The sequence below is a fragment of the Mobula hypostoma genome, chromosome 13 (assembly GCF_963921235.1).
Source record: "Mobula hypostoma chromosome 13, sMobHyp1.1, whole genome shotgun sequence".
Classification (NCBI taxonomy): Eukaryota; Metazoa; Chordata; class Chondrichthyes; order Myliobatiformes; family Myliobatidae; genus Mobula; species Mobula hypostoma.
Genome location: NC_086109.1, coordinates 42,297,785 through 42,441,963, shown reverse-complemented (window position 1 = coordinate 42,441,963; position 144,179 = coordinate 42,297,785). Strand labels below are relative to the sequence as shown.

Genomic DNA, 144,179 nt, shown 5'->3' with positions numbered 1-144,179 from the left:
CACCGAACCATGAGGAAAGGGCTGATATAGCTTGGAGCCCTCTTGTAGCATGATCAGCCAGATTGACATCAGTCGGAATATAGTTCTCTTTGCTCTTCAGGATTGATCACTTGATACATCGGACCCTATTATGTACATAAACATAGAATCTTCTTGCTTCATTAAATATATTACTTAGCACTGACTTCTGTGTCCAACTCTTTAGTTATCATCTCTGCCATCTCAAATGCTAGGACAGCAGCACCAAGTAAAAGCCTTGGTATGGTGAGATCTGGTTTGGGAACAAGCTTTGCCTCGCCCAAGATTAATCCAACTTCACAATATCCAATAGCATGTGTGACCTTCCAGTATGCAACAGCAGCAATAGTTTTAGCTGATGCATCACAGAAGATGCAGAAGGTTGGTTGATCTTCAAGCTTGGCAAAATATTTGCAGACGTCTCAACTCCAATTGAGAAGCCATCATCAGTATGCACATGAGAGTGTTGAGAGTGTTGTCTCCTTAGAATGCTGGTTTATATACTCCTCTGGGGTCTAAATGGATATTGATTAGACATGGAGAACTGGTTGGCTGGTTCAAAACATTGTGAACAGTTTAGTAGTAGAAGATTCCACAATGTCTAATCAATATCCATTCAGACTCCGAAGTAGTATATAAGCCAGCAATATGAGGAAACAACATCCTCAACTGTGCACTGATGATGGCTCGTCAATTGGAGCCAAAACATCTGCTACCATTTTGCCAAGCTCGGCAGCCAAACTTCCTAAGTAGCCAAACCGAGCTACCAATATTCCGCAATATTTCAGTGGAATTGTTGTGTAGGTTCTTGAAATCCTCAAACATTTATGATCCTGAAGGGAAGAATCCCCCCCATTGCCACTGCTCCTGTTTCCCTTCAGGGAGTGGGACATCCCATCCACAAGTATCTGAGGTCAACTCTCTGAACATGAAGTGTCTCTGGATACTGACCAGAGCAGCAAATCCAAAAGGATCAGATAGGCTGTTAATAGTCGATAGCAGGCCACAACGTGTCAAGCTTCTTTTGGTATCAACAACCTGGAAGGTAAGGATGTCAGAAACAAGTCTCATCCAAGGCCCAGAGAGTGCTGCACAAGAGGGAGGTCCTGCCCAAGATTAAATTCTGTAGACCTTTGGCCAGATCTTCAGATGGGAAGCGTTGCATGACCTCAGAACTGTTCATTGTGATCTTATGCAATCTGAGATTAGACTGTGCCAACATGTCTTCCGCTGCTTTCAGCACACTGACTGCTTCTTCTGCACTACAGAACGATTTAAGACCGAAATGCCTTTCTACATACCTCTGTGCTTCAGTCCTGAATTCCTTTTCTTCTCACAAGCTGTCCTCTTAAAGCCATAGATTAACACAGCTGGTGAGGTACAGTTACCAAGTACATGAACTGTCATGTGGTACATTAGAAACTCATTGTCCATTTGGTGGTCACAAAACCACAAGAATCTGAGGTAGTCTCAATGATCCTCTCTCACTCAGAATCTGTGGAACATTTGTTTGATGTCTGCCATCACTGTGATGGGCTCAGATCTGAAGCACATAAAGACCCCGAGTAGACTATTACTGAGGTCTGGCCCAGCAAGAGCACGTTGTTCAGTGATATGGCGGGAGGAGAGAGAGAAGCGCGCCGCACGTGCGCAGCCCTCCGGTGAAAAATGATATCGTATCCATTAAATAGGGGCCATGGAAAATTCTGATTTGATGGAGACGGATGTGAAAGCACAGAGGAACATCTGGAAAAATTCTTGAAACGCTCATTCGCTGCTGTCGTTACTGCACTGTCGGGAATCTTTCAGAAGGAAGGCCTCAAAATCCCCGGCTTTGCCTGCTGTTGTCGACCAAGATGGAGGTTGAATCGTTCGGATAGAGATGGAGCTCAGTGCTTGGTGTCGGACAGCTGATCAGAGCTCGAAGTTTTCGGATGACTCAGAGTCGGACCGTGGTCGGGTATGGCAGGGAGAGTTTTTCTTCCTTCTCTTATCTACATGAGATGTGGGACATTTGAGAGACTTTGAACTTTTACTGTGCTCATGGACTTCTTCATCAAGTTATGGTATTGTCGCACTGTTGTAACTATATGTTATAATTATGTGGTTTTGATAGTTTTTTTCAGTCTTGGTCTGTCCTGTGTTTTGTGATATCACACCAGAGGAAATATTGTATTGTTTCTTAATGCATGCATTACTAAATGACAATAAAAGAGGACTGCGTGTCCTCATAATCTAATCTAAATATGCCTTTGAACTGTGCACTTGAGTCAAAGACAATTCATACTTATGCAACACACATCAAAGTTGCTGGTGAACGCAGCAGGCCAGGCAGCATCTCTAGGAAGAGGTACAGTCGACATTTCAGGCCGAGCTTGAATTTCCAGCATCTGCAGAATTCCTGTTGTTTGCGTCATACTTATGCAGGTTTCTTGGGGTAGTAAACACTGAAGTTGAGCAAATACCGGTTTTCTTTGTTGGGATCCAGTGGAGGCACTAACTCTGCACAATTGTCTCTGTAGAGTCTCTCCACGAACTCAGTGCAATGACCTTTTGGGTTTCCTTTTCCATGTGCAACTGAGGGACATAAGTCAAAGGAGGGTCTGCTCTCTGTCATTTAGTAGGAGCTGTCATGGACAACAAAACGGAATGGGAGCTGCTCAGCTGTTTGACTCATCCTTGCTGAACCCTTTGTTCATGATTTGAAGGAAGGCCTTAGCTTCGATGGAAGGTGCCAGTTTATAATCATCTTCTGAGTGACAGAAGACCAGCCTGCCTAAGTCTGGTTGAGCAAAGATAAGAATGTCAGGGTGCTTGGTTTGTTTCCCTATAATCTTCTCTTTTATACAAGTTCTACTCTCACAGGGTCTGAAGTGACTGGGGCACCTGTTCTCCAGGGCATTAGTCTTACGTGTGCTGACAACTGGCCGATGAGCACCACTGAGGCAGACTTCACTAACTATGACCCAATCCAGTTCCAGTCATTGGGCACAAGGTGCATTGTGTTGACCACTTCACAGTTCACATAACTTATGTGCACAGATGGTGTCTCTGCCAAGCAACAGGAGAATCTCAGCAGAAGAGTTAAGTGGGGGAATCTTGTTAGCTATGCCTTTAAGGTATGAATGACTGCATGCAGCTTCAGGAGTTGGGATTATGGTTGCACTGAAAGAGGATTGGCAGGAATAAGCAGATTTCCCCTCCTATTGGCTTCATGACAAACCCACTGGTTTTTCTTTCATCCAAATGTCTTCTGATGTTCCAGAACATGCCTTTAGTGTCTATGGGGAACCAAAACCTTTAAGACCGAACGTGGTAAAGAATGTTGATTTCGCCAATGACACACTGCTCTGATCATCCATTATCACATTTTTTTTTGCTCCATGTCCTTGCAGGTAGACACTGACTAGATATATTTTAGAGCAGGATTTGCCTTGGAAGCCTTTGCTACATACCTCTGTGCATGATAAAATAATCTGATGGATGCTGAGCTGCCCCCCTGCCGTGCTCTACTGCGGGTGTGCTGGAACCAGTAGCAGCCCAAGGTGCGGACCCTGAATGAAGTACTGATATGTGCTGGTCACTGTTGTGCAGAGTATGTTAGCATAACAGTCTGTTACTTGGCATGCTGTTGAAGCACAACACTTGAAACATATTGAGCATATTTTTAAAATATCTCTGATTGTGCAAGTAGTTTTTCTCCGAATTTTCTGCATTTCCCATAAGGGGTGAGGTTTCTTATAAATAGGACTGGGTTAGGTATCAATAGCAACTCTTGATTGATGTTCTTGCTGTGATGAAACTGCAGGCAGGGATGTTGTGGATCTTTGCTGCTGTAGAACTTGACTGTCAACACTTGGACGATGTGAAAGACATGTTAACTGTGTGGTGTGGACAGAATCTCCTTGTACAGCTGGGCACTGTTTTTTAATAGCCAAAATGAGTTTGGATATATTCTGCAGTAAGCTGCATGGGCTGTTGTGACAGCAAATCCTGGCTGATTCTGAATATAGACTCACCACCGTCCAGGTCAATTGCTGCTTCATATACTTTGCCTCTCTCTGCTGAGGTAGCTACAGCTTCATCTTCTTGCCTCTTCAGCTCTAGTGCGAGCTCGTGCTGCAGCTATGCTAATTGTGGATTCATTCAAGCATCACAATCGCATGTTTAATACACCACATTCTGGCCTGACTCCCAGGTCTTGTTAATTGACATTGCTTGGGTGGAAGCTGACATTGTTGCATACAGCATTCAGCTGTGTCTCCGGTCCGCAGACAATGCCTTTGAAGACGAACTATCTTTCCACTTTACAGCCTTTGCAGTGCCTATATTCAAAGCTATGCAGTAAGTTAAACACCTTCTCAAAAATCACCCGAAATACAAGCTTCCTTCAAGGTTTTTAATGACATCTTACTTGTGAAAGATATTGCTGTATCAATGGCAAATGAAAAAAGGGTGGGGATGGATGTCTTTCCAGTGTGTGCTTCAAATTGAATCCAAGTTAACCCACGCATGAAATGATATGAAACACAGTTTACTTACAAAAACAGCTACATACAAAATGACATGCACCTCTAGAGGCCAGAACAGTAGGTATCTCTTTCAGAATATTGAGCTTCAATTAGTTCTTTATGCAATAGTGAATGGCAAATCATGAATCTGCCCGGAAGAAGCCTGATTGTTAAATGTAAATGGTCGCATAACTCTGCCAGCCACTGGCAGTGCAGTCCCTGCCCTGCAGTGAGACCACATTTGTGCTCCAGCTGGGTGGAAGATCTCAGTGAGGATAATCATACTGAAACACAAATACCTCTGTCATATTTTATTTTGTGTAGACCAGGGAGTCTCACATCAGTGGTTTGTTGGAAAGTTACTGGACAGAATTCGTGGGGATGGGATGATGAGCATTTAGAAAACCATGGCTCAATTGTATGGGGCAAGTTGGGTGTCACCCAGCTCGATTGAGATTTTTGACAAGGTGATGAGGGTGATTTGGGAAGGTGGAGCTGTGGTTGTTGTCTACATGGATTTTAGTAAGGCATTTGACAAAGTCCCTCATGGGAGACTCATCAACAAGATTAAAATACATGGGATCCATGGTGAGTTAGCCATTTGGATTCAGAACTGGCTTGCCCATAGAAAATAGAGGGTAGTTGTTGAAAGGACTTGCTCCTGCTGGAGGTCTGAGATTAGCGGTATTCCACAGGGATCTGTACAGGGACCTCTACCAGTTGAGATGTAAATAAATGACCTGGATGAACAAGTGGATGAGTGAATTAGTAAGTTAGCAGAAGATGCAAAGATTGGTGGTGTTGTGGATAGCGCAAAAGACTGACAAAAAAAATACAGCAGGATGTAGAACAGTTGCCAATATGGGAAGAGGAATGGCAGCTGGAGTTTAACCCAGCCAAATGTGAAGTGTTGCACCTTGGAAGGTCAAATGTAAAGAGAAAGTATGCTGTTAAAGGCGAGACCTTGTCAGTGTTGCTGAACACAGTAGTCATGAGAACCAAGTTCACAGCTCCCAGAAAGTGGATATATAGGTTGATAGGGTGGCTAGAAAGGTACATGGCATGCTTACCTTTATTAGTCAAGGCAATGGGTTCAAAAGTCAGGAAGCTACGTTACAGGTTTGTAAAACTCTAGTTAGGTTGCATCTGGAGTATTGCAAACAGTTCTGGTTGACCCTATTATAGGAAGGATGTCAAAGCTTTGGAGAGGGTGCAAAAGAGGTTTACAAGGATGTTGCCTACATTAGAGGGCATGTGCTATAATGAGAGGTTGGAAAAACTTGGGTTGTTTTCTCTGGAGTGCCAGATGCTGAAAGGAGATCTGAGAGAGGTTTATAAGATTATGAGAGGCACAGACAGAGTAGACAGAGTAGAGTAGTATTGTTTTCCAAGGGTTGAAATGTCTATGACCAGAAAGTGTTCATATAAGGTGAGGGGAGATAATTGCAAAGGAGGTGTGAAGGGTAGGTGGGTACCTGGAATACACTACTTGGGGTGCTGGTAGAGGCAGATAATTAGAAACTTCTAAGAGATGTTCAGATAGGCAGAGGGAGGGGGGAGGGGGGGAGGGAACATCGACTCAGACCATGAGAGGCCTGCGTTGGGCATTTTCATGCCTTACAAGACGCAGATTGGAAGTCTGTGTGGGGCGCCACTCCTCACACAGACACTAGAGCAATGTGTGGTTAAGTGTCTTGCTCAAGGACACAAACACGCTGCCACAGCTGAGGCTCGAACTAGCGACCTTCAGATCACTAGACGAACGCCTTAACCACTTGGCCACGTGCCCAACATAGGCAGATGAATGTGAGGAAAATGCAACGGTATGGTCATCGCAGACAGAAGAGATAAGTTTCATTGTCCATTTGATTATATTCAATTGATTCGGTATAACATTGTAGGCTGAAGTTCTGTTCCTGTGCTGTGCTTTTCTATGTTCTATGTTTTAAGTAAACTCACTTCACTGTGACTGCACCTCACAATGATTAAAATTTCTTTGCAGCACACATTTTACCACTGTTATCATGTTATTCTGGGCCCTACATGCTGATGCAATTACAAAGGAGTTTGAGCAGATTTGGTATGTCACTGAATCACACTATCTTCATGTCTCCTTCCCTCCACCATTAAGTTTCTGAATGGACAACAAAACACTACTTCACTTTTTGCTCTCTTTCTGCAGTACTTGTTTATTTTTGTAACATTCTTATTGTAACCTATAGAAATTTGTTTTCTATCTTGTCCTGCACTGCTGCTGCAAAACGGCAAATTTCACAAGATAGAGTATGACAGTGATAACAGTCCCGATTGTGATTCTGATTATTCAGTGAAACTGATTCTTTAATAACCAATGTATTTTCTCCCAATTATGTCAATAAGTTAGATTTCTCCTGGCGGCTTTATGCAGCAAACCAGTGGCTTTCATTATTAATCATTTGAACAGACTCAGACAGAGACTGAAACCACTTCTTCTGATTAATTTGACACATTATAATAAAGCCATTATGCAACGTGCTGTAAGGTTTCACTGTTAATGTAATGGTTTCTCTGTAGCAGCAACGCTTGGGTTATGACTAGAGATAATGTATGTTAGCCAATGAGAGGGATGTTGTTCTTTCTTGTGGATCTGGAACAGGGATTTTGTGGTCTTTTGCTGGGGAGAGATGAAGAGAAAAGATGCAAACGGCAAGAATTGGTGGACCGCCAGACGGAGGGTCCGAGGGTCGGCTACGCTTGGAGGAGGATGACGGGGAACCAGTGGACTGAACTGTGAGCTCCAATGTTGCACATTAGACTGTTTCATGAGAATGAGTCCTTTTCTTTTTTTGTTTCTTTACTAACCCTATAGTCAAATTAAGAATTAAAAACCTCAATCATTTAATCTCATATTGCGTACTGTTAGTTATTTCGTGTACTGATTTGTAACACCACACAGCATCCACCCAAACAAGATTTCTTAAGTTTGACCGGGCCAAGGGCTGCCTTCCCTTAGATGAAGCTGCTATCCAAACCCAGGAGTTACAATTACGTTTACATTGCCTGAAGTAACTTGTTTTGCTTTGCGGTACTTATCAGGCCTCACCAATGTTTTCACTTTTAGGGTGAAAGAAGGTCACAATCCTTTCATTGTAATATTTTGGCATTTTTCCCTGAGTGGTCAACAGGAATGGCACTAGATCTATCTCAAGTCCATAGTCAATCAATCCTTTAGTATAGTTGTAGCATGGAAGTATCTACAGAAACTACTTCCTTCCCTTACACCATTGAAAATTCTGCCTTTTTATACCTGCATGGCTATTCCACCTAACACTCTCATTTATTAACCATGAGGATGCACTTTCTTTCCAATTGCTGCTTAGTCACCCCATTCCAACTCTCCAAAGCCCGGCGGCAAGGTTCCACAGAAGAGAAAATTCTCCCTTCTCATTAGTATGAAGAGTACACTGTGTTCCAAGGAAGTCAATTTTAGAAGTGCACTATATTGCTAATAACCACCCATCTGTGCAGAACTTTCTCAGTGATTGGAATGTGGAGATTGTAATCTGGTATGTGCGTAAAACCTTGTTTGTTAGCTGCTAATCAAAAGCATTATCTGTTGAACCTCTGTGGTTCTGAAGCATCATCAGGTTGGCATGGACTAGATTAGCTGAAGGGCCTGTTTTTGTGCTCTGGCATTCAATGATTGTATGACTCTGTACAGAATGATTTGGAAGTGAAGCCTCATTATTTTGTGATTTACACAGAGATATTTCCACTTCTTACTGCACTACTGTGAAAAATACTGACCAATTGAAGGATTAAGGCCCACACAAATGATAATGTGACATCTACTGCAGTTGAAGTGTCCAATCTGACTTAAGCAATCTTCCTGCATGGAAATGAGTGAGAGAATTCCCTTCAGCAGAAATACGCAAGGAGCTGCAGGCAAAACAAGCAGGACCGAAGGGCACCAACAGCACCATCTGCATCTTGAAAATCCCAATGACATTCAACACCAGGCTCCATGTTGTCCTGTGGATATAGTACAGAAAGGATTCAAAGCCCTAGGAAGGAGAAGATATTCCTTATTCTCCATGATCCCATCCCAAGGGAAGTAAGGCTGTTGAAATTTGCTACCTGTCACAGATGGCTTAAAGTGCCTGCAATAAGGACTTACGAAATGTTATGACATAAACCACAGAAATGTCTTTACTTGGTAAACAGCAAATTAAGAAGTGGTAGCCATTCCAATTCATGCAGAATCTGCACTCTTAAGGAATACAGCAAATGCTGCTGAAGTGCAGTGTGTTACTCCCTGAAAATTGGGGAGCCACCAAAGTTCAATGTGTTCCCGCTTCACCTGGGAAGTATTCCCAGGGAGCAATAAACAAGTCCTTTGCTATCTTGTAGAGAGGGCATCTGCGACCTCTCCTCAGAGGAGCCTGACAGTCATTGTGAGATGTCTCCGCATCCAGTGTCCCGACAGCAGTGTTACAATGGCTTTCACCTCTTTGAGTAGTGCAGGCATAACTACATGACTGTAGCACTTGCTTGCAAAAGTCACATGTGTCTTCCTGAAAAAACTTCAGTCCTAAGACATATTCATGCAGGGAACGCTGGAGGCTTGGGCATGGCTCCACGGACACACTTGTCAGACGAGGACTGTGGACATGAGCTATTCTTCCCACCTCCCCCAGCAAAATCCACCCTCCCTGGCTGAATTTCCCTGGCCAATGGAAATCTACATTGTCTCATAAATGATGTCTTTTTTTGTACCTTATACATAAAACACTATTTCTTAATAATAGACTCCAACATCCGAAGTCAGGCTAGCTGACCTATAAATGCCTTTTTTCTACTTTCCTCCCTTTTTAAAGAGTGAAATGACATGTGTAATTTTCCAAACCTTAGAAAAATATTTTGGGCCGATCGGGTGTCTCCATAAGACTTCCACAAAGCTGCAAGCAAAGGATGTGGCCTGGAGGCCAGGATGTCAGGAGGTGGGGCATGAGCCTATGATAGACCACATCTCTCGGCAATTTTGTTGATTAAAGAGGGTGACACCATAGTTCCTTTCAGGGTGGCTCGTGAAGCTGAAGTACTCTACAACACATTCTCCCTGATCTCCCACTCCTGTTCTGGCATTGCGCAAGCCCTTTCATTGCTGGCATCTGTGCTAACAGTGAAGGGACATGCTGGGTCAAAGGCCTGGGCGAGAGCAGCTTGGAGCTGATCAAAGGCATCAGTCCAGGTGAAGGGCTTCCCCTTCTTGGTGAGCTGGTGCAGGGAATTGGCGATTGTGCCAAGATCCTTAATCAACCGGCGGTAGTATGATGCCAGCCCCAGGAAGCGTGCACCAGGAGATCATCCAAAGAGAAGGCACAGCGGCTCTGCGGAATGTGAGCCAGCACTCTCTCCATCGGTCCCTCAAATGTGGCCAAAGAACAGTACCCAGAAGTGCCGCAGCCCTTGAATGTGAAGGCAGTCTTGAGCCGGGCCTCTGGGGCGGGTTCAAACTGCCAGAAGCCACTGTGGAGCTGGAGAGAGCTGAACCAGGTCCAAACCATGATACAGTCCAGGGCATCATTAATTTGGGGCACAGGGTAGGAGTCCTTCTGGGTCACAGATTTGAGACAGCGGTAGTCTATACAGAACCGGCACGACCCATCTTTTTTCCTGATCAACAGCACTGGGGTTAATGTGGTGCTGGATTAGTCCCATGCAGCTGCAGCCCTTGTCCCTGGCTGTGAAGGTGTCGAGCTGCTGGTGCAGAAGGTCTTTCAGCCCCTGCTCCCGGTCCTGATCCAAGCCTTTCGCTGCTCCTGCACTGCCTGGACGGTCTCGTTGGTGGGCGCCGCAGCAGTGCTGCTGATGTAGTGGTGCCATGCTGGTGACAGGGCCACAGTGAGCTGCACGGGGGGTGGCCAGTGACAGTGTGCGTCTCCCTGTTGCAGGTGTCAGCATGCTGCACTGCGTTGTGTTGGGCTGCGGCGGGGCAGCTGCCAGACCAGTGGTGGCTGTTGCTGCGCCCGCCTGGCCTGCTTCCCGGAGCTGCCCCGCCGGAGAGCCACGGCTTCAGCAGTGAGGCAGAGCGCAGCCTCCCACACATCCACACTGGCCCCCCAGCAGGACAACACGTCCAGACCAACAATGCAGGACTCCCGGATGTTGGCGCGCCACATCTCGTGCTCCACTGTGTTTTTCCCCACTGCAAAGCACAGCCACCTCTTCCCTCTCATCGCCACACAGTTACCGGTGACCGTAGCCAGCTGGACCGCCATTGTCGTCCACCCAGGTGGGGATGGCTGGCCCATGTTGGGGAGGACGCCCGGGCAGATGATGGGGATAGATGACCCAGTGTTCACCAACGCACGGCATCTGATACCCTCCACCATGCAGTCCACGTATAAGCTTTGTTCTTCACCCGAATGGCCCACTCGGAGAGGAAATAATGGAGGGATTGTGCTGGAGGTGTCGGGCAGCACTTCCCTCCTGCTTGGCGTTTCCTGACGGTTGCATTGGCCTGTGGCGTGCTGCTGATGTGGGGCAGTTGCAGGCCATGTGGGCTGCCTCGCCACACCGGCAGCATTGAGTGCTCGGTGGGTCACAGCGGGGCCAGTGTGGCACTTGTCTGACCTGTCTCACAGGCTTCTCCTCCGCCTCGGTGACACAAGCCAGGGCTCGCGGCATACAGGGCGACGCCGGAACACCTTGGACGGCCAAAATTGCTTCTGCCCTCTAAACCTCTGCCAGCACCTTGGCCAGCAACGACGGTGATGTCAGGCGAACGCGTAGCCGAACGCCAGGGCAAGGTGCACCACCATCTGAGTGGGGCTCTGCCATTGTGCCAAGCAGCCAGTTTGACTTGCGCCAGGTAAGACTCCAGGCGGCTGGTACCATTGTGTCTGGGGAGCTTCAGGTTGGACCTTGTGGCGATAATAGCTGGGGCCCATTGGTCGTCCTCTTTCTCCAGCACGTTGGTGGTGCCTGCCTCATTGCCCATCCTCCCATGGTTGTGATGTCTAGGGTTCACTGGTGAGGGCCGCGAGGGAGGTGGGTGACGCACTCTGCCGTGCACCCTGGGTCAGGGAGCCTGGACATGCTCACCACCATCAGGGCTCCCTGAGAAGGCACAATGCTCAGTTCCTACGTTCTCCCTCTGGGCCAAGCTAAACTGTAACAATAAATAAACTTGACCATCTCACTATAATTCCATTGAACATGTGCAGCACCATGAATGCATTTTAAAACAAGAACAATAAGTTGTGCTGACCACTAGGAATGCTGGGCAAGGTGTCGATCACTGCTCTGGAATGCCACAATATTGTGATATCACCGTATAATCTGTCCGGGTAGCCTCCAACTTGATGGCATGAATATCGATTTTTCCTTCTGGTAAAAATATTTTTCCCTCCCCCTCCCCTCTTCTTCTATTCCCCAGTCTGGCCTCTTACTTCTTCCTACCTGCCTATCACCTCCCACTGCGTCCCCTTTTCCTTCCTTTTCCCCTTCCCCTCCTATAAGATTTCTTCTTTTCCAGCCCCTTATCTTTTCTACCCACACAACTTCATCTATCACCTTCTAGCTATCTTCCTTCCCCTTCACCCAACATTTTATTCTGGCGTCTTCCTCCTGTGATTTCTCAGGCTGACATGTGAGGAGCCTTCAGAAGGGTAAACTCACAAAAATCATCTGCCCTGGTAAGGGAGCCTGGTCGAGTAGCAAAGACCTGTGCTGATCTACTGGCTGGAGTTTTCACTGAGACCTGTAAACTCTTGCTTCAGCACCCACTTCAGGCAGGCTTCATTTATACCGGTGTCCAAGACGAGAGTTCTAATCTCACTCATAACTTTCATCCCGTAGCGCTTCTTTAAATTTAGATGCACAGTAGCAGAATTAGGCTATTCGGCCCATCGAGACTATTCTGCCATTTCATCATGGTTGATTTAATTTTCCTCTCAGCCCCAATCTCCTACCTTCTCTCCCATATCCCTTCATGCCCTGAACAATCAAAAATCTATCAACTTCTGCCTTAAATACACATAAAGACCTGGCCTCCACAGCTGGCTGTGGAAAAGAATACCACAGATTCACCACTCCCTGGCTTCAGAAATTCTTCCTTATCTCCATTCTAAAAGGACATCCCTCTATTCTGTGTCCTCTGGTCTTAGACTCTCCCACCACTGAAAAGATTCTCTTCACATCCACTCTATCCACTGACAATGCTCAAACAAGCTCTTTGTTTTGTCCATGTACACTGGAATGGACTCCTCTTCCTTTAGATTATTCTTATGAAACCTAAAGCATTCTGCAATTAACAATAAATTCAGCTCTAAATGTTCCTGAATTACTTTCACAATATCAGCATAGTTAATTTCAGCTGGTTTGGTTGGAGCAGTCTAACTCCTAAGCAAACTATATGCTTTTCCACGAAATGCACTCGGTAAAACTGGTACTTGTTTCTCATTGGCTACTCCATTTGCTTTAAAATACTGCTCAATTTGCTCAGTGTACAATATCAAGTTATCTGTTGTGCAATCGAATGCTTCTATCTTTCTGATGTAGACAACCACTCTGCTTTTTAAAAATTTATTGTTATTATCACTCCGTACTCATTGTTTATGAACCCATGAATTTGTCTATTTTCTGCCTTTTTAAAAAATTGAATGTCGCCTTTTCCAAAGAAGCACGTGCTGTGCTTTTTTTTTACTCGGCCATTTCTCGCTGTGGTTTTTTTAACTTGAATGTCTCACTGCATTTTAACAGGTAGGTAGTTATCTTGGGTTCGTTTAAAACTTCCGCATCGCCGCTGTTATGTTTTTTAAATCCAAAACTTTAAACTAATAGAAAATATGGAGCTTTAAGTGAGGTGCGTACATATGACATGGTGACGTGCAACATTTACATATTTTATGTCAACTCACAATGCATTATGTCAACAAAGAATGCTTAGTCAAACAATATGATTACAATATTATTCAAGCATTACTGAAATATTAAACAAACAATAGCCTCTTCCCCTCCACCATCAGATTTCATGAAGCAATGAACACTACCTCCTTATTCCTTTCTTTTGTACTATCTACTTCTGTAATTTATTATAATTTTTATGTTTTTCTCTGTACTGCTGCCACAAAACCACAGATTTCCTGTCATATATGTTAATGATAATGAAATTGATCGTGAACCAGATTCTGCTTCGGATTCTACTGAACAGACTTCTAGATTAACCCAACACCTGACATCATCTGCCTATATAAACATGTTCTTCAGCATGTGATGATAATGTTACTGCTGGGATTGCTTTATCAGACAATCTGGCCAATTTCATCCATCTGGACTTCAGCATGTGTCACTGTGACAGTAGGCATGTGGCCATGTGTACTCAGAAAATTACTGCTTAATGCCATTTAAAGAATCCTGGCCCACCCCACAGATAACTAACTTAATAATGGAAGCAAGTAGTCCTGCAATTCCAGTATTGTAGGAGCCAATATTTGTAACAAAGTTCAATATCATAATGTCAGTAAAAGCGATTGATTACTTCTCCGAACACCTAGAGCATTGACTCTTCGAGTAGCAATGGTGAAAGGCAGAATGACTTCAAGTCAAAAGTACAGTTCAGTGCTGACTGTGACCACTTTAGAATCAATACTGCAGCAAATAAAAATCTCAGATTAAAAACCTTAGAACTATTGGTCAAGAATGGTCAATGAAGAGCTTAGTGAACTTGTAAACATGTACAGACAAAGTATTGGAGACTTGCAGCCTGATGAAAATTTCAATGTGTGATAGCAATTTGCAAATAGAACTCCCAATGGTTGTCACTGATTCTGTTAATTGACCAACACTATGTAAAAAGTACTGGCTTAGAAAATTGAAACTAGAGTGGAACGGGTACTTCAATGATGTACTATTGAGAAATGTTCTCTCTCCTGTTATCCTCTCTGATCCCAGTCTTCTAGTAACCTTTGGACAAAATATGAATTTCTGTGCATGTTTCAAGCACTGGCTTGAATGAAACAGCTGTTAGTGTGCATTTCTTTTCCTCAGAACTAGCTATTATTTGTTTAATAAATACTTTTATTCAAGATTTTCTTTCTCTTTTGGGGCCTATTGAATCAGCTTATTAGCTCTCTGTATTTTTGTTAATGTGTTACAAAACCAGTCAGTGGAATGTTCTCATAAATGACTTCAACAGGAGTGGTTAAATAAAACAGGCATGAAGCAATGCAGTTAATTGTGCAGGCACCACCCTGCAACCATGGTGTATTAAGCTATTGTCTCCAACTTCTGAAAATACTACGGGCACAAGAAACCGCAAACGCTGGAATCTGGAGCAAAACAAAAACAAACTGCTGGAGGAACTTAGCAAGTCAGGCAGCATCCGTGGAGAAAACTGGGCAGTTGACATTTCAGGTTGAGACCTTTCATATGGAAGGAAAATTCTAGTACAATATAGTATCTTTTATTTGAGTTCTGAGATCATCATTAGAAAAGAAAATGAAACATGAAGTCATTTAACATCACATGGACACTTCTTCAGGGAGAATTAATTTTCTCTCTCAAATTTACTTAATCTCAGGGTTGTATACGGTGACATATATGCTTCTACTTTGAACTTTGAAAACAATTTTACTGAAAAAAATCTTCCACCACAGTATGAAGTCCAGATGAGGGCCTGGACCCGAAACGCTACAGATGCTGCCTCGCCCTCAATTCCTTCAATGGCTTCTTTTTTGTTCCCATCACCATTCAGAGGAAAAATTCCCATTTTCTTGCTTTCAGGAGAACTTTTGTTACCATGTTTCACAGAGGCAGTGCATTCTACATTTTTCAGTGCCCAGTTCAAGTTTTCAATTCCAACACAGTGGAATATCGCAATAGAGCTAAAAATCAAGTATATTTGCATTGAATACTATGGTCGGTACATTTAATAGAAAAATATAAAGATGCATTTTCAAGAATAGTTGATACTAGGATGTTTTAACCAGGAACTCCAGACATCATGAAAACCACAACAGCATATAATATGTTTATACGGTGCCAACATGCAGCTATGTTTTGTAACTCCAAAACATAAAACTAATTGAAAGGTAAATACGGAGAGGACAGAATATAAATCTAAATTTGTTTTTACTTTAAGCAAGGCGCGCGAGTATCATGCGGTGGTGTGATGAGGTAAGCTGTTTGTGTACTTTTACTGATAACCCACGATGCATTATAAAAACATTAAAAATACTTAATGAAACAATATATTTGGAATATTACTCAATTATTACTGAAATATTAAATACACTACACCACTCCTTGTTTAGCTATAAACTACAATGGAAGATCAGATTATTACTTAAATGGTGAAAGATTGCAGCGTGCTACTGTGCAGAAGGACTTGGATGTGCTTGTGTTTGAACTGCAAAAGGTTAGTTTGCAGGTGCATCAGGCTAACAAGAAGCCTTCATTGCTAGAGGGATTGAATTTAAGAGCAGGGAGGTTATGCTGCAACTGTACAGGGTACTGGTGAGGCTGCACGTGGAGTGCAGTTCTGGTCTCCTTACTTGAGGAAGTATATATTGGCTTTGGAGGTGGTGCAGAGGAGGTTCACCAGGTTGATTCTTGAGTTGAGGGGGTTAGTCTATGAGAAGAGATTGAGTCACCTGGGACTGTACTCACTGGAATTCAGAAGGATAAGAGGAGATCTTATGGAAACATATAAAATTATGAAAAGGATGGATAAGATAGAGGCAGCAAAGTTGTTTCCACGGGTAGGTGAGACACAGCCTCAAGAGTTGGGGGAGTAAATTTAGGACAGAATTGAGGAGGAACTGCTTTTCCCAGAGAGTGGTGAATCAGTGGGATTCTCTGCCCAATCAAGCAGTGGACCTACCTCAGTAAATATATTTAAGACAAGGTTGGATAGATTTTTGCATAGTAGGGGAATTAAGGGTTATGGGGAAAAGGCAGGTAGGTGGAGATGACTCCATGGTCTGATCAGCCACAATCTTACTGAATGGTGGAGCAGGCTCAATGGGCTAGATGGCCTACTCCTGCTCCTATTTCTTGTACTCTTATGTACAACTCACTCAGGAATGCATCTCAACGATACACGCAGTATACAATATATTAAAACTACCATGCAGACATCCACAGCTAGTACGTTTTAAATTGTCCCATTTAATTGATGTGGAGGAATTCGTACTCCTTTGGGATAACATCTTTGCTGAAAAGGAGCTCACTCTGCTTGTCAGGAGAGACTTGTGATTGTGAACCAATCTCAGGTTTTGGAGAAATCCTCCATGGAGGTTGTAGGAATGGGACTGCAGGAAGTGATTCTGACAGGTCTGAATACCTTCCTTCTGGATGCATGGATCATAATGTGTGAGTGCAGAGTCTGATGCCACCATTTTCTCTTCCTTTCGGAAAGCCACCTCACACTGCTTTGTCCATTGCCATTTCTTCCCAATCTGTAGTGACGAGTTCAACAGGTGCAGCACACTAGGGCATGCTTGGCAAGAACCTGTTATAATAGTTGACAAATCCTAAAAAGGACCACAACTGAGGCATATGCTTTGGCCTTACACCATACACCACTGCTTGAATTTCTCAGCACATGCATGCAATGGTTGTGCATCAGTGGTGTGACCACAGTAAGTGATGCTCGGTTTAAAGAATTCACACCTGTTGCGTTGTGCTCTGAGCCCATAATCATCTAATCTTTCTAACACTGTCTTGAGATCTTGGAGATGTTCCATGTCATCTTCACCAGTAACAACGATGTCATCGAGGACACTGAACGCCAGTGTAGCCTTGCAACATCTGGCCCATAGCTCTCTGCCAGAGTGCAGGTGCAGATATTTTTCCAAAAATAAACTTATTAAAGAGGTACAACCCTTTGAGTATTTACGATGAGAAACACTTTGGACTCTTCTTCCATGTCCATCTCTAGGTAGGCCTTAGTTGTCTACTTTGCTAAAATGTTTCCCTCCAGAAAGGTTTACAAAGACATCTTCTATCCTGGGCAGAGGGTATTGATCTACCTTGAAAGTAAACACTCACCAGAAACACCCACAAGGGGCTTTACCCCTTTAATAAGCTTATTTTTGGAGTGACATCTGCACCTACACTCTGACAAAGAGCTATGGGCCAGATGTTACAAGATTTAAAATCACTGCAGATTCTGGGAGACCCATTCTTCTTGGCTACTAGGACCACTGGCATTGTCCATAGGCTCCAGTCCACACTGGAAATTATTCCTTCGACCTTTCCGAATCCTTCTTATTAACTTAAAATATATGAATAGAGGAGTGGAGTTGACGACATTACTGTACGTGTTCGATTTAAGATAATGGTCTAGCCTTGTTTTGTTCCGTTTGCTTTCTTTTTTGGGTTTTGTATTTAGTTTCTTTTTTTGTTTTTTTTTTGAGGTTTTTCTTTGTATTTTTTTTTCTTTTTATTTCTTTTTTCTCTATGATTAATTATAGTAAGAGTTTGGAAGTCTATTATACCTGTATTATTTGAAATCTTCTTTGTACATGCTTATCAACAGTAAGATTATTCCAATTTCTTTGTATCAATATTATTATTCTGTTTATAATTTTGGAAAATTAATAAAAAGATTTAAAAAGAAAAAAAGGAAATTATTCCTTCAACCGCCATGAGATCTAGCTCACTGGCTACTTCATCATAGATGGTATAAGGAACTAGATGGGCTTTATCAGACTTGGGTGTGGCATTATTATTTAACGTAATTGATATCTTGATATCTTTATCTCATTCATGAACACTGCGCTGGCATCATCTAGTATCTTTCTTAATTCACTTTCAGTTGACTCGTTTGCAGGGGATGTGGTATCAAAATTGTGGATGAATCTCTGATCAAGTTATATTTGCCTCAGCCATTAACAAACCCTCAATGCTGGCCCTTCTGTTTTTACCACATGCCAGCCCAATGTGGCTTGTTGATTATTGTGTTTCTCCATTTCAAATGTCATTCCCAAAGGAGTTATCTTTTCTCCATCTTCTTAGTTGCATATGTACAGGCTTCAGTTTAAAATCTTTGAAATGCAGTTCAAATTGATTTTGTAGAATGACTGAAATAGCCATGGTGTATGTGAGCCTCTGTCACGGTAGTAACCTGGTTTCTGTTTAGACATTGCAATTTTGCTCACGCTCACTTTCATTCCTGTCTGCTGTTTCCATTGATACAACTATTTCAACTGCTCTTTTAAATGTAAATTGTGCTTCAATTAGGAAACATTTTTGAATGCTTTGTGAACTTCCAAAAGCTAAATAATCTCTCAGTAGATCCATTACTGAACTGACAATGCTCAGACAATCTCTCGAATTCAGCCATGTACGCTGAAAAGAATTCCCCTTACTTAAGGGTTCATAAGATGAATCAAAAGGATTTTCCATTCAACAATGGTTTCAGTTCTAAATTATTTCTTTCATGATATCGGCAAAGCTCATTCCGGCTAGTCTGATTGGAGCAGTTAAATTTCTAAACAAACTGTCTGCCTTTAAACCCAATGCACTCAGCAAAACTGGCACTCACTTCTCATTAATTACTTCATTCACTTTAAAATACTGCTTAATTAACTCAATACTTTATACTTTATTGTCGCCAAACAATTGGTACTAGAATGTACAATCATCACAGCGATATTTGATTCTGCGCTTCACCTTCCCTGGATTACAAATATTAAATATTAAAAATATTAAAAATAGTTAAAATTAGTAGATATTAAAAATTTAAATTATAAATCATAATTAGAAAATAGAAAAAAGAAAAATGGGAAGTAAGGTAGTGCAAAAAAAACCGAGAGGCAGGTCCGGATATTTGGAGAGTACGGCCCAGATCCAGGTCAGGATCCGTTCAGCAGTCTTATCACAGTTGGAAAGAAGCTGTTCCCACATCTGGCTGTATGAGTCTTCAAGCTCCTGAACCTTCTCCCAGAGGGAAGAGGGACGAAAAGTGTGTTGGCTGGGTGGGCCATGTCCTTGATTATCCTGGCAGCACTGCTCCGACAGCGTGCAGTGCAAGGTGAGTCCACGGACGGAAGATTGGTTTGTGTGATGTGCTGCGCCATGTTCACGATCTTCTGCAGCTTCTTTCGGTCTTGGACAGGACAACTTCCATACCAGGTTGTGATGCACCCTAGAAGAATGCTTTCTACAGTGCATCTATAAAAAATTAGTGAGGGTTTTGGGGACAGGCCAAATTTCTTCAGTTTTCTCAGGAAGTAAGGGCACTGGTGGGCCTTCTTGGCAGTGAACTTTGCTTGGTTGGACCAAGTCAGGTCATTTGTGATATTCACCCTGAGGAACTTAAAGCTTTTGACCTGTTCCACTTGCGCACCACCGATGTAAATAGGGTCATGCGGTCCGCTACTCCTTCTGAAGTCAACAACCAATTCCTTCGTCTTGCTGACGTTGAGGGATAGGTTATTGTCTTCGCACCATGCCACTAGGTTCTTAATTTCCTCTCTGTACTCAAACTCATCATTACCCGAGATACGGCCTACAACTGTTGTGTCATCAGCAAACTTATATATTGAGTTTGATGGAAACTTGGCTACACAATCATGGGTGTACAGTGAGTACAGCAGGGGGCTGAGTACACAGCCTTGTGGGGCACCGGTGCTCAGAGTGATTGTAGAGGACAGCTTGTCCCCTATTTTTACAGCCTGGGTCCTGTCTGTAAGGAAGTTGAAGATCCAGCTGCAGATCTGAATGCTAAGGCCCAGGTTCCGGAGCTTAGGAATCAGTTTATTTGGAATGATGGTTTTTAAGGCAGAGCTGTAGTCAATGAAAAGGAGCCTTACGTATGTGTCTTTATTCTCCAGGTGTTCTAAGGAGGAATGTAGGGCCAGAGAGATGGCATCTGCCGTTGACCTGTTGCTCCGGTAGGTGAATTGCAAAACGTCGAGGTTGACCGTGATATGTCTGTTTTCTGCCTTTTATAAACTCAAATGTCTTCTCTTTTTCTGAAGAATCATGTGCTCTGCTGTTTTTTTTACTCAAACATTTCCTGCTGTGCTTATTTGAAACTGGAAAATCTCATTGCCCTGCAACAGGTAGGCAGTCATCTCAGGTTTGTTTAAAACTTCCTCAGCACAACTGTTATGTTTTGTAACTCCAAAACATCAAAATGATTTGAAAGGAATACAGAGTCCAGAATGCGAGTCTATCTTCATTTTTACTTTAAGCAAGGTGCACACACATCACGTGTTGGTGTGCTGACATATGCCATTTACATACTTCTATAAAAAACCTGCAATACAGTATATAAACAACAAGGAATACTTAATCTACACTATATTTACAATATGACCCACATATTACTGAAATTCAATACACAACACGTCTCAAGGACAATTTCAGAGAGCTACATTTTATGCGAAAAGATTCAAGTTCAGGAGGTATTATTTCCTAAGCAAGAGAAAATCTGCAGTTGCTGGTATTATTTCCTGTTCTGTTTCATGTTGAGTTTATTCCTCAATCATTCAAACCTGATTCAAACATAGGCTCTACCCTATTCTCTAGCATTTTAAATTGTATTTGATCCTGGCATATGCAATTTAGTCCATGTTAATGTATTTCTAAACATAGTTCAGAATTTTCCTGCACTAATCCTTTGGATCAACAGCATAAGACCATAAAATGTAGCAGCAGAATTGGCCATTTGGCCATCAAGTCTGCTTCGCCATTCTATCGTGGCTGAACACAATTGGAAATTAACTTGATGATCCTGTTGCACTCATCTCCTCACATTTAGAATCATTGAAACAACTGCCTTTCTCCACCAGTTTCCAACACATATAGTACTGTGCAAAAATTTTCGTCACATATTTATAGCTTGGGTGGTGAAACCTTTGCACAGTTCTGTATTTGTCCATGTGGGGCGGAGAGCGAGTTTGTAAATCTGGCAGGAGCAAAGAATGTTGGGAATGGCAAGGGTAGAGCACCATGGGAGGGGTGTGAGATGGGTGGCAGAGAAGGAGTGTCAGGGGTGGGGTGGGAGGTGGTGTGGATGCAGGAACAACCAAGCTTGAGACACCGAGAAAGGTCACTTGATTCCAAATGATTGGTGTATTGATCATAACAGAATGTCTCTCTGGTGCTTCCCACTCCTTCCCCTCTCCCTTCCTCTTTTCCCAACCATGATTCCCTTCTCCCTGCCTCCTTCTGGCTCTCAGTTCACAACAGCGACCCATATCAGAATCAGTTTTATCATCTCTCATATAGGTCCTGAAATTTGATTTTTTTCTGCAGCAGTGTAGTGCAATACAGAACATTACTGCAGTACTGTGGAAAAAGCCTTTGGCACTCTAGCTATATAATGTGCCTAAGATTTTTGCACACTACTGTAGCAAGGAGTGAAACTGAATTCAAAGTTTCAGGTATAAAGGAAATTCTGTTAATCAGTAGTACTAAATCAATGTCAAAGTCAAACCTTGCCCAATGCAGACTTAGGAATACCATCCGGTTGATTAGGATCAACATCGTCATGGAGTAGTTCATATATCCAAGCTATAAAGTTGCCTGTCAGTTTGTAACATGCTAGAGCCAGTGCACAAACTGCCAACAGGATAATTCAGTTTATCAGACTGGTGAATTGGGAGCAAGTAGTTTCTGAGGTTGGAATATCATTTTTATTATTGTATGACTTGTCTCTCACTAGCAAAACATTGCAAAGTGATCTAATTCCGCAACTGAAGGAATGAAAAAAAGGAAAGGTGTAATATTAACAGAGTGGTCATGATGGGAAATTTTAATTTTCCAAATATCGATTGGCATCTCCCTAGAGCAAGGGGTTTAGATGAGGTGGAGTTTGTTAGGTGTGTTCAGGAAGTTAGAAAAACATTTAATTGGAGTAAGGGGAATTATGAGGCTATCAGACAGGAAATTGGAAGCTTAAATTAGGAAACAGGTGTCCTCAGGGAAAAGTACAGGAGAAATGTGGCAAATGTTCAGGAGATATTTGTGTGGAGTTCTGCATAGGTACGTTCCAATGAGACAGGGAGGCTATGGTAGGATACAGGAACCGTGGTGTGCAAAAGTTGTAATAAATCTAGTCAAGAAGAAAAGAAAAGCTTACAAAAGGTTCAGGGAGCTAGATAATGTTAGAGATCTAGAAGATTATAAGGCTAACAGGAAGGATCTTAAAAAGGAAATTAGGAGAGCCAGAAGGGGGCATGAGAAGGCCTTGGTGGGCAGGATTAAGGAAAACCCCAAGGCGCTATACAAGTATGTGAAAAGCAAGAGGATAAGACGTAAAAGAATAGGACCTATCAAGTATGACAGTTGGTAAGTGTGTATGGAACCGGAGGAAATAACAGAGGTACTTAATGAATACTTTACTTTAGTATTCACTATGGAAAAGGATCTTGGTGACTGTAGGGATGGCTTACAGCAGACTGAAAAGCTTGAGCATGTAGATATTAAGAAAGAGGATGTGTTGGAGCTTTTGGAAAGCATCAAGTTGGATAAGTCGCTGAGACCGGATGAGATTTACCCCAGGCTACTGTGGGAAGCGAGGGAGGAGATTGCTGAGCCTCTGGTGATGATCTTTGAATCATCAGTGGGGACAGGAGAGGTTCCAGAGGATTAGAAGGTTGCGGATGTTGTTCCTTTATTCAAGAAAGGGAGTAGAGATAGCCCAGGAAATTATAGACCAGTGAGACTTACTTCAGTCGTTGGTAAGTTGTTGGAGAAGATCCTGAGAGGCAGGATTTATGAACATTTGGAGAGGTATAATATGATTAGGAATAGTCAGCATGGCTTTGTCAAAGGCAGGTCGTGCCTTACGAGCCTGATTGAATTTTTTGAGGATGTGACTAAACACATTGATGAAGGAAGAGCAGTAGAGGTAGTGTATATGGATTTCATCAAGGCATTTGATAAGGTACCTCATGCAAGGCTTATTGAGAAAGTAAGGAGGCTTGGGATTCAAGGGGACATTTCTTTGTGGATCCAGAACTGGCTTGCCCACAGAAGGCAAAGATTGGTTGTAGACGGGTCATTTTCTGCTTGGAGGTCGGTGACCAGTGGTGTGCCTCAGGGATCTGTACCAGGACTTTTACTCTTTGTGATTTTTATAAATGACCTGGATGAGGAAGTGGAGAGATGGGTTAGTAAGTTTGCTGATGACACAAAGGTTGGAGGTGTTGTGGACAGTGTGGAGGGCTGTCAGAGGTTACAGCGGGACATTAATAGGATGCAAAACTGATCTGAGAAGAGGCAGATAGAGTTCAACCCAGATAAATGTGAAGTGTTAATTTTGGTAGGTCAAATATGATGGCAGAATATAGTATTAATGGTAAGACTCTTGGCAGTGTGGAGGATCAGAGGGATCTTGGGGTCCGAGTCCATAGGACGCTCAAAGCAGCTGCGCAGGTTGACTCTGTGGTTAAGAAGGCATACGGTGTATTGGCCTTCATCAATCTTGGAATTGAATTTAGGAGCCGAGAGGTAATGTTGCAGCTATATAGGACCCTGGTCAGACCGCACTTGGAGTACTGTGCTCAGTTCTGGTTGCCTCACTACAGAAAAGATGTGGAAACCATAGAAATGGTGCAGAGGAGATTTACAAGGATGTTGCCTGGATTGGGGAGCTTGACTTATGAAAACAGTTTGAGTGAACTCAGCCTTTTCTCCTTGGAGCAACTGAGAATGAGAGGTGACCTGATAAAGGTGTATACGATGATGAGAGGCTTTGATTGTGTGGATAGACAGAGGCTTCTTCCCGGGGCTGAAATGGCTAGCATGAGAGGGCACAGTTTTAAGGTGCTGGGGAATAGGTACAGAGGAGATGTCAGGGTAAGTATTTTACTCAGAGAATGGTGAGTGGGCTGCCGGCAACGGTGGTGGAGGCGCATACGATAGGGTCTTTTAAGAGACTTTTGGATAAGTACATGGAGCTTAGAAAAATAGAGGGCTATGGGTAAGCCTAGTAATTTCTAAGGTAGGAATATGTTCGGCACAACTCTGTGGGCCGTAGGGCCTGTAGGTTTTCTATGTTTCTATGTTCCTAAAAACACAGTGCTGAATTGGCAGGTGGCAGCCCTGCCTCTTTTTCAGCCCTTATTCCGCACAGTCCTCTGAGCACATCGTCTTCCTTATCGGGGAAGGCATCACTTCAGTAATGCCAGCAAACATGCAAAATCGGTTTTCCACAACACATTGAATGCTTAGCGTATGATGATCTCAGCAATACTCATCAGGGCCTGCACTATCACCACAGGAATACTCTATTAACTGGGGGTAAGATGTGCTCTCTTACTTTAAACTGTATTTTAATGTTAAAACCAAGTTTATGTTGGCTACCAATCTGCAGCTCTTTGATTATCTGGAAACCTACCACTACTGTGTACATTATTACGGACAGTCACACACTTCAGTACAAACAGTGATTAACTGCGTAGTGTGTGAGGAGCTGGCTGTTGCTAGAAGATCTGAACCAGTGATGTTGATCAGTCAGCTTCTTGTAGTGTGAGATAATCCGATGACTGAGTCACCGAGCTAAGATATTAGAAGCAGCATGAGGCCATTCAGCTTCTCATGATTGCTTCACCACTCAATAAGATCATGGCTAATATTTTTCCTCAATACTAATGTATGTCCTTTACAACAGTACATTCCTTGATTCTCATAATATCCAAAACTCTACCCATTGCTATCTTCAATAGACAGCAACTGGGGCTTCACAGGTTTCTGAGTGAAAGTATTTCTTATTTTCTCAACTCTTTACTTTGAGACTGTAGCTTTTAGTTCTAGAGCCCACAAAGGAAAACATCCCCTCTGAATCTACCCTGTAAGAACTTTATATGATTTATTGAATTCCAGGTAGTGTAGACCCAAGCTGCTTCATCGCTCTTCAGGGAACAATTTCTGAATCTGAGGAATCAACAGGTGAACCTCGATATTGTAAGAATATCTTGTGTATCAGACATATATAATATTCAAATTGTGGCCTTGTAGGGTCCCATGTAAATGTCGTAAGTCATTTTCACTCTTATGGTCAATATCTTCTCCGTGGATTGTCACCTTGTCGTGGTGGAGAAGCTTGTGTGGTCCTTGTGATCCCGAGAGCAATGCCATCTGGAGCTATGCTCCTGGTAGGGTCACCCATGGCGGTAAGGTCGAGGGTGAGGTCCCTGACGAAGAACAATCCAACCAAGACTTCAACGGTGGAACAGGCGGATGAAGTTACTTCGAACTCAACGGCTGTGAAGGCGGATGAAGGCTGCAACATATCCATCAGCTCCAATCGTCGTGGTTTCCATGCCACTGAAATCAGTTGTTTGATTTGTGAAGTATCGTGTGCTTCTTGGAGTGCAACATCGAGTACACATTAAACAAATACAAGCACAGGCGTCTTCACTCTGTGAGCCACTTCTTCAGAACGAAGACCATCATCCTCGACCTCGAGGGATAGCCACGATGATGGCCATAAGAGCCAATGAGTCATTTAACTTCCTAATTTCTCAATGTATCTTGATTTTAAATATTAGTGGTTTATGTATGAGGAACACAATTACTCACCATTTACTGACCTCTGCACTGCTGTCAATAACGCCACAACACAGGAGCAGAATTAAGTCATTGGGCCATTGAGTCCTCTCTTTCATCATGGCTGATCCAGTTTCCTCTCAACCCCATTCTCCTGCCTTCTCCCCATAACCTTCCATGCCCTAGCTAATCGAGAACCTATCAGCCTCCACCTTAAATACACCCAATGAATTCCACAGATTCACCGCCCTCTGGCTAAAGAAATTCCTCCTCATCTTTGTTCTGACTGGACATCCCTTTGTTTTGAGGCAGTGTCCTCTGGGTCCAGACTCCCCACCACTGGAAACATTCTCTTCAGAACCAGTCTATCTAGGCCTTTCAACATTCAATAGGTTTCAATGAGATCCGCCACCCCCTGCCCACTCATTCTTCTAAATTCCAGTGAATAAAGACAAGAACCATCAATTGCTCCTCATACGATAAGCCTTTCATTCCTAGAATCATTCTTGTGAACCTGCTCTGTACCCTCAACAATGTCAGCACATCCCTTCTTCAGTAAGGGGCCAAAATCTGCTCTCAATACTCCAGGTGAGGTCTCACCAGTGCCTTATAAAGTCTCAGCATCTTTGTTTTTATATTCTAGTCCTCTTGAAATGAGTGTGAACATTGCATTTGCCTTCCTCACCACTGACTCAACCTGCAAATTAGCCATTAGGGAATCCTGTACAAGGACTCCCAAGTCCCTTTGCACCTTGGATTTTGAATTTTATCCGCATTTAGAAAATACTCTATGCTTTTATTCCCTCTATCAAAGTTCATGACTAAACATTTCCCGACACTGTATTCCATCTGTACTTCTTGTCCATTCTCCTAATCTATCTAAATCCTTCTGCTTCCTCCCTACTTCCTCAACACTATCTGCCCCTCCATCTATCTTTCTATCATCCACAAACCCCAAAAAGCCATCAATTCAGTCATCCAAATCATTGGCATACAATATAAAAGAAATGGTTCTAATTCCGACTTCTATGGAACACCACTAGTTAATGGCAGCCAATCAGAAAAGGCCCCCTTTATTTCCACTCTTCGGCTCCTGCCAACAAGCCAATGCTCTGTCCATGCTAGTATCTTTTGAGTAATACCATGAGCTCTTATCTTGTTAAGCAGCCTCATGTGCAGCACCATATCCTTACAGGCCAAGAGTCGAAGTGAAATTATTTGTCATATGCACAGGTGCAATGAAAAACTTATTGCATTGTCATTTCAGGCACATAACATCAGCTAAGCAACATTCACAAGAAAATCATAAATCAAATATAAATTATACATAATTTTTACAAAAAAGAACACAATTAGAACAAAAAAGAACTTAGTCCTTTATAGTGCAAAGTGATCGAAGTGATTGTTGTATTGCTGTATATTATATGGTTTTGTTCAGGAACCAACAGGTTGACGGTGAGTATCTCTCTTTGAATCTGAGGTTTTGGGACCTATGGCTCTTTGGTGGTAGTGAGTAAATGGCTGGTGAAGATCTATTATGGTTCATGTTGCCTTCTTGAGGCAACATCTCATGCAGGTACTAGCAGTGGTGGGGAGAGACAAATCCGTGGTGGATTAGGCTGAGTTGCTACTTTCAGCAGCTTTTTACATTCCTGTGAATTTGAATTGCTATACCAGACAATGAAGAGTCTTTCAATCGTGCATCTGTAGAAATTTGAGAGTTGTTTTCAGTGACATGCTGAACCTCCTTAACCTTCCAAGAAAGTAAAGGCATCGGTGCACTCTCTCTGGGATTGTTACTGTATACTGGGCCCAGGTCTGGTCATCAGAAAAGTTAAATCCCAGGAATTTAAAGCTGTTGTCTGCTCCACTACCATTTCACTAGTGTAGACTGGCACATGTTCGCATACCTTCACCTTCCTAAAGTCACTGATCAGCTCTCATTTTACTGGCTTTGAGCAAGAGGTTGTTGCAGCATAACTCTACCAGGTGTCCTACCATGCTCCCGTATGCTGGCTCGTCACCACCTGTGATTTGTCCAACAACAATGGTGTGGTCGGCCAACTTGTATGAGCTATATGTTAAATTTATTCTATTTTGTTAAGTGACACTGGACTTTGGAGTCTTGGTATGAGACAGTGTCATTGTTCTATCCTGTGTGTAGCATTACGAGCAAGAGAGGAAATGTTTGTAAGATTAGTCATGTATCTCTTAAGGTGCTGCTTACAGTATATTTTTAATAATTATAAACAGATTAAGTTAAATAATTAAATATACAACTCCTATACTTCAGTACTTCTATAGTTGAATTGAATATCATTGTATACAGTATACAATTTGAAATTCTTACTCTTTGCAGGCATTCACGAAACAGAGAAAAAAAACCCAAAGAATGAATGGCAAATAAAGTTAGAACCCAAAAGACCCCATCCCCCACACACAGAAGAAGCAGCCAAAGATGTCAACCCTCCTTCTCCCCAACTTGCTGCAGCAAAGCAGCAACCCCACCCCCACCACCCACCGCGCAAGTAATAGCAAGTCTGCAGCGACCATGATGTAGAGTCCATCAAAAACTGTCGTCCATCCCAACACTTGGACATCTCAACAGGCCCTCTATCTCACCATTGAGGGAGAGAGAGATATCGCTCCTACCACAGTGAGGGTGTGGGGCGGGGCAACAGGTCACTTTTTTGATGTTACATTCTGCAGTATCGCTTATTCAAGTTCTCCTGACAGCTGCGTCTGCTGTCTTTTTGTTTCAATCTCCAGCAATGTTTCAGTCAGCAACATCAGCGAAGAATCAGGTCGTGCACAGGGCCACACCCTGAAGGCCCACATCGTCCAGGCCACTCAGAGAGTTCCAAAAATGAAAACCCAACTGCCCATGAGAAATGTAGTTTGAGAGCAGCTGTAGATCACAGACTCTGATGGGATCCCAGCCACCTTGAAAAGGGAAAATAATAGACAGGAGACCAGGAGATTTAAACAGTTTCATGGATGGACTGGAAGAAGTTACCCAAGTCTGCAAAGACCTCGGGTGCCATCTTTAGCTCCTCCCACTCCAACTGTAGGGCAACTGTAGGAAATTTGTCTTCATGAGTCTAATCTGTCAGTGATCCTACGAGAATGGCAGCTGATACATTGCTACCTCCCATTTTCTGACTGAAGACATTCTTCAAAGGCTTTTTCATCCTTGAGACAGGAAGGGTCATCCCATAAAATATCACTCTATGCTGATGACTTACTTTTATATATTTCTAATCCTCAAAAATCTATCCCTGCTGCTTTAGATTTATTAGCAAAATTTAGTCTTTTTTCAGGTTATAAGTTAAACCTTAGTAAGAGTGAACTTTTTCCGATTAATAAACAACTTCCCTTGTATCATAACTTTCTGTTTAAATTGATTAATAATTATTTCTCATATTTTGGGATTAAAATTACTTGTAAATACAAAGATTTATTTAAGACTAATTTTTTACCCTTAATTGATCATATTACTCAACTTTCATCTAAATGGTTTCCATTATATTTAACTTTGATTGGTCGTATTAATGCAGTTAAGATGTTTATTCTGCCAAAATTTTTATATATATTTCAGGCATTACCGATTTTTGTTCCAAAATCTTTTTTTGATAAAGTTGACTCTAAAATTTCTTCATTTATTTGGCAAAATAAAAACCCGAGATTGGGTAAAATACATTTACAGAAAGCCAAGAGAGATGAAGGTCTAGCATTACCTAACTTTAGATTCTATTATTGGGCAATTAATATTCGACATATGAAATTTTGGTTACTTGACCAAGATACACTATCCATTCCTAAATGGGTAGTATTGGAATTACAATCTGCTCAGGGCTATGCACTTGGCTCTATTTTAGGTTCCTCTCTTCCTTTTGATTTGAAACGCCTCAAACTGGTCTCTAACCCGATAGTTAAGTATACCTTGCGTATTTGGTTTCAATTCAGAAAATTTTTTGATCTCAACCAATTTGGGCTAGCGATCCCTATTTTAGGTAACATATTTTTTCCTCCCTCTTTCACGGATCGTGCGTTTCAAATTTGGAAGACTAAGGGTATTTCATGGTTTTTGGATTTTTTTTTAGATGGTTCCCTTATGTCTTTTGAACAATTATCTAATAAATATAATTTACCAAGAATACATTTTTTTAGATATCTCCAAGTTAGAAATTTCCTAAGTACTATACTCTCTTCCTTTCCGACGCTACCTCCTACATATATTTTAGATACTATAATTAACCTTAATCCATGTCAGAAAGGTGTAACGGCTATTATTTATAATATTATTATGAAACTTAGGAAAGCTCCATTTGATAAGATTAGGTCAGATTGGGAACGAGAATTGGGTTCTATTATTTCCGTTGATGACTGGGGGCAGATTTTACAATTAGTCAATACTTCTTCTATCTGTGCTAAACATTCCCTAATTCAATTTAAAGCTGTTCATAGAGCACATATGTCCAAAGATAAATTAGCTCGTTTCTATTCTCATATTAATCCTTTTTGTGATAGATGTCCGGGGTAGATAGCCTCTTTAACTCATATGTTTTGGTCTTGTCCTACTCTGGAAACTTTTTGGAGAGACATTTTTAATATTATCTCAAAGGTATTGAATATAGATATTTCTCCTCATCCTATTACTGCTATCTTTGAATTACCTAAAATTTCCAGTAATCTTTCCCCTTCAGCCCATAGAATGATTGCATTTCTTACTTTAATGGTGAAAAGATGTATCTTACAACATTGGAAAGAGCTTAATGCTCCAACTACCTTTTTTTGGTTTTCCCAGATGATATTATGCTTAAATTTGGAGAAAATTAGAAGCAATCTTTATGATTCCTCACTTAAATTTGAACAGACCTGGAGATCTTTTATTCAATATTTTCATTTAATGTAATTTTTTTTCTCTTTTGTTCCATATTTATATTCCCTTCTTGCCTTTTTTTTTTAACTGTTTTTAATGGAGGTCGGGTTTGAGGACGTGATTTTAAGTTCTTTAACTCTACCTGTTTCCAAGTTAGCCCATTGCTTTGCTTTGCTTTTAGTTTAGTTGCACGGTGGGTTTTTTTGGGGGGTCCATTTTTGTTTTTTTTTTCCTTTTCTCTATTGATATATATATATATATATATATAAATTAGTATACTATTATTTTACCATATTATTTTATGTTTAAATTGCACTGTTTGTATCAATTTTTTCTTCTGTATTAATATCTCCTGTAATTTCTAACAGTGTATTAGTGCCTTTATGGTTTACCCTTTGTATACTTATTCAATATAAAGATTTAAAAAGAAAGAGACAGGAAGGGTCTAAAGCAGGGGTTCCTAACCTGGGGTTCATGTACCCCTTGGTTAATAGTCTCTGTGTGGGTCCATGGCATCAGGAAGCTTGAAAACCCCTGGTCTAAAGGAAGACAAGAGGGTGTCTGAGATCCACAAATAGCTGCTGGGATGGGTGAGATTTGTTGAAGGGGGTTAAGACTGGGGAGATTAAGGAAAAGATCTGGAGAGTGGACAGGGGAAATAATTCGGGTAAAGAGTGAGAGAGATGATTACAGTGGATTCTGAGGAATTGGAGTGAGGAGCTTCAAGATTAAAGATTCAATTTTTATTTATCATAGGTACATTGAAACATATGGTGAAATGTGTTGTTTGCATCCAACACACCCGCCACACATTCTGGCACCAACATAGCATGCCTATAATGCTCAGCAGAACAATACAGAACACAACAAGCAACAAAACAACAACAGCAAAACAAGGCCTATTCCTCCCTCCCATACACAGTCCTCTAACCCTAAGAAAGTCCATCTTCTCAAACCTCCCCCTTCCAGCAGACTTGGATGTTGACTCTGATTCGGATTCGGACAGGCAGACGTCGGGCCTTTACTACGACAGCAGACTCACGGGGATTCGCAGACGTGGGGCTCTGGCCAAAGGACTTTGACTTCTGATCCAACACTTGGGCCTCAATCTCTGGCATCAACCTTGGTTCATTGAAATTGGGATGAAAGGGAGCAGTTAGTGACATAAAGCAACAACAGAAACTTAAGCAAATGATTTACATAGAGATATGAGTCCAGGCAATTACTCACTGAAGGTTGGTCCCTTCTTCAGTGCTCAAGAGCCTCTCTATTCATGGGTTTTGAATGCATAGTAGAATTTTACATATTGACCACTTATGGGCCATTATTCATTGGTGTTACTGTTGTGGCTCAGCAAACTCCATCCACAGAACACAAAGGCAGAGGAGACCCTAACTGAAATATGGAGATTAGTCTGCTTGCATGAAGGATTTTGATAATCCTTTAGTGCTTAAAATTGTTGTGCTATGGCGTAGAATTTCCAGGCCCCTAAACCTTAGCTTTGTCAGGTCAACATTCTCTCAGTATTGTCACTGATTATAACATCTTAATCCACCCCCTTGATGCCTTTTCTCAGTGCTGCCATGTTTGATGATCTTTCCTGACTCTCTTGTTCCCATTGCCTTTCTCTTGATCATAACCTTCTCTGACTTCCAACTGTCTCTTTCCAGTGGATCCTAGCTGTGGGCTCCTGCCGCTAGTTCACCCTCCCAGTCACCAGTCAGGTCCTTAATTTAGCTTGATGATGAGAGCAGCAAGAGGAAAACTGATCAATGGAGGCCCATGGATCTGACAGGATTTCTGCTTTCCCAACCCTGCAGGTTTTTGCTTCTTTACAGAATTCCATGAACCCTTCTTCTTCCCATAGATGCCGGGGCCTATATGTGCTTGCTGCTAGAGTGGGCGTAGAAGGTTTAAAGTTCTGGTTCAGCCAAACAAAAATGCACCTAGTGTAATCAGATAATGGGCCATGTTAACAACACACAGATAACTTAAGAGCCTGCTGCAAAAAGCCATAGTTAAGTACTTAATTATCTTTTCAATTTGATCACTAATGTCAAAGGATTTAACAACCTATTCTTCATTAATAAAATATACTGCACAGAATCAGATTACAGACAGTTCCGAGAAACCTTTTACTATGAATTTGAATGATGTTTAAGGATCAGTGAAACTGGTAAGATAAGGGAACACAAACCAATCCTCATAGATGGATCAGAAGCGGAGAGCGTGAGTAATTTCAAGATCCGGGGAGTCAATATCTCTAAGGGCCTAACCTGGACCCAACATAATGATGCAACTATAAAGAATGCAAGACAGCAGCTATATTTCATTAGATATTTGAGATTTGGTTTGTCAACTGAAGCACTTGAAAACTTCTACAAATGTACCATTGAAAGCATCTGACTGGCTGTATCACCATCTGAGATGAGGGGACGAATACACAAGATCAAAATAAGTTGCAAAACCTTGTAAGATTAGTCAGCTCCATCATGGGTACTAGCCTCTGTAGTACCCAAGGCATCTTCAAGGAGTTGTGCCTTAGGAAGGTGATGTCCATCATTACAGACGCCCCTCCACCCTTTTCTCAATGTGATATGTGGGAAGGAGGAACAGAAACCTACAGGCACACCCTCAGCAATTCAAGAACAGCTTCTTCCCCTCTGTCATCCACTTTCTAATTGGACATTGAACCCATGAACACTATATCACTATTTTTTTAGTTCTATTTTTTGCACTGGTTATTTTAACTTAAATATTTAAAATATACTTACTGTAACTCAGTTTTTTAGAACATAGAAACATAGAAAACCTACAGCACAATACAGGCCCTTCAGCCCACAAAGCTGTGTCAAACATGTCCTTACCTTACAAATTACCTAGGATTACCCATAGCCCTTTATTTTACTAAGCTCCATGTACCTGTCCAGAAGTCTCTTAAAAGACCCTATCATATCTGCCTCCACCACCATCACCAGCAGCCCATTCCACGCACTCACCACTCTCTGTGTAAATAAAAATTACCCTTGACATCTCCTCTGTACCTACTTCCAAGCACCTTAAAACTGTGCCCTCTCGTGCTAGCCATTTCAGCCCTGGGGAAAAGCATCTGATTATCCACACGATCAATGCCTCTTATCATCCTGTACACCTCTATTAGGTCACCTCTCATCCTCCGTCCTCCAAGGAGAAAAGGCCGAGTTCACTGAACCTGTTTTTATAAGGCATGCTCCCCAATCCAGGCAACATCCTTGTAAATCTCCCTTGCACCTTTTCTATGGTTTCCACATCCTTCCTATAGTGAGGTGACCAGGACTGAGCACAGTATTCCAAGTGGGCTACTCTCCAAATGGTTTCTCCCTATATTTATTTATCATGTATTTCATTGTACTCCTGCTGTAAAGTTAACAAATTTCACAACATATGCTGGTGATATTAAGCCTGATTCTGATTCTGATTCTGATTCTGACATTGGACCCTCTCCAGTTTGCTTACCAGTCAAATCAGCCCACTGATGGTGCCATATCCTCTGGAAACCACTTCATCCTGTCCCACCTGGAAAACGGTGCCTCATATGCCAGGATGCTGTTTACTGACTTCAGCTCAGCAATTAACACGATCACTCCTCAGAAGCTGATGGCAATCTGTCCCTGCTGGGTCTTAACACCTCTCTCTGTAACTGGATCCTGGACTTCTTGACAGAACCACTACCATGAGTCCATGTTGGCAGGAAGATGTCTTGCTCCATCACGCTGAGCACTGGCGCTCCCCAGGGCTGCTGTTCACGCTGCTGACGCATGACTGCACTGCTAGATCAAGATCAACAATGACAAGATGATGGCGTCAGAGAGGAGGTAGAGCAGCCGGTAGAACTGTGTGAGCACAACAACTTGCATCTCAATGGAGACATGACCAAAAAGATGACTGTGTACTTCAAGAATGTGCAGGTTGATATCATCAGAGATATTTAACAGGAGCACTGTGCATGCAGTGCCTTTGGCATTGTTAGTGAACCCTCCCATCCATCCAACAATCTCTTTTATCCCTACCCTCAGGCAGGAGGTACGGCCGCATTAGGACAAGAACTGTTAGGATAGGAAACAGCTTCTTCCCCCAGGCTTGAAGACTACTGAGCTCTCTGCTACCACCCAGGTCTCATCACAAATGAAGCATCTGGGCATTATACTGTTTACTTTTTAACTGGTGTCGTAATATTACCTTACGCGTTCTGTGTGTGAGTTGTAGGTATTGCGTCGGTGCACCTTGGCTCAGAGGAACGTTGCGTTGTTTCATTTGACGGTATACATGTGTACAGCTGAATGATGATAAACTGAACTTGAACTTGAAGGAATCTGCCATTTACTTCCCACAGTCTGGAGTTAAAATTAAACTCATACTTAATCTTCTGCCAGTGGTTTCCAGCTGACACCTCACTGCTGGCAATACCTCCTGCACTCGCCAACCATATGCTCTGTAGAAAAATGAGCTTGTATTTTCAAAGGATGAGTCCTTGTTTCAGAATTTCCAAGTGACTGAAGCTGAATAAAAAGATTTGCATTTAATTCCAACACAAGGGCGATCCATAAGTAGGTAAGCTCATAAACATATTGTTGCCAAATCACCAGCAATTCTTTGTTATATTGCAGTCAAGAAGTGTGCATTAATTTTCATAAGCTAGAGAGGGAAAGAATGGCCAGACAGCCTTATCTGCTAGGGAGTCTAACATTCAGTAAGGCAAAATGTTCAAGCTCATGATAAGGTTTTAGTTGAAATATAGCAGAAAAAAAATAAATGATTTGTTATCTAAAGGATGAGAAGTATAATTAGAAAATGCTTAATATATTCAGCATGCCAAGTAGCATCTCTAGAAGCAGTTAATGTTTCAGGTTAATGATCTTTCATCAGAATGCATGAAGGTAATCGGAAACAATAACTCCAGGAAGAAATATAAACACATCTTTTTTTATTTCAAGTCAAAGATTACATTGTAGAATGTTCGTCAATGATAAAAGGAATGCATTGGAGATGAGTGTCCCTCCTTCTTCAGAAAATTGATGACATTATGGAGAGAGATTGCTAACTAAAACTATGCAGTATATTTATCACTCGAGTTAAGGACGATGTTCTCCTGAGGGGTTGTCTATTGGTGGGTCCTCAGGTAGCTGCAGAGGCCGATCCAGGATCCACATATTCTGGTGCAGTGTGGGCAACAGTAAGTGGTGGCTGTGGTGAGTGGTTGGGTCGTTTGGTTGTTCAGTCTCTCCATTTGCAGCAGCCACTTGTACTCTGCAGCACAGCAGAGGTCGTTCTGACGTAGCACGTCTCCCTCTTGAGCGGATTACCTCCAGGTGTATCTACCAGGGGTGATTGATAAGTTTGTGGCCTGAGGTAGAAGGCATCAATTTTAGAAAACCTAGCACATTTATTTTTCCTATATTTACACACTTAATCTAGCGGTCGTGGAGCATACGGATCCCTTCTTTGAAGAGGTCGGCGTCTTGGACCTCCAGATGGTCCACAGCAGGGGTGATTGATAAGTTTGTGGCCTAAGGTAAAAAGGGCCAGTTTCAGAAAACCTAGTACATTTATTTTTCAACATAGTCCCCTCCTACATTTACTCATTTCGTCCAGCGGTCGTGGAGCATACGGATCTTGGACCTCCAGGAAGTGTCTACGGCAGGGGTGATTGATAAGTTCATGGCCTAAGGTAGAAGGAGATGAGTTGTACAGCTCTTGTTACATGCACATGCAGTTCAACTCTTTCAGTGATTATGCAGAAAGTTTGAAGTTAATAACTCATCGGGGTGATTGGTAAGTTGATAAGTTCGTGGCCTAAGGTAGAAGGAGATGAGTTATTAACTTCAAACTTTCTGCATTTTTACTCAAAGAGTTGAACTGCATGTGCATGTGACGGGAGTGTCTTGGACCTCCAGATGGTCCACAGCAGGGGTGATTGATAAGTTTGTGGCCTAAGGTAGAAGGAGATGAGTTATACAGCTCTCTTTAGGTGCACATGCAGTTCAACTCTATGAGTGATAATGTAGAAAGTTTGAAGTTAATAACTCATCTCCTTCTACCTTAGGCCATGAACTTATCAATCACCCTTGCTGTTGACCACTTCTACAAAGAAGGGATCTATATGCTCCATGACCGCTGGGCCAACTGTGTAAATGTAGGAGGGGATTATGTTGAAAAACAAATGTGCTAGGTTTTCTAAAATTGACTCCTTCTACCTTAGGCCACAAACTTATCAATCACCCCTAGTATTGAGTGCAATGTGTTCCCAGTTATTAGATGTAAAGTTGAATTTCTTCAGGATGATTTTGTTGTTACTCTTTGTTCACTCCGGAGCCACCGACCTTCCTTCAACTGGGAGTAAAAGATCTGTTTGCGGAGATGTTAGCTTGACATCCAGATGATAAGGCCTATCCAGGAATTGGTATTGCTTTATTGTTTTATAGCTTTATTCATGTTGGCCTACTCCAGTACGCTGGTGCTAGTGTTACTGTTAGCAGTCATGGACTATCCTGAGAACAATTAAAGTCAGGGACATTACAGAGCTATTTTTCTTTGACAAGCACTAATTCATTGTCCCTGCACCCCACAGCACATTTTAAGGCATAGTAGTAATAATTAAGCAATAAACAGATGGGGAGGCATCTGCACCTCTGTTCTATGGTGTTGCTTTTTTAATCAGCATATCTACATGGTCTTGGAGAATCTTCCTATTCTGTAAATATAAATCATCTAGTGGCTTTCTCTCCTTCAAATTTTGTGAATCTAATGGAATGTTGTATAATGGAGGTACAGTATAATAGTTTCTTTCTTAATAATGACTATTGCTGTGGAATATCATGACTCTATAAATAATGAGCATGGCCAAGATGTCAAGGCACAACACAACTGAACTTCTTGACTTTCCACAAACTTTTCTTCCCAGTCTCAATTCCACAACTTGAAAATTCTGTCCTCTTTCCCGATTCACAACATCCAAGTATTAAAGTACTACAAAAGGCAATGGCCTATAAACAAAACAACAACAAAAAAATGTAATTTATGGTACAAAATGCAAAATTTGGAGAATTGCACAGATTTTTCTGGGAATTGGATTTCACCCTTATCCATTGTGCTGTACCACTTTGAGTTAAAAACAGAGGTTACAGGCTGCACATTATTGGTTCAGTTTCTGCTAGCTAGGTAGAGGTGACTGTCACATATATTTATGACTTTGCACAAATCATCACCCTCTGGAAAACAGGCATCGACAGTTCGGTGTCAGATAATATCAGAAAAAACTTGTTTTAATTTCTCCGAGAGTAGGTCTTCCACAAACATGGACGAAATTGCATTAAAACTGTGTTCTGTTTCCTACTTCTTCTCAAAATAATTTACCTTCCATGTTAACTGACTTCATTTCTATCAGCAAGTCAATTAATATGTATAAAACGCTGCACAAGGTCTGAATGTTGATGTTCCAATTAAATGCAAATATCCATTAATTCCAGCTGTGCTGTCCTTTAAGGTGTGCCAAAATTAGCCAACACTATTCAGTGCAATAAGCAATCTGCTAGAGAAATTCAGCACATCAAGCAGCATCTGATGGGGGAAAGGAATTGCTGATGTTTTGGCTTAAAATCCTGCAACAGTTCCAGAAATGTTCAGATTTAAAAGTAAATTTATTAACAAAGTATGTCACCATACACTGCCTTTAGATTCATTTTCTTGTGGGCATTCACAGAAAATACAAAAAGTTCACAATAGAATCAATGAAACACGTACACAACAAAGATGGACAAATAAACAGTGTGCAAACAACAATGCAGTATGCAAATAAAAAAAAGAAAAGTAATGATAATGATTAATGAATAAACAATAAATATCAAGAACATGAGTGGCAGAGTCCTTAAAAGTGAGTCCGTAGGTTACCCAAAGGTTGTGGAATCAGTTCAATGTTGGGATGAATGAAGTTATCCCCTCTGGTTCAAGTACCTAATGTTTGAGGGGTAATAACTGTTACTGAACCTGGTGGTGGAGGACTTGAGACTCCTGCACGTCCTTCCTGATGGCTGCAGTGAGAAGAGAGCACGGTCTTGGGTGGTGGAGATCCTTGATGATGGATGCTGCTTTCCTGTGACAGTGATCATGTAGATGTGCTCAATGGTGGAAAGGGCTTTACCTGTGATGGTCTATGCTATATCTATAACTTTTCGTAGGCATTTCCATTCAAGGGCATTGGTGTTCCCATACCAGGCTGTGATGCAACAAGCCACCGCGGATACTCTCCACCGCGGATCTATAGAAGATTGTCCAAGTTCTAAATGATGTGCCATATCTACACAAACTTTTAAGAAAGTAGAGGCGCTGTTGTGCCTTCTTTGTAATGATTTAATGTTGACAATTCCTTTCTCCCCACAAACGTTATTTGACCCATTGAATTCCTGTAGAAGATATACTCTTGCTCCAGTTTTTATCATTTATAGCTCTGTGTCTGCAAAAGGAATAGAAATTGATCCTCTGTAGTCAGGATAGGGAGCCAAGCCTTGCCATTTCTATATTCATTCCCCCTAATTCCGCTGAAAGGTTTAACATAAAATATCACATAATGCGGCTGATGCTTCAGAATTTGCAGGATGAATTTCAACAATTAACCATAACTCAGGACTTTATGTGAGCCAGGATTCTCTAGAGAACAGGCAGATACATGGTGTTGATCCTGTGGTCAGATCAGCAGGGATCTTGTTGAATATTAAAGCGGGTACTGGGGCTTTATGATCCTGTCCTGCACCTGTTACATTTGTTCTTACATTCCTGTTATAAACAGCAGTGCTATGAAGTAGTTTGTCTGTTTCGGGGTGAGTAGCATAATTTTAAATAATTAATATGCGAAAAATCAAAAGGTATTTCTACAAAAACAAGACCTAGTTATTCCTCCTCTCCTCCTTTGTCTGGACAGCGTAACAGGAAATATGTACCATCATGAAGTAAGCAGCTTGCAGCCACGTGATTGGAGACTTCTTCCTGCTACTCTTGAACAGCAGAATCGTGAAAACTGCAGGGCTTTTCAGATTATGATTCTCTCTCCACTTATTTCTTTCCTCTGCCAGGGAAATAAACTTTATCCAAGCCTTACAAAGAGAAATATAAGGAAATTAATCACTAATCTTAACACTGTGTTTGCTGAAAAATATGAAGGTGACTTTGCAAGTTAATTTCTTGATCAGAGAAGATGTTGTTCATACACCTACTGATGGTTTATGCTAATACAACACCATTTTCACCACAGAAAACCCTTTTATTTTTTCAGCATTCGCATTCAGTTAGCTATTTCATAATTTTGTAAATGAAGAAAATATCTGCAATTGCTGAAAATATGTAATGAACAGAGAAAAGCCTAAGTTGGACAGGTAGCATCTGTGGAAAGAAAATACAGTTGACATTTTAAATACAGGATGCCTCATCAGAACCAAGAAAGAGAAAAAAACAAGTTAGTTTGAAGTCACAGGGTGGATACAGAGGAACGGATATGCTAAAGAGAAAATCTTCACAGCAGTTCACAGCATTGTATGTTATTTTCAAAGATGATAACATTGTTCATCCTTCTCAGAAATTACAGAAAATATAAATAGCCTATTTCTGAAGCTCATAGTTCATTCCCTTAAGCATTTCAATCAATACATATCATTTTGTAAATTGGTTTGTTTATGAACTAATTTATTGATCTAATTATGCACATAATGTAGGACAGGGCAGTCAGGTGGATGACAATGCCATTATCTAAATGTTTCCCTCCAACCTGCACACTGTCTTGATTAGGAAATACATTATTATTCCATTATTAACACCAAGTCTCAGTCCTGGAACTGCCTACTTAATAATTGTGGGACAATGGCAATGCAGGAAGGCCGAGCTACTGAAGTCTTCTCAGGAGCAGACAGAGATAAAAATGATGGTCTTGCTAGACAGACTTTGATCCAGGAAATTATGCTCCCAAGAGGAATACCATAATGTTCAAATGTACATTCTCTATTATGCATTTCACTTAGGCTATTTAAAATTATTTTAAAAATTCACCTGATCTGCTTGATAGCTGGTACACTTCCAACATGTAAACATTCTTCATTGAGCAAGTGCACTCATTCTGCATTACTTCTGTACATCAGGCCCTTGTCTGACCTCCTCAGGAATCACGTGTGTCCTATTTTTGATGCTAATAACACTTTTTACCCTTTCCTGAGCATTTTAATCAAGTTGTATTGTGTGACGTGCATGTTGCTTCTCAATCCTGTTCTTGGGAGGTCTTAACAAGAGCTCTTCATTAAGTAAAATTAGTTCACTGGTAGCCTTTGTATGGAGCAAACTGCTCTTCTAATCAGTGCAAGTCATTCCAGCAAAATCCAAAGAACATTTTATCTTCAGAGCTGTTGTGTGAATTTAGACTGAATTCTCTCTTTAGTGTTAAAGTGTGAGACACTGAAACATTTTGGTCCTATCTCTGATCGAACATAATGCATGTTATTCACTATTAGACTTAAAAAGTTTATGGCTGTTGCCTGAACTGTTGATAAAGGACTCCTTAAATGTGCCTGACATCTGTTCCAAAGATGAGTGCCAGTAAATATTTCCCTTCTATCTAGGTGAGTAATCATCTATCTAGCAAACCAGTAGTCACGAAAGAGAGGACAGATTTTCAACTTTGCTTTCCTTCAAGATATCACCAAGCATAAGGCACATAGATTGCAGTAAAACATTTTTTCTGTGATGGGGGATATACTCTCACATAAGAGTGAAGCCTGCAATACCAGCTGCAAAAGTAAAGACTAAAATAGAGCACACTTAAGTGGGGGAGAGAGCACAGAACTACTGACCGACCAGTTAACCTGACATCAGTTGTAAGGCAGGTACTAGAATCTACCTGTCACAACCAGGGGTCATTTTTTAAAAATTGTTGGTTAGTACTGTATATGGACTGTATTTTCTCAGTGCCACCTCATAGGTATGCAGTGTTCCTTAGATTGTTTATCTTTGCTATCTAATTGTTTGTCTTTGGACCAGCTCTGGGTTCTCATTTTGTGTTGCAGGTGTCTCATTTGGGATCATTGGGATTGTTGATCTCTCTTTGTATTTATCAGTTTTATTCAACTTGGGATAATTTAATTAGTACGAGATTTTTAGGATGGGACACAATAATTGACGTTGGGGCCTCAGCTATTCACCACATACTTCAATGATTTGATCAATGCAGGATGCCACAACCACAGCTGTCAAGGGAAGACAAAGCCCACATAAACATAAAAGAGAGGGCATATAAAAAAGGGGAAAGTAGTGAGAAGTAGAGGATTGGGCAGCTCTTAAAAGCCAACAGAAGGCAACTAAAAAGCCATAAGGAGGGAAATGATGAAATATGAAGATAAGTTAGCCAGTAATATCAAAGAGGATTCAAAAAGTCTTTTCAGATATATAAAGAATAAAAGAAAGGCAAGAATAGATACCGGACCACAGGAAAATGACACTGGAGAGGTAGTAATAGAGAACAAGGAAATGGCAGACGAATTGAATAAGTATTTTGTGTCAGTCTTCACTGTGGAAGACACTAGCAGTATGCAAGAAACTCAAGAGTATTTGGGGCAGAAGTGAGTGCAGTTGCTATCATTAGGGAGAAGGTGATTGGGAAGCTGAATGGTCCAAAGGTAGATAAGTCACCTGGACCATATGAACTGCACCCCAGGATTCTGAAAGAGGTAGCTGAGGAGATTGTGGAGGCATTAGTAATGATTTTTCAAGAATCACTAGATTCTGGCATGGTTCCAGAGGAATAGAAAATTGAAAATGTCACTTCACTCTTCAAGTAGGGAGGGAGGCAGAAGCAAGGGAATTATAGGCAGTTAGCCTGATCACAGTGGGTGGGGTACTTGTTTCTTAGAGGCACATGATAAAATAGATCAGAGTCAACATAGGTTTCTTAAGGTAACATTTTGCCTGTCAAATCTAAACACATGTAATGCCCTGGTTAAGATATTTACTGCTATGCTGTGGATATGTCATTTGAGCAGTTCTGGAAGAGCAGTCTGTCCTGCTTTCAGCTTGTTTGGGTTTGAGCTGAGGTAAGGGGCTTTTTGTTCATCTTAGGAATGTGGTGTCAGCCAATCAGGGTAGTAGAATTGGGAGAAGGTTCTAGAGAATGCTGGGCAGAAGCTGGGAGAAACTGGAACTTTAGTGGGAGTGGGGAGAGACAGGAGGGAAGATGGCTGAGGATGCCATCCCTGTTGTACTAGGTGCTTTGTGCAGATGAATGGGGACCAATACTCCCATGGGCTAGCCCGTTTGTTCAAAATGGATTTCGAGTAACCTTCAGAAGGTGATGTGTGCTCTCATGCAGACTGAGAGTCCAGCGCATGAGTTAGACAAGTTCAAGGTGAGGTCCAAATTATGTGCACAGATGACATTTTTTTATTACAATGGGCCCTATTTGTTTTTTTTCCTTTTTTTTAATAACTCTGCGGTTAAGTTAACATTCATAAATATACTTTCTTTATAATTGTATGCAGTGTACGACCTGTTATTTCTTACCCACGGGCGATTGCCGGGGCAGTAAATCACACAGCTTTCACACAAACCGGGGTTTTGGTGGGTGACACATTCCAACCTCACAGGTTTGGCAGGACCAGCTTTGTATACACCCTACATGTAAAGAGCCTGTGAAAGGAGGGTTTATTGCCGCAGAGTCTAGTAGCTGTTAGCGAGGGGCTAACAAGCTGCATTTCCAGAGATGCCCAGTAAAAAGGGGTTTCACACATAAAATGTTGGAGGAACTCAGCAGGCCAGGCACCATCTGTGGAAAAGAGTAAACAGTCAAGATTTCAGGCTGAGGCCCTTCATCAAGACTCCTTACTCTTTTCCACAGATGCTGTCTGACCTACTGAGCTTCTCCAGTATTTTGTGTGTGTTGCTTTGGATTTCCAGCATCTGCAGATTTTCTCATGTTTGTGATCTTCCCTGACAAATCTGTTGGAATTCTTTGAGGAAATAACTAGCAAGATAGACGAAGGAAAATTGGTGGATGTTGTATACTTGGATTTTCAGAAAACCTTTGACAAGGTTCCGCACAAGAGGTTGATTAACAAGATACGAGCCCAGAGTATTACAGAAAAGATAGAGCATTGGCTGATTGACAGGAGGCAAAGGCTGGCAATAAAGGGAGCCTTTTCTGATTGTCTGCTGGTGACTAGTGATCCACTGGGGTCTGTGTTGGGACTGCTTCCTTTTCTGTTGCTGTCAATGATTGGGACGATGGAATTGATGGCTTTGTGGCCAAGTTTGCAGACGATGCAAAGATTTGTGAAGGGGCAGATATTGTTGAGGAAGAAGGACTTAGACAGGTCAGGAGAATGGGCAAAGAAGTGGTAGATGGAATACAATGTCAGGAACTGTATGGTTATGCACATTGGTAGAAGGAACAACATAGACTATTTTCTAAATGGAGAGAAAACAGATGTGCAAAGGGACTTCAGAGTATTCATGCAGGATTCACTAAAAGTTAACTTGCCCTCACATGCATCTCCTCCATTTCCTGCACTTCAGCCCTCACCCCATCCTCCCACCACCACAACAGGGACAGAGTTCCCCCTTGTCCTCACCTACCACCCCACCAGCCTCCGGATCCAGCACATCATCCTCCACAACTTCCGCCACCTTCAACAGGACCACTAAGCACATCTTGCCCTCTCCACCCCTCTCCACTTTCCGCAAGGATTGGTCCCTCCGCGGCTCCCTGGTCCACACGTCTCTCCCCACGAATCTCCCATCCGGCACTTATCCCTGTAAGCGTAAATGCTACACCTGTCCCTACTCCTCCTCTCTTGCCACCGTTCAGGGTCCCAAAAAGTCCTTCCAGGTGAGGCAACACTTCACTTGTGAGTCTGTTGGGGTCATCTATTGCATTCGGTGCTCCTGGTGTGGCCTCCTCTACATCGGTGAAACCCGACGCAGATTGGGGGACTGCTTCGTCGAGCACCTCCGCTCCGTCCACCACAACAGACAGGATCTCCCAGTAGCCACCCACTTCAACTCTGCTTCACATTCCCATTCAGATATGTCCATACATGGCCTCCTCTATTGCCATGAAGAGGCTAAACTCAGGTTGGAGGAGCAACACCTCATATACCGTCTAGGTAGTCTCCAGCCCCGTGGAATTCTCCAACTTCCGGTAATTCCCTCCCCCTCCCTTCTCCTATCCCAGTTTCACTCTGCCCCTCCCCCAACTGCCTACTACCTCCCTCTTGGTCTCGCCTCCTTCTACTACCCATTGTGTTTTCCCCTATTCCTTCTTCATCTTTCCTGCCTATCACCTCCCTGCTTCCCCTTCCCCCACCCCTTTATCTTTCCTCTTACTAGTTTTTCACCTGGACCCTACCAGCCTTCTCCTTCCCACCCTCCCCCCACCTTCTTTATAGGGCCTCTGCCCCTTCCCTCTTCAGTCCTGATGAAGCGTTCCGGCCCGAAACTTTGACTGATCGTTTCCACAGATGCTGCCCAACCTGCTGAGTTCCTCCAGCGTGTTGTGTGTGTGTGTGCGTGCGCGCGTGTGTGAGTTGGTGATGAGGAAGGCAAATACAATGTTAACATTCACTTCAAAAAGACTAGAATATAAAAACAAGGATATAATACTGAGGCTATATAAGGCACTGGTGAGGCTTCACTTGGAGTGTTGTGAGCAGTTTTGGGCCCCTTATCTAAGAAAGGACATGCTGATAATGGCTAGGGTTCAAAAGAGGTTCATGAAAATGATTCCAGGAATAAAAGGCTTATCATATGAGTAGCCTTTGATGGTTCCAGGCCTGTATTTGCTGGAATTTGGAAGAATGAGGAGGGATCTCATTTAAACCTATTGAATGTTGAAAAGCCGAGAGAGAGTGGATATGGAGAGGATGTTTCCTTTTGTGGGGGATTTGAGGACTAGAGGGCATGACCTCAGAATACATGGATGACCATTCCGAACGGAAATGAGGAGGAATTTCTTTAGCCAGGGGGTTGGTGAATCTATGAAATTCATTGCCACAGGCAGCTGTGGAAGCTAGGTCACTGGGTGTACTTAAGGTGGAAGTTGATAGATTCTATTGATAAGTCAGAGCATGAAAGTTTACTGGGAAAAGGCAGAGAATGGGGTTGAGATAGAAATGGAACAGCCATGTTCAAATGGCAAAGCAGACTTGATGGGCCAAATGGCCTAATTCTGCTCCTATGTTTTAAGGTCTTATGGTCGTATGGACTTGGACAGATGACAACAGTAGGATATTCAAGTTTGCTGATGAAACTGTCCAGATTAGGAAACTCAAAAAGAGGTTTCAACTGGCTATACAGTAGAGAGCAAATGGGTGAGGACATAACAACCTAAGGTCATCCATCCTTGGTATTCATAACACTTGACACTTGATAGTAAGAATCATAAGACCAAGTGCACCTTTACTTTCTAAGAAGTTGAAGGAAGTTCGGTGAGTTACCAAATACGGTAGCGAGCCCTACAGGTGTACTATTGAAAGGATCCTAACTAGTATGGCAGTTCAAATGTGCAGGAATGTAAAAAGCTGCATCCCAGTACATTAATAGCATATCCCTCCCCACCACTGGTAGTACTTACATTACGCTCTGCCTCAACAAGGCAACATCTTTCATCAAAAATCCCCATCATCTGGGCCATGCCATCTTCTCACACCTACCATTGGGCTGGAGGTAGGGAGGCTTAAAGTCCTACCACACCAGGTTTGAGAACAGTTATTTCCCTTTTGCCAATTGATCCTTGAATCAATCTGCACAACCCTAATCACTAGCTTGGTATAGCAACACTATGACCACTTTGCACTAAAATGGTCTTTCCTTTTTGTTCTAATTGTGTTCCCCTTGTAAAAATTGTGTTCAATTTATATTTTCTAGCTAATGGTGTGCATCCGATGCTGCAATGTTCCAGTAATTCTGCTGTAAATAAGTTTTTCATTGTACCTCTGCATGCATGTATGGTACTGTGTATGTGACAGTGAACTTGACGTTGACTTTGACTCTTGGAAGATAAAGCATTAGAACATAGGACTTTTAAATCGTAAGTAATTGAAATGTGTTGTGTTCAGAGGTACCTGGATGTTCTCATACATAAAACACCAAAAAATATTAAGGTCAAGATATAGCAAAAAAGATTAGGAAAATAAATGATGTATTGGCTTTTATTGCAAGAGTTATTGAGCACAAGATTAAAAATGACTTACAACATTTACATGGGGCCCTACCAAGAGTACGTTTGGAATATTATCTATGAGTTTGGTATGCCAGATACTCTTTCAACATGGAGAGTACAACAGAGCTTCACCAGTTGATTCCTGAGATTCAGGACTTGTTCTCTAAAGAGAGGTGAAGCAGACTGGGCCTTACTATCTGGAGTTAAATAAAGTAAATTATTTTATTAAAACATATAAAATTCTCAACAAACAACAGGAATTCTGCAGATGCTGGAAATTCAAGCAACATACATCAAAGTTGCTGGTGAATGCAGCAGGCCAAGCAGCATCTGTAGGAAGAGGCGCAGTCGACGTTTCAGGCCGAGACCCTTTGTCAGGACTAACTGAAGGAAGAGTGAGTAAGGGATTTGAAAGCTGGAGGGGGAGGGGGAGATGCAAAATGATAGGAGAAGACAGGAGGGGGAGGGATAGAGCCGAGAGCTGGACAGGTGATAGGCAAAAGGGGATACGAGAGGATCATGGGACAGGAGGTCCGGGAAGAAAGACAAGGGGGGGGGGTGACCCAGAGGATGGGCAAGAGGTATATTCAGAGGGACAGAGGGAGAAAAAGGAGAGTGAGAGAAAGAATGTGTGCATAAAAATGAGTAACAGATGGGGTACGAGGGGGAGGTGGGGCCTTAGCGGAAGTTAGAGAAGTCAATGTTCATGCCATCAGGTTGGAGGCTACCCAGACGGAATATAAGGTGTTGTTCCTCCAACCTGAGTGTGGCTTCATCTTTACAGTAGAGGAGGCCGTGGATAGACATGTCAGAATGGGAATGGGATGTGGAATTAAAATGTGTGGCCACTGGGAGATCCTGCTTTCTCTGGCGGACAGAGCGTAGATGTTCAGCAAAGCGGTCTCCCAGTCTGCGTCGGGTCTCACCAATATATAAAAGGCCACATCGGGAGCACCGGACGCAGTATATCACCCCAGTCGACTCACAGGTGAAGTGATGCTTCACCTGGAAGGACTGTTTGGGGCCCTGAATGGTGGTAAGGGAGGAAGTGTAAGGGCATGTGTAGCACTTGTTCCGCTGACACGGATAAATGCCAGGAGGGAGATCAGTGGGGAGGGATGGGGGGGACAAATGGACAAGGGAGTTGTGTAGGGAGCGATCCCTGCGGAATGCAGAGAGAGGGGGGGAGGGAAAGATGTGCTTAGTGGTGGGATCCCGTTGGAGGTGGCAGAAGTTACTTATTATTAAACCCGCTGATAAGGGGGGTGCTGTTGTAGTCTGGCGTACTGACCTCTACCTTGCCGACGCGCAGCAACAACTCGCGGATACCTCCTCTTATTTACCCCTCGATCGTGACCCCACTAAGGAGCACCAGGCCATTGTCTCCCACACCATCACCGACTTTATCCGCTCAGGGGATCTCCCATCCACTGCTACCAACCTTATAGTTCCCACACCCCGCACTTCCCGTTTCTACCTCTTACCCAAGATCCACAAACCTGCCTGTACTGGCCGACCTATTGTCTCAGCTTGCTCCTGCCCCACCGAACTCGTTTCTGCATACCTCGACACTGTTTTATCACCCCTTGTTCAATCCCTTCCGACCTATGTTCGTGACACTTCTCACGCTCTTAAACTTTTCGATGATTTTAAGTTCCCTGGCCCCCACCGCTTTATTTTCACCATGGATGTCCAGCCCCTATATACTTCCATCCCCCATCAGGAAGGTCTCAAAGCTCTACGCTTCTTTTTGGATTCCAGACCTAATCAGTTCCCCTCTACCACCACTCTGCTCCGTCTAGCGGAATTAGTCCTTACTCTTAATAATTTCTCCTTTTGCTCCTCCCATTTCCTCCAAACTAAAGGTGTAGCTATGGGCACCTGTATGGGTCCTAGCTATGCCTGCCTTTTTGTTGGCTTTGTGGAACAATCTATGTTCTGTGCCTATTCTGGTATCTGTCCCCCACTTTTCCTTCGCTACATCGACGACTGCATTGGCGCTGCTTCCTGCACGCATGCAGAACTCGTTGACTTTATTAACTTTGCCTCCAACTTTCACCCTGCCCTCAAATTTACCTGGTCCATTTCCGACACCTCCCTCCCCTTTCTAGATCTTTCTGTCTCTGTCTCTGGAGACAGCTTATCCACTGATGTCTACTATAAGCCTACTGACTCTCACAGCTATCTGGACTATTCCTCTTCTCACCCTGTCTCTTGCAAAAACGCCATCCCCTTCTCGCAATTCCTCCGTCTCCGCCGCATCTGCTCTCAGGATGAGGCTTTTCATTCTAGGAAGAGGGAGATGTCTTCATTTTTTAAAGAAAGGGGCTTCCCTTCCTCCACTATCAACTCTGCTCTTAAACGCATCTCCCCCATTTCACGTACATCTGCTCTCAATCCATCCTCCCACCACCCCTCTAGGGATAGGGTTCCCCTGGTCCTCACCTACCACCCCACCAGCCTCCGGGTCCAACATATTATTCTCCGTAACTTCCGCCACCTCCAACGGGATCCCACCACTAAGCACATCTTTCCCTCCCCCCCCTCTCTGCATTCCGCAGGGATCGCTCCCTACACAATTCCCTTGTCCATTCGTCCCCCCCATCCCTCCCCACTGATCTCCCTCCTGGCACTTATCCGTGTAAGCGGAACAAGTGCTACACATGCCCTTACACTTCCTCCCTTACCACCATTCAGGGCCCCAAACAGTCCTTCCAGGTGAGGCATCACTTCACCTGTGAGTCGACTGGGGTGATATACTGCGTCCGGTGCTCCCGATGTGGCCTTTTATATATTGGTGAGACCCGACGCAGACTAGGAGACCGCTTTGCTGAACATCTACGCTCTGTCCGCCAGAGAAAGCAGGATCTCCCAGTGGCCACACATTTTAATTCCACATCCCATTCCCATTCTGACATGTCTATCCACGGCCTCCTCTACTGTAAAGATGAAGCCACACTCAGGTTGGAGGAACAACACCTTATATTCCGTCTGGGTAGCCTCCAACCTGATGGCATGAACATCGACTTCTCTAACTTCCGCTAAGGCCCCACCTCCCCCTCGTACCCTATCTGTTACTCATTTTTATGCACACATTCTTTCTCTCACTCTCCTTTTTCTCTCTCCGTCCCTCTGAATATACCTCTTGCCCATCCTCTGGGTCACCACCCCCCCCCTTGTCTTTCTTCCCGGACCTCCTGTCCCATGATCCTCTCGTATCCCCTTTTGCCTATCACCTGTCCAGCTCTCGGCTCTATCCCTCCCCCTCCTGTCTTCTCCTATCATTTTGCATCTCCCCCTCCCCCTCCAGCTTTCAAATCCCTTACTCACTCTTCCTTCAGTTAGTCCTGACGAAGGGTCTTGGCCTGAAACGTCGACTGCGCCTCTTCCTATAGATGCTGCTTGGCCTGCTGCATTCACCAGCAACTTTGATGTAAAATTCTCAACAAGATAGTTTCAGAGATGTTTCTCCTTGTGAGCTCTAAAATTAAAGGTTTACTGTCTCAAAATAAAGGGTTGAGAAAAGAAGAAATATTTTCAGTCAAGAGAGCTATGGAGTCCCAGTTGCTGTGTATTGAAGACAGCAATGGGTAGATATTTGGGTATTAAGAGAATCAAGGGATATCATGAAATACATTAGCATTGGGGTTAAGTATTAGCTCAATAATAGTGGTATTAATGGTATTATCTTATTGAATAATGGAGCATGTATGAGCAGCTGAAAGGCCACATGCTGCTTCTAATGTTCTCAGGTCAGCAATTCCACCATGGGATTGGTTACTGAAGATGCTGACTGATCACATCACTGCTTTGCACTGGTTCAGAGCTTTTTAAAACACTCGCCTCCTCACACGTACTTGCAGGTAATCACAAGAATCATTGATGTGAACTGTTTGTGCTGAAATGTGTGACGTTAACAATACAATGTACACAGTAGGGCAATAGGTTCTCTGTTAAACTGTGGCAGGCTGCCAGACTATCAAAGAGCTGCAAACTGGCAGCCAGCTTAACTTCCTTTATATAACCATATAACCACATAACAATTACAGCATGGAAACAGGCCATCTCGGCTCTTCTAGTCCGTGCCAAACTCTTACTCTCACCTAGTCCCACCGACCTGCACTCAGCCCATAACCCTCCATTTGTTTCCTGTCCATATATCTATCCAATTTAACTTTAAATGACAACATTGAACCTGCCTCAACCACTTCTGCTGGAAGCTCGTTCCACACAGCTACCACTCTCTGAGTAAAGAAGTTCCCCCTCAAGTTACCCCTAACCTTTTGCCCTTTAACTCTCAACTCATGTCCTCTTGTTTGAATCTCCCCCACTCTCAATGGAAAAAGCCTATCCACGTCAACTCTATCAATCCCCCTCATAATTTTAAATACCTCTATCAAGTACCCCCTCAACCTTCTATGCCCCAAAGAATAAAGACCCAACTTGTTCAACCTTCCTCTGTAACTTAGGAGATGAAACCCAGGTAACATTCCAGTAAACCTTCTCTGTACTCTCTCAATTTTGTTGATATCTTTCCTATAATTCGGTGACCAGAACTGTACACAATACTCCAAATATGGCCTTACCAATGCCTTGTACAATTTCAACATTACATCCCAACTCCTATACTTATTGCTCTGATTTATAAAGGCCAGCATACCTAAAGCTTTCTTCACCACCCTATCCACATGAGATTCCACATTCAGGGAATTATGCACCATTATTCCTAGATCCCTCTGTTCTACTGCATTCTTCAATGCCCTACCATTTACCATGTATGTCCTATTTTCATTAGTCCTACCAAAATGTAGCACCTCACATTTATCAGCATTAAACTCCATCCGCCATCTTTCAGCCCACTGTTCTAACTGGCTTAAATCTCTCTGCAAACTTTGAAAACCTACTTCATTATCCACAACTCCACCTATCTTAGTATCATCTGCATTCTTACTAATCCAATTTACCATCCTATCATCCAGATCATTAATATATATGACAAACAACATTGGACCCAGTACAGATTCGTGAGACACACCACTAGACAGCAGCCTCCAATCTGACACACAGTTATCCACCACTACTCTCTGGCGTCTCCCATCCAGCCACTGCTGAATCCATTTTACTACTTCAATATTAATACCTAACAATTGAACCTTCCTAACCAACCTTCCGTGTGGAACCTCGTCAAAGGCCTTACTGAAGTCCATATAGACAACATCCACTGCTTTACCCTGGTCAACTTTCCTAGTAACCTCATCAAAAAATTCAATAAGATTTGTCAAACTTGAACTTCCACACACAAATCCATGTTGACTGTTCCTAATCAGACCCTGTCTATCCAGATAATTATATATACCATCTCTAAGAGTACTTTCCATCAATTTATCCACCACTAATGTCAAACTCACAGGCTGATAATTGCTAGGTTTACTCCTAGAACCCTTTTTAAACAATGGAACAACATGAGCACTATGCCAATCCTCCGGCACCATCCCTATTTCTAATGACATTTAAATATTTCTGTCAGAGCCCCTGCTATTTCCACACTAACCTCCCTCAAAGTCCTAGGGAATATCCTGTCAGGACCCAGAGACTTATCCACTTCTATATTCCTTAAACGTGCCTGTACTTCCTCCTCTTTAATCATCATAGTTTCCATAACTACCCTACTTGTTTCCCTTACCTTACACAATTCAATATCCTTCTCCTTAGTGAATACCGAAGAAAAGAAATTGTTCAAAATCTCCCCCATCTCTTTTGGCTCTGCACATAGCCGTCCACTCTGATTCTCTAAGGGACCAATTTTATCCCTCACTATCCTTTTGCTATTAATATAACTGTAGAAACCCTTTGGATTTATTTTCACCTTACTTGCCAAAGCAACCTCATATCTTCTTTTAGCTTTTCTAATTTCTTTCTTAAGATTCTTTTTACATTCTTTATGTTCCTCAAGCACCTCATTTACTCCAAGCTGCCTATATTTATTATAGATTCTCTTTTTCTGAACCAAGTTTCCAATATCCCTTGAAAACCATGGCTCTCTCAAACTTTTAACCTTTGCTTTCAACCTAACAGGAACATAAAGATTCTGTACCCTCAAAATTTCGCCTTTAAATGACCTCCATTTCTCTATTACGTCCTTCCCATAAAACAAATTGTCCCAATCCACTCCTTCTAAATCCTTTCACATCTCCTCAAAGTTAGCCTTTCTCCAATCAAAAATCTCAACCCTAGGTCCAGTCCTATCCTTCTCCATAATGATATTGAAACTAATGGCATTTTGATCACTGGACCCGAAGTGCTCGCCAACATGAATCTGAGTTAGAGAATAGTTTACAGTAAGAGAAAACGTTTCACCCCTGACTAATAGAGAGCTACTGGTGGTGATAGAGCAGGTTTGTTACAAATGTTGCCAGGATCTCTTAGTGTGTTGTCGAAATTTAATTTTGTGTGTTAGTGAGCATTACTTGTGATGCCTCTGGATAGGGAAGGTGATGCATTCAGAGCAATGTGTGAAACAAGGGATGAAATAGAGGGGGAGTGCAACCTGCATTTTGTTTTTCATTTCTACTATTGGGGATTTAGCTCTCCTTGCAGTGTCTGGTTGAAGGGTGGCAGGTCATGGATAAGGAAGGTGATGCATTTGGAACATTATGTGAAATAAAGCATGAAATCGAGGGGGTGTGCAATTTGCCAATTCTGCATTTTGTTTTTTTTTCATTTCTACTATGGGGATTTAGCTCTCTTTGCAGTGTCTGGTTGGGGGTGGCAGGTCATGAAATAACAAAAATCATGCCTCAGCCTCATAAATCAGCTGCTGCCAACCTACCAGTTTGATTAAATTAATTGTCCTGTCTGTGGTTTGTGAACAGGTTCGAAAATGTTATATACTGAGAGGCAACAGCAAAGGTTCATCATACAGGCCTTCTGCCCTCTTACACCCGAAAATGTGGACTGCTTTTCCTGAGGATGTTGATCCTAATCGCAGTCCAAAGTTGGATGCTGCATCATTATCTGCTTTTTGTCACTCCCTTCTTTGAGCCCAAAAATACTGAGGCCAATTAGTGTGGCAGTCAGCACCATGTTATTACAGCTTGGGGCATTCTGGAGTGCAGAGTTCAGTTCTGGCCTCATCTATAAGGAGCCCATACGTTCTCTCCATGGCCCACATGGGGTTTCTCTAGATGTCCCAGATTCCTCCCACAGTCCAAGGATGTTCTGGTTAGTATGTTAATTGGTCATTGTACCTTGTCCTGTGATTAGGCTGGGGTTAAATAGGTGGATTGCTGGGTGGTGTGGCTCACTGGGCTGGAAGTTCCTTCCAAAGCCACGTGACGATCAAAAGTAGCATCTTCTTGGCTCACGTTGCTCTTAGTCTAAACACCATCAATTTCGCAGGGAGCCCTTTTGCAATTTACATTAGCCCTCAATAGTTAAAATTTACTATTGATGTTGGATATGGTCCACTTGCACAAGGAGTAACTCTGTAAGGAAGTAGTCTTAACTCTGGTTTTTAGGGAGCTTCTAACCCCAGTGCTCGGAACATATACTGTGCTTGAATAAGTTCAGCACAAACTTTTTCCATCTGAATATGGTCCACTTTCACACAGATTAACTCTGTAAGGAAGTAATCTTAATTATGGTCTCTAGGAGATTCTAAACCCAGTGTTGGAATACATAACGGTGCTTGAACAAGTTCAGCACTAACTTTTTCCATCTGGTTGGACACAAAAGACTGAGACAACTGATAACACCATAGCTTAAAATATTATTTCCATTGTGCTGATATTGCCTGTATAAACAAAACAGAAACTGGATCTAAACTTGACCTAAATAATATTTTTTGTTAAGTGACATTGCTATATTAACAGCAAGCATAATTTGGCTTATTATATTTTGATTTCACCTTCTTAACTATTATATCCATACCAAATAATAGCTAAACATTGGTGTAGTGTTACAGTAGTATGCAAAAATTTGGGCACCCCAGTCAAAATTTCTGTTATTGTGAATAGTTAAGTGCGTAGAAGATGAGCTGATCTCCAAAAGTCAGAAAGTTAAAAATGAAACATTTTTTCAACATTTTAAGCAAGATTAGTGTGTTATTTTTGTTTTGTACAATTTTAGAGTGAAAAAAAAGGAGCACCATGCAAAAGTTTGGGCACCCCAAGAGATTTGAGCTCTCAGATAATTTTTACCGAGGTCTCAGACCTTAATTAGCTTGTTAGGGCTATGGCTTGTTCACAGTCATCGTTAGGAAAGGCCAGGTGATGCAAATTTCAAAGCTTTATAAATACCCTGACTCCTCAAACCTTGTTCCAACAATCAGCAGCCATGGGCTCCTCTAAACAGCTGTCTAGCACTCTGAAAATTAAAATAAATGATGCCCACAAAGCAGGAGAAGGCTATAAGAAGATAGCAAAACATTTTTGGGTAGCCGTTTCCTCAGTTCGTAATGTAATTAAGAAATGGCAGTTACAGGAACAGTTGAGATCTGGAAGGCCAAGAAAACTTTCCAAGAGAACTGTTCGTAGGATTGCTAGTAAGGCAAATCAAATCCCCCGTTTGACTGCAGAAGACCTTCAGGAAGATTTAGCAGACTCTGGAGTGGTGGTGCACTGTTCTACTGTGCAGCGACACCTGCACAAATATGACCTTCATGGAAGAGTCATCAGAAGAAAACTTTTCCTGCATCCTGATCACAAAATTCAGCATCAGAAGTTTGCAAAGGAACATCTAAACAAGCCTGATGCATTTTGGAAACGTCCTGTGGACTGATGAAGTTAAAACAGAACTTTTTGGCCACAATGAGCCAAGGTATGTTTGGAGAAAAAAGGGTGCAGAATTTCATGAAAAGAACACCTCTCCAACTGTTAAGCACGGGGGTGGATCGATCATGCTTTGGGCTTGTGTTGCAGCCAGTGGCACAGGGAACATTTCACTGGTAGAGGGGAGAATGAATTTAATTAAATACAGTACCAGCAAATTCTAGAAGCAAATATCACACCATCTGTAAAAAAGCTGAAGATGAAAAGAGGATAGCTTCGACAACAGGATAATGGTCCTAACTACACCTCAAAATCCACAATGGACTACCTCAAGAGGCGCAAGCTGAAGGTTTTGCCATGGCCCTCACAGTCCCCCGACTAAACATCATTGAAAATCTGTGGATAGACCTCAAAATAGCAGTGCATGCAAGAATGGGCGAAAATCCCCCAAACAAGAATTGAAAGACTCTTAGCTAGCTACAGAAAGCCTTTACAAGCTGTGATACTTGCCAAAGGGGGTGTTACTAAGTACTGACCATGCAGGGTGCCCAAATTTTTGCTTCAGGCCTTTTTCCTGTTTTGTTATTTTGAAACTGTAAAAGATGGAAAGTAATCTTGCTTAAAATATTAAAGAAATGTGTCATCTTTAACTTTATGCCTTTTGGAAATCAGGTCATCTTTTACTCGCTTAGCTATTCACAGTAACAGAAATTTTGACTGGGGTGCCCAAACTTTTGGATGCCACTGTATATTATTGATAAATGCTCAAATGCAGTTGTTTATAGTGAAAGCTATGATTTAATAGTAGTGCTTACATCTTCAAGAAAGAAATCATGGGTGCAAGTTCATCTTTAGAATCTTAAGTACAAAATCTAAGCTCATTCTTTATACTGTTGTACTGAAGAAATGTTAACTATCTGGCATGTCATCATTTGGTAAATTGTTAAACAGTGACTCTATAAAGGAATATAAGATTTTAATGAACAATAAAATAGTCATTGAAAGTGGGCATGCAGGTACAGCAGGCGGTGAAAAAGGCGAATGGTATGCTGGCATTCATAGCAAGAGGATTCGAGTACAGGAGCAAGGAGGTACTACTGCAGTTGTACAAGGCCTTGGTGAGACCACACCTGGAGTATTGTGTGCAGTTTTGGTCTCCTAATCTGAGGAAAGACATCCTTGCCATAGAGGGAGTACAAAGAAGGTTCACCAGATTGATTCCTGGGATGGCAGGACTTTCATATGAAGAAAGACTGGATGAACTGGGCTTGTACTCGTTGGAATTTAGAAGATTGAGGGGGGATCTGATTGAAACGTATAAAATCCTAAAGGGATTGGACAGGCTAGATGCAGGAAGATTGTTCCCAATGTTGGGGAAGTCCAGAACAAGGGGTCACAGTTTGAGGATAAAGGGGAAGCCTTTTAGGACCGAGATTAGGAAAAACTTCTTCACACAGAGAGTGGTGAATCTGTGGAATTCTCTGCCACAGGAAACAGTTGAGGCCAGTTCATTGGCTATATTTAAGAGGGAGTTAGATATGGCCCTTGTGGCTACGGGGATCAGGAGGTATGGAGGGAAGGCTGGGGCAGGGTTCTGAGTTGGATGATCAGCCATGATTATAATAAATGGCAGTGCAGGCTCGAAGGGCCGAATGGCCTACTCCTGTACCTATTTTCTATGTTTCTATGTTTCTATCATACCCTTGTAAAAATGGATGTCTTTAGTTAATATGTAATTGATTTATTATTGTCATGTGTACAGAGTTACAATTTGTTTTTCATGCAATCTATACAGATCATTTCATCACACCAGTGCATTTAAGTAGCACAAGGGAATAAAAAACAAATAATATAAGGCAGAATAAAGTGTTGCAGTTACAGAGAAAGTGCAGTACAGGTAGACAACAAGGTGCAAAGCCATAATGAGATAGACTGTGAGTCCACCTTTTTGTACTACGCAGCCGTTCAGTAGTTTTATAACTGCAGGATATAAGCTGGCCATCAGCTAGTTTTAAACAGTAGAATAGAAGCTCTTCTTAAATCCTATTTTAAACAAACCTGAATATTTTTTGTAGGCATAGAATTGTATTTAGGCTCACTTAACCATGATTCACACAATCAAACATGGTAAGTTTATTAACAGACACAGGGCAAATTTTTGGAATTCCAATAATGGAATTTAACAACAAGGAATAAAAATAGAAAAAAATACAGAACTTTTAAGATATTTTCTTTTTAGAGGTTCAAATGAAAGCTATTAAAAGACCAGCATGATAACCGTTACTTGAACTAATAGTCTCAGCTCCTAATTTCCCAAAGCCTGCCTGCCATTCACAAGACTTAAGTCAAGAATGTGATGGAAAAGTTTCTATTTACCTGGATGAGTGCAGCTCCAGTAACATTCAGGAAGTTTGATACCATACAGGATATAGTTCCTTGCTTGATATCACCCCATCCCCGCCCATTGACTCACTCCATCACTGATTCAGCAGTTTGTACCATCTACTCAATGCACTGCAACAGCTCACCAAGGGTTCTCAAACGCCATCATCCTCTACAAGCTAGAAGGACAAGATTGACGGAAGCATCTGAAAGTTGCCCTCCAAGCCACACACCAACCTGACTTCGAAATACACAACCATTCCTTCACTGCCACAGCATAAAAGTCCTGAAACTCTCTCTCCCTAAAAGGCCTGCAGTGATCGAAGAAGGCACCGCTACATTCTCAAGGGAAACTGTGCATGGCATTTAAATGCTAGCTCATCCTGCAAAGCCTACATTCCTTGAATGAATAAAACAATACGAAGGAAGCATTAGACTCTAGTGATTCCGCATATGCTGGAAATCTTGAGTAACACACACAAAATGCTGGAGGCACTCAGCAGGTTATAAAGTGAAATGAACAGGCTGAGACACTAGACCAAGCATGGAATCCTGTCAACAATTCCTTTCCTCCCTCAAATGTTGCTCCAAGTTCCACATCTACACTCTCTTATTTGCCCTACTCATGATAGGCTGGCATGTTGCTGTGTTCGTAATGTGAATGCTGACAGCAATATCATGGACTCATACTAAAGCAGAAATTCAGATTTGTGCTATTGTCTTAGACATTGGGGAAATTTCAAAAATGGGTCCTCCATGGATGATGTCAGATGATATGAATGTGTATCAGGAATTCCAGCATGGTATTCCGGGACGTTGTACCAGGTGTACAGAACTTCATGTTTGCATTCCTGGTGTGTAATCCTGTTGTGTGAAGCTCTGCATCAGAACCAATCTAACTTATGAGCAATAACAACTTGCAGCCCCATGGCATGCATTCAATGTGTTTGACAGATAAATAGTTGGATAAAAATTGGGAAGCAACAGGGACAGGTTTTAAGAGATGGAGGCAAGGAGCCAGGAAGAATTAAAATGGCCTAATTCTGCTCCTCTGTCTTATGGTCTTATGGTCTAATTACTACAACAATGGCACACAATTCATCTGGTTTAGACTCTCACTGGATGGAGAACTACCTGCCAATATATGCAGTGCTCTCTTGCACCCACCTTCAATATTACAACAGAGAATGGGCTGCCCAGAGATTTGACAATGACTCAGAACTCAGCTATTAAAATGTCAGATTTCATACATTAAATGCAGCACATCATAAACTTGCTTTCATCATGGACTTAAATAGCCTACATTGAATGTAAAGACCAAGAGACGTTATAGTCTTTGGTAAAACCCAGCAGGGAGATGTATTTCCTCAAAGACAGATCGGAAGAAATTTAGAACACTTTCACCTAAAGGATTTGGAAACTGATCAGTTGAAGCTTTTAGGACTGAGCTTGATGTATTTTTGTTAGATCAAGCAAAGAAAAAAAGAAAATATAGTAAAGACTGGTGCATGGAATTAATGTACAGATCATACATGCTTTTACAAAATGGCAGGACAGATGTGTGGAGCTGAGAAAGCTGTGCCAGGTTATATCTTCCTATAAACTCTGGAGTCAGATATGGACATTCACCTTGAGTTATACAAAGTGAAGCTTGAATCAAAACAAGTGTTGTAATAAGCCCTGATGTGTGTGCATTGCTTATCAGTTCAGTGGATTTTGCATATGTGTGATCTTGGCTTTATAAACAGAGGCAAATAATGTAAAAATAAGGAAGTTATGTCAGTCATTTATACAGCTTTGCATAGGCTGAAGTGTAGCTTCTGAATCCTTCCACCATAGCTCAGGATGCATGCAAATGCTATATGGAGCAGGCAAATGATTAACAAGATAAAATGATGATAAAATGTTTTGGATATATAGATTAGTCAGAGTAATTGGAATTAAAACAGTAAAGGTAAATGGGAGATAAGTACAGTCCCAAAGCCATATTTAAATTTGTTGACAACACCACTGTCGTGGGCTGAATCAAACATGCTGATGAATCAGCATATACGAGGGAGATTGAGAATCTGGCTGGGTGGTGCCAAAACAACTACCTCTCACTTCACGTCAGCAAAACCAAAGTGCTGATTATTGACCTCTGGAGAAGGAAACCGGAGGTCCATGAGCCAGTCCTCATCATGGGATCTGGGGTGCAGAGGGTCAGCAACTTCAAATTCCCTGGGCATTATCATTTCAGAGGATCTGTCCTGGGTCCAGCCATTACCAAGAAGGCATGGCAACACCTCTACTTTCTTAGAAGTTTGCGCAGATTCGGCATGTCATCTAAAACTTTGACAAACTTCTACAGATAAGCAGTGGAGAGTATGCTGACTAGTTGCATGACAGCTTGTACCGGAATATCAAACCCCTTGAAGGGAAATATGTATAAAATGCAGTGGATACAGCCAGTCCATCACAGGTAAAGCCCTCCTCAGCTTTGAGCACATTTATCAGGAGCACTGTCGTAAGAAAGCAGCATCCATCATCAAGCACCCCCACCATCCAGGCCATGCTCTCTTCTCATTGTTGCCATCAGGAAGTGGGTTAAGGAGCCTCACATCATGCACTATCATATTCAGGAATAGTTAATAGCCCTCAACCATCAGGCTATTGAACTAGAGAGGATAATTTCACTCAGCACAACAGTGAACTGATTTCAAAGTCTATGGACTCACTTTTTAAGGACTCTGTAGCTTGTGTTCTCAATATGTATTGCTTATTTATTTATCATTATTATTAATAATATTTTTTTCATTTCTTTTTGCATTTTTACAGTTTGTTGTCTTTTACATACTGATTGTTAGTCCATCTGTCATGAGAGGTTTTTCATTCATTCTACTGTGTTTCTTTCTATTTACTAGGAATGCCCTCAAGAAAATGAATCTCAGGATGGCATGTATATATCTTGACAATAAATTTACTTTGAACTTTTAAACTATTTTACTTTAAACTTTGAAATAAGCAAAATGAATAACAATCAGTTAGCAAAGTTGTTGACAACTGGTGGTAAGAAGAGGAAATGTGTGGGACAATGTGCAACAGAAATTGATCTAGTTGGATAGATCAATGAAAGGCTGATACGAAGATAACGTTCTCCATTTAGGCTGCATGATTCTATAATGAAACTGCGTACACCAGAGTTTATACTCATATAAGCTGTCACTGCACTACTGAAGTTTTGCCATGGGAAATGACTCTATCGTGCCCTGTACAGTATTAACATTTTTGCTGCTTGTTAACAAAAATGCACATTATTAACGGAATTCAGCTTCAACAGAATGCAGAATTAGGTTAGCGAAGGAATTCCTAGGGCTAATCTCATTTTAACATTTAGGAAAGTCTGGTATTTAGAGGCTTTTAACTATAATAATAGCATCAGGTTTCTTCTATAGTTGATCAATAGTAAGCAAACTATTTGCCGGTACCAGTTTCATTGTTAATTACATGGTTAGTTTGAGCAGTTCATCACTTAACTATTACCGTCTAAGGCTACCACATCCCCATTACTGAGGACCTAGATGTATTCAGTCAGTTATGCTGGAAAGGTCAAATCAAGTGCATGCCTGACTCTAGGCTCTCAAAACTGACACTCACTCTGAATCCTGTCATGCAAGATAACAGGCAGATGAAGAAAAAGACTGAAGGATGTCACTCAAGAACCTCACTGAGTATCGGAAAACTCTGGTCCATGGGGAGCATTCTGGTTGATATGCATGTATCAGGACCACACAAAGATCTTGCACGTGGAAGAAGGAATTGCCGCCACACAAACCACCCACCTGTCTAGTCAGCCACCTGCCCCATCTTTCAATGAACCAGTGGTTCCCACATCGGCTGAAAAACCTGGGGTGGAAGTGAGTCACCCTCATACCCAAGGAACTGCCTCACAAAAAGATGAAATTCTACAATACTTGAGCTTTTTTTTTACCAACGCTGAGAAAGAGTGGAGATTTACCTAAGCGCAAAAGTAAATTGTTAGTAAGTATGGAGATTTAGTGAACCGGGAGAAAGAAATACTGCTTAAAAAATAAATGGTTAGAAGAACAGATTTCAACCAGAGTGCAGAACTGAATAGTTTCCCCCTCAGCCCTATGCTCAGAGTGGGGAGAAAGTGTTACTCTCTATCAAAATTCCAAGATGTGAAATTTCATGAAATTCCTGCACGCTTCAGGAACTGAAAGAAATAGGTCTCAGCTACCCTTCCAGAATTTAAGAAATCTCTATTCACTTCCAAAAAGTCCCATTAAGAAATATAAGAAATCGGCCATGTGGCCCTCCATTCAATAAAATTATGCCTGATCTGGCCATGGACTCAGCAACACATAATGGCAATTTCGCCATAACCCTTAATTCCTCTGTAATGTGAACAATCTATCTAGTTGAGTGTTACATATATTTAATGAGTGAGGTGGCCTCTACTGCTACCCTGGGCAGAGTATTCCACAAACTCATTACTCTTATAAAAGATGCTTTCACATATCTTTGTCCTAAATCTATTTCCCCGAATCTTGAGGCAATCTTCAATTTTCCTTCCAAACTGGATTACCTTGTAGGGTAATGTAATGGATAGAAACATATGCATAATTCACAATCACCAACATTGAGTTGGGGTTCACTTTAAGAGGCTGGTCTGACTTGATGACATAATTACGTGAAGGTTTTTGGCACGCTTTATGTTTTGTGTTTGGAGGACAATGAAGGAGTTGTTACAGTTTCCCTTAAACTTAAAACGCCTCGGCTGTTTCATTTGCAAAAGCCTACATTGGTGACTCCGATCCTCCAGGACGATTCCAGTGTTATTCAACACGTCGGCCAATGGAGCCGCTTTGAAACTACCAGAGTTTTGGGAGCAAAATGCCATCGCTTGGTTTGTACAAGCCAAGGCCCAATCTGCACTGCAAGAAATCTCCGTAGAGGACACCAGATATTACGACATTGTGGTGTCACTGAGTATCTCCACAGCAGCAAGACTGGTGAGTCTGCTTGAACACCGGCCCAAACACAGTAAATATCGATCACTGAAAACTCACCTTTCACAGACTTTTAGACTATTGGAGAATGAACATGCCAAATCATGCCTTCAGCACTAATGGACCACATGCTGTCTCCTGGGAAATTATCATCCTTGTTTCATTTTTAAAGAACTTTTCATGCAGCTAATGACCGAGCAAGTTTGCATAGCCCTCGCACATACACCATTGAATGACTATAGGGAGCTTGCTAAAGTGGCTGATTGTCTATACTCAGCCAAGCAGAGGTGCATAATTCCTCCTCCTTTCCCTGCTTCAAAAAACCCAGTCAGAAAATGCACCAAGATAAGGATGCCCACAACTACGAAACAGACAGTGCTGGGTTTGTGCTCTTACCAAGCTCGCTTTGGTACAAACTCTAGGAAGTGCCAACCGCCATGCAGTTTGGACAGCACTGGTGCATCAGACATCAGAGGTCTGTGAACACTGTGGGTTCCAGCTGTCAGGATCATCCCCATGAACACCCTTTCAGGGCGACGTTTTCTGTAACACGGGTGCTCAAGCGAGTGCTGCCAGCATCACCTATCGATCAGAAGGCAAAAAGAAATGAAACCTCGCCGGAGACTGCCAGTGGAAGCAGGATCCGGACTTATGGGACACGACAGTGACGCTCTGATTCCATGGGCAAAGTTATACATGGGACATTTTCCTGGCTAAAGTGGCTAGCTCCCTGCTCGGCATCAATTTTCTGTGTACTGTTAATTGATCTTAAGAAATATTGGCTTGTGGACGTCAAGGAGTTTCAGTCCTTTCCCTGCTCCCCCAGTAAGTTCCCCACAACGACTCTGTCAAGCGCCTGCATCACTGCAAATGAGTTTACTCAACTGCTGGGCAAATTCCCAAACCTCAACAAGACTACATTCTCAACTACAGTCACAAAACATGGTCTAGGCACAACATTTCCCCAAGTGGCCCGCCAGTCCATGCCCGCATGTAGACTGGACCCAGAAAAGTCAGTTTAGTCAGGGACTATTCTCAGGTACCTGTGTGCTTGGAGGATATTTCCAAAATGGCTGTGATAACCTCAGATGGCTTCTTTGAGTTTCTGCACATGCCATTTGGACTGAAGAATGCACCAAAGACTTTCCAATGGCTGATAGACTCTATAAAAAAGGTTTTCTCTTTATTTACCTGAACTACATACTTGTCACCAATGCATCCAAATCCAAGCACATATCACATCTCCACACACTTTTCAAGCACTGAAGCCAACACGGGTTGATTATTAATCCTGCTAAATGACAGTTTGGGTTGTCAACCATTGAATTTCTGCCCCTACAGCCAATGCCCCTAATCACACCAGAGTATTTGATGATACAAACGAGCTCTTTCCAACACAACCCTGCTGGCACACCCACTCCCAACACAACTATAGCCATGACTACTGACACCTCAGACTCTGTTGTGGGTGCTGTGCATTAACAATTTTTCAGAGATGTGATACAGCTTCTTGCCTTTTTCAGCTAGCAGCTCCATCCCTCTGAAAGGAAATATGATGTACAGCATATCAAGGGTAAAAATAATGCCATGACTGATTGCTTCTCACGGCCAGCCGTTGAGACTATATACATAAGGGTTGACTCTGCTGGCATGGCAGCCAACCAAATTTCTGACCAAGAGGTGCAGACAGTGGGGAGTGCCAGTGGTGAAAATTAACCATTGCAACCTTTTGAGGTCCCTGAGCGATGGTTTGACCATGTCAATGAGGACCTTGTTGGCTCTCTTACCCCCTCCCACAGTTTCATGTACTTCCTTACCATGGAGGACTATACCACCAAGTGGCCAGAAGTTGTCCCTCTATCATTGGTGATGGCCACAGACATGGCTCGGGCCTTCATCAGCACCTGGGTTGCTCAGTTTGGCACTCTATCTGATATTTCCTCTGACCACGGTCCCCAGTACATTTCAGACCTCTGGGCTGTGATGGCCCAAACCTCGGTGCTCGGGTACATCACATCATGGTGTATCACCCGCAGTCCAATGGCCAATGTGAGCAGTTTCACCGCTTCTTAAAGGCTGCTCTGAGGGCTTCCCTGATGGATGAGTGTTGGTATGATCGGCTGTCATGGGTCCTGCTGGGGCTCAGAATGCTCTGAAAGAGAACCTGCAGTCGTCCATGGCTGAGTTGGTATATGGACAGCCATTATGAATGCCAGGTGATTTCATTCCTGATGCCATGACAGCTATGTCAGCCTCTCAACAGTGTTCCACCCCCCTCAGTAAATTCAGTTCCTTTGCACCTATTCCTCCCTCCTTTCAGGGTGTACAGCACTCTCGGGTTCCTTTTGACCTACATTCTGCCTCATTTGTTTTCATCATGATGCACACCAATATCCCCTTAGGCCCCCTTACACCCCATTACGCATTTTGGAATGGAGAGAAAAGACTGTTATCATAGATAAGAGGGGTAAACCTGAATGCATTTCGGTAGATCACCTTAAACAGGCCCACCAGGATCTGAAGGATTCTGTTACCATGCCCCGCTGTCACAGCACGACCATGAACATGTCAACACAACTCTGGACGAGCCAAAGGAGCCTGCTCTTCCTCCATCCGAGCCAGCCGGCTTGTCCGAGCTCCGGGCAGGCTCACAATGCCAGTTTTAGTGAATTCTGGGGGTCCTGTCTGGGGTAATGTAAGGGATGGAAACATATGCACAATTCACAACCACTAGCATTGGGTTGAGATTCCCTTTAAGAGGCTGGTCTGACCTGATGATGTAACGACATGGTTTTTTACCACACTTTTGTTTCTGTGTTTGGTTGACAATAAAGGAGCTGTTACGGTTTCCTTTAAACTTAAAACGCCTCGGTCATTTTATTTGTGAAAATCTACAACATAACGTTTACCAACGTTGTACTCCATCTGCCAGACTCTTGCCCACTCACTTTATCTATATCTCTCTGTAGACTCTCTGCATCCTCCGCACAAGCTGCTTTTCCACTGAATTTAGTGTCATCAGCAAACTTAGATCCACTACACTCAGTCCCCTCTTCCGAATCGTTAATGTATATAGTGAACAGTCGTGGGCCCAGCACCAGCCCCTACTCACAACCAGAGAAACACTCATTTTTCCAAAGCCTCTGCCTTCTATTGGTTTTATGAATTCTCTATTCAAGCTAATAGATTACTCCAACTCTCTGCATCCTTATCTTATGGATAAGTCTTTTATTCAGCACCTTATCAAACACCGCTGGAAATCCAAACATTCAACATTTACCTGCTCCCCTCTTTCCATTTTGTTCTCAAAGAACTCCAATAAGTTTGTCAACTAGGATCTTCCCTTCATGAATCCATTCTGTGGCTGCTTGATTGAACTACTTCCATCCAGATGTCTCACTAATTCTTCATTAATGAGAGCCCCAAGCAGTTTCCTGACTACAAACATTAAGTTAACTGGCCTATGGTTACCAGCCTTTTGCTTACATCCTGTTTTAAAACAGTTGTTTAACTTGTTACTCGGATAAAACTTCTGTATTTTTATGTCCAACAAATAAGCACATATCCCAGTGCCTGCCGGAATGCATTGTAAATGCGGTGATTGTACCGCCCCAACCAGCCGCTCTATCAGCTTGTTCCATATACCCTTCACTCCGTGTGTGAACAAACAGACCCTTAGATCTCCTTTAAATATTTCCCCCTCACTTGAAATGTTTCATTCAGTTTTACATTCATCTATCTTTAGAAATAGACTTTGACCATCTCCCATATCTATGCCTCTCATTATGTAGGTCACCTCACCACACCCTGTGCTCCAATGAGAACAATCTCAGCCTACCAAATCCATCCATGTAACTAAAGCTATCATTCCAGGCAACATCCTAGCAAGTCCCTTCTGTGCTCTTTCTAGCGCCACCACATTTTTCTATAATGCTTCTATAGTATTCAGACATGAATCTGAATCAGAATCAGGTTTAGAATCACTTTCTAATATGATGTGAAATGTGTTGTTTTTTAGCAGCTGTACAGTGCAAAGATATAAAATTACTATTGTTACGTACCCCGTAACTGGGTTGCTAAACCAGCAGAAATGGATCACTCAGTTGGAGTCTGGATTACTAGAACTAAGAAAGTTTTATTAAAGAAACAAGCAACACAGTTATCGAAAGGATAATAAATGCAACAGTTCAGCAATGATAAACACACGTGTGCACAGAATTAAGATAACAGCATCAATCAAGCTCTATCGTTGTCTAGGGGTAAATGACCAAATTTCAAAGTGACACAAAAGTTCAGTCCAATTTTGTTCAGTTCGCAGTAATCGTTGCCATGGCGATGGACAACGTGGGGGGAGAGAGAGAGAGAACGGGAACGACTGATCATTCAGACACGGCTTCACTCACAGACCGGCGATATGGCTCACAAGCAGCTTTTGGGCAGGTCCTTGGTGATGTCACCTGAGGTCACCGACTGTGACCCCTCCTCCAGATGCGGTCGATCCTCTGCAGTGAACCCGGCGCACAAGCAAGGGCGGACACACACCGGGTTCCCGCTGATCGTACCTTTCCACCCTGTGCGTTTAAGGTCTGGTACTTTCCACCGACTCGTGAGAGGCGCACCGCTTCCAGGGTCTCGTTACCTCGGGTGTCGTGTGTGTCTGCCTTAGCGAACCGTCCCTTTTTATTCCCCTGCTGGGGTATCGCCTGTCCATCACTTCAAACAGTTCAGGGTTCAAAGGGGGGAGCCGCTCCAGACAGCTCTCTCTCTCCCACGTCCCTTCATTACACATCTCCAGACGCTGCTCCATTGTTCCTCATCTCTCCTTCCCCTGAGGACAGGTGGCAGACCACTTGCTGATGCCACTGATGCTAACCCAGGCCAGCAAACATCTTAATTTTATGTGTATTCTCGTCACACTATAAATTGGAAATTAATTATGTTACTATAAAGGAAAGGAATAATGAGGTAGTGTTTGTGGTTTTATGATCTGCCCAGAAATGATGGAGGGGAAGAATTTGTTCCTGAATCTGTGGGTGTGGATCTTTACATTCCTGTACCTCGGAACTGATGGTAGCAATGAGAAGGGGTACGTCCATCATCCTTGATAATGGGTGCCACCTTTTTGAATAACTGCTTCTTGAACACGTCCTGGAAGGTGTGGAGCACTGTGCCCATGATGGAACTGGTTGAGTCCACTGCCCTGTGCAGCCTCTTGCACTCCTGTACATTGGAGCATCCATACCAGGGTGTGATACAACCAGTTAGGATGCTTTCCACTCTACATCTGTAGAATTTTGTAAGTCTTTGATGACAAACTTCTAAGTAGAGCTGCTGATGTGCCTTCTTGGACCCAGAACAGATCCTCGAAGGTGCTGATGTCCTAGAACTTGAAGCTGTTCACCACTTCCACTGCTGATCCTTCAATAAGCACTTGTGGTGTTCTCCTGACTTCCCCTTCCTGAATTCCACAACCAATTCTTTGGTATTTCTGACAATGAGTGTGAAGTTGTTTTTCTGACACCAATCTATTGCTCTGTTATAGCTTCCTTCTTGTTGTCTGAGGTTTTACCAAACAGCAGTGGTGTCATCTGCAATTTTATAAATGGTATTTGAGCTGTACTTAGTCACACAGTCATGAACTGTGGGCTATGCATGCATCCTTGTGGTTAGCTTGAGTTGATTGTGAGTGAGCAGAAGATATTATCATTGATCAATTCTGACAGCGGTCTCCGGATCAGGAAGTCGAGGACCTTACTGCAGAGGGAGCAAATTTGAAGCTTGATGATTAATACTGATAGGATGATGTATTGAATGGCAAGCTGTAATAGATAAACAGCAGTCTGATGTATGCTTTGCTGTTGTCTAAGTGCCCCAAAGCAGAGTGGAGGGCCAGCGAGATTGCACATATTGTAGACCTTTTGCGGAAGTAGGAAATCAAAATGATCTTTGCTCAGCCAGGAGTTAGTTTTATTCATAGCTAACCTCTCGGAAAACTCCATCAAGGTAGATGTTAGTGCTGCCAGTCAATAGTTGTTGAGGCAGCTCCCTCTACTCTTCTTGGGCACCAGTAAGATTGCTGCACTTTTGTAGCAAGTGGGAACCTCAGTCTGGAGCTGTGAGACATTGAAGATGCCCATGATGGGGACCAGATGAACTGCACCTGAGTGTTCTGAGAGAGGTGGTGGAAGAGATTGTTGAGGCACTAGCAACGATCCTTCCAAAAAAAAAATCATTGGACTCTGGCATGATGCCAGAGGACCAGAAAATTGCAACTGTCACTCCCCTCTAAGAAAGAGTGGGACTGGGAAGTCTTGTAGTAGTCTGAATTACCAGTCAGTCTTCAAAAGGAGAGAAGGGGGAGGTGGGAGTAATTACCCAATTCTTACCATCAGGTTAGAGGCTACCAAGACAAAATCCCCTCCATAAATGTTGCCTGACTTGCTGAGGTGCTCCAGTATTTTGTATGTGTTACCACAAACAGCATGTATTTTCAGTCAAATACATTCTTAGATGTAAAATAGCTTAAATACGTTGCAAGGGGTAATTTATTGTGGAGTAAATGGTGTTTACGCCGACTATGAAAACAAGATTGAAGCTGCAGGGTAATAATATTTTCGAGTAAATAGTTTGACAACATCTATTTTTTGGTTCTTAAATCAGTGGTGAGGATAAGAGTTCTGCATTTGAGGCTGACGTTGATATTGGGGAAGATTTCCATTTATTGAATATAGCGTCAGATCCACAAGTACGGGTGGTATGAAGGTTATCTGTCCTCTGCCGTTGCAGGAAAGCTCTCTCTCTCTCTGCCGCAGCAACGTGCGAAATTCCCCTTTCCCCCGTCACTCATCACTCGCTCGGTGACGTTGCTCATACACGCGAAGTGTTTTTTTGTGCATTGAATCGCTTCGTGTTCATTAACATCTGCTTTAGATTCAGATAGTAATGAGGTGTACAATTCATCCCATTAAACTCGGCGGCTCGAGCCTATATCGCTGTACATTCTCCTTTGGAAATCATTCTAGTGTTGCAGTTTGAACGTTGAGATCGCTAACCACGGATTGCTAACTATCAAAGGACTTAAATTCCCCATAATGACGACGAAAAGGATGAAATAGTTATCGTGTTCCGTGATATGGTAATAAAACAGAATTTTTTTCAGAACTGGTCACTTTCTGAAGATAATGCTGCACCCAGTGCATTTAATTCTATTCAGAACTGGGGATATACAGGGACTGGGAAACGTGGTGTGTTCTAAAACGAGTTTTGACTTCCAGTACGACATGTTTGAGGATCATACAGACAAATATATCTCCCTCGCCCAATTAGTTACCAAAATACGTCTTAATTTTACTACACCCTCTCAGAAATCCCATTATGATAGTAACCTCCCTGTTTGCTGGAGAAATTGTGGAAATCAGAATGCAAACCATTATCATATTTTCTGGGAATACCCCGTTATCAAAGACTATTGGAGTGGGATACATAATGCCCATATGTTTTGGGTATATACCTCAAGACTGGTTGAAAAGAGATAAATATTTAATGAATATACTGCTGTGGCTGGTAAAAAGACACTTACCAGGAAATGGTTATCACAGGAGACCCCAACTTTAAATGTATGGATGGAAATTACAATGGACATTTACAAAATAGAGAAGATAACAGCATTTGTTAATCATAAATTGAGACAATTTGATTCATACTGGGAAAAATGGTTTAACTACATAACACCTCATAGGCCTGATTTTATTCTCACAAGTCAATGAATATGTTGTAAAAAAAAGATCAATCCCTACTTTGTACATAGTTTTCTTCTTTCGATTGTTCTTTCTTTCCTCTCCTTTCTATAAGTGTATACCTCAGATAAATGTTATGTGGAGATTTGTGACAAATATGATTATATGATATATATATGTACAGGATCAAATACATCTTATGGAAATGTTTGTTTGATGATGAACTTCAATAAAGAGTAAATTGCGTTGCAATCTTGTTCGGGGTCTTAGGTTACCTAGTGTAGGACTAAAGAGCGACCGGAATCCGGATCAGAGCACCCTTATAATTTTTGATCTTCTTACTGGCCACGGCTTACTTTCGCGGGGTTTAAGGTTGAGAGGACTGTTTATTTAAAATGCCGTCATAAATTAAACCAAAGGCACCCACTTGATAATAGCGGACTCGGGAAGGCACTCTCGATAAACGGCAATGAGACACGCCGTCAGAGCAGCACAACGCCAAATTGGTTTCTGATTTTCTCTCTCTCTCTCTCTCTCTCTCACACACACACACACACTCTCTCTCGCAGACACACACACACACTCTCGCAGACACACACACACACACACACACATTCTCTCGCAGAGACACACACACACACACACACACACTCTCTCTCGCAGACACACACACACACACACTCACAGACACACACACACTCACACACACACACACACTCTCTCTCTCTCTCTCTCTCTCTCACACACACACACACTCTCTCGCAGACACACACACACACACACACACTCTCTCTCTCTCTCTCTCTCTCTCACACACACACACACACTCTCTCGCAGACACACACACACACACACACTCTCTCGCAGACACACACACACACACACACACTCTCTCGCAGACATACACACACACACACACACACACACACACTCACACTCTCTCTCTCTCTCTCTCTCTCTCTCTCTCTCTCTCACACACACACTCATACACGCGTGCGCGTTCGCAGACCTGACCCACTGATTCGATGACTAGGTGCAGTTCCCAGCAGATAGCGTCGCCGCAAGCTGCACTTCGACCCTACACCAAATCCGAACGTGGGAAGTAAGAACATGTCAGCCAAAATAAAAAGATTTTGCGGACAGGCTTGACACATTTTAAAGGGGCCAGTGAGAGATGGGTGAGCGGCTGCCTTCGATCTCGTTAGTTGGAGCTGGGACCTGGCCAGCTGACAGGACTTGCGTACAGTGCGAGGTGCAAGTGCCCTTTCCGAGCTCCGTATGGCAGCGGCACTTGTACAGACAATTAGTCCTCTGTCGGTGACCACATACATTGGACTGGATCACAACCGATTTCCTTAAAGTGAAATTGAGCCCAGGGAACAGAGAAAGGGCAGCGCGGATCCTCCGCCTCCTGCCCCTCTCAGGCCACAGATAAATCGGGTCTCGGCGCCTTTTCATCCAATGCAAGGATGACGGCAGTACGGGAAGGTGAGGCCGGGATCTCTCCCTCACTGGTGATCTACATCGGCATAGAGGTGCTGATCGCTATGGCCTCCGTCCTGGGCAACGTGCTGGTGTGCTGGGCGGTCTGGATCAACCGAGCACTCCGAGAGACCACCTTCTGCTTCATCGTCTCGCTGGCCCTGGCTGACATCGCCGTGGGCACATTGGTAATCCCCTTGGCCATCACTATCAGCATCGGGTTGAAGACCCACTTCTACAGCTGCCTCCTCTTCTCCTGTACCGTCCTGGTTCTGACCCAGAGCTCCATCCTTGCGCTTCTGGCCATCGCCATTGATCGATACCTTCGAGTCAGGGTCCCCACCAGGTAATGTGCCGCTTCCTGTGATCATTCGTTATTCAGCTAGTGGAAGCGAGTGAAGGAGCCCGTGTAATTACTCTGAGAGATACCTTGCCCGCTACTTCAAGGGCATTCCAGCCTGGGGGAAGGCGAGCGGCGTCTGTTCACGCTAGGTTGATCGCAAGGGCAGCTCTGATAGCACGGTGCCGTTGCTATTTCTGTCCACTTGTTCATTCACAACTCTGAAAGAACGAAACAAAATCCGCAGCAATGGATTTTAGCCATTTTGGATTTTTGTTTCTTCCTCCTGGCTGGGTCGTGTCCCCCAGTTGCCCGCTGTTCTCCCCTCCCTGAAGCAGGGTTTCGATCCCAAGCGTCGGCAATTCCTTACTTTCCGCCCTCACCCGCCCTACAGATGCTGCGCGACTTTCTGAGTTCCTCCAGGAGTTTGCTGCAATACGGAAGGTTGTAATCTCAAACATGAATGGATCTATTATCCATTTAAATCCGCTGAGTTCCTCGTTTATTGCTCTCCCTCCCATCCCATTTGACATAAGACATTGAAACAGAATTAGGCCATTCAGCCCATCGAGCCTGCTCCGCCATTCCATCATTTACCCTCTTAATTAACCTCTTTCTATCCTTTGACCCCCGTTTTATGGAGATAATATTACACCCTTAATAGGCATCACCAATTTATGTTTTAATTAAAAATCCTTCAAAATAATTCAGAGATGTGGGGGTTGTGTTTAAGTGCTTAAAGTTGATTGATACACAAGAAACGCTGCTGGTTCTCAGAGCGGGGAATTAGGACTGCCTGGTGCGGTTATAAGATTAGGGAGCTACTCTCCCTCGGTTTCTCTTCAAATACGAGGCGTGCCGGCGAAGCGGTGGAGCGGAGTCAATTTTTCTGTAGATTCATTCTGTTCTAAACCGTGCGTAATCTTTGGAGTGGAGTTCCGCCGTGTCTGTGTTTTTCAACGCGGAGCATTTCAATGTTCTCATTGAGATATCCCTCCTGCACTGTGAGCGCGGTAGGACGGGACAGCCGCTCTTCAGGTCTCCACGCTGGCGAGTTGTCACAGTTCTCTGAAGAGCTTGTCTGAGCTGCTAAAAATAGCTTTTTAGCGGTTCCGTTAGCCGGCAGCGTTTCGGAGTTGTTCGCTTCCTAATACACTAACATTGTACCCTCAGCGCGGGTTTAGGAAATGCAGCACCAGCAAGTTTCATTTTGAAGCAGGGGCAAAGAGACGCGTGCAATGCATTTTGTTTTAGAGATGCTGAACTTGCAATCTCTCTGAGAGCTTTTTTGTAGGACCATTGTATACAAGGATCTAGTCAGGTTTCTGATTTCATTCACTAGGTGTTACGAGGGAAACAATTAAAGCTATGACAATCTGCTGAGGAATTGAACATTCTTTGATTCTCCACTATTCTCACTTTCATTCATAGTTTTGTTCGAAAGTAGATAATGTACATATTACAAATATCCATAAAACGTCTGTGGTTTTTTTTTCCCCTCCAGCTTTGGAAGCTGAAGGGAGATCTTATCCTGAAGGACAGAGGTAAAGGTAAAAGGTCACTGACTTCTTGCCAGGTTAACGGAGACCTGAGCAAGCAGTATAGATTTAAGGTGAGAGGTGAAAGCATCTAAAGGCCAAGGTTTTCACAGCAGATGTGGGCATGTGGAATGAACTGCCAGAGGAAGTGCGGCCGGCAGGTATAATTACAATGTTTCAAAGCTCTTTGGACAGGTGGATTGATAGGAGCAGTGGGATATACAGTGGGACAAACAGAGGGACCACCTCTGGTAAAAATAGCCCCCTTCTATGCTATTTGACTTGAAGTAAATAACAGGTATTTAAAACAAATAATATGACTAAAAGCTGATAAATGGGCAGGACAAGATGAATAATGTGCATGTGACCATGAGATACAGGAGCAGAACTGAGCCATTAGGTCCACTGAGTCTGGTTTCATTTTTCTTTTTTCAACCCCATCCTCTCACCTTCTCCCCGTAACACTAACTTCCTTGCTAATCAAGAAGCTACGAATCCTTGCCTTAAATACACACAATTACTTGGGCTCTGTAACAACAAATTCCACAGTTTTGTCACCTTCTGCTTGAGAAATTCCTCTTGATCCCAGTCCTAAAGGGAAGTCCCTTTATTAAGGCTGTGTCCTTCTATTCCTCGTCTCTCCTAATCATGGAAACAACCTCTCCACATCCACTCTATCCAGGACATCTCATCTGGCTTTTAAAAGACCTTGATACAAACCTAGTGAATGCAGTTATTTTGACCTTCCAGGTGTTACTAGGCTTCAGAACAATAAACAAACACTGGAAAGTAAAAATCATGGCTGATCTATTATCTTTCTCAACCCCATTGTCCTGACCTCTGTCCATAACCCTTGATGCCCCAGTTAATGAAGAACCTGTCAACTTCCACCTTAAATATACCCAATTGACTTTGCCTGCACAGCTGTCTGTGGTAATGAACTCCACTGATTCACTCTGGCTAAATAATGTTTCCCTCTTCTATGTTCTAAATGAACATTCCTGTATTCTTTTTCAATCTTTTTATTAGTTTCATAAAGATATAAACATGACATGGTAGTAGTACAAAGTTATTGGGAGTACATTGTTATAATTAACATGAGTGATTACAAAGCCAAATAATACTTAAATGATAAAACTCCCAATCATATAGGATACCAATGAATAATATAAAAGAAAGAAAAATGTCTAAACAAAAATCATGAAAAAAGAAAAAAGATATAATAACCCCACCCCAAAAAAAAACTAATCTAAACAGAATTAATCAACTAAACTAAAAAAAAGACCTGGGTTGTTTTAACATCATAAAAAATGGGAGAAAAGAAAATCTTAGTGTCAACGACTCTGTTCCTCTCAACTGACACTACAGAGAAGTAAAATAAGTTTGGAAATGGTCAAATTACATCATATGAAAATGCTGAATAAATGGCCTCCAAGTCTTTTTGAATTTAATGGAAGGGTCATAAACAGCACTTCTAATTATTTCCAAATTTAAACACAACATAGTTTGTGAAAGCAATGAAATATGATAGAAGGATTAATCTCTTTCCAATTCAGCCAAATGGATCTTCTAGCCGTTAAGGTAAGAAATGCAATCATCCGACGAGCTGAAGAGGTTAAATGATTTGATTCTATCATTGGTAACCCAAAAATAGCAGTAATTGGGTGACGACGTCCCTATATTCTGAGGCTGTGCCCTCTGGTACTAGACTCCACCACTATAGGAAACATCCTCTCCACGTCCACTCTTTCGAGGCCTTTCAGTATTCAATAGGTTTCAATGAGATCTACACACATACTTCTAAACTCTCATAAGTACAGGCCCAGAGCCATCAAACTCTCCTGATACATCAACCTTTTTCATTGCAAAATCATTTTCATAAACCTCCTCTGGACCCTCTCCAAAGCCAGCACATCCTTTCTTAGTCCACAATGCTCAAATGTGGACTGACCAATGCTTTATAAAGCCTCAACATTACATCCTGCCTTTTGTGTTCTAGTCCTCTTGAAATGAATGCTATTTTTGCATTTGTCTTCCTTAACACCGACTTAACCTGCAGGTTAACCTTTAGAGAATTCTGCATGAGGGTCTCTGCACAGGTACCTTTGCAGCTCGGATTTTTCAATTTTCTCCTCGTTTAGAAAATGTTTTGTGTCTTTATTCCTCCAGCCAAAGTGCATGACTATGCATTTCCCTACACTATGTTCCACCTGCCACTTCATTACCTATTCTCCCAATCTGTCTAAGTCCTTCTATTGACACTCTGCTTCCTCAACACTACCTGCTGCTCCACCTATCTCGCATTGTCTGCAAGCTTAGCCACAATACCATCAATTCCTTCATTCAAGTCATTGACATATAACATGAAAAAGAAATGATCCCAACAACGAACCCTGTGGCACACCACTAGTCACCGGCTGCCTTCCAGAAAAGGCACACTTTATTCCCACTCTTTGCCTCCTGCCAGTCAGCCAATCTCCTATCCACGTTAGTACCTTTCCTGTAATACCAGGGGCTCTTATCTTGTTAAGCAGCCTATTGTGCAGCACCTTGTCAAAGGCTTTCTGAAAACAACATTCACTGACTCTCCTTTGTCTATCCTGCCTGTTATTTCCTCAAAAGATTCCAACAGATTTGCTAGACAGGATGTCCCCATGCTGCCTTTGGCCTATATTAACATGTGCCTCCAAGTACCCTGAAACCTCATCCTTAGTAATTGACTCCAGTCTCTTTCCAACTACTGGTCAGGCTAAATTGCCTATAATTTCCTTTCTTCTGCCTTCCTCCCTTAAAGAATGGAGTGATATTTGCAATTTACCAGTCCTCAGGAACAACTACAGAATCTAGTGATTCTTGAAATATTATGACTAATGCCTCCACAATCCCTTCAGCTACCTCTTTTAGAACCCTAGGGTGTAGTCTATCTGATCCAGGTGACTTATCTACTTTCAGCTTCCGAAGCACCTTCTCCTTAGTAATAGTAATGGCAGTTACTTCTGCCCCCGACACTCTAACATTCTGGCATGCAACAGTGGAAACTCACTCAGCAAAATACTTATTAAGTTCTTCTGCGATTTCTTTGTCCCCCATTACTACCTCTCCAGCATCATTTTCCAGTGGTCCATTATGCACTCTCGCTTCTCTTTTGCTCCTTATACTGTACGTGCATGGAATAGGCTGCTGGCGATGGTTGTGGAGGCGGATGCAATAGGGTCTTTTAAGAGACTCCTGGACTCATGGAGCTTAGTAAAATAGAGGGCTATGAGTAACCCTAGGTAATTTCTAAAGTAAGTACGTGTTCGGCCCAGCGTTGTGGGCCGAAGGGCCGGTATTGTGCTGTAGGCTTTCTATATCTCTAATTATCTACATACATCTGAGAAAAACTTTTTGTATCCTCTTTTATATTATTGACTAGCTTACCTTTATATTTCATCTTTTCTCACTTTATGTATTTTTTATTTGGTTTCTGTTGCTTTTTTAAAACCTCCCAATCTTCTACCTTCACACTAATTTCGGCTATACCTGTATTATATGCCCTCTCTCTCACTTTTATGCTGTCTTTGACTTCCCTTGTCAGCCACTGTTGCTTCATCCTTCATTTAGAATCCTTCTTCACCTTTGGGATATATCTTTCCTGTTCTTTCCGAATTTCCCCCAGAAACACCAGCCATTGCTGTTCTTCCATCGCCGTGGTTGAGGAACTTACCCTGAAGCTCCAGTCCATGGCGTGGGCCAGTCCACTTCCCTCCAGCACGTTGTTTCTTGCTCCTGAAAGTAGGAAGCTTGCCCACAGTACTCAAGAAAGGAGCAAAAGTAGAAGAACCATTCTATTCTATCTATTCAACCATTATAGACAGCCACCTCATCTATTACCCCATCATTACACTGCACTGTATGATGTGTAATGATGGGGGTAATAGGTGTTTACATTATAAATACATACCAGTATTTATGTATTTCTGCACATTTTATTCGATATCCGTACTTTAGCCTCTAACTTTATTTTATGTCATTCTTTAACCTTTATAATTGTTGAATGTTGTAGCTTTTCATTGCATGCCATGCCTTGACCAACACCCCACAGCAAATTCCTAATACATACACAGTAAATATATACGACAAATAAGATTTATCCTTGAGTTGATCTTCGAGTCGGACAATGGACAAGTTGGCTCACAACCTGTAGCCAAAGAACAAGCTGAAGGGCTAATTATTGGGAGTATGGTGAAAAGACATTTAATAAAGCATAATGTAAGTTGGCATTGAAAATGAATTTATGACTTATAAGGTGGATAAGAGATAAGTTTACCTATAGTGTATCTGGATAGAATATAGAACGTAGAACACAGCACAGGAACAAGCTCTTTGACCTATTATGTTGTGCTGAGCCAATTAAATTAGTAATTAAGTGGCCAACTAAACTAATCCCCTCTACCTACACAATGTCCATAGCCTTCCATTTTCTTCACATTCTTGTACTTACCTCAATGTCTTTTAAAAACCTCCAATGTATCTCCCTCTACTATCATCCCAGGTAGTGCATTCCAGGTGCAGTGTAATCCTAATGCCCTTCACACCTCCCTTTGAAATTACCCTGTCTCCCCTTAAATGTATGCCCTCTGGTGTTAGACATTTTAACCCTGAGAAAAAGATGTGCCCTCAATGTAAGGGTAGATTGAATTTGAGTTGAGGATTACTTTTTAGAAAGGAAGCAGAGACTGAGAGAAAACAAAGACTTTACACTGGCAAGTTGAACTCATGAGTTACCACAGGGAACAGGGAGCCCAGCCACTTGTAACCACATCAGCAAATTAGATGAAAGTGTTCAGTGAACTTATCCCAGTTTGCTGCCTATTTTAAGCGACAGACCAAGAATATGTAGGAGGGAGAAAGTGTGAGGAAATGAGAAAATTATTTCCTTGGTGGCAAATGTGAAAAGTAGAATGGCTTCAAAACAGTGAACTGGGAAATCTTTGTAATTTGCAAGATCTATGTATCCTCTGTCATGAATCACATAAAAGAACTCCTAGCAATTAGCAAAGCAAATTGGATTATTACTTTAATTTTAAAGAAATTGATTATGAAAAGATTTACTGAGATCACACTGAAATTGCTTGGTAATGGAAGATTGTGTAGACTAGAGTTCTATCCCTAGACTTTAGAAGAATCAAGGATGATCTCATTGAAATGTATAACATTTACAGAGTAAATGCAGAAAGGAGAGTTTAGACCAATAAGACACAATCACAGAATGAAGGATTGCATATATACAGTTGAAATGAGAAGCAATATCTTCATTCAGTTCTCAGTCACTGCGCACATTCAGGACAATTTTCAGCATTAGAGGGAACGCATGGGAAAAAAGTAGGAAGGTAGAGACGAGGGAAAAGATTGGGAAGGTAGAGACTAGGGGAAAGAGTGAGAAGATAGAGACTAGGGTAAAAATCAAACATGACATGGGACAAGTGAATTAGAAACAGATACTAGAAGAACTCGGTAGGTCAAGCAGGATCTACGGTAGGTTGACATTTTGGGCCACCAGGAGTCGAATTAGCTAATTCAGTTGATATTTCTTATACCCCATTTCTACTTGTTTCTACTGTGTACTTGTATACAACTAGACAAAACTGTGACATACACAAACTATGATTTTTTTCCATTCACTAGTTTAACCTTGAATTGGACAGACCTTGATGTGTTATTAAGATTTTTAAAAGTTCAGAAAATCACTTTACCCATAGAACAAAAATAGTTCTTTTAATGTTTGATTATTATCCAGGAGTTACAGTATGTTTTGCTTTTCTTGGCAATTGTTAAGCTCAAGATTCAGACTAGTTCTAACTGCTCCTATTTAGCTCATTGGGGTTTTGTGTTTACAAAAGATGCCAATGTTAATATACTAATTGGCACTAAATTACATGAGCCTAGCAGAGCCAAGCAGACAGACTGGATTCATGGTAAAATTCCACTACTGTGCAGCTATGAATGATCGCTCAGGGTTTGAAATGTGGTACATTGATGAGGTATATAGCAAAATCTTTGGTCACAGTTGAATACACATCTCTGATAATGGCACTGGACACATCCAAAATACACAATAAATAAATTAATTGTGATTAATTTCACAATTAAAATATAATTGCCATTGCATTGTACAAGGAGAGAATTGCTAGGTTTTATTGTACTTTTTAAAATATTACATCATAATAAATTATAACAACAAACTGTGCAATCGTCACCTCCGTCACCTTACTTTTTGATTTGCCTCAAGAAATTTTCTTCAGTTCAACCAATAAGTCCTCACTGCATTGCATTTCCTGAATTTGTAAGTTACTCTTTCATACTAATTTTTTTTGAAAGGAACATTTAGGATATGCTAAACTTTAAAGTCTGCAAGTACACGGTGCTGGACTTGTTTACAGTAATAGGAGACAAGTTACTTAAATGCTGGATGTACAAAGCTCCTGAATACCTCAATGTCTCTTTCAGGGGACATGTTCACCCTGGTAACAGGCTTTGCATGATAACGGCCTAAAGTAGACCAAATCAGTGGATCCTGATATTCATAACATGAGTACAATACCTCAAGTAGATCACTATTTTCTATTTCCAGGTTTTAAGCTCTGTAGCTTCTCTGCTGTTCTCATTACAATAATCCTGATTGAACACCATGCCTCTCTCTGACCATGGAAGGCCAGGTATAACTTGGAATGTGTGAGTATAGGCATTGCTGAAGGGACTCATACCAGCCAAGTCTCAGCTTAACAAGATCATTAAAAAAATGAAACCTAGCACTAGGGTTTATCTGTGTAGTGATAGGAAAGTGGGGAGGTTAAGATGAATCTGTTTAGACCTTGGTTAATCCACGCTTGTACTGAAAACAGTTATGGTATGCACATAATAAAAATGATGGAGAAGCAGAGGGCACAGAAAAGATCTACAGAGATTATACCAGAAATCTAAGGGGATACACTCCAGGAACAGACTGGCAGGATTTTATTTTGTGCTAATCCAGCAAGGAAACCGAATAGAAATCTTTGTAATGGAATTTTTTTGGGTACAGAAAGTGACAGTGTGTCAGTTTGTGGGATGGAGCATAACTAAAAGCCATCAAAACAAGATAGTCACCAAGAAGTTCAGAAGGTAATTTAGAAGACGCTTCTTGAAAAGTAAAAATTAAATTTATTGTCATATGCACAAATGCAATGAAAATCTTACTTGCAGCAGAATCACAGACAAGTAAGATCATATAAGCAGTATTCACAGGAAAAGAAACATAAATTGTTCACAATGTTTACAAGAAAGAAGAAACACAAGAGGTTCTGCAGATGCTGGAAATCCAGAGTATTACACACAAATGCTGAAGGAACTCAGCAGGTCAGTCAGCATCCATGGAGGGGAATAAACAGCCTACATTTCGGCCCAGACCCTTCATCAGGACTCAGAAAATTAGAACAAAAAAAATTTCGGAGTTTAAGCGCAGAATGATCAAGGCAGTCATAATGTTACTGAACTGTTGTGATTAGGGTTTTGATGATCAGTTCAAAAACCAAATACCCCCAACAGTAATCCTGTGCTCCCAGTTGCAAGCCATTTGCACGTTGACCTATCTGTCCTCAACTTCCTCTACTGCCACGGCTAGTCAAAGCAGAAAACAGAGGAACAACCATTCGTATTCTGCCTGGGTAGTCCACAATCTAAAGGCACGGACATAGAATTTTCTAATAACCTGTAAGCACCCCCACTCTCCACCCCATTCCTTTCACTCTCCTTCTGATCCACCAGGTCCTCTCACACACCTTCCTTCCGACACACTTGCCCCTCAGCTCGTTACCCAGTTTCCTTCCCCTCCCCCATATGGTCCCATCTGCTTATTACCTGTATACCCAACCCACTCAGTGCTCTATGCCTTGACTCCTTTTTTTCCATCTGCCCAGCAACCCTCCCTTATCTGGCTCTTCTTATCAGTTTCCCTAATCTGCAGTCTCCACTAATCACCTCCCAGCCTCTGACTCCACCACTATCAACCCAGATTCACTTATCACTTGTCAGCCCTCACCTATGACTATTTTGTCTTTACCCTCTCAGCCAGTAGAATGTCAATCCAAAATATTGACTATTCCTTTGCCCCCACTGTTCCTGCCTGAGACACTGAGTTCTTCCAGCAGCATTTTTTTACTCTAGATCCCGGCATCTTGCATTTCCAGTAGAAAGCTCTACAGATATGTTAGATGAGGAAAGAAGAATAGAGGTCCAGCATAAACCTGGATGTAGTTGTGCTGAATGGCCTGTTTCTGTTCTGTACGCAATTCTATGCTTTGCAGACTCTTAAGCTTTGCTTTGAGTGATGTAACCATCTTTCAAAAGCTCGTGCTGGTACCTTCTTCACAATATCCAATGTAGAATGCCAGCTAGTTAAAATAACGAATGCTGGAGATTCTTGTTTCTGCCAGTTGCTCTATTTCTATTTGTGTGCTCTTAACTAGATTGCATTTAAAGTGCTTCACAGATTTTCTACCTTTTCTCAGATTACTTCATTACTTTATGGAACATTACTCTATGAGTGAGGTGATCAATGCATTTAAAACTTAAACTGCTGTCTGCTGTGATCACTGTGCTGTATATATTCTGTTAGCACAAAGTGTTGTTACCAGTATTCTATTTGTGTGCAAATCAAAGAAATTATCTGTAATTTTCATCTTAATATTTCACTTCTGTTTGTGGTCCTGTTGATATCATGACCATATAGGGTCAGTTAGATGAACGGTAACTCCAGGAGGGCTGTGACACCTCAAGGATGCTCAGTAATCTCCAAAGCAACAGCTACTGCATTTTACAGAACCCTCAAGCCTGTTAGCTTTATCTTTTAGTATTTATCATTATTCATGATCCAATTGTTTCTTGTGAGCACAGACTTTTTGACTGTTCTGAAAATGCAGTTTAAAGAACCTCATTTGGCCATTTGCCATTTACAGTGTAGAATGGTCTGGCATTCACAGTGAACAAGTAACTATAATACTGTTTAACCCAGGGGATGGCAGCAATCCTGAAATTCCTTTCAAGCACTCATTCATATTGGGCAGGATTTATTTGATGCTGTTGGTAGATCATCCACAGCAAAGTAGCTAGAGTTTACTGTAGTGCATGAGTATTACATACAATTGCCAACAATCCTGTATTATACAGGATTTACAGTATCTGAACATAAAGTTGTCTGACCCACAGGATGCCATGAAACCAGCAGAGGTTGTGGGATGGGGCTGGGAATGTCAGATGCCTTTATAGCAGTGACTGTCCATATTGTCAACCAGTTTATCCCAGTGACCTGGAGGAGTCCTGTGGAGACTGCACCTGAAGATTGCAGGTAAGGATGCTATCTGCTCAGTCCATCAGTCCCAAGCAGTGCTGAGTCTGGGGCTCACTTGATGTCAAATCCAGGCATGATCTACACAGATTTTCCTTTTCTGAGTTTACAATTCTGGCCATGATGAGTCTGACTTTTGGTCTTTCCAATTCTCTATCCCTACACGTACTTATGAAAAATAGCTGACTTTACCAACAGTGTTTTGGCTCATGTCACTCTATATCTTTCCTTTCCATGAACCTATCCAAATGTGGCATAGTAATATAGTGCTTAGCATAACAGTAGAATAGAGCTGGCAACCGAACTCAATACTGCCTCTGTCTGTAAGAGGTTTGTACATTCTCCCTGTGATTGTGTGGGTTTCTTCTGGGGGCTCCGGGCTTCTCCCACAACCGTACAGGTTAATAGGTTAATTGGTCACATGGGTGCAATTAGGCAGTGTGGTCTCGTTGGGCAGGAAGACCCCATCACTGTGCTGTATCTCTAAAATAAGTGCTGTAGTCTGTTTCTGCTACTGTATTGTTCTTGGCAAACTGTTCCATTTGGCCACCACTCTCTTTGTTATGTTTTATAACTCCAAAACTAGTCAAAGGAAAAACACCGGAGCCTGGGATGAACATGTACACTTCACTTTCTCCTTAGTGAGGCACACACGGATGATGTGGTAGTGTGATGACATATGCTATTCACGTACTTTTACATATAACCCATAATGAATTATGTAAACAAAGAATACTTAACCAAAGAATATATTTACAATATCACTCAACTATTACTGAAACACTATATAGACAACACACCAGCTTCCAACTTGTCAAACTTCTGCCATCTCCAGAGGGTTCCTGCTACCAACATATCTTTACCTCCCCCAGCCCTTCACTTCAGCAAGGATAGCTCCCTCGGTGATTCCCTTGTCCATTTGCCCCTCCCCAATAATCTTCCTCCTGGCACTTATCCCTGCAAGTAGCCGAAGTGCCACACCTTCCTACTCACCTCCTCCCTCACCTCCATTCAGGGCCCTAAGGAGTTCATCCAGGTGAGGCAACACTTCACCTGTCAATCTCCTGGGGTCATCTATTGACTTCAGTGCTCCCGATGCGGCCTCCTCCACACTGGTGAGAGCCATCATAAATTGGGGAACCATTTCATTGGGCACCTGTGCTCCATTCGCCAATAGCGGAGTTTCCCAGTGCCCAGACATTTTAATTCCAATTCCCATTCCCGATCTGACATGTTGGTTCATGTGCCATGATGAGGCCATGCTCAGGGTGGAGGAGCAACACATTGTTTACAATATATATTAATGACTTGGATGAGGGAATTAAATGCAGCATCTCCAAGTTTGCGGATGACACGAAGCTGGGTGGCAGTGTTAGCTGTGAGGAGGATGCTAAGAGGATGCAGGGTGACTTGGATAGGTTGGGTGAGTGGGCAAATTCATGGCAGATGCAATGTAATGTGGATAAATGTGAAGTTATCCACTTTGGAGGCAAAAAAAGGAAAACAGATTATTATCTGAATGGTGGCCGATTAGGAAAAGGGGAGGTGCAACGAGACATGGGTGTCATTATACACCAGTCATTGAAAGTGGGCATGCAGGTACAGCAGGCGGTGAAAAAGGCGAATGGTATGCTGGCATTTATAGCGAGAGGATTCGCGTACAGGAGCAGGGAGGTACTACTGCAGTTGTACAAGGCCTTGGTGAGACCACACCTGGAGTATTGTGTGCAGTTTTGGTCCCCTAATCTGAGGAAAGACATCCTTGCCATAGAGGGAGTACAAAGAAGGTTCACCAGATTGATTCCTGGGATGGCAGGACTTTCATATGAAGAAAGACTGGATGAACTGGGCTTGTACTCGTTGGAATTTAGAAGATTGAGGGGGGATCTGATTGAAACGTATAAAATCCTAAAGGGATTGGACAGGCTAGATGCAAGAAGATTGTTCCCGATGTTGGGGAAGTCCAGAATGAGGGGCCATAGTTTGAGGATAGAGGGGAAGCCTTTTAGGACCGAGATTAGGAAAAACTTCTTCACACAGAGAGTGGTGAATCTGTGGAATTCTCTGCCACAGGAAACAGTTGAGGCCAGTTCAATGGCTATATTTAAGAGGGAGTTAGATATGGTCCTTGTGGCTACGGGGGTTAGGGGGTATGGAGGGAAGGCTGGGGCGGGGTTCTGAGTTGGATGATCAGCCATGATCATAATAAATGGCGGTGCAGGCTCGAAGGCCCGAATGGCCTACTCCTGCACCTATTTTCTATGTTTCTATGTTTCTATTATGTTTCATCTGGGCAGCCTTCAACTTTATGGCATAAATATTAATTTCCCTTTCTGGTAAAGAAAACTCTTCTCTTATTCTGCATTCTAGCCTCTTATCTCTTGTCACCTGCCTATCAGCTTCCTTGATGCCCCTTCCTTCCCTTTCTCTAATGGTCCACTCTCCTCTCCAGTCAGATTCTTTCCTCTCAAGCCCTCTACCTTTCCCACCCACCCGGCTTCACCTATCACCTTGCTAGTCCTCTTTCCCCTCCCACCACCTTTTTATTCTGGCACCTCCTCTTCCTCTCCAGTCCTGAAGAAGAGTCTTGGCAGAAACATCAACTATGTTCATTTCCATAGCTGCTGCCTGACCTGCTGAGTTCCTCTAGCATTTTGTGTGTGTTGCTTTGGATTTCCAGCAGAATTTCTCATGTACGCAACACTCCTCCCTGCCTTGCTATAAACTCCAAGACAGGAGCAAGTTTGAAAATTTGGCAAAGGACATTGGGAATGGTGAGTGTAGAGTGCCACGGGTGAGGAGTGGGACAGGTGGCAGAGAAGGAGTACCAGGAGCGGACAGACCCAACCCTGAGACTCCGGACAAGGTCATTTGATTCCAAACAATTGGTTTATTGATTATTACAGAATGCTTCTCTGGTGCTTCCCGCCCCTTCCCTTCTCCCTTCCCCTTTTCCCAACATTGCTTTGCCTCTTCCTGCTCTGTTCCTACTCTCATTTCACAATAGAGACCCATATCAGAATCAGGTTTACCATCACTCAGGGAGGGTCACGCTGCTTGGCAGGAGAGACTATGGCTGTGAAACAACCTTAGGTTCTGGGGCCTCCTCTGTGGTGGTTGTAGGAGTTGACGCTGGAACCACCAGAAGTGTGCTGGCAGCTCTTCAACTTTCTTCTGTGACAATTGACTCTGCTTTCCTCAGCTGATTGATGTGTTGTCTCCAGATGACATCAGATGCAATCTCCACTGTGAGGAAGTGTCCACTTCTGTCCTTAATCTTTCCAAGTACCCCATTTTGATTGCCTCTATTGTCCCTCTCCAGGACTGCTTATCCAGGAGTGAAACATCGAACCTCCTTGTTTGAAGAGTCCCCAATTTGTCTCAACTGCTTGTCTTCATACTCCTTCCAAGATTGGTTTGAGAGCACGAGGGATGACCCAGGAACAGCTTAGCTGATGCGTTGTTGGTTGTGGAGTGTGCTACATTGTGATTTTCAAGGAGGAAATTAGTGATTTTCTGATTCAGTGTCAGTACAGTGTGTCTGATATTACTTGCAGTGTGTTCTTTAGACTCTGGGCAAACACTTCTGCCAACCCATTTATAACTGGTTGATACTGTGCAGATGTCTTGTTCCATTCATTTTCAGGAACGACTGAAAATGTTCTGCAACAAACTCTCGCCCACTGTCACCGATTAAATCCTTGAGAAGAGGCCTCTTTTGGGGCAGGAGTGAGCTGTACAAAAAGGGCGGGTTGCACTTAAATCCCAGAGGGACCAGTATCCTGGCGGGGAGGTTTGCTAAGGCTATCGGGGAGAGTTTAAACTAGAGTTGCTGTGGGGTGGGAACCAAACTGAAGAGAAGGAGGAAGAGGTGGTTGGCTCACAAATAGAGAAAAATTGGAGGAAGTACAAGAGGGAGAATAGGCAGGTGATAGATTAGAGACGCACTCAGACCAACGGTTTGAGATATGTCTATTTTAATGCAAGGAGTATTATGAATAAAGCAGATGAGCTTAGAGTATGGATCAGTACTTGGAGCTATGATGTTGTGGCCATTACAGAGACTTGGATGGCTCAGGGGTAGGAATGGCTATTTCAAGTGCCAGGCTTTAGATGTTTCAGAAAGGACAGGGAGGGAGGCAAAAGAGGTGGGGATGTGGCACTGTTAATCAGAGATAGTGTCACAGTAACAGAAAAGGAGGAAGACATGGAGGGGTTGTCTATGGGGTCTCTGTGGGTGGAAGTTAGGAACAGGAAGGGGTCAATAACTCTACTGGGTGTTTTTTATAGACCACCTAATAGTAACAGGGACATTGAGGAGCAGACAGGGAAACATTCTGGAAAGGCATACTAATAACGGGGTTGTCATGGTGGCAGATTTTAATTTCCCAAATATCGATTCCTAGAATGAGGGATTTAGATGGGTTGGTTTGTTAGATGTGTTCAAGAAGGTTTCTTGATACAATATGCAGATAAGTCTACAAAAGGAGAGGCTGTACTTGATCTGGTATTGGAAAATGAACCTGGTCAGGTGTCAGATCTCTCAGTGGGAGAGCATTTTGGAGATAGTGATCACAATTCTATCTCCTTTACCATAGCATTGGAGAGATATGAACAGACAAGTTAAGAAAGTGTTTAATTGAATAAAGGGAAATATGAGGCTATCAGGCAAGAACTTGGAAGCATAAATTGGGAACATATGTTCTCAGGGAAATGTACAGAAGAAATGTGGCAAAGGTTCAGGGGGTATTTGCATGGGATTCTGCATAGGTCCATTCAAATGAGACAGGGAGAGGATGGTAGGGTACAGAAACGGTGGTGTACAAAGGTGGTTGTAAATCTAGTCAAGAAGAAAAGAAGAGTTTATGAAAGGTTCAAAAAACTAGGTATTGATAGAGATCTAGAAGATTATAAGGCTAGCAGGAAGGAGCTTAAGAAAGAAATTAGGAGAGCCAGAAGGGCCTTGGCAGACAGGATTAAGGAAAACCCCAAGGCAGTCTACAAGTATGTGAAGAGCAAGAGGTTAAGACGTGAGAGAATATGACCAAACAAGTGTGACAGTGGAAAAGTGTGTACGGAACCAGAAGAGATAGCAGAGGCACTTAATGAATACTTTGTTTCAGTATTCACTTCGAAAAGGATCTTGGTGATTGTAGGGATGGCTTACAGTGGACTGAAAAGCTGGAGCATGTAGATATTAAGAAAGAGGATGTGATGGAGCTTTTGGACAGCACCAAGTTGGATAAGCCACCGGGACAGGATGAGGTATACCCCAGGCTACTGTGGGAGGGGAGGGAGGAGATTGCTGAGCCTCTGGCGATGATCTTTGCATCATTAATGAGGACAGGAGAAGTTCCAGAGGATTGGAGGGTTGTGGATGTTGTTCCCTTATTCAAGAAAGAGGATAGAGATAGCCCAGGAAATTATAGACCAGTGAGTCTTACTTCAGTGGTTGGTAAGTTGATGGAGAACATCCTGAGCAGTGGGATTTATGAACATTTGGAGAGGCATAATATGATTAGGAATAGTCAGCATGGCTTTGTCAAAGGCAGTTCGTGCCTTACAAGCCTGATTGAATGTTTTGAGGATGTGACTAAACACTTTGATGAAAGTAAACTAGTAGATGTAGTGTATATGGATTTCAGCAAGGCATCTGACAAGGTACCACATGCAAGACTGATTGAGAAAGTAAGAGTCATGGGATCCAAAGGGACATTGCTTTGTGAATCCAGAACTGGCTTGCCCACAGAAGGCAAAGAGTGGTTGTAGACTGGTCATATTCTGCATGGAGGTCAGTCACCAGTGGTGTGCCTCAGGGATCTGTTCTGGGACCCCTACTTTTCGTGATTTTTATAAGTGACGTGGATGCGGAAGTGGAGGGATGGGTTAGTAAATTTGCAGATGACATAAAGGTTGGAGGTGTTGTGGACAGTGCGGAGGGCTGTCAGAGGTTACAGCAGGACGTTGATAGGATGCAAAACTGAGCTGAGAAGTGGCAGATGGAGTTCAACTTAGATAAGTGTGGGGTGCTTCATTTTGGTAGGTTAAATATGATTTCAGAATATAGTATTAATGGAAAGACTCTTGGCAGTGTGGAGGATCAGAGGGATCTTGGAGTCCGAGTCCATAGGACACGCAAAGCTGCTGCGCAAGTAGACTCTGTGGTTAAGAAAGCATACGGTGCATTGGCCTTCATCAACTGTGGGATTGAGTTTAGGAGCCAAGAGGTAATATTGCAGCTATATAGGACTCTGGACAGACCCCACTTGGAGTACTGTGCTTAGTTCTGATTGCCTCACTATAGGAAGGATGTGGAAACCATAAAGAGGGTGCACAGGAGATTTACAAGGATGTTGCCTGGATTGGGGAGCGTGCCTTATGAGACTAGGATAAGTGAAATTGGCCTTTTTTCCTTGGAGCGACGGAGGATGAGAGGTGACCTGATAGAGGTGTATAAGATAATGACAGGCATTGATCGTGTGGATAGTCAGAGGCTTTTCCCCAGGGCTGAAATGGCTAGCGCAAGAGGGCATAGTTTTAAGGTGCTTGGAAGCAGGAACAGAGGGGATGTCGGGGTAAGTTTTTTACGCAGAGTGGTGAGTGCATGGAATGGACTGCCCGCAACGGTGGTGGAGGTGGATACAATAGGGTCTTTTAAGAGATTCCTGGATAGGTATATGGAGCTTAGAAAAATAGAGGGATATGGGTTACCCTCGGTAATTTCTAAGGTAGGGAGATGTTCGGCACAGCTTTGTGGGCCGATGGGCCTGTATTGTGCTGTAGGTTTTCTATGTTTCTGACAGATCAACAGTATGCAAGGCTGTATGGAGGCTATTGGAACACTTCTGGCTACTTAGTAGCTGCATCCACTACTTGCAAGAAATTTGTGCCTATAAATAGTTTGGCAAAATCCACATGAATCCTCTGCCAAGGCAATGCAGGCTATTCCCAGGGATGGAGAGGCACTGCTCTCGGCATCTTCTGGATATGTTGACACCCTGAACAGTACATGATTTACCAGGTTGATTCCAGAAATGAGGGGGTTAGACTATGAGTAGAGATTGAGTCACTTGGGACTGTACTCTCAGGAATTCAGAAGAATGAGAAAAGATCTTATGGAAATATATAAAATTATGAAAGGGATAGATTAGATAGAGGCAGGAAAGTTATTTCCACTGGTAGGTGAGATTAAAACTAGGGGACACAGCCTCAAGATGAAGGGGATAAATTTAGGACGGAGATGAGGAGGAACTGCTTTTCGCAGAGGGTGGTGAATCTGTGGAATTCTCTGTCCAATGAAGCAGTGCAGGCTACCTCAGTAAATATATCTAAGACAAGATTGAATAAACTTGAATAGACTGGGCTGAGAAGTGGCAGATGGAGTTCAACTCAGGTAATAGTAGGGGAAGCCAGCGAGCACTGTGAGGGTCATGTTTTTTGACTTCTCCAGTGTGTTCAACACCATCCGCCCTGATCTGCTGGGGGAGAAGCTGACAGCGATGCAGGTGGATGCTTTCCTGGTGTCATGGATTCTTGATTACCTGACTGGCAGACCACAGTACGTGTGCTTGCAACACTGTGTGTCCGACAGAGTGATCAGCAGCACTGGGGCTCCACAGGGGACTGTCTTGTCTCCCTTTCTCTTCACCATTTACACCTCAGACTTCAACTACTGCACAGAGTCTTGTCATCTTCAGAAGTTTTCTGATGACTTTGCCATAGTTAGATGCATCAGCAAGGGAGATGAGGCTGAGTACAAGGCTACGGTAGGAAACTTTGTCACATGGTGTGAGCAGAATTATCTGCAGCTTAATGTGAAAAAGACAAAGGAGCTGGTGGTAGACCTGAGGAGAGCTAAGATACCAACGACCCCTGTTTCCATCCAGGGGGTCAGTGTGGAAATGGTGGAGGATTACAAATACCTGGGGATACGAATTGACAATAAACTGGACTGGTCAAAGAACACTGACGCTGTCTGCAAGAAGGGTCAGAGCCGTCTCTATTTCCTGAGGAGACTGAGGTCCTTTAACATCTGCCGGACAATGCTGAGGATGTTCTACGAGTCTGTGGTGGCCAGTGCGATCATGTTTGCTGTTGTGTGCTGGGGCAGCAGGCTGAGGGAAGCAGACACCAACAGAATTAACAAACTCATTTGTAAGGCCAGTGATATTGTGGGGATGGAACTGGACTCTCTGACGGTGGTGTCTGAAAAGAGGATGCTGTCCAAGTTGCATGCCATCTTGGACAATGTCTCCCATCCACTACATAATGTACTGGTTGGGCACAGGAGTACATTCAGCCAGAGACTCATTCCACCGAGACGCAACACTGAGCATCATAGGAAGTAATTTCTGCCTGTGGCCATCAAACTTTACAACTCCTCCCTTGAGGGTAAGACACCCTGAGCCAATAGACTGATCCTGGACTTATTTCCTGGCATAATTTACATATTACTATTTAACTATTTATGGTTTTATTAGTATTTCATTATTTATGGTGCAACTGTAACGAAAACCAATTTCCCCCGGGATCAATAAAGTATGACTATGACTAATGAAGAAAAGGCAGGTGGGTGGCGATGAGTCCATGGTCAGATCAGCCATGATCTTATTGAATGGCAGAGCAGGCTCGATGAGCCAGATGACCTACTCCTGCTCCTATTTCTTATGTTCTTATGTTCTGATCTATCAGACAAAGCTTCAAGCCAACACTTGCATTTTGACCATGCCTAGATGACTGGCATGTAGCTTCTCCAACACTTGAGCTCCCAGCTTGGATGTACAACTCTCAATCCCCATACAAGGGCAACCCCCGTCAAGGGCAAGTTCATCCTGGCTCAGGTAAAAACAGGGAAACTGGAACTTCTGCTGCACATTCCAGACATTTTGGCTTGCCATGTGGACCTGAGACGGTGTGGGGTCCTTTCTAGTTTTCCTTCGGATCATCTCTGCCATAATAGGGAGACTTTTGATTTGCATTAGGGAGAATACATCAAGCAGAGTGTCCCCTTTTGTAAATTTTTCAGATAGTTTCTTTTCCAAGGGTAAACAGGTCAGTTCATCAGCATTTCCATGATTAATTGTCTTCTTGAATTCAATCTTGTACTTTCGTCCTCCAAGAAATAGAGCCAGTCTCTGCATTAGTGCTGCTGCTGTTCGTGAAATACCCTTCTGCGGGTTGAAAATGGACACCAGTGGTTAATCAGTAATGAGGGTAAACTCACTCCCATACGAGTATGGGTTAAAAGATTTTCACCTCAAAACAGACTCCAGAACTCTTTGTCAATCTGAGCATAATTTTTCTCTGCAGTGCAAAAGATATGAGGCATTCACTTCCAAAAATGTTAAAAGGTTCAATCACTCATAACATGTGACATGACTACACTTATACCATGAAGTGAGGCATCACAGGCAAGCTTCACTGGGTAATGTGGATCATAATGTGTGAGTCACTAGATCCCTTATCTTTTTGAAAGCTACCTCACAGTGTTCTGCCTATTGTCATTTCTTCTTGATCTGTAGTACTGAGTTCAAGGGGTGGAGCACAGTGGCTAGGTTTGGCAGGAACTTGTTATAGTAATAGACAAATCCTAAAAAGGACTGCAACTGTGATATGTCCTTTGGCCTTTGGTTATCGACCACTGCTTGAATTTTCTCAGCATACTTGTGTAATTTTTGTACATCTATGGTGTGACCACAATAAGTGATGCTTGGTTTAAAGAATTCACACTTGTTGTATCATGCTCTGAGACCATACTCTTTTAATCCTTTTAACAATGTCTTAAAATATTTGTATATGTTTCTTGTCATCCTTACCAGTAACAATGATGTCATCCAGGTAGCACTGAGTGCCTGGGCAGCCTTTCAGCACCTGGTCCAAGGTTTTCTGCCAGAGTGCAGGTCCAGATAATACTTCAAAAGAGTACTAAACCTATTATTGCGTTAAAGCCCTTTCTGAGTGTCTATGGGGAGAAGCACTTTGGATTCTTCCTCCATCTTCATCTGTAGATATACCTCAGCTAAATCCACTTTGCTGAAGTGTCTTCATCCAGAAATATTTGCAAAAATATCTTCTATCCTGGGCAGAGGTTATTGATCTACTTTCAGTGCTAGATCAATAGTAACCTTAAAATCACCATAGATGCTGACGAACCCATTCTTCTTTGCTACTAGGACCACTGGCATTGCCCATGGGCTCCTGTCAAACTTTGGAAAAAATTCCGTTAGCCTCTATGAGATATAGCTCACTTGCTACTTTATCATGGATGGTGTAAAGAACCGGACGGGCTTTGCAAAACTTGGATGTGATACTTTGATTTATCACAATTTTACCCTTGACATGATTGAGTTTTCCAATGCCATTCTCAAACTGCTGTGCTCATCCAGAAGCTTTCTTAATTCACGTACAGTTGACTCTTTTGACAGGGGATGAGGCATGCAAATGGTGGATTAAGCTGCAATCAAGTTGTAGTTGTCACAACTAATCATAACCCCACAATGCTGGCCCTCCTGTTTTTACCATATACAAGCTCAATATAGCTCATTGGTTGTTCTATCTCATTGTTAAGAGTGTCACTCCCACAGGAGTGCCTTTTTCTCCATTATAAGTTCTTAGTTGGATATCAGCAGGTTTCAGTTCCATAACTTTGAAATGCTTTTCAAGTTCATTTTGTGGCATAACTGAAACAGCCATGCCAGTGTCCAATTCTATTTTAATTAATTTGCCGTTCACTTCTTGTGTAAGCCACATTGCTTGTCTATTGTTATTTTTCACATTGTAAATCTTAAGGCTAGTCAGTCCTGTGTAACTCTCATCATTATTAAATTTTTCATCAACAGCATGCAGTTTAGTGCTCTATTTGAAACTGTAATCTGAATTGCTATCTTTTTCTTTTCCCTGTGCAGTCCATTTATTTTTTTCTGCCCAGCGTGCTCTGTGTATGTAAACTATATTGTTGCATTTTCTGCACATTTTGCCTTTAAATCTGCATTGGTCTGGTGTATGTGAGCTCTTGCCACAATGCCAACATGATTTGTTTGGCCAGCCCACTGTCTAATTACAGGTTGCAATTTTGTTCATGCTCATTTTCATTCCTGACTGCAACTCAATTACGCATCTATCTGCTGTTTCCATTGTTACGCAATCTCAACTGCTCTTTTAAATGTGAGTTGTGCTTCAGTTAAGAGCCATTTTCAATGCTTTCTTGTAAGATTTCCATAAACTAAATGATCTCTCAGTGTATCATTAAGCCAATCACTGAACTGAAATGCTCAGACAATCTCTTCAATTCAGCAACGCGTGCTGAAATGGACTCCCCTTCTTTTTGATTCTGCTAATGAAGCGTATAGCATTTTGCAATCAACAATGGTTTCAGAACTAAATGCACCTGCCTTACTTTCACGATATTAGCCAAGCTGATTTTGGCTGCTTTGGTTGGAGCAGTTAAACTCTTAAGCATGTTTTATGCTTTTCCACTTATTGCACTGGGCAAAACTGGCACTCGCCTTGCAATGGCTAATTCAAAGTACTGCTCAATTCACTTAATATACTCCACCCGGTTATCTCTTGTGCAATTGAATGTGTCTGCCTTCTGATGTAGCCAGCTGCTACTGCTGTTTTATAAATTTACTATTATTATCACCTGATGCTCACTGCTTATCTCGTGAATTTCATCTATTTTCTGCCTTTTTTTTAAACTCAACTGCCTCTCTCCTTTTCTGAAGAAACCTCGTGTTGCACTTTTTAAAATTAAATGTTTTGCTGTGCTTCAACAGGCAGGTAGTTGTCTCAGGTCCATTCTCAGAATTACCTTGTTGCCACTGCTATGTTTTGTCGCTCCCCTGGCTCCTCGCGACGAGGCCATTGATGAGAGGTGCTTGATATTGTGTCATGACCTCTCATCCAGACATAGAAAAGGAGACATTAGGGAACGATCTTTGTACCTTACTGTCTATGCCATGTCAGGGATTTCGCTGGTCAGGAATAAAATTGAGCTTGCTATTGAGTATCCTTATTGACGAGTACAACTCAGAAAGAGGCTCTTCGGACCATGGTGTCTGTGCAAAGATCTCAAAATCACTCTGTATATCATTAAGTTTTCATTGGATCAACAAACCATAGAGGTTGTTTGATGAAATGGTTTAAAGATTGTAACTTCATTGCTTTATCTTCCAACATCCTGGCAAGGGTTGTTCTTTGGGCAAAAAAAGGAGAAAGCAGATGGTTTATCAATATCACCCAGTTCATGGTGCATCCCTGCTGATTGATAAGAAATCTGATAGGCAGAAAAATGTTAACAGATGCAACATATCAATTAATTACCTTGCATCAATGATGAACTCTGTGAGCAGATTAGACCAGATGGAAAGTTAATTTAAGTAATCCTTCTCCTGTCTGCTGCCCACCCACTCCACAACTACAGCTTCACAAGCTTTCCCAGTCTACGTACCAGTTGCCCAGAATTTTAAATACCAAACTTTTAGCTGCTGGTCAGTTTATATTTTGTTGAAACCTCCAGGCAAAGGGTGTTCGCTCTCTATGAGTCAATTCCAGTCAGAACGAGCAATTACTCGTCTGTCTGGCTTCTAATTGTGATTTCTTCCTTCAGTCGAGACTGAAAGTAGCATCATTCTCCCAAAAAAGGTAAATGTGCTTTCGCCATGGTTCAATCCATGCCTTATCATTTCATTCTGATACAGTATCAGCAGAAAAAGTTGAAGAATGTTTGAATAACTCAATTTCACAGGCAGACTTATCAGATAGTATTCTATTGCAGTGGTTTAGCTATGAAGTAATTCTTTGCAACAGGAAAGACGTGGATGGCCCACATCCCTTGGTCTGACCCGCTGCCATGTTTGACTCAGCACCACTCTAGCCTAGTGCAGCACAGTAGGAGGGATATCTGCAAGCCTCCAGGCTCGTTTTGCAAGGGTCTTAAGTGACGAAACCCAAGTTTCCTCCACTTCCGAAGGCCTTTGACATGTGTCAAAGGCATTTTCACAAATTATAACTGTTGCTAATATCTTTTGATATTCAATTGCAGTTTAAATGCATTGAAATTAATTTTAAAAGAAAGATGAATTTTGAAAGACGATAAATTTAGCCGAAACAAAGTAGTCTAAATTGATTAAGAAAGTGAAATAAAGAGTAAGTAAGTCAACAGCAGAGTGGTGGTCAGAAGCAATGACCCTTGAACTCTAACAGGGCTGTAATTTCCATATTGCTTGATGACAAAACTGCTACCCATATCACAAACCCGATATAAAATTATTAATTTAAAAAATAAAGCTTAATCTGGAGCAAAATAACTGAATAAAAGGAAAAGGAAACTAATGGATAAAGCAACAGGTGAGATTAACAAGTCAGAACACGTTTGCAGAGATCCAGCTGAATAATTGCTGTACGATATTAACACGATTCAACTCAATAAACATTCCAGTGAAGGAAGTCTCAAATTCTGAATCTGCACAAGTGCTTAAGGTGTTTTTTTAAAAATATAATTTGCCACTTTAAATCAATTTGGAGCAGAGCAACGATATCATCTCCTAAACCTTTACCCCATGTTTCTATGTTTCATACCTCCCTCCCTCCATACCACACCACCGCCCCCACACCCTCACCACCATCTTCTTCACACAAAGAGAGTTGCATATTTGGAAAGAGTTGCCAGATATAGTGGCTGAGGTGGGCACGTTAGCAAGATAAGCAAATGGATAGAAGAAGTTTGGAAGGCTCTGGCCAAAGGCAGGCAGATGAGACTACCTCGCTGGGCAAGACAATCAGTATGAACACATTGAGTTTGTTTCCATAAGAGTTGGTCCTTGACCTGAAACCTAGATAGTTTCTCTTTATCAAATTCTGGCTTGACTGGCTGAATTCTTCCAGCATTTCTGTTTTTGTTTCACATTCTAGCACCTTTAGTTTTATTTGCCTTCCAACAACAATTCTGACTCATTCAGTATCTTTAATGAGCAAAGTACCCCAAGGAGATGTTTCACAGGAACGTTTACAAAGAAAGAGTCTGGCACCAACCACCAAACAAAAAAAAGATGTTGGGTTGAGTGACAAAAAGATTGATCAAAGTGGTAGCATTTAATTCATCTATTAAAAGAGATAGAGGCGTTTCAGAAAGGCATCGCAAGCTTTGAGCCTCAGCAGACTGCTGAATGAGTGGTACGTAGGTTAGTGCTTTATCCTGTTTTATTCATTGAGAAAAAGAAGAATGTTCAAACACTCTAGAGAATGAAGACAAGAGCTGGGAAGGGGGCAACACGGAAGAAACATTTAGTACACCAGATCTCTAAGCTTCATGCTTCAGTCTTCCTACTCAGACTATTAGTGTTACTGAACCTCTGCCCTGCTTAAGTGTAGGACACACAGATGCTCATGGGCCACAGTCCCATGGTGTACAGGAGTTTAACACTATAAATAACTGTGGTGCTGACACCATCACGTTGTAGGTTGCCTAATCGTATGGCTAGTTAACTATATTGCACTTTCAGATCTATATAAATACCATAAATATAGTAAATAAGCCACACTCTGAATACCATGAATATTATAAACACACCACACTGAGTAGCATAAAAATTTTTGAAGTGGCCTAGGCCAATGCAAGGAAGATTATGAATTCTTTCACTGGGAAATAGTTACTCGAAGAAAAACACACCCTGCTAGAAATCCCTAAGCATTTAAAATAACTAATAACGTGGTGTTACACATGAGGCCCACAAGTAAATGGGAATGAATTGTGCTGTTCATCAGTAGTGTTAGAGTCATGCAACACAGAAACAGGCCATTCAGCCCAACTATCTATGCCAACCAAGATGTCTTCCTGAACTAATTCCATTTATCCCTCTAAACTATCCATATATCTGACTGAATGTCTTTTAAATGTTGTAATTGTACCAATTTCTTCCATTTTCTCTGGCAGCTCATTCCATTTACACATTACTCTCTGTATGAAAATTATGCCTCTCAGCTCCTCTTTCCCAAATCTTGCCACAAAGTCCCATAGAAGGTACCCACTCGCAGCAGTGTTGAGTAAGAAGTTCAAACATGGCTGCATGACCTCTCACCATTGGATGGCACAGTACTGTAGCGGTTAACGTAACGCTTTTACAGCAGCAGCGATCACTGATTGGGTTCAATTGTACGTTCTCCATGGGTTTCCCCTCAGGTTGAGTTGGGTTTGTTGAGTTGTGGGCATGCAAACGTGTGGCACCAACAAAGCATGGGGGACTGCCCAGCACAATTCTTGCTGATTTGATTTGACAAAATATTTTAATGTACACGTGACAAATAAAGCTAATCTTTCTAATCTTCAATAAAGAGAGATCTATATGCAGCAGTTACTAATAGGGAACACCGATTGAAATGGAATGAACTGCTTGTGACAGAATTGCTCTTGAGTGGTGGGTTAGTGATTGGAAGGTGCACTAAGTGTCTTTGACAACCCGTGGCACATTATGCCATTGAAGGTAGGTACCAGAGGCAAGGACCATAGTGGGGTTGGCACTGATCAGCAAAGAACAATGGACTTGTCTTACAGAAGCTTTTTACTCCAGCCTTTAATGAAAGCTTGCCCGTGGGTTCACAGCTTGTACCAATATGATGCATGTATTTATCATACAAAGCTCCAAGGGCAATATCAATTGTGAATGCTCAATGATTAACTTTACTTCTGTGTGCTCAGTGCAGAGAGGATCACGATGAGCTTTCCTTGTGCATACAGTCTGTGATTGCAGTTAACAACTGATTTTTAGCTAAAATTCTGCCAGCTCGCACATAAAGAAAATGTTACTTTGCCGCAGGATTTCCAGCCTAATGTGCAGATGCAGATTCAGATTCGGCTAATTTATTTATCACGTGTTCATCAAAACATACAGTGAAATGCGCTGATTGTGCTGGCAACCAACACACCTAAGGATGTGCTGGGGGCAGAACGCAAGTGTCGAGACACATTCCGGTGCCAACTCAGCATGCCCACAATGATCAGCAGAACAACAAGCAACAAAACAACCACAGCAAAACAAACCACGTTCCTCCCTCCCACCCATCCACACACACAGACAGCCTCCAGCCCCACCACAGTCGTCCAGGTCTCCAGAATCTAGGCTTCAACCATCGGGCTTTGACTTCTGGACCTCCGACCAACCTTAAGGCTTCGATCTTTGGCACTGAACCCTGTACTAAACTTTGTTCCTATTCAAAGTCCTCCAAGACGACCACCACCTTGTCTGGAAGCTTGCCTGTTGGCTGGAGCCAGAACCTTGTGCTTTGACTCCCGGTAGGGTCTCCCATGCCAAACAGGTCAAAGGGTAGAGGCCAGACTAAGAGCGGTCCACCATTCCTCCAGTACAGGGGTTCAGCTCAGGGCTAACAACCCTGACTGGTGAAACAAAACTGTTACAGAAACAGCAATGAAGAATCCTATATCTGTGTGCAACGGTAATCCTGAGTCTCCACCTGGGATTTGCATGACTGACACTGAAAACGTGAGGAAGCTACTGGCACAGTGAAGGAAGCCCTGAACATCAGCAAGATCAAGACCAAAATTGGTTTTTGGAATGTACAAGCCAGGTACAAAAGCTGGCAAGCTGTCATCATTTCTCACCACGAGCCTCCGGAAGATCCTCCATATTTTCTGGACAAGAAAGGTCTCCATGCCTAGGCCTGGTCTCCATGCCTAGTCTCCCTAGGCCTGAGTCGACGTAATAAGTAAGTAAGTAAAGGTCTCCAACCTCGCCCTACTCATTCGGCGTCACCAAGAGGACGAGGCCACAATCATCATGAGAAAACGCTGGAAGTGGATGGGGTATGTAATGAGAAGAGAGGCCAACTGTGTCATCAAGAGAACACTTCACTGGACCGATAAAGGACAGAGGAAATGCAGGAAACCAACTTCAACTGGACACCATACCATAGAGGCAGAAATGAGGACCCTAAACTACATTTGGGGCACAATAGAGAAGATTGTCAAGGACAGACAGAGATGAAAGACCTTCATTGCTGCCCTCAATACCAGAAGGGTAACAGGCAGTAACAAACTATTCAAAGTACTAATGGGCAATCGTAATTAAGATCATTTGCAACTGGTCATCATAAATGCAATATGAATCTTGATGAGTACAGGCTTCCCCCGCCATCCGAAGGTAGAGCGTTCCTATGAAACGGTTCATAAGCCGAAATGTCATAAAGAAGCAATTACCATTTATTTATATGGGGAAAATTTGTGAGCGTTTGCAGACCCAAAAAATAACCTACCAAATCATGCCAAATAACACATAAAACCTAAAATAACAGTAACATCTAGTAAAAGCAGGAATGATATGATAAATACACAGCCTATATGAAGTAGAAATAATGTATGTACAGTGTAGTATCACTTACCAGAATTGGGAAGACAGCACCAAGCACACTGCTGATGGTGTGTTAGGTTGAGTTGCCGGAGGTTGGGGTGGAGCAGTGGTCCCCAACCTCTAGGCCGCCGACTGATACCGATCCGCGAAGCATGCACGGGGTGCAGCAATAGCAGGGACACACCCAGCACATCTTTAAGAAAAAAGCTGAAATAAACAAACTAATTAATGAGGTGCCCCCCGGCACGTAAATGTCGGCCCAGATCAGAGGCGACTTAATCAGCAATCGCCTCTGATCTGGGCTGACATTTACGTGCCGGGCGGCACCTAATTAATTAGCTTGTTTATTTCGGCTTTTTTCTTAAAAATACGTTGGGTGCATCCCGGCTACCGCTGCCCCGCTGCATTTTTCGCGATAATGTATCGGTCCGCGGCCCGGGAGTTGGGGTGGTGGGACACTGAGGTGTTCATCTCATCGTCGTCTGTTTCCATCAGGGCAGGCAGGTCATCTTATTCTATGTCTGCCTGCCTCGATGTCGAAGGTGGAGGTTCGCCGTCTGCTGTTTCTGATGTGGAAGGCTTGAAAAATGACAGTATGCTTGACTGCTGAGCCTCGTGCATTTTTCTATCATACAGTTCTTTGTAAGCACTCAAACCATCCTGCAACTATGCCCTAAATGTATGTACCCTTTCAAAATTAAAGTCATACTTTTCTGCAAACATTGCAGCGAAACTCTCACATAGTTGCTTCACGTTCAGTTCCTGGACGACTTCACTTTTGATCTGTTCGCTACTGCATTTGGTTTTGATTGTTATCCTTTCCTCTTCCAATTGCATCAGCTCTTCATCTATCAGTTCTTGGTCATGGAATGCTGAAACCTCTTCAACATCATCTTCTTCAACTTCCACAAGCCGAACTCACTCTGTCCTTACTTCGTTCACCACGATCGAAACGCTTAATTATGTCTAGTTTTAAGCTAAGTGTAACACCCTTACGAGCTCTTTTTGGCTTTTCCGATACCTTAGAATTCATCTTGCTAACAACTGCTCACAGGCACATGTTTAAGGAATGCAGTTTCTGGGGAGGAGCTTGGCTGCTCGGGGCGCATGCTGCCTTTTTTTGCACGCTGTCTTTTATCGCACGCTGCTTTTTTCACACATTGCCTTTTCTCACGCATTGCCTTTTATCGCGCGCTGCTTTTTTCGTAACAGTGAAAACACCTTCTGTTAGGAAAAACAGGGAACTAATGTAGGTCTTTCGTAACAGCGAGGTTTCGTAAAGCGAACATTCAAAAAGCGGGGGACACCTGTATACATACCGTGTAAATTAAGTGTTTAAAGAAATGTTAGGAATATTTTGGGACACAGGTTGGTGAAGAATGCATGCTTGCCTTCAGCAGCTCAGGTAATGAGAATAAGAGTTGGAATGTTAGGTTATGTTTGTACGTAATCTTTGGCAATGCACCACATGGAGTCTTTGTATAGTTCTGGTTGCCACACTAGAACAAAACTGTGTTTAAATTAGAGGCAATGTAAAAAGATTCATAAGGAGTTTACTGGATCTGGAGGCTTCAATTTATATGGCGTAATTGAATGGTGTGGGGTCTGTTTTCTCTGGAGTGATAGAGGCAAATATGTGACATGATGGAGGTATATAAAATTATCAATAGCATAGAGAGGGTACCCCATGGTAGAGGTGCCTAAAAACTAGAGGTCATAGGTTTAAGGTGAGAGGTAGAAAGTTTAAAGGAGATCTAAAGTCCAAATTTCTCACATAAAATGTAGTGGGTAACTGGAATGTGCTGCCAGAGAAGGTCATGGAGACAGGAACAGTAACAGAATTTAAGAGACATCTGGACAATTACTCAAATGAACAAGTTATAAAAAGATATGGAATTTATGCAGGTAAGTAGGCTTATTTTAGATAGGCCATACATCAGGTCAGAGTTATATAGCAGGGAAAATGGTCGATCCATGTTGATAACGGTTCCTCCTTGAGCTACTGAGCCACTCCTATTTGCCTGTGTTTGGCTTATATCTCTCTAAACTTTTCTTACATGTACCTGTCTAAATGTCTTATAAATGTTGTAATTGCCTGAACCAATTACAGCTTTATCTCAGTAACTGTAACAATAGTAAACCAATTCCATTTCACCTCCCAGACAGAACACATGCATCTTCACCTGAGGTCCCTGATCTTCAGTCAGACATCAGGTGTAAATCTGTTAACCTGTAACATGAACTGAAAATTTCCAGGAACTGTAACATGCATTCAGAAGTGTTCTTTCCCATTAATAGATATTAATGATTAACGAGAAATGTAGAGAAGGTATCCGGGTTGTGACAAACAAGAGAAAATCTGCAGATGCTGGAAATTCGAACAACACACACAAAGTGCTGGAGGAACTCAGCAGGCCAGGCAGCATCTATGGAAAAGAGCACAACCGACGTTTCGGGTCAAAACCCTTCGGCAGGACTGAAGGCAGGACTGTGTCCTGCCGAAGGGTTTTGGCCGGAAACGTCAACTGTACTCTTTTCCTAGATGCTAGCTGGCCTGCTGAGTTCCTCCCAGCATTCTGTGTGTGATATCCAGTTTGTGACAGTGAATTACCTGAGTAAAATAAATTAGAAGTAAGTTTCAAGGACTTGAAGAAGGAGCATTTGGGCCAGTAGCTCATAAGAAGTTCTAGCAAAGTAATCACTGGACTATCATTTGAAGGTCCGTGCTATTCATTGAGGCATGAGTTTGAACCCCATTACAGCAGTTGAGGAACGTAGTTTCAAAGAATTCAATTAAAATTCTGGAATATAAAGCAATTCTCAGTGGTGGTAATTATATAATTATGATTGTTGAGAAAAACTATTGAATTCACTAATTTCTTGCAGGAAAGGAAACCTCCTTGGTTTATGCTGTCTGGTCTAAATGTGATTATACACACATTTATTCAGAGACAATTGTAATGTACAATAAGCCACAAGCTGTACTTGCAGAAACCCCTTCTACAAATGAATTAAATGATTGACTTCAAAAAACCTAACTGTGTATTCAGTGTATTCTCTGTTCTTGAGTAAAATCCTTCTGATAGTTATCAGTTCTTGCAGTACAAACAAGCTGAATAAACACTATTCAATAACATCATTGGCATTGTTCAGCAGCACCAGATTTATATTAATTTAATTCAATCAATCATCAGGAACAGTTTGGCCAAAAACTTGGACATTGTAGCATTTTGTGTGTCACATGATATGATTTCAATTAAACCAAAACCTGAAAAACTAATGGAAAATTATGGACCTAACCATGAAACCTGAGATTTTCTTTGCAAGTGCTAAAGCACAGGGAGTTGGATTTCCAACACATACCTGGTTGACCACACACACATGGCCTTCCAGAACGAGGGGTCACAGTTTGAGGATAAGGGAGAAGCCTTTTAGGACTGAGATTAGGAAAAACTTCTTCACACAGAGAGTGGTGAATCTGTGGAATTCTCTGCCACAGGGAACAGTTGAGGCCAGTTCATTAGCTATATTTAAGAGGGAGTTAGGTATGGCCCTTGTGGCTACGGGGATCAGAGAGTATGGAGGGAAGGCTGGTGCAGGGTTCTGAGTTGGATGATCAGCCATGATCATAATAAATGGCGGTGCAGGCTCGAAGGGCCAAATGGCCTACTCCTGCACCTATTTTCTATGTTTCTATGTTCACGTCACAAACAAGAGAAAATGTAGAGATGCTGGAAATCCAAGCGACACATACATAATGCTGGAGGAACTCAGCGGGCCAGGCAGCATGATGAAGGGTCTCAGCTCAAAATGTCGACTTACTCTTTTCCATAGAGCTGCCTGGCCTGCTGAGTTCCTCTGGCATTTTGTGTGTATTGCTTCACTTCACAGGCAATTTATGCAGAAGCAGGCCTTCACACCTCTTGTAGTGCCCACTTTGCCATTTGTTGGAAGGGACATACCTGCAAGTGCTGGGAGCCCACTTCAGGTAGGCTGTCCTCAAGTTAAATATTTTCCTCTTGAGTTCCAACTATTTTCCTCCAGATGTACTTTCACTGACACCCCCCCCCCAACATGTCACCATTCTCACCCAAGATGTTGCTCAACCCCACACTGCTACTGACCAGCAATCTGAAATATGACTGTCTCCTCACACATCCAATACCTAGCCCATAACATTCCTCTGAAGAACTATGACACAACAGCTCACCAGTCATTGGTTTGTCACCTGATTTGCCTCTCCACTCCAATGATCAATGCATTCTTCCATTCTCGGTCACTTGGCAGCTGTCCTTCCCCTCACAGTGTCTTTCCCGGACGCTCCTCACCCACTGCAAACCACTAATCCTGACCCCCCCCCCCCACCGCCCCGTGATTCCTTCACTCTCCCACCCAAACACAGACTTCCCTTCAGGGAATCAGAATCGGGTTTAATATCACCATCATATGTTGTGAAATTTATAATACATGATAAATATAGATAAAAACAGAATTACTGTAAGTATATGAGTGTGTATTAAACAGTTAAATTAAAATAAGCAGTGCAAAAACAGAAATTTAAAAAAGTAGTGAGGTGGTGTTCATGGGTCAATGTCCATTCTGAAATCGGATGGCAGAGGGGAAGAAGCTATGCCTGAATCACTAAGTGTGTACCTTCAGGCATCTGTACCTCCTTCCTGATGGTAGCAATGAGAAAAAGGCATGCCCTGGGTGATGGGGGTCCTTAATGATGAACGCCGCCTTTCTGAGGCATTGCTCCTTGAAGATAAAAAAAAAGAACTCCGTGGAAGAAGGATTATATTCTGAAGTGGAATATCTACAGTGACTATTCTTCATCAACTGTACTTGCAAACCAATTCATAATGGGTTTATTATTGTCACCTATACCAGAAAATGGGGTTTGAGAGAGAAAATAATCTGGTATGATCGAATGCCAGGGTAGTCTAATAGTCTAATTCTGCTCTTATGTCTTAAACAGTGATAGACAGTGATCCTAGCACTAGATTAAGAAACAGTGAAGATCTTTTTATATACCATCCAGTCAGATCACTTCAAAACATTACAGCGGTAGTAAAATAATTACAAAATACAGAATATAGCTTTAGAGTTACAAATACAGTGGAGGTAGATAATAACATACAAGGGTCATGATGAAATAGATTCTGAATTCTTGGGAATATGTATGACTATGATAAAATTCAGTTTCTGCCAGAATTTATCCTACAAACAACCTTACTGTCAGGCACTGTCCCCTGAAACTGCAGTTTGATATGTCTGTAGCTGTAGCCAGTGTGGGTTATAACATGCAGATCACCATGACCCAGCACAACAAGCTGAATTAAATAAAAGGATAATTTATGGACAGCTTTCAGAAAAATGGCCATAAGTTCATCAGATAGCTATAAAAACCCAAATAAATGTTCTTCACATGGCTACACAGGTCTCTAGCAACCTGCTTTGATGCGGATATTTTTGCTGCGGTTACACAGGAATGTGTTTCCACCTGCGCAATCTTTCCTGATCAGGAACTGAAGTAAAGAAAATACCCACAGAAATTATCCCTAATTGCAACTCCTCTTGAATCATTTACTGTAAAATTAACAGCCCTCTGTAGTGTCCAGTACCCCAAATGTATTCACAAACTAATGTAACATTGTTTATTTTTATAACAGTGGTATCTGATCTGCAAGATACAGATTATCTACAGCAAAGTAGCCAGTTAGCGATTAAAGGTAGATGCCTTTGAAGTCTATTGTAAGATATAAAGCTTCAGAGAGAGCAATTCCTTCCGCATTTAGAAATTCCACACTCATCTCATTAATATGTATGAGAAAGTTGATACATTTTCTAATGTGTATGAAAATGATCACTATTCAAGGGATGATCTTCCTTCAAAAATTGTCCTGCTTTTAACACTTACAGTATGTCATGATCTTTATGTTCTATTTTTACCTTATTGCTGTTCTTTTCCCTTCTCAAGATTAAATACAATGTTGACACTGCAACGCAAATGTTCCCTGCAATCCTGTGTAACTACTGACATGATGATGGCTAATGCACTCAAATACTCCAGATCTGAAGGTTTCTGGGAGCTGCAAGTGGAAATCTTATTTTGGGAAATAATTGCGTGTATCCCAATGCACCGCTTCCAACTGTATTTATTTAACTAATGATGTCATGGAGCCTAACAGTACAGAAGTAGTTCTTCAGCCTATCATGTGCATACCGAGCCTTTTGCCCTTCCACACTAATCCTATTTGCCTGCCTGCGAGTAGAAATATTCCTAAGTATTTCAACTTGAACTTTACTGTTGAGCCTTCCTACTGTGAAGTATGGGTGTCCAGTAATCTGCCTTTTTGAATTATAGCAAAAAGCACCTGAGATTTTTGTTTATTTATTTAGAGATGCAGCGTGGATTTACTAGACTGCAAACGATGCACCAAAATATGAAAAAAATGTTCAGTGCCGTAGGTGAGAAGCGTGGTAGACAATGTCTGTACAAGATGCATAAAGTGAATCAGCAAAATGGTAAAATGGCAACAAAATCTCCTTTAATGATATTAGTTGAAGGATAGAAATTGTCCATGAATCATAAATCTGTCAGACAGGAATAAAGCCCCTCAGAGGTCAAATAGTGCTTGGTTTCTCAGTTGACCTAATATTACTTCGATTAATCAGCCATCACCTGAACGTCACTCAGGTTTGATGTAGTGTTTTATTATGTGAGGAACTGACGTAAACGGACATCAAAGACCATCATGCCATTGACTTTTACAACAGAGGGAAAGCCATTCTGGAAGCTGCTGAAGTTGATTAGGCTGGGGACATTAAAACAGTTGAGCATGGAATTTTGTGATGGTGAGGACTTTCAGAAGGAAGCCAAATAGGGCTTTAAAAGTTTTAGCATTGCTCTATACTGAGGATTGTCATTGACGAACAGGATATTCCTTGATCCTTTCTTATCCTCTGGTTAGTTGTTTAATATTTACCACTAGGTGTGGTAGAACTATATCTGGTCTGTGGTTTATGGAATTATAGTGGATTCCAGTTAATTGGGATGTATATTTTGGCCCAGTTAAGCAGCTGCCCCAATTAGCAAAGTCAACCTGAGTAACAAATTACTGTATGTATTGCAATAAAATACAGAGCGAAGTAGAGTTCTACCAATACTACTGCAGAAAGATAACACTGTGTACTAGTTCCTCATACTTTCGATGGAGGAATTCGCCCAATCACGTTCTTTTGACTAAATGAACACAATCAGCGCAGACACTTAGTGAAGATGATGGAATGCCTTCATACAATGATGTTGACGATTTCATCCTCCAGACTTCACTTTCAGTGTAACATTCAATGTGATTGTTGATACATTCAAATTCTTCGTAGTTTCTAACTTGTTGAAGTAGTGAAATCGCTTCACTTTCACTCCTGGCAGTTTCTGGCATCTCCAAGCCTGAATGCTTGAAACCACAGTGAGCAAAATAGTTCTAATTGTCTTACTGCTCATCACTCAACAAATATCAGTGACAAAAATTGCTACTTTGTGAACACAAATACACGCAAATGATGCTATTTAAAAATTGTTCACTCAAAGCACAGTGTTGTATCTAACAGCCATGGAAGTGCACATGACTAACACTAGTTAGAAACTGTTCAGCAACAGTCTCCTGCCCCATTTAAGTGCCATAGTGTCCCAAATAAATGAGGGGAATCCCAGATATTTTCATGATTAGCTTTTGTTAATTAAGAGTTTTCCCAATTAAGCAGCTGCCCCACCTAACTGATGGCCCAACTAACTGGAATTCACTGTACTTACTTCTGCTTATAACCAACGTCCCACACTTTTTGGCGCACAGATACTCCACTGTTGTAACTTTACCAGATTGATCAGAACAAATGACATTTCATCTCGTTGAACTTCATCTAATAACAAAACAAAGTCTTGACAATCACAAATCACAAAGCACTGATTTTCAATAAGTACAGCCACCAGCCTATTTATTCTGGAATATTAGAGACAGCAGTAATTACCAGGAGACTATACTGATCTTCACTTCTGAGGAAAATAGCACTTACATCAAGCAACACTTATCCTGAACTCTGAGGGAGGATTTAATGCTCTCTTTTGGTGTGAGTTGCACCAACTTTTAAAACTAAATGAAACAGGGCTTTTAAACTTCTTAACTTTTATCATTCAAAGTATCAACCATGAAGTTGTTCTATAGTTACAGAGTAGGATTGAGAATTCCATCCTCTTTACTTTATTAAGTAACACACATGAAATGCTGGAGGAACTCAGTAGGTCAGGCAGCATCTATAGAAAAAAGTGCAGTGGACGTTTCGGGCTGAAGTTGTTCGGCAGGAAATATCAACTGTACTTTTTCCTATAGGGGCTGCCTGGCCTGCAGAGTTCCTCCAGCATTTTGTGTGTGTTGCTTGGATTTCCAATGACAGCAGATTTCCTCTTGTTTGCTCTCTATTTTGTTAAGTGGTTGCCATTTTATTACTATATTTTCAATGAATCTGTTTATTGTTGAAATATATCATTGCTGTCATGTGCTATCTCAGTAGCATTCATTTTCCGGAATTTGATTGTGCGGTTCAGACAAATTTTAGTTCCAATCTGAAGGTTCCATTGGTTCTGCATTTCCCTAAAGAGATAATTTGGCAATTGTGAGATGCTGTAAACATTGGAAATAATCAGTGTCTGCAAAAGGTCAATTATTTCACTTCAGGAACACACCTGTCATCACATTAGTGGGCTAGGATATAGTAACTTGGCATTAGGACTGAAAAGAACAGAGAAAAAAGTGTGATGACGAGATTAACTAATGTATTAATTCCCAATAATATTAGTAAGTTTAATGATTTTTGCACAGTGTTTATGAGCAGTTTTCGATGGAAAAGAGACACGAGGTGGTGGGAAGATGAAGGATGTCACAGCGCACAGATAGTGAAGTGTGTAGTGTCTTTAATAATAGGTTCCCAGTGCTACCATTTATTGTTTCTTCAATTAGTTCAGAAGCAGAGTCATAGAAGAAAAGTCTTCGGTTATTTGGTCTTCATAATCAGAACATGTCTGATCATTTCCTTACATGGTCCCATATTCATAGTGGGCCCCTTCCTTTCGGTATCATTTCCACTCTGTTCATGAGCAATTCATTAACATTGCGCTTTCAAAATCCCAGTTGTCTTGATCCAGGGATTGGTTGTATCAGAGTTGATCATCCATGTCAAAATAAGACAGTTTGAAACAAGAAATTGGAAGCTATTAGAATAGTGGAGCAATGTCAGAGATGTAAGTGACTAAGGAGAGAAAGAATAAAGTTAGTGTAGGATGTTCTGTGGGGCCAGAGAATATTAAAATAATGAGTCTACTATGGCCGTTTTTCTTGGATTTGATGTGGAGGCACAAACCGTCTGTGGAGGCATAAGAGACTGCAGATGCTGGAATCTACTGCTACAAGCAATTTGCTGGAGAAACTCAGTGGGCCAGGCAGCATCTGTGGGAGGAAAGGAATTGTTGACATATCAGTCGAAACCCTGCATCAAGACTTTTCTCCCACAGATGCTGCTCAACCTGCTGAGTTGCTTCAGCCGATTGTTTTATCTCCGTAAATTGGCTGTACAGGTTGAGAGAATTCAAAGCTGGAGGTGGTGCAGGGCAGATCTTCTGAAGAAATATAGTAAGGGACCATCTACAAGACAGAGCTTTGAAGTTTCCTTAACAACTTTGGTCTGCATCCTGTTGTAGACAGACTCATCCAAACCCCTTTATACAACTTAAAAAAAATTCATTTTCTCACTTTTCCAGTTCTGAAAAAGGTTTATTGACCTGACACATTGATGTTGTTTATTCTCCCATGAATGCTGCATACCCTGCTGAGTGATTTTATCATTGTATTTGTTCAGCCATGTTTGTTTAAAAGGTAACAGTAACTTGCCATTAAATTCCATAATAGTACAGAAACTACCGTAAACACAAGAGATTCTGCAGATACTCGAAATCCAGAGCAGCACACACAAAATGCTGGAAAAACTCAGCACATCAGGCAGAATCTGACTGCACCTATGAAAATGAGTAAACAGTCAATGTTTCAGCCGAGACCCTTCCTCGGGACTGGAGTGGAAGGGGGAAGATGCCAGAATAAAAATGTGGGGGAGGGGAAGGAGAACAGCCAGAAGGTGATAGGTGAAGCCAGGTAGGTGGGAAAGATAAAAGGAAGGAGAAGAAGGAATCTGATAGAAGAGGAGAATGGACCATTGGAGAAAGGGAAGAAGGAGGGGTACCAGGGGAAGGTGATAGGCAGGTGAGGAGAAGAGGTAAGAAGCCAGAGTGGGTAATAGAAGAATAGGGAAGGGGGAGGAGAAACATTCCTGGAAGGAGAAATCAATGTTCATGCCATCAGGTTGCAGGCTATCTAGATGAAATATGTTGCTCCTTCACCCTGAGGAGGCCATGGAGCGACATGTTGGAACGGGAACAGGGATAAAAGTTAAAATGGTTGGCCATTCAGGAATTCTGCTTTTGGCAGATGGAGCAGAGGTGCTCAACAAAGCAATCCTCCAATTTACTTTGGATCTCACCAATGTACAAGAGGTTACATGAGGAGCACAGGATACAACATTCAACCCCGGTAGAATCACAGGTGAAGTATTGCCTCAGCTGGAGGGAGTGTTTAGGGCCCTGAATGGAGGTAAGGAAGGAGGTAAATGGCCAGGTGTAGCATTTCTGTCTCTTGTAGGAATATGTGCAAGGTGGGAGATTAGTGGGGAAGGATGAATGGACAAGGGAATTATGGAGGGAGCGTCACTGTGCATAGCGGAGTTGGGGAGGGAGGGGAGGTAAAGAATTGTTTGGTTGTAGGATCCTGTTGAAAATGGTGGAAGTTGTGGAGAATGTTGTCTTGGATGCAGAAGCTCATGAGGTCAAGAAGAACTCTGTCCCTGTTCTATCCCTACAAAAGCTATTGACCTTAGTAAGATGGGTATGGAGGGCTATGGTCTGCATGCAGATCAATGGGACTAATCAGAATGATAGTTTGGCATGGGCTAGATGGCCCAGAGGACTTGTTGCTGTATGACTCTATGGCATGTAAGATATCTTGCACTACAAAAGATGTATGCTCTACAGTTTTCGTTCTGGTATCAAAGTGCCCATACAAAGAGCATCCAGAAAGGGGATGCAAACCTTGTCCATTAACTCCATCACTTTCCTGAATTCCTGTCCATATGCACCTGGCTGTGCTCAGCAGTTAACCCCAATGCAAGATTCTGGCCAATTATTCCAACCATCAGCACCCTGCTTCCACTCATCCAAAGTATCAAGAACACCTCTAGTTAGCATCTTCACTGCAGTGAAACATAAAGGGCTCCTCACAAGGGCATTCTCAGGCAGACTCGAATGGTGATACATATATAGGGAAGGTGACCGAACGCTTAGTTTGATTGTCATCTTAAACAGATAGAGTGAGAAAAAGTCATGCTCAGAAAATTCCAGAGCTTAGGAAGTTGGTAGGTGAAGCTGGAGCAATTAAAATCAGCAATTTCCAAGAGCTAAGAATGGAATGGATATATATATATATATCTCAGATGTGTATTCTGCTGAAAGAGTCTACAGAGGTAGAGTGAAGTGAAGCAGCAGACATTTTAAAGCATAGATGTACATTTTAACATTGAGTTGTTGCCTAATCTGGAACTAGTTCAGTCAGCAAGCATCTGATGATGGGTGAAACAGACTCTGTAAGGACTCAAGCAACAAAGTTTGGATTACCTTGTGTTTAGAATGGGGCAAAGGCGGGTTCCTGGCACCTTAAAACGAGTCGCTTCGGGCAAATGAGGCTTGTTAGTTGTGTTGGCAGCTCATTTAGGAGAAGGTAAACTCTGATCTCAAGCATTCCAATGCCTTGCGGCTATACCCACTCCTGGGGAAGGCTTCAGGCATAAACGCTGAGGGAAAAATGGAGTCCCTAAAGGCAGATCTACATTGAGTTCAGTGCTGGTAACTCCTGTGACGCTGCTGGTACCAAACTGTATTGGTCTCTGCTGTTCCTTTGGGCTCATCAGATGCACGGAGAGGGTGAGCTTGCTACACGGGCAGCAGCTTGCTCTCCATATTATACTGCCCAGTCTTGCGTATCTCGACAGCTAGGACACAATATCAACTCTGACAACGGAGGCCCTCACCTCACCTCACAAATGATAAGAATAGAAAGGCCAGTCAGAAGTACATTGGAATAATCAAGGATTTTCTTGAGCATGTCTGAGAAGTTAGAGACAGAGATGTAGTTTCTAATCTAGTACAGTTTTGTGAGAGAGATGGAGAGGTTCATGAATTCCAGAGCAAGTACAAGATAGGTGAAAATACTAAAGCAGGAAAAGTAAATGAAATTGGTATCAACTGTACATGATATAAAACTCTATAACTTACAGTCAAGAATTGAACTATACCATACTTGACATTATAGAAAGTCAAGAGATTTCATTTTTATAAAAGCAGTATAAACTTCAAATTTACTTGAAACATCAAATTTAGAAGTTAATAAGATTTGTAATTAGCAATGACACTGCATGATGGAAGTCAGTTATAGAAATCTCTTCATCATAAATATTTTTCAGAGTCACTGTCATCTTCAGACACGGCCACAAATTTTTTAAGTTAATTGATGTATATTTTTTCTATTAATCAAGATAACTCTACAAGATAACTCTACAAACAGCTACTTGACTGCCATTAATATGCAAAATCAGTAATTCTGCTGGAACAGAATTCCTAAAACACAAAACTATTTCTAAAACAATGAAAAGGTTAGACAGGAAGAAATTGCTGCTAACACCAAACATATCATTGAGTATCAGTTACTGGTTGTACTCATTCCCCAATGTTTGGTCCCAGACATTAATGGAGCCAAAAATTGTTGGCTAATAACCTCTATCTGCTTGAACTAAAAATAAATCCATATTCCCCAAATCATCTCAACCATCAGAGCAATATTTTCCTTCAGCCAATTGAATATTTTTAAGGATAAAACTTGCTGTAGATTGAATTTTTGTGGTGGATTCATTAGTCTCCATTATTCTTGGGATATCCTCAGAGTCAACAAGACAAAACAGATGGTTACCAACTTCAGCAAAACTCTCACCACTCACACCTCTGTTTACATCACCAGATTCTGGTTCTTTGTACTCACAAATGCTGAATGTTTGCAACTTTCCTGAAGCTCCTTGAACTCCCTTCCAGCTTAAAATCAAGACACACTTCACAAGTAACTGCCTGATTAACATGTCAGAACCTTTCTTAGACATGTTGCCTACAAAAACTTTTGTAGTTAGGCCACTGGTTTCCTCTGAGCAGCATGGTCCTTCCTTGGTCCAATCTGCTTTCCAACCAGAGGCACAGAGGTTGACACCAACACCTGTTTGCCCTCTGTTGGGCAATGGTTCATGGTGTTCAGCATGGAGGCGGATGTGGCATCGTTCAGTAATCTGCTTTCAGTTGACTTTATTGCAGCCTGGAGAAAAGTACATGCTCAGGACAACAAAGACTCGGGTTTTAATTTCTTTATCTGTTCTAGATGTTTAAGTGCCAGAAGAGGGTCGCGAAACAAAACGAACGAATTTACAACCAGTTCTTGCTGTTACAATCTCAGTTTAACTTTCAATCCATACCCTCATGTATGGACAGAATTGCGTATGCAGTATAAAAAATACCAGAACTAAAATGGTGCTAATACAGTACAAATACGGTAGTGGCAATCCTGAAGGAACACAATACAAACAACATTAGAATCCCACACACCCTGCATCTTATACATAACAGTGAAAAATATAAGCGAATACATCTCATCTAAAACGTACACACGTGCTGAACTTCTGAACAGAGACTAAGCATTCATGTTATGCAGTTACATGCACAATCAGTCCTGATACAATAAAGTTAGACAAAAGGTACACTTTGGCACAACTTTTACAAGATATTGCCTGGTAGTTAAATTACAAGAAGACTGACCTACTTGGATGGTGAGGAACTTGGTATAAGCCATGCTACCCAGCGTTGATTTCTTCACTCGTGGAAATCTAAAGCATCCACATGTAAAACATGTCAAATTACCGATATTCTCGATCCGCCAACAAGCATAAACGAATTCACATGGATATTGTCAATTAATGCTCACCTTTCCTCACCATGACCAGCACACTCTGGGACGAACCCCAATTCCAACGCCCTACCACGTCTTCAGCAGAAAGCAAAATGGTCTCCCCACTATCCCACGAGTGCGTAATGACATCACCATCTCCCTAAAAGGCACAGACAACTATTCTAGCATTACCTGGATGGATGCTTAAGTACACTTTTAACCATACTGAATTAGATCCGACGGTCACTGGGTTACATTATTATCGGGGATGTGCCATGCAAATAGTGAATGGATCTCCAATCAAGTTGTAGTTGTCTCAGCCAATCACAGCCGCGCAATGCTGGTCCTCCCCTTTTCACCACACACGAGGGCAATATGGCTTGTTGGTTGTTGCATTTCACTGTCATGAAAGTCATTTCCAGAGGAGTTATCTGCTGGCTTTAGTTTAGTATATCTGAAGTACCTCTCAAATTCATTTTGTGGAATGACTGAAACAGCTGAACCAGTGTCCAATTCCATTTTTATTAATTTGCCATTCACTTCTGATATAAACCATATTGCTTGTCTATTGAACGCAGCAGGCCAGACAGCATCTCTAGAAAGAGGTACAGTCAACATTTCGGGTCGAGACCCTTTGTCAGGACTAACTGAAAGAAGAGCTAGTAAGAGATTTGAAAGTGGGAGGGGGCTAGCTAGAGATTTGGTAGTCCTGATGAAGGGTCTCAGCCCAAAACGTCAACTGTACCTCGTTCTAGAGATACTGCCTGGCCTGCTGCGTTCACCAGCAACTTTTATGTGTGTTGCTTGAAATTCCAGCATCTGCAGATTTCCTCATGTTTGCTTGTCTGTTGCTAGTTTACACAACGTAAATCTCAAAGCTATTCAGTCCTATGTCATTTTCATGATTATCAGATTTTTCATCAACAGCATGGAGATTAGTGCTCTTTTTGAAACTGCAGCTTGACTTTTTAGCCTTTTCTCTTTCCTGAGCAGTCCATTTATTTTGTCTGATCAATATGCTCTTATTTTGGCCTAATTTGTTGTATATTCTGTAAGTTTCACCTTAAAACCTACATTTGTTTTGTGAATGTGAGCCTCTGCCACAACGGTAACATCATTCGTTCGGCCAGGCTGATTTCTGTTTAGACTTTGCAATTTTGTTCACGTTCTCTTTCATTTTTGACTGTAATTCATTTGCATCTCTGCAGTTTCCATTGAAACAGTGATTTTAACTGCTGCTTAAATGTAAGTTGTGCTTCAGTTAGGAGCCGTTGTTTAATATTTTCCTGTAAAATTCTACAAACTGAACAAACTCTCAGTGCATCTTTAAGCCCATTATTGTACTGACAATGCTGAGACAATCTCTTCAACTCAGCCACATATGCTGAAATAGATTGCTCTTCATTTTGATTCTGCTTACGAAACCTAAAGCAATCAGCAATCAACAATGGTTTAGTTGTAACATTCACAACACGCTGGAGGAACTCAGCAGGTCTGGTTCTGGCCCAAAATGTCGACTCATCGTTTCCACGGATGTCGCCCGACCTGCTGAGTTCCTCCAGCATGTTGTGAGTGTTGCTTTGATCCCAGCATCTGCAGATTATTTTGTGTTTATGGTTTAGTTGTAAATGGTTCCTGCATTACTTTGACAATATCAGCTAAGCTCATTTCTGCTGGTTTAGTTAGGACAGTCAAACTTTGAAGCAAACTGTATTCAACATTGGTACTTATTTCTCATTGGCTATTTCATTTGCATCAAAATATTGTTCACTTAGCTTAGTTTACATATTCCAGTTATCTTTTATGTAATCAAACATGTCAATTTTTTCAATGTAGCCAGCCATTTCTACTTTTTTTATAATTATTATCATCCAGTACTCACTCTTTATGAATCCGTGAATTCCCCTTTTTACTGCTTTTTTTAAGCTGAACAGTCTGCATGTGCTGGGCGGTGTTTTTCACTCATCTTTCTTCGCTGTGATGATTTTTTAGTTCGAACATCTCATTGTGCTTCAACAGGTGGGTAACCATCTTGGGTTTATTTTTGAAATACCTCATAGCAACGTTGTGTTCTGTAACTTCAAAACATCAAACTAATTTAAAGGAAGACACGGGAGTCTGAAATGTGGTAGTATGATGACATATGCAATTCACATATTCATACATACAACCCATAATGAATTATGTAAATGAACAAGAATACTTAATCAAACAAACAAGGGGTGATTGAAAAGTTTGTGGCCGATGGTAGAAGGAGTCAATTTTAGAAGACCTGGCACATTTATTTTTCCTACATTTACACACTTAGTCCAGTGGTCATGGAGCATACGGATCCCTTCTTTGTAGAGGTCGGCGTCTTGGACCTCTAGAGGTGGTCCACAGCAGAGATGATTGATAAGTTCGCAGCCTAAGGTAGGAGATGAGTTATTAACTTCAAACTTTCTGCATTTTCACTCAAAGAGTTGAACTGCACGGGCATGTAACGAGAGCTGTATAACTCATCTCCTTCTACCTTAGGCCACAAACTTATCAATCACTCCTCGTGTTTTTGTGTGTGTGTTGTGTGTGTGTGTGTGTGTGTGTGTGTGTATGTGTGTGTGTGTGTGCGTGTGTGTGTATGTGTGTGTGTGTGTGTGTGTGTGTGTGTGTGTGTGTATATATAAGATATACACACACATACACACACAAGATTACTCAAATATCACTGAAATACTAAGTGCACAACACCTACTGTTTTCTGTCTGCTCCAATACTGTCTTATTTGGGTGTGTTTCAATGGATGCCTGATTACAATCTGTCAAAAGCATCTCGGGATGTTTGCCATATTAATGCTGTTACATAGATGCAATTGCTGTTGTTGTTGGAAGATAGCTGTTACTTATCTCTTCAGTTAGGCTCCCACTTGCAGTGCAGTGACAATGTTTGAGAACATTGAGAGCACTGTTAAAATATTACTACATGATAAGGAGGTAAATTAGCATCAGTAATGCCCTGTCCATTAACAATTAAGAATATTTTAGTCTCCCTGTATACCAACTACTCCAATCATCAATCGTTTTGCATTTCTGCCTTAAATTACTGGCAAATAATTACATTTGGAGAGACAGAGACTATGTAATGAGGACAGAGGGGACATCTTTGAAAGGATATGGGGCCCTGTATTGGACTTTCTTACAGGGTAAGGACTGAGGTTTTTTGGTGTGGTGCACCTCTTCTGTGTATGTTTACTTTTGCCTTTATATTTTCCTCCCTTTTGCTGCTCAATATTTAATTTGATTTTGTTATGGTTGGAGTTTTTGTGGATGTGCTGTATTTTTTTTGTTTGTTTGTAATAAATAAAAAAGAAAAAAATTATTTTGTTATATTTTGATGTTATGTATATATACTTTGAAAACTGCAAGCAGCCACAGCTTTCAGGGTTTTTTTTCTGTTAAACAAGATCCTGAAAAGCTGAACAGATCTCAGTTGTTCAGTAGGAATCTACACCGTGCTGCAGTATTGGTGCAGTCAACTGATGTGATTGGCAGAATTATATACTAACTCAGATTCTGAAGTTTATCATAACATGTTTTAAAAATAATTATAATAAAGAGTAAATCTTTTGCTTTAGCTGTCCCAGATTGGAGCATTTCCAACCAGACAATCCATAAAAAAGCATGTCTCTGATTCAGTGGAGAAAAGTCAGGCAGGTTTTTCAATGCATGACCAATTCTCCATCCGTGTTTCAATTTGTATTCCTGACAGCGCAAGTGGTGAAAATACAAAAGCAGAAAATGTTATTACATTTCTCTTTTTTTCCCTATAATACCTTGATCGATTTGTACAGCAGCCTTCTTTGGGAAACAGGAAGAGTCGCAATGATTCACTCAATTGAAATGAGTTAGCTCCTCAGAAACTAATTTACAGTACAGAATAATAGTAATTTCAGACCCAACAAATGATAGGTGAAGAATGTTTGACAAGAAGACTTTGGTCAGAAATACCAGGCAATCAGATGCCCAATCCAGTTTTTTTTTCCCATTCCTGTGGTATTTCTGGTGCGGAACTGCTGAACAATTCTCGATAAGGATGACTCAAGCTTTTGGCATGATGTCATACTCATACACTGAGGCTCTGACCTAATGAATTATGTTACAGTGAGTCCAAGGTTAATATGTCCATTGGCACTTCATGCAACAACCTTTACCATGCTGCTAAAAGAGCAGATGGATTTTCCTGCAATGATGGCTTAAGATTTCCATCACTACGTCGTTCTTGGATTTGTCTGATACAGAGTAGCAGCTATAATCAGTGAACAAATTTATATTCATGCAATTTCCGAGATGGTAAACTGCATGAATGGAGTTTAATTTTGTCAAACAAAACCTATGATATTAGAACTTTAATTCTTATAAAGGTGTACCTGTGCTTGTTCAGTCAGTTAGGAGGAGCAGTTGCATAGGGAATTAATCTATAGGATTATTTAGGTATAAAGGATGTCCAATCCCTATACATCTCCATCCCCCACCAGGAAGGTCTCAAAGCTCTCCACTTCTTTTTGGATTCCAGACCTGACCAGTTCCCCTCTACCACCACTCTGCTCCGTCCCGCGGAATTAGTTCTTACTCTTAATAATTTCTCCTTTGGCTCTTCCCACTTCCTCCAAACTAAAGGTGTAGCCATGGGCACCCATATGGGTCCCAGCTATGCCGGCCTTTTTGTTAGCTTTGTGGAACAGTCCATGTTCCAAGCCTATACTGGTATTTGTCCCCCACTTTTCTTTCGCTACATCGACAACTGCATTGGCGTTGCTTCCTGCACACATGCTGAGCTCATTGACTTCATTAACTTTGCCTCTAACGTTCACCCTGCCCTCAAGTTTACCTGGTCCATTTCCGACACCTCCCTCCCCTTTCTTGATCTTTCTGTCTCTATCTCTGGAGGCAGCTTATCTACTGATGTCTACTATAAGCCTACAGACTCTCACAGCTACCTGGACTATTCCTCTTCTCACCCTGTCCCTTGCAAGAATGCCATCCCCTTCTCACAATTCCTCCGTCTCTGCCGCATCTGCTCTCAGGATGAAGCCTTTCATTCCAGGACGAAGGAGATGTCTTCCTTTTTTAAAGAAAGGGGCTTCCCTTCCTCCACCATCAACTCTGCTCTCAAACGTGTCTCTCCCATTTCATCCACATCTGCTCTCACCCCATCCTCCCGCCACCCCACTAGGAATAGGGTTCCGCTTGTCCTGACCTACCACCCCACCAACCTCCGGGTCCAACATATAACAACATATAATTCTCCGTAACTTCCACCACCTCCAACGGGATCCCACTACTGAACACATCTTTCCCTCCCCCCCTCTGCTTTCCGCAGGGATCGCTCCCTACACGACTCCCTTGTCCATTCGTCCCGCCATCCCTTCCCACTGATCTCCCTCCCAGCACTCATCCTTGTAGGCGGAACAAGTGCTACACATGCCCTTATACTTCCTCCCTCACCACCATTCAGGGCCCCAGACAGTTCTTCCAGGTGAAGCAACACTTCACCTGTGAGTCGACTGGGGTGATATACTGTGTCCGGTGCTCCCGATGTGGCCTTCTGTATATTGGTGAGACCCGACGCAGGCTGGGAGACCATTTCACTGAACACCTATGCTCTGTTCACCAGAGAGAGCTGGATCTCCCAGTGGCCACACATTTTAATTCCACGTCCCATTCCCATTCTGATATGTCTATCCACAGCCTCCTCTACTGTAAAGATGAAGCCACACTCAGGTTGGAGGAACAACACCTTATATTCCGTCTGGGTAGCCTCCAACCTGATGGCATGAACATTGACTTCTCTAACTTCCATTAATGCCCCACCTCGTACCCCATCCGTTATTTATTTATTAATTATTATTATTAATCTCTCTCTCTCTCTCTCTCTCTCTCTCTCTCTCTCTCCTTTTTCTCCCTCTGTCCCTCTCACTACACTCCTTGCCCATCCTCTGGGCTTCCCCCATCCCCCTTTCTTTCTCCCTAGGCCTCCCGTCCCAAGATCCTCTCATATCCCTTTTGCCAATCAACTGTCCAGCTCTTGGCTCCATCCCTCCCCCTCCTGTCTTCTCCTATCATTTCAGATCTTCCCCTCCCCCTCCCACTTTCAAATCTCTTACTAGCTCTTCTTTCAGTTAGTCCTGACGAAGGGTCTCGGCCCAAAACATTGACTGTACCTCTTCCCATAGATGCTGCCTGGCCTGCTACGTTCACCAGCAATTTTTATGTGTATTGCTTGAAATTCCAGCATCTGCAGATTTCCTTGTGTTTACACTATCTACATGTCATGCCAGGAGGATATATTCTATTGGAACGCAGCAGATTTAATACACATAAAGTTTTATAAAACTATTGCATAGAAAAAAGGTGGCTAATCTTTTAAAATAGTTCATTAGCTGGTCGAGTCAGGGGCTAGGAGAAGATCTTGTTTAAATGCTGCCATTGTCTACCAATAAGATGAGAATTACATAGCCTGATTGTGTTTTCAGTGCATTTTACAAATCTGGGGAGAAATTAAACACTCTGGTTCCATCGGCCACAGCCAAATGTGTGAGATTGAGGTGCGAGCCACACCCCCCCCCACCAAAATCCCCTATTTGTGTGGATACTGCAGGATTCATTACCCTGTTACAAACAAGTGGCACGAAATAACAGGCAATACACAATACATTTGCCAGCTGGTGGCTTAGTGGCATCAGCGCTGGACTTCGGGGCGAGAGGTCCCGAGTTCGAATCCAGCTGGCTCCTTTGCACGCTCTCATCCGTGCATGGGTTGAGTGTCGAGCTAACAACTCGACCTCGTAAAAAAAGACCTGGAGGTTTCAGACACACAATCAGGAGTTAAGGGTGCGCGCGCGCGCGCACACACACGCGCACACACCCACACACACACACACACACCATACAATTAAAAGATTTAGCTTTATAATTAGTAAGGAAAGAATTTCATAAAAGGGCCCATTTTAATGAAACAGTCTAATGCGCACAAGTAGGAATTCACAGTTTCCCCTTCACTGATCCTCCTTCGATCTCCCCAGGCTTCTTAAAATCATGGCCCCGCTGCAGGTCAAATCCTACGACCTCTTCTATTCGGCGTCTTCTCCCTTCATCATCCATCGAACCAAAAACTCCAAGCCCAACCTTAGTGTCCCTCACCAGAGAAACTTCCTCTTAATCTGACCATCCTAACTGGATGGCACACATTTCTCCTATCTCTTGTCTTCAACAGTAACTCAAGCAAGCAGCTAGCAGCAGCATAACATTAAAAAAAAATGAACCAGGGCATTACAGTAAAAATGTTTGATAATAATACCAAATTTGAAGTGTGTATTAGAGGATTACATGAAAAAGTGTGAGATTATTTAACAGAGACGAATGGAAAACATTCAATCTCAAGAATGAAGGTAGTAACAGAAATACAGTTTCTGTATTCATAAAAATGAAAACAGAGAATTGCAAAAAATCCTGCTAATTATCATGATTCCACCATCCTGCCTGCACAAACTTCATTACCAATTGCCTTAGTAGATGAACAGTGTGGCTATTTGGGTTACGCACGTAAATTCAAGCCACCTTGCATTACGTAAAGCCTCCTTGCATTGATTAATGAGGAGACGTATTGTGGCTGCAGTTGGTGGAAGAGGTCCTCTGGAACATGATTGCAACTTCATACAATTCCTGGCAGACAATAACAGAAAGCAGGAGGAGTGACTTTCAAAAACTGCAAGTGAGGCGGTATTTAAAAGATGAGAAGACCCCACTGCCCAGGTATGTACTGAAAAAGCAGCGAAAGGATTCAGTTTGGATTTGAATGCCAGAAGTCAGGGCTTACATGGAAGTACACCTGCAGTGAACAAATCTTCAACTGATTTTCTGCTATACCACCCAAATGGTGCATGGCAAAATGGTACATAGAGAATAATTGCTACAGCATGGGTTACAAATTCTTGGTGATTCTAAGGATTATCCATCTCATCAACTGGCTGCCAATGTTTCAAGAAGTTAAAATATTAATGCAGTATTTATATAATAGAAGAACAGTGAAGTTTTGGTTTAAATGTTTGAATTTAGCCCCTGAAGATATAATTAAGTCTTATCTCAGACTGGTATGTTGTAGCGTGGATGAAATCACTGGAGAGACAGAGTCACTGGTAGATACAAAGCAGTTTCCTTATTCGACATAACAAGGTACAGCAGGCATCATACGGATGGAGACGCTTTCGGTAGAAAGGTCTGCTAGCCCAATGTTGGCTCGATATTTATATGCTATGCTAAACACAAAAGCAATCGCTACTTAAAACATTTATAGACAATGCTTCCTTTTGAAGCTACATACAAATATTACACCTTCTGAATTCATCCTTTCCTTCCAGCGCCAACATGTCTGGGTTGGTATCCATAGCCTTTAGGAATGCAAGTTAAATCCACAATACATTTATTTGGCATTTTACGTGCTAACATAGAAGACAATTAATATTTATAAAGTATAGATAATACTGTCTTCGAAACTACAGCAACTGGTCAAACTACGGTGCCAGAAGCCTCTAGTATTCACACCTTTTTAGGAAGAACATTGTTGTGGACTCAATCCACAGAACTTGGTCAAATAGAAGTCTGGTGGCCAAAGTCATTTAAGTGTAAACGAATCATCTACCCAAAAAAGCTCACTCTAACATGGTATTGCTGCATTTACATATCTTACCTTCAATGGCATACAGTTTAACAGAGCTTGCAAATGCCTATTTTCCATGGGATGAGAAGAAAGTATTAGCACTAATTGTTATATCCATATGAATGATAATTCATTGCTTAAGTAGTTAACGCCATTCACTGAATGTATAATTTGTGCTATTAAAATCTACTCCTTTGATGGATTTTCTTGCAGTACTAATGGAATTTAGTACAAAATTGAGAAGAAAGCAATGAATTGGGCAAATTAAAAATGAAACTTGTTTTTATTTCTGCAGGGCATGTGGGCATTGACGGCATTGATCACCTGTCCCTAAGTCTCTTTAGAATGAATGGCTGACTACGCTTTCTCAGAGTGCAGTTAAAATTCAAACTCTGGAGTAACATTAGGACCAGGTAGAGCAGGGATAAGAGTTTGCCTTTTCTAAACAAAATCAACAAATTAAATGGATTCTAAGTCCAGATACAAACTCTAGACTTTTATGCTAGATTTATTTGATCTGTTAGAATTTTAATTTATAATTATTAGCATTAGATTTCTAGATCGGCAACATGCCTAGTATGTTAATTACCACAGTTGCTAACTAAATATGGATCCAAGGTTAATTTATTCTTTTTTCCTTACACTTATTTTTGGAAACCCTTCTGTTCTGTGATTTAAAAGGGTTTTAAAAGGTGATCTTTGAGCTCTGACAGTAAACAAAATCTTAATGCATTTTCACTCAGAGCTTGCAACGTTATTGCAGACCCATTGAAAAGAATGAAATCCTTGACCCCAGGGGCAGCTTATGGAAGATTATGGCACTTGGGCAATTTACATTGAAAGGAGCAAATGCAGAGAAATCCAGGGTTGTTGTGCCCTGGCATAATATATGTTTGCACAAGTTTATTTCACCTATACTGAATATTCACCATTTTATTTTCCTCCCTTCAATATTTTTAATTTATTTTGCATAATCATTGAAGGTGATTAGATAAATATATGGGCCTTATTTTCCTGGGCAGACTGAAAACTTTTCCTCATAATTATTACGTATGAATAAATAGAAAATGACAATTTTTATCATACAACTTTCTAATGTACAATGCTGTCAATTATGAGAAAGATATGGAGATGATGCAAAGAAGATTTGTCAGGATGTTGCCTGGGATTGAGTCTTTCTGTATGAAGAGAGACTCGGTAGGTTAGGGTAGCTTTCCATTGAGCTCAGGTCCATACAGTATACAAAATTGGCCCATTTTATATATATACAAAATCTCAAAGGACATAGATAGGGTTGATTGTAGGAAAACTTTCCTCATGACAGAAGTGACTAAAACCAGGTTTAGGAATACGAGGTAAATGGGTTATATTTTAGGAGGAATATATTCATACAGGGATTGTTGGAATTTGGACACATTTCCTGGGTGTGTGGTGGAGGCAGTATTCTCATAAGATATAATTACATTGGTGAGCATTTCTATTATCAGTAGAAGGCTGTAGATCAAGTGCTGGTAGCAGAGATTAATAGAGATGTGATTTGCAAAGACTAAGGGGCCACATTCCATCCAGTATTGATCAACGACTCTCTATCACAATGTGTACCCTTCCCATAAATCAAAACATTTGGGTGATGGGAAAGTCAAAAATGCATCAAGACACGTAGGAAAATAATTAACAGACTCATCTGAATTGAAATCTTAGTTCTACTGGGTAATAAATATCATGCTTTTTATCCAGTGTGATCTGAAGGAAACAAATAGCACAGCAGTGTTCAGTACATTCACCAGTCACAATGCAGATTCTTACTCCTTCAGTTCTGCAATTGGCCATTGTCACTCTCCTTCCTTTGCCTTTGCAACACGCAGTCTATCTTCCTTTTAGTCAGAAGGTGCTTGATTCAGGAACAAAAACAGACAGCAGTGTACTGGAAGAAATGAATGGAGGCAAAAGGTAAAAGTCAACACTTCTAGTCAAAACCCTGTATCAGGACTGTGCAGTCATAATCAGTACATTCCACATCATGAAACACTTCATCCTTGGAACACTAAAAATGGAACATGGGGGAGCTAAAGAAAACATCTGTAAATTAAAATGAATACATTTGGAACTAATATTCTGCTGTAGTAATAACAGAAGATGAAAGATTCAGCCTTCTTTACAATAAAAATAACCTTTTCCCCTTTAAAATAATTTGAGACAAAATCTTCTGACGTCATCATCAGAAGCAGAGATACTAGAAATGTTCCACTTGTTCAGTCACATTCAGGAACCTGTCCAACTTTGTGATAGTGAAGGATCCAGTTGGTTTATTAATCAAGCTGTTATATTCTTTAATAACACATATACCAGGCTGTACCAGTGTCACTGATTTTACTGTAGATTTATGCGCATGCTTGATCAGAATACTAATTCTTCAGCTCACTGAGTAAGCGGCTGAACTACCTTGTTAATAACCTCAATAGTACCATTAGTGACATGATGACCAATTCCCATTATTGGATTATGTTCATATTTTCCTACGGATAAAACAAATCGAACCCTCCTCTCTTGCACACGCACAATCTTTTGAAACCAACACTTTACTTATAAACAACAGACACCACACACAAAAAAATGCTGGTGAACACAAGCATTTTTTGTGTGTGTTGCTTGAAATTCCAGCATCTGCAGATTTCCTCGTGTTTGCGTCTTCACTTATAAATATTGTTGCATTAGTCACAAAGATAAGTTTCTGATCAGCATTGTCAGCATAAATGCTAATTGTAAGTTAATGAGTTACTGCTAAAGTTACTTCAAGGGGAGAATGTAGACCAAGGATACGGCAAATGTAAAGAAGTAATTGGAAGACAGAACTAACGCTTCACTACCCAAATACTTATTTCCTTTGCTCGGGTCTATTTTTAAGGACCATTGTATATTTGTTGGATAATTTCTGTTGAATTTTCATATTGTAAGATTATGGAGATTAGTGAAGTTAATATACATTTTCTGAGATATTCCAAAATATCGTACTATCTCTATATCAAGTAGACGGTTAACTTCATTCTAGGTATCCGTACTATCTGTAGGCAAGCTGTTCTGTATCTCATGGGCTTCCAGATGACATTCATGTCTCGACTGGACCCTTGCATCTTGAAGAAATTTAGGATTACAGATTCTAACAGGGAGCATACACTCAACTCGATTCTCCTCCAGAAAGGGCTCTGTAAATGACATATTACAAGCAAATTCAGCTTTTTCCAGCCAAATTTGAGATGTCTCTGTCACACCTTTTACCCTTTAGTACATCATTATATCAATTGATAAAAGATGCATTGGTTCCAAGGGTTAGGGTTTCACCTTGCTAAAATGGGACATTTTAAGCAAGGTGAAACAAGCAACCATCCTCAAAAAACAGATTTCTAGACATTAGAAAAAAGTGAAGAACGTTAGAACACATGAAACAGTATAGTTGGTCAATCTGTCTTATTACTCCACCATTCCATTTTTTCTCTAGCTTTGCAAATCTATTATGTTACTCTCTTGCTTTCTCCACAAATGGTACTTGGTCCTGAAGAGTGTACATGTTTTCTTTTTTTCAATCTACATTCAGCTTTTGACTTGCCTAACATCATTTATAGAGGAAGTGTTGAAAGGCATCGTGACAAATGTGTATTATTATCACTAAAAGGTTGCAAGTACTGGAGGGACTCAGGATGTATTCAGTGAACTACAATTTCAATAATTCAATTGAGACCTTTGCAAGGTAATGAAATTACTGACTGATGGATCCGGAGTATAATTTTAATCTTGATGTTGGTGAAGTATTAATTACGAAGTTTATCTGGTGGGTGTGCTCTGGAAAGAATTTGCAAAACAGTATGGTTATAGGTTTTGTTTTATTTTTTCTTTGATGCAAGGGTGAAATGTGCCTGACACTTTGGTGAAGTGTTTCTAGAAACACAGATGTATAAACTTGAGAAGCCGACTTGTTTTCACAGTCACGTTACAAAACAGTTAACTCGACGGAAAAGCCACGGAAGACAATACCAGAAGCTGCTGGCATCTGTTATTTTGAAGACAACACATTTTCTGGAGCGCAAACATGAGGAAATCTGCAGATGCTGGAAGTTCAAGCAACACACACAAAATGTTGGTGGAACGCAGCAGGCCAGGCAGCATCTATAGGAAGAAATACAGTCGAAGTTTCAGGCCAAGACCCTTCATCATTTTCTGGAGGGTATTTTTCACAGTAACAATGATAATGGACATGGCATAATTTATTGCAATATCACTGTCAGATACGTGACAAATATGGTATAAGAATCTTATGCTTTTCTTGAACAAATTGTTGAGGAAGCCTAGGACCAAAGTTTGTCTCTTTCACAGATCGCCCTTTGATTACAATACATCATAGAACATAGAAGAGTACAGCACAGGACCAGGCCATTCAGCCCACAGTGTTGTGCCTAACCAGCTAAAAAGCAAACAAAAAACACCCAGACACTAATCCCTCCTACCTTCACCATGTCCATATCCCTTCATCTTCCTCACATCCTGTCTAAACATCTCTTAAAAGCCTCTCATGCATTTGCCTCCACCACCATACCAGGAAACGCATTCCAGACATCTGCCGCTCTCTGAGTAAAAACTTAGGCCTCACATCCCCCTTGAACTGACCCCCACTCACCTTCAATGCACGTCCTCTGTTATCAGACATTTCAACAGATCATCTCTGTCCAATCTACCGATGCCTCTCATAATTTTGTGAACCTCTATCAGATCTCCCCTCAGCCTTCGATACTCCACAGAAAGCAACCCAAGTTTCGTGATAGCACATGCCCTCTAAACCAGGCAGCATCCTGCTCAACCTCTTTTGCCTGGCACCTTGGGGAAATGTTTCTAGAAACACAAGTGTATAAACACAACATCTGCATAGCATCCTTGAGATTATGTGTGGCATCTCTAAAGTGATATATTGATATGTTGCAAAATACGGAAGACCACATCTTCATCAAACTATATGCTATCTCCACAGAAAATGAAACATAGCCAGCTGTCTTTGAATAAAGAGCATCTATCAGCTCTCTAAAACATTAGTGTGTAGCAGACTATCGTTATCTCCAACTCTAGCATGGAACAAGCCCTATATTTGGAACAGTCATTCATAAAGTGAATCTCTGCCAACTTTCAGGCTGGTGTATGACCAGGACTTGCTATCAGTGGAAGTGTTCTTACTGAATCACTAATCCTATGCATTGTCCTTCAATGAACTGTTGCTCCCCAAGAACGGTTGGTAGATGTGGTTTCTTGCTAAAAGGACTTCTGCTGCTCCTTCCCCCCTTCAAGCAGACTGCTTCACTCTGCATACCTTACTCACTTTTCCCTCATGCCACACTCTAATGCAAGGTACAGTGTACAGAGACAGCAGGTGTGTAGGAACACCATGACTGCCATATCCTTCAATGTCATGGCTCAGATGGTTTCTTTCGTTAGGTTTGTAGGGACGGTTTTGGGGACAGAGAGGGGAACATCAGGTTAAGATTTAAGGACAGGGAAGAGGGCCAGTTGGAAATTAGGGGTATTAAATGTACAGTCTCAGCACCTGTTTAAGCCCAGGTTGAAACGCTCAGCAATCAAACATCAGCAATCCTGGAAATCATGTAACAGGTACTGAGGAGCCCAGCAATCCCCAGGGTGGGGACCAGTTCCAGGTTGGAATCTGTATGGGTGGTGAGTCCCAGGTGCAGGTTGAAGTCATAAGGGCCTGTGATTCCACCCACCCCCCACCACCCACTCAGGTCACCAGGGTAGGAAGTCCATGCCAATATGGAGGTCGAGGCCCGAATGTCAAATCCAGCGAAGTCGGAGGGCAAAGCCAAATGTTGAAGTCCAGAGCACAGCGCGTCTGGAGGTACCTGGAGGGAGAAGGCTGAAGGACAAGGACCAAAGGTGGACACACGAGGGCCTGGGTCTCCGGGTCAGAGTTCCTTGCCAGTCTGTCTTGGGGATGCAGGCCTGTCTGGGTGTATGAGTGGGTGGGAGGGTTGGGAAAGAGGCTTATCTTGCTGTCCTGTTGTATTAGTGTTGCTGTTTGTGTGGTTCTGTGGAACACTATGGGCATGGTGTAGTGGCACTGGAATGCCTGACAACACTTGTAGGCTGCCCCTAACACATCCCTGATTGTGTTGGTTGTTAATGCATACGACACAATTTTACTTAGATTTTTTTTGAGAGGCATAGCTTGGTAACAGGCCCTTCTGGACCAGTGAGCCAGCGCTGCCCAATTACACCTATGCAACTAATTAACCCACTAACCCGTACTTCTTTGGAAGGTAGGAGCAACCGGAAGCAAGCCGCGCAGTCACAGGGAGAACGTGCAAACTCCTTACAGACGGTGATGGAATTGAACCCAGGTCACTGGCACTGTAAACCATTACACTAACCACTACACCACTGTGCTGCCTGTATTTCACTGTATGTTCCAATGTACATATTGAAAACAAATCTGAAGAGGTGAGGAAGTATGGATTAACTCCCCCCCCCCAGCAGAAGTAAGTGAATTGGGTGCAATTGGGTGATCTGCACCAGCTGGAAAAATGGGCTGAAAAATGCCAGACGAAATTTAATGCAGGTGAGTGGGAGATGTTGCACTTTGAGAGGACCAACCAGGGTGGGTCTTACACAGTGAGTGAGGAGTGTGGTTAAGCAGAGGGATCTGGGAATTCAGATCCATAATTCCTCGAAAGAGGTGTCATGGATAGACAGGCTAATAAAGAAAGCTTTTGGCACTTCGGCCTCCATGAATCAGATTGTTGCGTACAGGAGATGGGATGTTATGTTGAAGTTGCATAAGACATTGATGAGGCCTAGTTTGGAGTATTGTGTGCAGCTTTAGTTACCTGTCTACAGGAAAGATGTCAATATGATTGAAAAAATGAGTGCAGAGAAAATCTACAAGGATGTTGGCGGGACTAGAGGACCTGAGTTATAGGGAAAGGTTGAATAGGTTAGCACTTTATTCCCTGGAGCTTATCTTTGCTAACATAGAAGTGGGAGTACAAGTTCATATCAACATTTGGGAACTCAACCATGATTCACCATCTGACAGATGATGTTGCAGGCACTGTTACAACATAAGCAACAACTATACATAGTATAGGTACATCAGTGAAGTTCATATTCTGTATCATAGTTTGACGTAGAAGTAGATCATTCAATCCTTCAAGTCCATGCTGGCTTATAGAGAGACCCATTCCAGAACCTATTTTCTCCCATCATCTCCATTCTGATTCCACTGTGATGCATCTAAACTATGGATAAATTACAGTAATGAATTAACCCATGAGTTAGTACATCTTTGGGATGTGGGTGGAAACTGGAAAACCTCAGTGAAACCCACAAACAACAAGAGGGAATGATCCAGCCACACAGATAGTACTAGGGAAGAGGTTTGAACTGACAGCGACACTACTTGGAATCTGCTACCATACTTTATGTAAATACACATATTGCAGTAATCAGAGTACCAAATACTTGAAGCCATGACAAGAGGCAATACATTCATAGAAAGAAGTACAGCTTGAGAGGAACATCGACTATACTCTTTTCCGTCGATGCTGTTGGCCTGGTGAGTTCCTCCAGCATTGTGGCTGTGACAGCTTTCGAGGAGGCTACTTGGTTCTCATCTCTATATCAGCCCGAAATCAACTTTAGGTTAATACCATTTCCCAGTTTCTGGTCCATTTCCCTGAAACCTCAACAAATATTTGTGGTTGTTGGGACATTATATATTTATTTAGAGATATGGCATAGAAACAGGACTTTCCTGCCCAACGAGCCCTTGCCACCCAATTACACCTGTGTGACTAATTAACTTACTAACTGTACATCTGGAATGTGGGTGGAAACCAGAGCACCCAGAGGAAACCCACATAGTCAAGGAGAGTACATACAAACTGCTTACGGACTGCGGCCGAATTGCCCCTGGGTCGCTGGTGTTGTAGAAGCATTACACTGACCACTCAGCGTGAATGAATCAAAGTCTTCAACATATGTGGGAAAGGGAAAGAAATTATTAACGTGCTTCAAATTATTAACTTCCTTCTTTGCAATTGATGTATTTTTTGATTGAAGAAGACAGGCACACACAAGTTCTTTCATGAGCGACACACTGCTTGAGTCTTGGTCTTGCCCATCAGCAAGCCAAATCAGACTATTGCTGTGCATGGTGAAGTGGCATTATTCATAGCTAATCTCTCTCACTCTGGATCCGCTTGAGATCTTCTTCCAGAGTCTCCTCTACTGGGCAAACTTACCACCAACCACGCTGGGTTATAGTTAATGTAACTCTATCAGCAAGTGGAAAATTGTTTACCTTCATCCTGGACAGAAAGGGCCTTTAGAGGTTGACCCCTTTCTTAATCTTCACCTCTATTTGTTCCTCAGCATCCTTTTTCTTATCATCCTTGAAACCAGCTTTTCAGTTAGTCTCTAATTAGGTGGTAGGAATGAATGGACTGTTAAGTATGCATTGTAAATGAAAACAGAATGGTTGGTAAAGTTCAAGCAGCCCTGAATTGTCTGCAGACTACTACCTGTCAATCAGTACAGTATCTGCACTACTTCCTATCAAGACTTCACATTGCTATTGTAGGTATGTACACACTACAAGCAATGCAAGTTTGTTCCCAAACTATATCCTCTTTTTGTCAGCTTCACTGGGTAATAATCAGGTAGGGGGACTGTTGAGGAATATTAGTTCTGTTTTGCTTTAACCTTATCTCACCATGGTCATAGCTTGTAACCAACAGTGGATACCAGTTCCAGAATTTGTCTGGTCCATGAGATTTGCCTTTTCACTGTCCATTTGAGCTACGACTAATAGTATTTTAAGCAGTTGTAAGGCAAGTACGGTACTAATTAGCCATTATTTTGGAGAATATTGAACATCTGAATGAAGAATTTGCAGATACCTCCAACTGTGGACCTTGCATCTCGGAAATTAGTCAGAGTTTAAGGAGAGGGGAGCAAGCTGTTTATTTAAAACACAAATTGTAATCTACTTCTACCGAGGTTGTGATCATAGCATTATTGTGGCATAGGTTGCCACATTCCTATCTCCACTTTTACAAGGGTATGTGAGTAATTCCACAAATAACTGCTGGATTTCACACATACTGCAAGTGCCAACAAGTTCAGGATTTCTGCCTACAAATACAAGAGCCCTGGATTTTCTGATGGATGTTTGCTGGTGTTTCTTTGATCACATACCGTGTGAAGTGCAGTGGGAGAGCATGAATTGTGGATATTTTCCCACTATTTATTTGAGGGGAATCTCACTGAAACTGCTTCTCCATTGGTTTCAATAGAGAAAAGGGCTGAATGGGATTCATTTTTTTAGGCTTTTGATTGCTTCAGTTTCTTTAAATGTTTAAAATTATATTTATGCTGTTTAGTTTTAGATTTAAGGGCATTTGGTTCACAAAAGAATACTTCAAAAGGTAGTTCCAAAATACAGCGGAGACCACTGAAATTCCTCATAAAATGCGTACTATGTGTTCAAACTAGTAAGGAGTGCATTTTTGGTGAGTGCATCTATTGAAGAAATGTTTAGTATGTGCTTCTGTCTGTCTACAATGTGAAAAACCATAACACTGTACTTGACCAGGTGTGACCTTTTCCCTATTTCTGGCAAATCATCTTATTTTCTGTTTTATTATATATTGATGTTTGGGGGAACAAGGGCGTGGATAAAGGAATTAGTTGTAGAAAAATAGGTCAGCTTCAGAGCTGGGCAGTGTTGCAAGAGTGTAAAACAGTTTAATAGCATTGTGAATATGTAGCTAGATGATTATTGTGGGATTGAAAAAAAACAGCATGGCTTCATTTTGAATTAGTGCCTGAAGACAATAAAAGTAAATGGTTAGGAAATGAGGTTTGTGATGCTGTAAACTGATTCTGAAGAAATCTCACTTTCCTGATATGTTAGCTCTGTTTAATGCTCTACTGATGCTTCCTGACCTGCTGGGTATTTCCAACATATGATATGTAGGAACGTGCTAAGTACAGGATCTTTGGAGGCATCAGAATTATCTGTGTAAGAATGGGAAAGAAAAATATCATTTGGAAGTGAATCTCCAGTTATAAATGGACAGATAAGAATTGAAGTGGAAAATATTACTCCTACCTAGATGGGTAACAGTGGGGTTTTGTTTCTTAATATTTGTCAAAAGCATAGGGGTGATGAATGAGCTAGATAGTCTGTTAGTTGATTGTACTAGAGTTTTGGATGACTTCAGCTACCATGTCATAGGATACGCACAAGACAGAAAAGAAGAGAGGTATTTTTCTTTTGTCATAATCTCCTTTTTCCAGCTCATACCATTGAGAGTATGAATCGTGACATTTGAAACTTTATATAGTGCCTTCATAACACTAAGAAATACTTGTGAAAGACTAAATAATATAATAGCTGTATCCATCTCATGAACAACTTGTATGGTGCCCCTGAGCTTCTGTATCCAACACATCACTCTCCACAACTTCTGCCATCTCCCATGGGATCCTAACACCAAACACATCTTTACCTCCACCTCCACCATCTCGCTTTCTGCAGGGGTTGGTCCTTCCATGATTCCCCTGTCCATTCATCCCTCCTGGTACATATCCCCGCAAGTGGCCAAAGTGCTACACCTGCCCATTCACCCCTTTCCTCACCTCCATTCAGGGCTCCAGAACAGTCCTTCCAAGTGAGGCAACACCTCATCTGCAAATGCCCATTCCCTCCCCCCACTTTTGTATTCTGGCATCTTCGCCCTTCCTTTCCAGTCCTGAAGAAGGGTCTCAGCCTGAAATGTCGGCAGTTTATTTATTTCCATAGATGCTGCCTGACCTGCTGAGTTCCTCCAGCATTTTGTATGTGTTGCTCTGGATTTCCAGCCTCTGCAGTATTTCTCATGTTTAACATCGTATATGATGCACTGTTGAAACACTACTTGTTGAAACCAATTTTTACCATCTTACTGAATGTAACCAACTGCCAAACTTAAACATCAGCACCCTGGAAGATTCATGCCTAGTGATGTTCTGTTTAGCTTGGTAATTGTTGACATTTACCAAGCTACAGGTATGGCTGTAAATTAGATCGCATTCCTAAGGCAAATAGATTGCATACGGTGTTTTAAGTGCTTTGTACTCAGCACTGTGTAAAACAGCATCTGGAATTCAGCCAGCTGCAGATATCAACGCTGTCTGATTCAGTTTTAAGGAACATTACTTTCAAGGTACTTCAGATCAACATTCAACTCCTGAGACTCGTTTTATTGATGTCACAATGGGGAGGCAAAGCCTAAACTATGCTTGCAATATGCTGTGAAATCTTACAGCAGCACTCATTCCACTTCTAGGGGATGAAGCAGTGAAGTTAATATTTCATAGTGATAATGCTAATCTTGTAATTCTCATCTTAAAAAATCAGTTAGCTAACTATTAATTAAATGTAGATTTTTTTTCATTGAATTCTTCCTTTTTTCCTGTTTATTGACTATTTGTGAATATTGGAAAGCTATTATAGGTAACCAGTCACTTTCTATGGAACAGAATATGTTTTGCGTGTCCCATTTTTTGGGCTTGTCCACAGTCCTTGGGATTGCATATCAAGTTTTGGTTATATCTTTAACAAACTGAAGGGTTATGCTGTTAATTTTTCCCAAGATACAGTATCTCCACATCCCTTTATCAGAAATTATTGTGGAGATACCAAACATTAACTGAGGGTGACTAAATCTCTGGTTTCTCCTTAATCAGGGGGAGCATTTGCTTCAGGTTGGCACCTCCTGCAATGAGATGGCAAGGATTGGTGGGGTTGGCTAATGACCCTTCAGTCGTCGTCTTTTTTAATGTATACCAAATTAGATTTTACACTAAAATCATTCTGAAAAGAAAGTGATTGGAGTAAGCTTGTATATAGATAATTTCACTTACTTCTCTTGTTTTTCTTCTACAGTTACAAGAGTATTGTTACACAGAAACGAGCTGGAACTGCTGTTTTTCTATGCTGGGCCATATCTATAATTGTTGGGATGACTCCTATGTTCGGATGGAACAAGTATACTGAAGCAACCCAAGAAGGGGTGAACTCTACTCTTGTAAACAATATCATAGTGTGTCAATTTGAAACTGTGATCAGCATGGACTACATGGTCTACTTCAACTTTTTTGGCTGGGTGCTGCTTCCTCTTATACTGATCTTTGTGATCTATGTGGAAATATTTAATCTTATACGGAAACATCTGAACCAAAACACCTCAATCAATAATGCTGATCCACGCAGGTACTTTGGGAAGGAACTAAAACTCGCCAAGTCATTGACACTCGTATTGCTCTTATTTGCAATATGCTGGCTTCCTCTGCATATCATCAACTGTATTACACTATTCTGTCCTTCATGCTACAAACCAAGAATAATAATGTACATTGCCATCTTTCTAACCCATGCAAACTCTGCTGTAAATCCCATCGTGTACGCTTTCAAGATAAATAAGTTTCGAGTAACTTTTCTCCAGATATGGAGCCACTACATTTGCTGTAATAGGGACCACAATGCAAATAATTTAAGCAGAGAACAGTTAAGAGGTATAAGAGAACAAAGTATCATGTAACTTACTGTACATACTAGAAGTAATTGTCCTGGATAATCAATAAGATCATTATCAATGCTGATGTCCTTATACCACTATAGGGAACATTCAAGGACCATCAGAATACTCTGCAAAAAATAAAAAATGCAAAACAACCACCATCAGCAGTCACCTGCTCTAGCAAAGAACCTTTGTTTCCAATGCTTAAAACATATATGGTGATGCTTTGACAACTCTTTATTCTTCTTCTGGTTTTCTTTCATGTTGTCTGCTTGCCATGTTCACACGTTCTCAGATGTAAAGTAAGGCACTGAGTCACCAACCCGATGATCTGCTGGACAACAGAGTGAAGTTGTTCAAGGACACTGCAGTTTAAATGCAGAGAAGAAGCCCTTAGCAGCATGGAACCAACTTAAATCAAAACACTGATGTATTTAAAAAGGCAGGAAAGGCTTGAATCATTTTAAGCAACAGGGTAGTCTGACAATTTGCTCTATACAATTTACTTAGGTCTTGTGTATTTTTTGACACTGTGATTCACTTTGCCATTTGACACTGTAAGATATAACCAGCAGGCCTTAACTTCAGTTGAAAATAAGCAAACTATTAATGTTGTTTATTAATTGACATCTGAATCTATGGTTGTGTTAGAAGACAGAAACTTGTGCATTCATTGGTGATATTATTTGTGTCAAATGCTATTTATATTCCTTACAGCCTGATATAGAGATTGTAAAAAGCAACATGTTTGTGATATTCTTTTGTATCTAATTTCAGCTTTTGCTGAATTCAGGTGTAGTAAAACAAAAGTGAAAATGAATAATTTCCATGGGTTTAGGAAATGCTCATCATTATTTCACATCATACAAGTGCTCCCAATATGATCAATGTTTTACATTTATGCACAAAAGGACTCCCAGTGGTTTTTCATTCTTACATTAACTGTGGGGATGACAGCAAGACCAATCCTTAATTCCATTCTTTCTTCTTCTTGAGAAGGCGTAAAGTACCTATGATTCCAACTGCGCCAATTGTTGTGAAGAAGGTAAGCCTATCACAATATTAAGTAGTTGCTCCATTGTATTCACTCTTTGCAATGCCAGAAATTGACAGACTAGAAAAACTCCCAGGAAAATATTTACTTCCAAAGAGGAATGGTAGAAATGTGCTTATGATGATTTTAGGAGGAGCATTGCAGATGAAAATCATTTTAATATTAATATTAGAATGAATAATATAGATATGGCTGCTGCAATATAGATAATGGAATGATTGATACTACAATAATGGTCATGGAACTATAATGTTCATTCTGACACAAACATTAAAATTATTAGTTGTCTTACTGAAATAGTACAGTTAAGTGAAAGAATGGAAGAAAAGTGCTGAGGATGCTGGCGATCAGAAATATAAATAGAAAACTGCAATATGTGCAAGATAGTGTCTAATTCAAGAGAAAATGTTCATGAATCATGATACCCTCCTCTTCACGGATGCTACCAGCTTGGTAAAAATATGTATTACTTACCAAATAGCGATGTTGGATTCAGAGGAGTCTGTTGAATGTTAGTTTTTGTAAAGTCTGACCATAAATCCTGCCATAGCTCCAATTTATATTGTTTTACACAAAGATCTCAATGGACACTCTGTCATGATGAGGATTGGATTTATTTCTCATGGCTTTATAACTATATTTAATTTAATTTTTTCTCCCCCTTTACATATGTAGGTTTGAACCTCCCCTTGTTACAGATTAAATTGAAAGGTACTATTTGTAGCAATAGATCACGAACAGAAAAACGCAGCTCCTTGGTAATACAAAGGAAAAGTTAAAAGTACCCTGAGAGGAAAGTTTCAGTTTGGATCCTGAATTAGTGCTCTTTTGCTGATCGCAATCAGAGCAATATGAAGATGTTGCAATTAGAGTCAGCATCTCTCTGTAAAGGGGAGTCGAAATCAGACACAGTCTCTACTTCTGATTATTATCCAATGAATCATTTTGACCCAGAACCTTGTGTGGTTAACGAGTGAGAGAAAAACTGGGCTTAGTTGTGGTGCCTTCCCGATGAGATAGTGGTCCATTACTCTCACTCTAGACCACATGTGAAGGATTTGAGATGTTGGTGGCTCTTGTACATTAATACCTCAGGATGCTCCAGGAAAGAGATCTACCATTCTGTAATTGCACCTCCTCCCAGGACAAGTCGATGAATTTCCATTAGAAATAATTCAAAAGAGTGAATATGTTGAGGTCAGGGTTCACCAGAGAGTGTTCTAGAGAGGTATTACACTGTCTTTAACAATTCAAGTTAAAATACCCTGGTAATTTTACATTTTATAAAAGTCAATAAACCATCAAGCTATGCAAGCAAGCTTGAAACAAAATTTGTGCTCGTGTACTTGCTAGGGAAGATGGCAAATCTATTTTATGTGTCAATAAACTTCACAAAGGTACTTCATTGCCGTGAGAGCTATCTTCTTCGTTTCTTTATTGTGGCAGTTGGGCAAAAAGAACTTTATATCAACTTTATTATTTCTAAACCAGATACTAATAGGACTTTGGTACATCTGAAACACTAATTAAAGTTACAAGATGTTATTAAACAAAATGGTATTAGTGTTTCTTGAACATTCTACTGTCCATAAAACTGACTGTTTGTTAGGCCAATCGAAAGTACAGCTGACCTTGTTGAGACATTGTCATTAAGCAAGAGATAAGCAGTACCAATTCCTGCAAATCGGACAATTCTGTGAGAATAACAAATATCAATCTGCTGGAGGAACTCAGAGGGCTGAATAGCATCTGTAGGAGGAAAGGGACTGTTGGCATTTATACATAAAAAATTGACAATTCATTTCCTCCTGCAAGTCCTGCTCCAGCAGATTATTTATTGTTCGAGATCCTCAGCATCTGCCATCTCTCTGTCTCAATTCTGTAAAAGTTTCTTTTAACAGGATAATCATTTTCCTGAGAAATCACATCATATTTCAGAATCTGAATCAGCTTTATTATCCCTGACATATGTTGTGAAATGTGTTGTTCTGTGGAGCTAGTATAGTGCAGGACATAAAAGTTACCATGTTAGAGAAATAAATATGGGAATAATGTAAAAGAGAAATAGTGAGATAGACCATTCAGAAATCCTATGGCAAAAGGGAAGAGGCTGTTCCTAAAACAAAGTGTGAGTTTTCTAGCTCCTGTCTCTCCTCCCCCGTGATAGTAACGCGAAGAGGGTATGGCCCAGATGGTGAGGTTTCTGAATGATGGATCCTACCTTTTTGAGGCATCCCAGGCAAGTGAGGCAACCAGTAAGAGTATTTTCCATTGTTGGCTGTTGGATCACTACTATTTTCATTGCATTAGGGGCTGGGTGTGGGAGGGGGTATTTAAAGGAGCAACACACCATCCGGTGTTGGAACCTGACCAAGTATATCACCCATATTTTTTTCCAGTTTATCTGCCTTCTTCAGGGATCCAATCGCTCCCTTTCAAATATTGCTAACCTGACTCTAATTCCTGATCTCATACCATCCCACTAAGGTGCTGAACTCCAGACATTTTTCCCATAGTCTGCCATTCCATCCTTAGCTACTCCCCCATTCAAAAATTGCCAATTTCTATGCAACTCTTTAAACTCTGAAATCTATTCCCCCCTCCCCCTTCTCACTCAGAGTGGATCTGCAATTGATAGCCCTCTCTTGCTCTCTCCTATGAAGGAGAAATATATCCCCTCACCCCAGTCCTGCTGAGGGGTCTCGGCCCAAAACATCAAACACTCTTTTCTATGGATGCTGCCTGCCTGGCCTGCTATGTTCCTCCAACATTTTGTGTGCGTTGCTTGGATTTCCAGCATCTGCAGATTTTCTCTTGTTTGTGATTGGATTCCCTCAACCCATCTTCACCGCCACCAGAAATGATCCATGATCTGGAGGACTAAGTACTATGGAGAAAGGGCAACGCACACTTCCCGGCTTCTTACGTGACACAGAATAAACCATTAACATGCTTCATTGCGTTGATCAATTTCTAAGGTTCTATGTTTTTTATTGAATTATTAAAGGTGTTGTTAGTGAATTCATTAAAACTATTCTTTAACCCATCATTTACAAATACTAAAATGCGATGACAGGTTTCTTTTCACTGTGAACTTGAATATCCAATAAACACACATCAAAGTTGCTGGTGAATGCAGCAGGCCAGGCAGCATCTCTAGGAAGAGGTACAGTCGATGTTTCAGGCTGAGGAAGGGTCTTGGCCTGAAACGTCGACTGTACCTCTTCCTAGAGATGTTGCCTGGCCTGCTGCGTACACCAGCAACTTTGATGTGTGTTGCTTGAATTTCCAGCAACTGCAGAATTCCTGTTGCTTGAATATCCAATATGCTACTTTTGACAGCAGTCCAGAACAGTTAAAAGCATACCACGTTAATAGTATCACGGAGGGGTGCCAAAAGCAGTGCTTTCTGACAGAGGAATTCCTTGCTGTTGTGCAACTCATTCAAATCCTATCAAATTCATTTGAGAATTTTAATATTTTTCTGTTAAACTCTCAGAATGAAGTTTTAATCAGAATGAGTGGGAAAAAAATAATCTGTGATTGCAATAAAGCGAATGCAGCTTCTTTGTTCATTCTACTAATCAACAATTCTTCAAGTAATAAATGTCTGTATTGGTTGGTATGACAAATAACACTATATATAGTCAAAGGAGGGGAATGAGAACTTCACATGTTAATGGCAACTATAGGTTATAATAAGAATAATTCATGAGTGAGTCCACACAATGGTCATTTTGAACAACTAACTATGCACAAATACAACCATTGTTGTCAAATATATACAAGGTACCTCAGCTGGATCTTAACACAGAATAAAAGCTTTGAATTCGATCTCTCTGGCATAGTTAACCTGCATGAATTACATGATAGGAATTAACTGTTAATTAATTAATCAGGAGAAATAAACAGCATAGTGAAATGTGGTCCTGAAGTTTAACTGTTTCAGTCTCTTGTCAAAAAAAGGTTTTGAAACAGTCTTCGAGCTAAGCTCTCATTTTGTAACATGTATTGACTTCTCATCACATTACATAGCTGAACACTGTGTATAGTATTTTCCATTTGATACTGTTTAGTTAAAAAATTATAATTCCACAAAGCACAAAGGGAAAAGCGGCTCTATACAAATAAAATATTGTTCAAATTACTTGGTGAATGCAAACTTCAAGAGTCTGATGTAATGTTCCTACAAAAGATAAACGTGTAAAATAAAATATGTATTTGTAATTGTGTTAGAATAAACAAGATGACAAACATGAATATCTGAACATTTTGTTGAATCTATTCCCACATTACAGATTTGATATCTTTCTCTTCCAATCATATCACCACAGATAGTTGGACAGGAAAAGCTCTGTCCGAAGGAACTAAGTTGCCCACTGGCATACATGGGAAACTTGAGATGATTCTGTCTTAAAAATTATCTGCTCTTAAAAATAGTGGAAATAAACATGCATTCTACACTTGCTAATATATAAAATTTACTTAAGAATTTTCAGTGCTACAGTGTGTTGTTTGTAGTTTATGGTTGGTTTAAATTTCTTTTCTGAAACAAATAATATTTTAAAAGATTAACACCTTACTATTACATACGAAATGCTGGAGGAACTTAGCAGGTCAGGCAGCATCAATGGAAATGAATAAAGAGTCGACATTTCAGGCCGAGACCTTTCTTCAGGACTGGAAAGGAAGGGCGAAGATGCCAGAATGAGGGGTGAATGAGGGTGAGGGAAATGGAAGGAGGATAGCTAGAAGGTGAGAGGTGAAGCCAAGTGCGTTAGAAAGGTAAACAACTGGAGAGAAAGGAATCTGATAGGAGAGGAGAGTGGACCATAGGGAAAAGGGAAGGAGGATGGGACCCAGGGAGAGGTGATAGACAGGTAAGAAGAGCTAAGAGGCCAGAATAGGAAATAGAAACATAGAAACATAGAAAATAGCTGCAGGAATAGGCCATTCAGCCCTTCGAGCCTGCACCGCCATTCAGTATGATCATGGCTGATCATCCAACTCAGAACCCTGTACCAGCCTTCCCCCCATACCCCCTGATCCCTTTAGCCACAAGGGCCGTATCTAACTCCCTCTTAAGTATAGCCAATGAACTGGCCTCAACTGTTTCCTGTGGCAGAGAATTCCACAGATTCACCACTCTCTGTGTGAAGAAGCTTTACCTAATCTCGGTCCTAAAAGGCTTCCCCTTTATCCTCAAACTGTGATCCCTCGTTCTGGACTTCCCCAACATCGGGAACAATCTTCCTGCACCTAGCCTGTCCAATCCCTTTAGGATTTTATATGTTTCAATAAGATCCCCCCTCAATCTTCTAAATTCCAAAGAATATAAGCCTAGTCGATCCAGTCTTTCATCATACGAAAGTCCTGCCATCCCAGGAATCAATCTGGTGAACCTTCTTTGTACTCCCTCTATGGCAAGGATGCCTTTCCTCAGATTAGGGGACCAAAACTGCGCACAATACTCCAGGTGTGGTCTCACCAAGGCCTTGTACAACTGCAGTAGTACCTCCCTGCTCCTGTACTCGAATTGTCTTGCTATGAATGCCAGCATACCATTTGCCTTTTTCACCGCCTGCTGTACCTGCATGCCCACTTTCAATGACTGGTGTATAATGACACCCAGGTCTCGTTGCACCTCCCCTTTTCCTAATTGGCCACCATTCAGATAATAATCTGTTTTCCTGTTTTTGCCACCAAAGTGGATAACCTCACATTTATCCACATTAAATTGCATCTGCCATGAACTTGCCCACTCACCTAACCTATCCAAGTCACCCTGCATCCTCTTAGCATCCTCCTCACAGCAAACACTGCCGCCCAGCTTCATGTCATCCGCAAACTTGGAGATGCTGCATTTAATTCCCTCATCTAAGTCATTAATATATATTGTAAACAACTGGGGTCCCAGCACTGAGCCTTGCGGTACCCCACTAGTCACTGCCTGCCATTCTGAAAAGGTCCCGTTTATTCCCACTCTTTGCTTCCTGTCTGCCAACCAATTCTCTATCCACTTCAATACCTTACCCCCAGTACCATGTGCTTTAAGTTTGCACACTAATCTCCTGTGTGGGACATTGTCAAAAGCCTTTTGAAAATCCAAATATACCACATCCACTGGTTCTCCCCTATCCACTCTACTAGTTACATCCTCACAAAATTCTATGAGATTCATCAGACATAATTTTCCTTTCACAAATCCATGCTGACTTTGTCCGATAATTTCACCGCTTTCCAAATGTGCTGTTATCATATCTTTGATAACTGACTCTAGCATTTTCCCCACCACCGATGTCAGGCTAACCGGTCTATAATTCCCCGGTTTCTCTCCCCCTCCTTTTTTAAAAAGTGGGGTTACATTAGCCACCTTCCAATCCTCAGGAACTAGTCCAGAATCTAAAGGGTTTTGAAAAATTATCACTAATGCATCCACTATTTCTTAGGCTACTTCCTTAAGCATTCTGGGTTGCAGACCATCTGGCCCTGGGGATTTATCTGCCTTTAATCCCTTCAATTTACCTAACACCACTCCCTACTAACATGTATTTCCCTCAGTTCCTCCA

At 41.8% G+C, this 144,179-nt stretch overlaps 1 protein-coding gene across 2 annotated transcripts; it reads left to right on the top strand.

Moving 5' to 3' along the window:
• Nucleotides 1–70,897: 70,897 nt before the first annotated feature.
• LOC134355553 (adenosine receptor A1-like) lies at nucleotides 70,898–140,795 on the top strand. Of its 2 annotated transcripts, none has more exons than XM_063065576.1 (2): nucleotides 70,898–72,125; nucleotides 135,923–140,795. In XM_063065576.1, exons 1-2 carry the CDS (start codon nucleotides 72,049–72,051, stop codon nucleotides 136,575–136,577), a joined length of 732 nt encoding a protein of 243 aa, XP_062921646.1. In that variant the 5' UTR covers nucleotides 70,898–72,048; the 3' UTR covers nucleotides 136,578–140,795. The 2 variants fall into 2 exon arrangements, with proteins under 2 accessions (XP_062921646.1, XP_062921645.1); XM_063065575.1 differs by having other exon boundaries at nucleotides 70,898–72,851; nucleotides 135,923–140,793.
• The last annotated feature ends 3,384 nt before the right edge of the window (nucleotides 140,796–144,179 follow it).

Excerpts from the sequence above, each read along its gene's own strand:
- LOC134355553 (XM_063065575.1), top strand. The coding sequence starts at position 72,493 with ATGACGGCAGTACGGGAAGGTGAGGCCGGGATCTCTCCCTCACTGGTG. Across the intron at positions 72,852-135,922 it reads CGAGTCAGGGTCCCCACCAG|TTACAAGAGTATTGTTACAC; the intron begins GTAATGTGCCGC and ends TTTCTTCTACAG.